We start from the raw sequence: 129,074 nt of genomic DNA on the forward strand, positions 1-129,074 counted from the left end.
TTCATCATCTTCAGGTTGGCTGTCGTTGGTGGTAGCAGGGATAGCGGACGCGCCAAGGAAGGAAAAAATCGCTTCATGTTTGTTGACAGGACAGCTTTCAGCAGGAGTTGTTGGCAAATTTTCATGTGAGGTTTCTGAGGAGTTGGGTTTGTGAAGATTATACCCGGTTTGCAAGGCCTCCTTAGCAGCCAATTTGAGTGAAGTATGATACTGCTCCCCTTGGAAGATCTTGTCTCGAAATCTAGGATGAAGGAGGGTCGCCACCAAGGTCTGATTGTTCTTCTCCTCCTTGTCCAAATACTTGACCAGCTTGGCTTCAGCTTTTGCGCAAGCTCGAACCCAAGCACCAAGAACTTGCATATTCCTTCGAAAAGCCTTTTGAAGGGCCCACAGCGCCGGGAGGACCATATGCTTGGTCGCATCGTTGGATTGAAAGACCTGTGTGGTGTATTCAAACAATTCGAGAACTGGCAGCATGTATTCGATGCTCAACCAATCAGCCTTGGAGATGGCAAGTTTTGATCATTTGGGGTCGGCAGTGTAAGCCTCAAGGGACTTCCGGAGAGTCAGAGTGCGTTTGATCTGCAAACAGTACACATCAGTCAGTTTTAATGAACACAGATCATTAAAGAAAAAGGAGGACTTACTACATAGTAGAAGTAGTTCCACCTCGTGACAGGGCAGCTCAGTGGCAGCAGTTCAGGGTCTTTGACACTGTTCCTAATCTTAATATACGCCTCGAGTTCTTGTGGACTCTTCCGGATGTGCGTATCCAACGCTTGGATTCGACTGACGACAGTCGATTTCTTGCTCCGGTGAGGGGTGAGTGAAGGGTTAAGAAGGTTAGCTTGATTGACAGAATTAATTGCGGCTTGGGTATAGTCTTCTACTTCTTGGGTTGGGCCGTGCACTTCCATCGATGCCTGGTCAAGGTCAAACTCGGTTTCGGGGCAACTCTGGCTCAGTTGCGCTGCTTCTGCGGTTAGCTCTACGTCAGCGCAACTGAGCACCGGTCCCCTTTGCGAGTTTTGGGGGGTAACGGGGCCTGAGTTACGGTACCTTACGGGCGATTTGGCCAGTAACGGGTCACAAGTACCGCTACCCGTTCTGACCAAAGCCAGAAGCCACAGCAGCGGTACGTTTTGCCCTCAGCCCACTTCCGTATCCTTCGATAACACATACCCTCCACCTCCACCCTTGACGCCGCCACCCACCAAACACCTCGATCCAAGGAATCCACGAAGCCATCAAGATTCAATACGTTCCTCATCTGGACTAATCAAAGCCAACCAAGCATCCGGAGCAACAACCGGATGCCCATACAATTCAATGGGCACAGACACTCCACCTTCGATTGAGGAAATGAAGATGGTAAGTACTATTTCATGATTATAAGTCGTTTGCTCGACAAATGCTCTGTTGTTTTTTTCCCCAGAAGAAACTGAAACCAATTTCTATTCTTACATTCTCATTTTCTTGATATCTCCTTATCCTCAATTACATTTCCAATTCCTTCTTCTTAGTTTCATTTTAAACCCTCCTACCCTTATAACTTCACGTTTTTGCTTTATCATCATCCCAATCGATTCCAGATGGCACCAACTCAAAGTACTCTGCGATTTGATTCAGGCTACGAGACTGACGATAATGGCCCACGCCGTTCAGGACGCATCACTACTCCTGCACGTCTAGGACCCGGCATGATCTGTCCCCCATCTGACAGCCGACAATCCCTCGCTTCTTCAGCCTTTACCTTTTCTCTTACTAACGACAGCTTGACTGACAAGGGAAAAGGAAAAGGAAAGAGCAAGCGTGCTCGATCCGAATCCTTTGCTGAGCCTGCGATTGACTCAGATGCCGAGACCGACACACCTGAGATTGTCAGCGGACCAACTCGAAGAGTGATTCCTCCACCACGACGAATTGGTGTAGGTAGTTCGAATCAAGGGACATCTAAGGTGTCAAAGAAGACCTCTGCAGTTTCTCGGCGCAGGGATGAAGCTGAAGCCAAATTGGTAAGTTTGTTTCCTTATTCCAAATCACCCCAATTGATGTTGTGTGCTGAATCTCTTGCATCATTTCAAGGCTTTAGCTGCTGACGCTGGAGTCGAACCTGATCTCAATCAAGACTTGGATGAAGAGAATCGACGTGTTCGTCAACGAATTCAAGGTGCGAATGGTCAAGAAGTTGATGAATATGACCCACCTGTTATATACTTTGGGAAACCGTTTCGTCGACCAAATGACGTAAGTTTTTTTTATTTTCATCATTGTATCAATGAAAACTACTAATTAACACTTTTTGTGTAGGATCCATCTGGTCCACCCTTGACATTGAAGTGCAAGTGGTGCCACAAAGAGGTCTGTATTAGTGGCAGCTCGAAGTCAAATCTTCGCTGCCACCGTGATGGTTCAAGTCAGGCTGGTAAAAACAACCAAGGCTGCCCTCGTCGGGACCAAGCAATCCGTGCTGGTGCAAAACTCCCGCCAACTCGAGCTGATATCAAGGCCTCTAAGATTCGCGATCAACCCGCCCACTCCTTGGACAACTTCCTCCTTCCTGTTCCCGAGTTTGACGGCCTGGTGGTCAATCAAATGATCAGTTTATGGCAAATAACCAACAGTCTACCTTGGACCATCATCGAGCACCCTATGTTACGCGCAATCCTCTTGTATCTTCGACCGGGTATCCAAATCTACAAACGAAAATGGTCAGCAGAAGAGGCCAAGCGTCTCTATGTGGGCCTGCGCGAAAATGTCATCAAAGAACTTAGAGTATGTTTTTTTTACTTTCTTTCTTTCTAAAATTATTATTCCGTCTCTTTAAATATCTCTCAAGTTATTATTTTGGTACTGACCAATCTTTTGTCTTTTGACCAGTCACTTACAAGTATGTTCACGTTGATCCAAGATGTATGGACAGTATCTCGCAATCGACATGCCTTCATCGGAGCGTTAGTTTCATACGTCAATAAAGATTGGAAGTTTGTTGTTCGCCACCTTTCCCTCAAGCTCGTCGCCTGGCATCACAAAGGCGAATGGCTGGCCGCACCAATTGCTAATGTACTCAAAAAGCATAACTTATGCTCAAAGATAAGTTTCATTCTTATCTTTTCACTTCTAGTTTCATTCTTATCTTTTCACTTCTATCATACTTATTGTGTTTTTTCTCTCTAGCACATGGTTGCAATGGCCACCGATTTGGGTTCCAACAACCTGACCTTAGGTAGGGAACTTCAGCAACAATGCATCGAACACGACCCCACATGTCATTGGGACTCAAAGACGATGCATATATTCTGTATCTGCCACAAGACTGGCCTCATTGTCCATGCAGGACTTGACGCTCTTGGGATTCCACCTAAACGACACTGACACGCCACTCTTGCGAATTTCCCTAACATTGACACAATGGAAAGTGTACCTGAAGAGGACGAGACTGTTGTGATCAACGTTGAAGATCCTAGGAGTTCAACCCTCGAAGATCATGAGAAAGATGGAGATGATCCTGATGTGGACCGCCTCCTTGATTCAGAGGACAAGGAGGATCCTGAGGAGGTCCTTCAGGAATGTGGGGAAGGCGACCAAGAAGACGATGAAGATCCCAGCCCACCTCAAGTGACTGCAACACGTGCAAAGAAAGGTCTACCTAGGACTCGAATGGCCCGATTGATTAGAAATGTAAGTATTCAATTTCACTAAGCTTTTGTATCTTCTCATTTATGATTTTTAAACTCACATCTATTCTTGTTTTAGCTGAACATAGTCAACAAGAAACTCACTCGATCAGCAGCCTGGAGGGAGGACTTTAATCGTCGTCGTGCTGCCATGAACAAGAGGCGAAAGGAAGATAAAGAAGGTCCACCTCTTCTTGCTCTCCTAGCCGAGTATGGTATTCGGTTGAACATCGAGCTGGATCGCTGGGAACGTATGTACGCAGCCCGAGATGTGAGTTTTCAGATTCAGTTTTCAGATTCTTATTCAATATTTTTCCGTCTTTCTAATCCTATCTCTTTTTTGAACCTTGAAGATCATTGACGAGATGATGAAAGAGGATCTGGCTAAGGTTCATTCCAAAAAGCGTCGACCACGAAAGAATGGAGCAAAACTAGGATATTTCCACAAACTTATCTTCTCAGTCGGTGATTGGGAATCTCTTCAAGAGGTGATTCAAGAGTTGAAAGTAAGTCATTCATTTCCTTTCAGCCTAACTGTACTTCACAAAGCTTATAATGGTAACAGCCGTTGCGTTCACTATGCCGCAGGATGGAGGGCGATGGGCCAACTGGCTGTATGGTCTTACACGAGTACTCTGAACTTCGGTCATCTCTTAATGACCGTCTCACCTTGCTCTTGGATGACGATCAACTATACCCAATGATCAATGAAATGCTTCAACAAACGACAATCTATTTAAATGAGGCTATTGAATGTGACTCACTGGTTTTGGCGACAATCTTTCACCCAAGCTTCAGGCTAGGTTTCTTTGATTTCACTTTTGAAGACGATTCCGGTTTGAAAGAACGTGCCGAAAACTTACTACGCGCTCAATACCACGACCGTCAAGCAGAATTTGCCCGCAAGACAACTCCAACCGACTCAACCAATGCTGATGATATCATTGAAGTATCGGCCACTTCAGTGAAGAAGAAACTACCCAAGGTGTTTGATCTTTACAAACAAGCCAACACCTCAAGTGATCTTGGGGAATTAGATCGTTACTTACAAGGGTTGGACCCTCTTAGTTGTGATAATCCAGAAGACCTCTTGAACCCACAATGTGCTTTAGATTGGTGGAAGGTCAGTCTGTTCTCTTTTTTCATTGACTACGCGTGCGCAAAACACTGATATCAATGTGATATCTTTCTTTGGTATTTGTATGACACAGGAACATGGGGTCAAGTACCCAGTTTTGTCAAGTCTAGCTCAAGACTACCTCAGCATAACTGCCTCCTCAGCCCCTGGAGAGCGATTGTTTACTGTTGCTGGGCAAGTTTGCTCGGCGAACCAAGCCTCTATGCGTCCGCGATGTATCAAGACGTCAGTTGGCAGTCGGATGTGGACTAGGCAAGGGGTGCCTTTGCCTCGATCGTTTAGCAAGGTGGACAAAGTGATTGATTACATTAATAAAACAAAGGGGGGCAAGGGTGTCTCGACCTTAGATGTTGATGGGTTATAGTGTCTTCTAATCCTTTTTCACTATCGTGTTATCTTATATGTTATGCCCCTTTTTCACTTTCCCAACATCTTTATCTATGCGTATGCCAGGAATCAAATTTGTTGTTTATTTCACAGCGCTGCTCCGCTTTTTTGCCCCAGTCAAGTTGCGCTTCGAATCACTGCTGAACCCAAAATTCAGCAGCCCGCTCCGCTTCTAGCCATTTTTGGTTTTCAGGAGCGGGCACTAAAGTTACCAATTTGAGGTGACTTTAAAGATTGTTACGTTATCGCAAAGCTGGGAAAAAGCTTTGCGTAGCGTAACGAGCCAGCCTTGTTCGGGGTCAGGATCAGAGGTAGGGGCCGAAGACGCTGGTGCAGAAAGGGTCGGAGGAGTGTTGTCCATCGAAGGAAGTTCGTCAGGTTCGAAAGAGTCTTGCAATTGGGCCATGCCAGACTCTTCGTATGCGGCAATGTCCGCTTCAGTCAATTCACCAATACCCTCAAGAAAATCCCGCGCAATCAAATTGATTACGTGGCACATACAGCCGTGCCAGCGCGAAGCCGCAGGCCATTTGATCCCAATTGTAGCGTACTGATCACTCAATTGGCGAGCCATGGATTGGTTGGAAGAAGCGTTGTTGCCGGTGATTGAGTAGTGTTTGCGAAGAGCTTAGACATGTTTGAGAGCCTTCCAATAGACCTTGGCAAGATTCTCACCTGTATGTTTGCCTTCCAGTTTCTGAGAAAGAGAAAGAGAGATAGAGAAAGAATCAGCTGCCATCAAAAGGACAAATTAGAGTGGAAGGCGACTGACCTTGAAAGCAAGTAGACGTCAACAGAACCGACCCTCAGTGTTGAAAAAGAACCCATTGATTGCCATGTAAGTGTGTGAGAAATCCGCGCTTGTCCAGCAGTCGGTGGCTGTTGAAATCGACCCAGGTACCTCTGCGATTTCAGCAAGTAGTTTCTTTTCCAAGTCCTGGTACAGAAAATCCGAATCGGCCTTCACAGTCATTTGACCTGGCCAATGAAACGAGGGGTTAATGGCTCTAAGAGCCTTCTGCATCAAATCTCCCTTGAAAATTGAGAAAGGTAAGTTGTTCGAGACCACTGCGCCAATGAGGAGTGTACGCAGTGCTTGCTTGCGTTTGGCAGCGGCCACAGGATCCTCGTCAGGAGCGATGCTTCCAGGCTCGTGATTTGCCCACGCAAGTGCTAAACCGGGGCATCTTCGGCGGTGCTTATGCAAGTTCGAGTTTGGGCGGCCGGATATGGAAAGTGCAGCTCTACACCAATCGATACTAATCAGACATGTGCATGTTGTGCTGATAGGATAAAAATCAAATTTTGAAGCTACTTACGGACAGTGGAGACAGGCGTAGAGAAAGCATTGATCACCTTTGCTTGGCTCAGGCTGCGCTACCTATGATCATTTAAAAGCAAAAATTGAAATAGCAATATGTTAGGATATGATACCAAAACAAACTTAAGAGGGGCCAAGGGTACTTACATCATAATAGAAGTACACATCTGATCAATGTGTACTTGGCTTTGAATTGTCACCATAGTGCAGTTGATCGTGAGGGGGTGAATCACCACGGTTACCTCCTGAGTTCATGGCCAAGCTGCTACCAGCAGGTCAAGATTGGGTTAAGGGTAAGGGGCAGGGAGGTAAGAACCCACAAGCTGTCGATGTCGAGTTGACGCGAGTCAAAGAGGTAACACAAGCAGTGGAGGTAGCACTGCGTGATGGAGCAGCTGGGAGACCGCGACGGGCGTAAGGTGAAGTCAAAGGTGTTACTTGGGGAGAGGGTGGATATTTAGGCATGATGTCTTTGAGATAAAGAACCTGTCTGATTGTGATTCAAAAGGTTGGAAAAATTGGAAACGGAAAGAGTAATCAACAAAAGTCAGAAAATACAATGACTTGAGGAGGAGAGTGAAAATCAGGGAGTATACTATATAGAATGGTTGCTCACCGGATGTCAAGTTCCCATTCCAGGCCTCCGAGATCCTTCATCTCGGAGTTGACCCACCCCAGCGCTGGTAGCCACATCTAAGCCACCTTTGCTAATTAGTTGTTCAAATTCCAAGCTGAGATCTTGATTGAGGGTGTTGAGGAGTCTAGAAGGGAAGTGAAATGGTAGGCCAACGGAGTAAGGCGTGGACGAGAAGCCAGATCGAGAGTTGATGAGGTAATTTCGAGATTGTAAGTAAGTCAAGGTGATTGAGTCGATATTGTACAAATAGGTGTTGATGAGGTGAATGAGTTGATAATGATATTGTAAGCCAAATAGACCGTACGACGCATATGATCGAAGTTGATATGGGTCGGTTTGGATGAGTATATGAGTGAGTATACTCATCCAAACATTGTGCGCGCTGAAAGTGGGCTAGTGAGTAAAGGGCATGGAGACAGGGCGCATATGAGTTATGTGTAGCCACATTACATATACAGGTGAGTATTCCAATGCCGAGTACTACTCAGTCGGGGCCCATCGAGAGTACTACATACTCTCGCTCGGGGGCAAAACCCGCTCAAAGTGAGTATGAGTTGAGTATACTCATACTCACACTTGCATCCCTTGTGCCTGGGTTCAACCCCCTAGTGTGGCACATAAATCATAATTCAGCAGGAAATCTGGAGCCTAGCTTGTCTAAGACCACACTGAATGTTTCGCCTTGGGGTATCATCGATAGCCTTTGCATAACTTGAAGTATGCCCCACCAACTAATTTTTACCCTTTTTTCAAGCTCATTCAACAGGCACAGATCTCGAATCCGAAATGCCACAAAAACCCATTTCATCTATTTTTCCAACAACCACTCCACAAAACCTTTGAGGAATTCGTGGTACAGCGTCCACCCTCATCAAACCTCAGAACTATTCAACGGTCCTCCAGGAAGACGAGAAAGTTGCCAAAAGCAACGCTATGAGACTCAAACCGTCCGCCCAACACCTACTCATCTTCAGTGATGGATCACGCATCCCATCCAAAACGACGGCAGCCGCGGCATGGTGCGCAAACACGAGAGCTGCAAAAGCCGAACACCTAGGGCCGGCACGATCACACGGCATCTATCAGGCCGAGTACAGAGGTGTACAGCTGGGACTGAAGATCACCCTCGAAAGAGCGACACCAACCACAAACCAAACCACGATTATACTCGACAACCAAGGGGTCGTCAAAGACCTCACATCCAACTCCTCCTCCATTTCATCACTTGACAATCGCCACGCGACCTTCAAGTTACTTCAGTGCTTACACCAAGCTTTCCCAACCATGCGCATCACGATACGTTGGTGTCCCGGCCACAACGGCATACCAGGAAATGAAGAAGCAGATAAGATCGCTAATACACTAGCGAAAAGATCCTTACCGAGCACATTTACTAACACTCCAAACACAGCAGGCTTCTTGGCGGCCATAAAGGAATGGCAAACAGAACAAGCGAACTCATTCACCGAGCCCGAAATCAAGAGACTAGGGCACAAGCCTCAACCCAAGAAACACATTGACGGACTTTCCACACTCCTCAAGCACGAAATCGCCACCATCACTCAACTGCGCTCAGGACATGCCCCTCTCAACACCTATCTCAACCGCTTTAAGCAACCAATTGACCCAGTCTGTGAATGTCAATGTGGGCTTGAAACTGTTGATCATTTTCTTCTTATCTGCCAGAATTACGAACAACAACGAAACACACTCGAACACGCTATTCACGAGCACAACACAAAGATGGACAAAAGAATCCTGTCCAACCCCAGCAGCTTTAAAGCCGTCGCCAAATACTGCAACTCCACTTGGAGGTTTGCAAACAGATGGATCTGGGCCAAGGCCACAGACGAACCACGTCCAAATGATAGACCACAACCACCTGAATGAATCTTAAGGTTCCTTTCTTCCCCCTACTTCACCGCCCCCCTCTTAAAACACAAAAATGCACATGTATACTAGATGAAACAGCCAACAGCTACCTTTCCCCTGACACAGCCAGAGGGGTTTTACCGGTGCTGGACATATTACATAGTGCTTGATAGCCTAGCGGCTCCAAAAGCACTTAAAGCAATGCAAAAAAAAAAAAAAAACACTTGCATCCCTGATATGAATCATGAACTCGACTCACCTCACCTCATGCCACTTCCATTCCTCACTCACCCGACTCTCCTACACACAATCTCAACGTCAACATCTTCAATACCTCAATTCCAACATCGAGTTTTGTGTGGATCTCTATCACACCTCAGTCGCATCTTCAACTAAAATTGAAATACTTTTAATCTTATCATTGTTGACTCTATTGTAGTGGATCATAGACATTAGATGAACGGAAAATAACCAAAGACAAAATCAATTTTGGTTATGTAGACTCGGAGTCAACAAAAGTTTCATCATCACAATTGAGCTCCTTGAGGCTCCTTGATATTCAGTCCAAAGACGAATACAGGGATCAGGATGAAGTGTTTCAAACAAAACGGGAAAACTTGCTAAAATTCGAAGAGGAAGAGGGAGGTTAGCGAACGTAATGCGAACGTAATGCGAACAAGATCCGTGATTGAAGAAAGTTGTGAACCCCGTCACCGCGACTTTCTTCAATCGGGTCTCGGACCTATTTATTCCCGCGGTGTCAGCTTTGCGACTATCCAAAGATCGTGTGAGGTCGTGTTGCTTTTACACAGAGTGCAACATTTTAAATTTGTCAATCATCCATGCCTTCCATCCAGATTGAGGTCCAAGTGACTTTGACATCGGACGATGTGACATGCCACGGCAAGGTTCATTGGCAATCAAAGCAGGTGCTTCTTGAGTCTTCGCCGACTCCTTGGTCAACTTCTATAGCTGCTCTGAAGTTGGATCCGCCTTCACTCGACCTCACCAGGCTCGGGGTAAGCAGTTCTAAGGGAGAAAACTTCATTCTATCATTAACACTGGTGACCAACATTTTGTACTTGCACCTTCAACCCAGGTATGTACGCGGTCCCTTTGTGTTCAAATCTTCGACCCTGGTTCTTTGGCCTTACTCAGTCCAACTCGAGTATCGACAGTGTCAACTTTTCTGGTCGGGCCTAGACTTGTATCTTCCACTTCTTCCTCCCCAGTGAATTACTCAATGACTATCATTGGTGCAATGTGATCTGCGCGACTTGAACCTCATCAGTCAAGCCCTGACAAAATCATGTGCAGGTCATCAAATCTATTGACAAATTATAAACAAGCAGTCAAAACATATCAGATCGATAGCAGTCCTGCTACGATCGTTAGCGGCCCATTTCAGGGCTGCGCATTAACGGTCTGGAATTCCATTCTACATCAGCCTGTCCCGGTGACTCAAGCACAATCGACCTTAGCTTTTTGATCTCGGGATATAAAGTCTGCTATCACCTCCTCAAAGGTTATCTGATCAGCAATCGACTATTACGCTTTGTCTTACCATCAGCAGCGTGCCTTGTATCCTTCGCGACTTCTGACGCTTAGTTAAACCTTGAGCCAACCGATAAAACCTCTTATCTGACCACACTTACCGTTCAGCCTATCATAGGACTCAATCTCTTTAGCGGTCTTTATTAACTTTTGACTCTCAATTTCTCCTTCTTGCCTTGAAGCTTTTATATCATCGGTCATCTCTTGATTCCTTGAATATCACCTCTTAGCCCTCCCAAAGTGTCTGTCGTGGGACTTACGGTAGCATCTGCTTTGTTCTCTTTATCAACCAATTCTTCATTCTCAAACTCCATTAATCACTCTTCCGAACAATTTTCGACGCGTATCTGCCTTCCGATATCCTACTCTAATAATTGATTATCGCCGCTACTCATACATCCCTCAATAGTAACAATCAGATTAACTAGCACATCTTCATCACAGAGGCTCGAACCAGCAAACCAGTTTTTCAAGCTTCAGAATAATTCCTTCAGCCTCAAATCACAAGATGAGGAAAACATATCAATTAGCTCCGATACCACCGTTCCGAGGAGGTGGTGCAAAAATCCCTGTCTCAACCTCGACATCATCGTGCTCTTCCACACTCTCGGAAATGACGCAGTCACAAAGCTCTTCGTCCTTGGCGATTTCTGTGGACGATGAAAGTCTGGTGGCACCACTACTCCTGTCCTCTACTCTCTCGCCCCGCGTCTTTCACGCCGATCAAAACCCCTCAACCTCGACCAGCCCACCGCTCACTTCCTTCCATGTTACAAGGCGTCGACCTTCAATTTTGTCCAAACTGAAGGCAGAACCACCTCCAGCTTATTCACTTACTCAACATGGCGCAGATGCTCTTCCACCACCTTCATCACTTCCTCGCCAGCCAAATAATCCTGATCGTTGTGGTGCTAACTCATCATCCTCGCCAGACCCACCTTCATTCTCAAAGGCTGTCAACAGCGATATCCGAGCCAGTCTTGTACCTTTGCGTTTTCAAACTAAAAAAACATTCGCATCTAAACCTTCATCAAGCCTTTCCAGCATCAAGGGCACTCCCGTTGATGAGAATAACCCCGATCGTGCTCTTATTAGTTCACCATCAAGATCTGAACGCGCAGCCCAAGCAGAATCTTATTTTGCAAGTTTAAAGTCGAAGAATGCACGGAATGCGATGAGTGCATTATCTTTCCCATCTTTGGATGGTAATAGTCTCACCCCCCCTCCAACTCCTGATACCCGCCTACAGAAAGCGGGTTCGATCAAGTCTGTCAGCAAATTGGCAGCAAGCTTGAACGGCCCAAATCTTTTGACACTCCGAGGGCTTCCTCCTACTCCTTCAACTTCCCCCATCAACAAAGTCCATTCGCCCCTCACTCCTCTCACCGTATCAGCCAAGGCACTCAGTCTACATCGGCTCAATCCACTCTTTGACAGGACATATTTAATTGGTGATGAGCTAGGAAGTGGTGGGTTCGGATTTGTTGTTCAGGCTACTCGTCAAAATGATGGTCTTCTCTGCGCGGTCAAATTCATCTACAAAGATAAGATTCCATCTCACGCATGGGTTAAGGATGACTTCTGGGGAGATGAAGACGACTGTAACGGTATCTTGCGGTCTAAAGACGGAGTCAAGAGGGTACCCCTAGAGGCCGTAAGTTCCATTGTAGCAATGACCCTTGTCTTCTTTAACGAAATTGACGTTTTTATCTTTCTTTCGATTGTAGTACGTTCTCAAGACCATCCAACATCGTGGGGTTGTATCCTATGTGGATTTGTTCGAGGACCAGAGCTATCTTTACCTAGTATGTGGCTTCGTTTCTTCAACATTTGTAGCTCACTGATCTTACTCAATTACCTTGCCCCTTCTCAGGTTATGGAGCACCACGGATCTCCTTGGGCAGCTCCCGAAAAGGAAAACAAACCTATATTGTCATCTCTTCCGCTACATGCTATGACCTCTTTACTGAAGATCACACCGTCTAAGAAAAAACCATTGCAACCCTATGTGAATGGGACCCTACTACCTTCCGGTCCTAGATCATTGAGCCCTTCGACATTCTCACCAGCTCTAAGCATTCCTACGCAAGCACCTGCAATGATGAGACGATCCTCGTGCGATCTATTCGAATGTATAGAACAGCACAGTCGTCTTCCTGAACATTTTGCAAAATATGTTTTTGCTCAGTTGGTGGATGTGGTGGGATGTTTACATTATAACGGATTCGTTCATCGCGATATCAAAGATGAAAACATTGTGATCGATGACAAATACCGGGTTAAACTCATCGATTTCGGTTCTACTTTCCTCTTCGATTATCGCAAGGAGGTTCCATCGCTAGCTCGGTTTTATGGTAAGCGCATCTCCATAACATTTCTTCTTGAAATCCTTGACTAATGTCATCCTTTCTCTTTCTAAGGAACCATGAACTTCGCTGCACCTGAGATATTAAAGAAAGGAACATATCAACCAATAGCAGCCGAGATATGGTCATTAGGCATCCTACTCACCATTCTAGTCACAGGAGAATCTTTCTTTCGTGACACAGAAGCTGTAAAGGGATACAGAGCTTCTGCACCCAATTCACCCATCTCAGAAAGCTGTATGGATCTTATCTTTCGTTGCTTAGCTTATGATCCTAATGATCGTTGGAATTGTTTTCGAATTCGTACTCATCCTTGGTTAGCTGATTGTCTTTGGCCTTGGTCTGATGTTCCACGTGATGCCTCTCTCGAAGGTAACAAACGTGTAAGGAAGTAAGAAGTTGAAAGTTTGGTTTTGGAAATCGGTTCCCTCGTGCTTGTTTTGGTTCTTCCATATGTTCTGTTCATTAATATCTCATTTATTGCACTTTTACCATTCGTCATCTCACCTAATAATGAACCATTCCTTTTCCCTCAACACTTTCATTTTCCTTCCTCAGCACCAACTCAGATTTCATTTTTTTCATGCCGATTCGTATCCCATGTTTTCTTTCAATTGTTAACCTTATCATGTACCCTCTTCTCTTTATCAGAAAAAAAAATCACTAACTTGTGTAGTTCTAATTATTCTTTCTCTTTTTCTACCGGAAGCAGTATCTGTATTTGTTGTATTGGGTCGGCCTTTTATCTCTTTCTTATCTTGGCATCTTTCTCTTTACTTGATTTACATGGATGACATAATGAATTCACATTTTCCGAAACATACCTCACAGACTCACGTTGCCACACGATCCATGATTGTATTCTGATCCCGCAAAAAACATAAGCCTATGTTACAGTCCTTATCCCCATCTGTTTGACAATCGTGGATTCCATGAACCACCAGAAGATGAGAAATGTCCACTCTGCAAATGTCTCTGGCAAACGTGTGAATTGTCTTGGAGTCTGTTTTATCATTCAGGATTGCATGAATAAAATTTTAAGTAGAACAACAAGGGAATTTCTGGACATTCATTTTGCTCCCGAGCAGATATCACACCATTTTTAACTGAAAGAATTTTTCTTCCATCACAGGGAAAATAATTTTGATAAATACAACAGTTTGATTACAAAACATCTTAAGCATGAACTGCACTAGGTTTAACATCATGTGATTTCAAAGAACTGAGTGAAGGAGTACCAGGAGCAGGAGGATTGGAAAACCGAGTTTGAACAAAAGTTTTCAAAATACCCATTTCTTTTTCATCAAATGATTTATAAAGTTCAGGAAATTCATCTATAGAAAACCTATGACTTAAGATGATGGTAGGATCAAATTCTCCACTTTCTACTTTCTTAAGTAATTCTTTCCAATACATTTGTACTGGTGCTTGACCTGTACCTCTTAATGTGATACCTTTTTCCATTAAGGCTCCAATTAGAAATTGATTGGTCCAACCTGCGTAATCAGCTACTAGAGAGATTGTTCCGAATTTTCTTACTGCTTGGATGGCTTCATTCACAACTTCGGATGAATCAGTTTCCAATCCGATTGCACGTTGAACGGTGTGAATGATCCCCTTGGTATAACGGAAGGCGGCTGCATCGATGGCGCAATTAACTCCTTCTGGTTCAAGTCTGATAGACATTCATGATCAGAAAAGTTCTCAATTCAGAATAGACGTACGAAGTAAAGGAAAATTGTAAGACTTACTCGTATATCGCTTTTACCACATCAGTTTGAACATCATAATTAATCACGTCACATCCAAGGATCTCAGAAGCCATTGCCAAACGTTCTGGAACTCTATCAATACAAATCACTCTTCTTGCACCTTCTAATTTACACCATTTAGCAGCATATAAACCAATAGGACCCATACCCCAAATAGCTACACTTTTACCTTCTTTAACATCAGCACATTTAACTGAATGATAAGAAGTTGGAATAATATCACTTAAAAATAAAGCTTTTTCATCTGGAATTGAATTTGGAATTTTTAATAAATTCGTATCACCAAATGGACATCTAACATATTCTGCTTGACCACCTGCAAATCCACCTGCAAAATGAGTATAACCAAATAATCCAGCAAATGGTTTTCCATATAATTTTTCTTGTAATTTACTTGAATTCGTTCGATCACACATAGAAGAAAGACCTTCTTTACAAAAAGAACAATCACCACAACTATTCAAAAGAATATGTAATCAAAATCAAAAGTCAATATAAACTAATTCCAAAAAAAAAGACAATATGAAATGATAAGAATGAGATGAAGAAAAAGATAATCTTACGCTATTTGAAATGAAGCCACTACACGATCACCTTTTTTAACATTTTTAATAGCACTACCAACTTCATCTACAATCCCCATCCATTCGTGTCCTAAAATATCACCTTTTTGCATTTGCATGATTTCTTTATGATATAAATGTAAATCTGAACCACAAATAGTTGTACCAGTAACTTTACAAATCACATCATTTGGTTCAGTGATCGCTGGTACTGGAACCTAAATACAAAATCGGAGATCATTTACACTTTTTAATTATCGATTTTCTTGATGGAATTGGAATCTCAAGAAAGATACTCACGGTTTCTAATCTAACATCTTTATTACCATACCATCGTAGTGCTAACATAGATTCACCAGGTCTAGTTAACGGTTTATTGGTAGTCACCGTTTCTCGGTCACCTAAATATTCTTCAACTTTGTTAGTCACAAATGTATTCATCTTTTCAATAGATTTTTCTGATAGAACTAGTGAGATGGATTTATGAGATTATGGTTAAGAACTGGGAACGAGAAGTTGAGAATCAGAAATGATAGAAACCGGTTTTAATTAGTGCTTGAAATATCATAAGCCAACTGCAGGCAGATGATAGTCATACGTCATTCTTAGTCGATGACGTCAATCTAAGACCTTCTCCCTCTCTCCCTCTCGTGCCTAACAAACTCTCCACACCTCATCTCACAGACTCGATATGAGAGTGATGAAAGTTTGGCTGGTAAGTCATTGAGTACTTTTTGCATTTGAAAGGTGAACTTAAAGTCATATCGCCATTCTGACCGCATGTTCAAGTCCCTTTTCATAATAGTGGAGAATGCAGTTGTATCTGTTCTTGATATACAGATGTACCTCAGAGTCATGCCTTGCTTTCGGCTCAATCGAAGACAATCAGTCTTGGTGTGAAGGGCTCGTCACAGCCTGGTAAACTTGGTTTTTTACAGCGTTTCCAGCTTGTTTAGCTGGAATATCGACGGTTCTAAAACTATTTGTCACGCATGTATCACTCAGTGCTACCTATTTGTCATATGACCGGATCTGGCTCTAGGTATCCAAAATCACAAATAATCATATCATTGTACCGTTACGCATATAGCTCTAGTGCACCTCTTCCCATATAGGATCTTCAATAAGAATTTATAAATTAATTATAGCAAGCAACCTTACTGAACTGATCACGAGGCGATTCTTATGGGAATTCTTCAAATTTTGAAAAACTCTAAGAAAGCCCTACCTGAGGACCACATATATACCCAAGCAAAAGTGGGAATTCTAGAATTTCACAGAGCATACAGGTCAAAAGACTTATAATTTTAAAACATCTTTGGTTAACTTGAACTGCCCTATTATGTAAATTTCTAGATATGTAGTCATCAATGACAAAAATACCATGACAAAAAGACCTAGTTACTCTCTTACATTGTACGAGTTAGTAAAGGTATTCAAAAAGTAAACTCTAAAATGAACTTTTCAAAGAACCAGCCTCTAAGATTTTGGAATCCATATCTCACAAGGTATCAGTGTCAACAGATTTCAAAGACTCCACAATTTTTTTTGACCTTGGACAAAGCTTTTGTTTGCATGATTGAACCTTTCAACTTAAATCCTAATATTACTAAAAAAACGATAATTAAGAACCAAGAATTTTGCTTTTTTTTTCTATATATTCAAGTATATATACATACATGCACAACAACAACAAAAACCCACACCACTAACTACAACACTCTTTCTTTTCAACTACAATCAAAAACTTTGTACTAAGAACGATACTCATAAATGAAAACAAACTTCACACTATATATTTACTTATCATACAAACTTCCTTTCATAAGAATGCTGCTTCATACTTTTAAAGAAAAACCAATGCTTAAATCAATTTTCTTTTTCAAACTTTCAAACCTATTTTTTTCTTTTTATCTTTTCTTTTCCCATTCAGCTGTACCTTCAGTTTCAAGTTTTTGATCTTCAGTAAGACTTAAACTACCATCACCTTGATCAACTTCACCTTCACCACTCAATCTTTCTTGTTGAATTTCTTCAATTTCTTCATCAATTGACATCGATGCTGCATCTTCCATTTCAAGTCTAAAATTGAATTCAATTCAAGATTCCCAAAAAAATCATCAGTTTTTCTTTTTCAATCCTTTTTGGTTTTTATCTTCAGTCTTGATTTTTTTCAAACTCACGGCTTTCTCGTTAATAATGGTTTGATCAATCGATCGAAATATGGATGAACAGGTGGAAGTGGATTCGCAGCACGAACAGCATTAAAATATGCTGCATAAACATTTCCATCGTATCTACCAAATGGACTATTAATAATATGATCACTATAATAAAACGAACTAGAAAAGAAAATCAAATTCCAAAATCAGCTAATCAACTTCTGACAAAAAAATTCAAATTTTTATTCTGTATGATCTACTTACTCTACTAATGAAACAGCATAAGTTCTAACTTCTGCACATAATTGATTAATCTTTTCTGATATGATATCCATTTGTTTAGCAGTATAAAATCCATACTTCAAAAAATAAGCTGCATTTTCTTCAATCCTGATAATTCCTCACAAATAAATCAATCAACACACTGAATCACATTATATTAGGGAAAAAAACACTTACTGAAATGCTCCATAAAGTTGACAAATTGTTCTTAAAGTAGAAACAGTAGTCGAACCTGAAGGTTCTTCACTTTCAAGTGTTTCCAAAGCATCCAAAAACTGTCTATAAAGGTATCCCATCGTATGAATCTTTGCTGCACAAAACCTTTCATGTGAACATCCTTCCATTGCCACATCTTTGTTGACGCCACTTTTTAATTTAGTATCATACACTTCTGCTGCTTTTTTCACTACATTGGCTGAAATTGTGGCCCATGCTGAATTCATGGTGTTTAAATCAACACATTTTGTGTCAGAGGGACATTTGTTCGTTAAAACAGATTTATCATCCAAATAAGCTACTCCAGTTGAAACCTTCTTTCCTTTCTGAGCGTCTTGATATGCCGATATGAGTGATCGTCCTGCTTGGAGGGACAGAATAGTGTTATCTCCCTCCCAGGTGCCTGAATGTAAAGTCAAGAACACAGTCAGGATCCGTGCCCACCTTGAAAAGAACGGAAACGAATCTAGACTAACATTGAACAGCTTGATCAGCATACATCGAGGCCAGTCCAGCGTACGCGGAATATCCATGACCACCAAGAGTTTGACGACATTTATCAATAGTATCAAGGCATTGCCAAGTCGAAAAGGCTTTAAGACCAGCCGATGATGCATGAGTTTCTTTCAGAGTCTCTAATACTCTTTCGGTTTGTTCTGTATCGGAGGAAGAATCAAATGACTCCAATTCTTCAGTAAGTTTCTCAAACATCTTCGTCATTCGCAGGGCAGTAAATCCCTGATCAATCGTGGAAACAATGTAAGTGAAGGATCACGATTTCGGAACTAAACTATCAAGCACTAACCATCGCGATTGCCTGCGCCAAAAGTGGCATCAGACGTCTTTGATGAATAGGGTAATCCAAGAGCTGCGTTTCAAGCTCGTTATCACCAGTCTTGAACTGACGCCGGACAGCTCCATATCTAACTGCAATGGTCAATGCCTTCTTAGAGACATTGGCACCATCGGCCACCATAGCTGTTCTGCCCTGAAGTAATGCACCATAGCTATGAACACGTCGTACTTTTGTCAGTTAATCAAATTACGTTGAATGCTGAGCACGAAATCGTACGTGAGCTGTGCCAAAGGTGGTTCATAGACCTGCCCATCTCGCGTCACTTGAGTATGCTTCATCAACATATATGCACGCGGGATCCGCACGTATGTGAATTGAATATATCCATTATCTGTAAAAAAACGCAATCAAACCGTTCAATATGAATCGGGAGAACCGCTTGTATAAATAAATCGCCTCTTACCAATACCATCTCTTCCCATCTTCTTTCCTATATCACCAATGTTTACACCTGGTAATAATGCAAAATTACGAGGATCTCGTAAAGGGACAATGAATGTTTTAGTTCCGTAATCTTTGCCTTTTACGATCAAGCGAGCAAAAACGGAACAGTGAGTGGCCGTCTGTGCTGCACCACCAATCCACCACTGTCATTGGATGAAAAAACTGTCAGTTGATCCTTCCGGGTTTTGAGCAGGATATGATAGATGTAACACACCTTTGTGGCCGAAAGACTAGGAGTATGAATCACAAACTCGTCAGTTTTTTCATCAAAAGTAGAAGTAGTCTCTAATCCAGCCACATTAGATCCCTGATCGAAAAAGAAACAATCGATCATTAGATCTCAAATCATCATTTTGAAAAAAAATCGATCCAAAACAAACACTCCACTAACATGATTCAATTCAGTCATTCCAAAACATCCTACTAATCCATTCATACCCAACACTCCTTTTTCCATCCAATAACTAAATTGATTAGAAGTAGCACCTGATCTGATCGCTCCAAGAAATAATCCATAATGGACTCCAAATCGAGTCCAAAAACTTGGATCTGCAATTCCAATCAATTCCATACTTTCAAGGCAATTGGTTCGATCAAAAATGAGTATGGTTCAATTGAATGATGAAAAATGACGAGTCAAAAAAAGTAGCTACCGTTTGGTAAAGATGTCTAATCTTTCAGTAGTTACATAATGAATCATATTAGCAAATTTCATCATCGTCCTTTCCCTAATCTAACGAAAAAAGGACAATTCAGCATCAGAATCAGAATGAGTGATGATCTTTAAATAGACTAGAAGATCCATGAAATCCTTTGACTCACTTGATCTTTTGACAAATCATGTATATCATCAAGTCTAAAGCTAGGATCTCTTTCGATTTCAATCATCATGGTTCCTTTCAATTTTGCCCATTCTTCACCACCATGCATTGCACATGTCATTCTGTTGTTTCACAAATCAAAACCATCGATCAGAACAAAAGTGATTTCCTCTTTCCATCAAATCTTTGAATTTAGATGAAACACATCCAAAGACTTACCTCCATAGATCAAATGGACAATTTTCACGTTCCTTTGAGATAGTTTCCATTGTACTAGGTGTTTTTGATGCGTTCGACATCTTGAGTGGTTTTTTGCGAAGTTGAAGTAGGATCTAGTAGGATTCAAGTCAAAATGGTCGATCTGATTTAGTTTTGACCTCCAGGCTCGGAGGGGTGTTCACGTGAAATACGATCTGAGACATACAGGCTTTGGCCGGTTATCCCAATACCCGACTACCGGTGCAGATACGGGTTTCCGTGTTTGTCAGGTCCGTACCGCGACGGACCTACTGACACGGGTACGTCTCACACTTCCCTCCGAAAGGAGTTCTCCGACTGGCAACGTTTCTGAAAACGACTTCGAAAAGTCGAAAAAAGATAATCATACCCGAACCATCAAGGATTTGGTTCGGAAGCAAATTGAAGAGGATCAAGGTTGAAGGAATTCATCATGAAACGCTTTCCATCTTTTAGAATTTGATTCGAATTTCGAATGCGTTAGAAGGGAAGAAATACGGTTCAGCAAATGAGTCTGACCGAGTCTGTACCTCGAGTTTATTCCTACTACCGAATTTGTATATCGATTGTTACTTCTACCTCAGTACATATGAGATTGCTTTCAAAGTAATTTATCCAATTTATGAACTTTTGAATCTCCCAGTTTGTCGACTCGAAGTGCCTCATGACATTTATTGTCACTTGAGGCGTTCAAAGATTTTTTATCGAAGCTTTTGAGCTATCTCCTGCTTTACGGGCTCATGCAGTATCAATCAGGTCCAGCACAGGTTCGAGGACGGAGTGTATTAGTTAGCATGTTGACTGTGTGACAGAATGTTTGTTATACTCTGTTATACTCTGGAGACTCATAAGCGGCCACCATTCTAGTTCAACAACGACATCAGAAATCATCTCATTTGTTCAACTCGGCATTTGTCCAGTAGCTACATCTTTGATTTATATTAGGAAGACAGATATTCTAGTGTTTCTAATACTCTAGCAGTATCTACCGATCCAAGTAGTTTACCAGTCTTGTTCTCTCTGAAATAAAATTGATCATGTCATGATAATTGTCATTGAGACTGAGGGCTCTTGTAGGCCAACAGAAATCTTGCCTTGTGAAAAAATATCATGTTGTAGTAGTACACTTCACATTTCCGGCCAAAGTGTCACGGTTCTGCATTTATCATCAGGTCTCAAAACCAGGAGGCCTTACATGAGGATTCACTCAGCTGCAAATCAAGTGAACACATCTTCTAATCTTGAAATTATGAACTAGAAAGATTCGAAGTAAGATTCAAGAAGACTCAAAGAGAACATGAACCGTTTTACAGGTATCATAGGATTGCCATGTAGAACTTTCCCAAAAATCAATGATTTTGCTCAATCATTCACAAACCCCCACAATGATAAGGAGACTGATTCCATAACATTGAGTAGGCAAGGAATTGCGCTTGCTTAATTATACATTGACCCATAAATCCTGAAATCGAGCTTGCAAAGAGATTGGATTTATATGTATAGACTTGACCAGATTTATAGGGAGGAAGTGCTCTCCTCAACTCGACGGCAACAAAACTATCCATAGTCAAATATCATCTCATTTGAAAAGTCAACTTGAGAAGTGTGGCATCAGAGGAGAATACAATTTTAGCTCCAGTGACCGAACTTAGTTTACTTTCCACAAGGAAGACAAAGAAGCTCTCTTCTGTATCAGATATCACAGTATATGCTCAGTTGATATGTTTAGATTTTATTATCTCTAAAGATACTTGAATATGTTGTAATTGTCTCTGTGGGTTGAAGATCTTGTGCAACCATTGAAACCACATCTTGGTACAGAACGATGTTTCTCTCAAATCCCGTAGCGAGTATAACTTACATCGAGGTTCACTGAGGGTCTCACCTTTTTGGAAACCGGGTCAATTGGACACTTTTTTTCGTTTGAAGTTACAAATTAGAAAGATTCATTATAAGATTGAGGTAGACTTGAAGATAACATGAACAGACGCGACAAGTATCGTGATATCATCCTGTAAGACCTTTCCAAAAATTGTAGATTACCCCTGACCATAAACATACTACATTGATGAAGAGTAGAGTGATTTTATAAGATAAAGGAAAAAATATTTTAAGTTTTCCGAACAGCTACATCCACCCCGAGGTCCTGAAATCAAAAATGGAAAGACATCAGTACACAACTCATAAAACTGAAAGGGAAGAAGCGCTCACCTTAATTCGATGGAACAAAGCCTATGAGGTTTTCATCTACATTCAACGCGCAAAATCGAGCTGTAATTGAAATCGACCAAAATCAAACAAATCAGTGAATGATCAAAGGAAGAGAGAATGACATAGAGATAGATGAAGAGGAGGAGAAAGGGAAAGAGAAAGAGACATACATGGTGAAGAGGTAGTGTCTGAGGAGTCAAATAGAACAAAGGGCCGCGATACTTCGACTTCAGAGGATTCGGAGACCTCGAATAATTGAATTGGGGGTACATATTCTCTAAGACGAGGTTCATAGATAGTACGAAGAAAGTCGGGGTCTTGTTCGGGAAAAGGTGGTGGTAGGTTGGTCATAGGAGGTTCAGTAGGACGAGTAACATTGTTTAAGGGAGCCCCTAAACAAGCAATAGGTGGAGAGATGGCGGGATGAAATCTATGAAGAGGAATATCGAGATCTTGGTTACAAGAGCGACGATTCATCATCCAGGATAAGAGTTTGATGAATGAAGAGTAGAGAAAGTAGAGAATAGGAAAGGTGAAGATGGTAAAGATAATATCGAAGATGAAGAAGGTGAAAAAGTTGGTGACAGGACGAAGTTCAAGATGACCAAAGTTTAATAAGACCATATGAAGACAGACGGAAACTATAAGATATACTGGAAAAGCGCGAAGACTATCATGAAAGGAAATCTTGCTAAATTGGGGGAGAGGCATGTTTGGAATCAGATAAGTTGGTTAAGTGAGATTGGAAGTGAAAGGTGAATAAAAGTGAAAGGTGGATTGGAGGAATGGAAGTGGAAGTTGGTGGTATGGATGATAAAGTGAAATTTGGATGGCACTTAAAGATGAACGGTATTTGTACGGCTCAGATACTGAGATCAGCTTCAGCGCGCGGCACGTGAGTCATCTTTTTTATTTGGATCATAAATCTTCTATACACGTGAAGAAAATACAGATGTAGTTTCGCTGATTGGCGCGAGCTAAACAATTTATGTCAGATATGAAGGCAATGGGATCAAAATGTTGTAGTTGGCTTTGGAATATTGGTCGAAAGAACCTTTGTCGCGCTCCTGGAATTTGACAATCAAAGCTCACCATTAAACGTATCAACCTACTCAACACATCACGTCAACAAAGGGAGATATTTCCTGTGTCAATGTACGTATTCAACATAGCAATCAATGATCATATAAAAAGTCTAATATCCTGCACTTCCAGGTACATGAGATCCCTTCCGGATCTGATTTTACCGTTGATACCTATATTTTGCTTGCGCTACTCCGCTCTTTGTATATCAAGAGTTTTTATACCCTTATATCGGAGGTTGACAGCGGATGTATGTCTCATACCAGAACAGATAACTACTTCAATGACTTAGTATCTTCCGCGGTTCCTTCCTCAAATCACCCAACTTTCACAACACAAACACGACTTCTTGCATCTTTAGGACCATAAAGCTTATATGAATGTACAAAAAATGCAGATATACCCTTGGTGATTGGCGCGAGCTCAACAACATACACCAAAAATGGGCTCAATTTACTTTAGTTGCTTTAGAATTTTCGGCTACACAAATGTTTGGTTCTTCTCTCGATTCGTCTAGTGAAAACCCGTCGCGATTGTATTGAAAGACTAATGATCTTATTTATATCACCACAATGAAGGGAGATAATTCGATTTCAATGTACCTATCCAACTCGATGATCAAAAAGCAAAGAAAAGGTTTGAATGGACGCACATCTCAGTCCGTGAGCTCCCTATGTGTCTATTTGAGTGTTGATGTCTATGTTTTAATGGTTCCAATCGTCCTTCGTTTTGGAAGAATTCAAATTTCTTCATCTCGGAGGTTGGGAAACAATATTCTCTTATACCTACAGCGATAATTACTTCAATGCCTGATATACTCCGGTCATTTCTCCCTCGAATTACCTAAATCTCACACGAACCCGAGAAGATTGGCTGATGTGTTCATAACTTCCTCAATCACTAATCAAGACTGAAGGATATTGTAGAAGATTTTTTTTTTAAAATATGGATGATTATCTTGAATCTCAAAGCGGATGTCTTCCACATGGAGATTCACTGAAGCTCTCATCCTTTTGGAAACTGGATCAATTGGGCACATTTTAGTTTCTAAAGTCTGCTTCATAACATTTTGGCAATCACTGAAATCCACACACACCTTATAAGCTAACTGATTAAAGAAAGATTTGAAAATTAACCAAGAATGAAGTGGACTTTTTCTTAGGTATCCTGTCAGTGCCACTTGATTATCCATCCCATTGATCCATTGGGTTTGTAGAGAGTTGTGATCACAAATGATTAAGTCCTGGTATATACAGAATATTTGTAACACATTGGACTCAGTCATGGAACGTGATGAAGTTTTCCAAAGATGATGATCTATTCTGTAGGATTCTGAAAAAAATATAAAGTTGGGGGAAAGGTGCTCATGCCTTGGTGAGACTCAGAGGCTTCTCTGCTACACGATCAGGTTCCTTTCTCTTGAGTCAAGTACGATATTGTTGCTTCTACTATCTCATCTATACAAACCATAACTCCAGTCCAACAAGTGTTCTCAACGTGTGTTCATTCTGTATAACCTGCTACACATGGGTTCGATCTGGTCCGATAACTTTTGCCGTATTGGCTTTGATGGATTATATCAATTGCTTAAAGGAGTCTCTTGGGTTGAAATTAGTGGACCAGGGCTTTGAGCAAGGTCTGAAGGAGTTATACAATAGAAGTGGATTTCAGGATGACACGTGTCTATGTATTTATTCAATTCTTGTTATTGCATAAGCCCGGAACCTTCAACACACCTATATCTTTTGACACATAATCAATTTACTCCGGCAGTCGTCTTCAATTTTTTTCTAGAAAGACACTGCAAAGAAACGTAAAGCGATTGTTCTTTTTTGGGATGGGAAGGAGGGATGTGGTAAACCACAGATACTGACGACTGACTACACAATATATGTATATAAAATAGAAAAAAGTAGAGCTAGATTGAAATAACAAAAAAAAGCGAGATGGAGACCAAAAAAAAGAAGTAACTCCAGATTTTTTTTCTCAAGGACAAAAGATCGATTAAGTAGCAAGTACTTTAACTTTACGAATAATACTTGCTGGATCTAAACCTTGATGAAAGATTTGAGCACTAAGTCCACCACATCCTTCTTTGTCGGTTCCCATATAACCATATTTAGGTGTTAAACCTCTTTCTAATAACCAAGTTCCCATCTTACTACCTAATCCCGTCTTTTTATTTAAACTTTCAACTACTAAAACGAATTTTTGATGTCCATACTCATTCATGGCTTCTTCATCAATCACATTCAAGGTCGATTTGTTGACCAATCCAACATCAAATCCTTCAAGTCTAAGTCGATCTACTGCATCTAATGCTCGGTGAACGATTTCTCCAAAGCAAATCACTGTACCAAGTTTTCCTCGTCGGATAAACTAAAGAAAAGACCCCCGTTCGATTAGCTCCTCTCAACAACTTTAGATATTGGTTGAAAGCCGAAACTCACCTCATCTTTTCCTGGTACGAATTCATAATCATCACCATAATAATGTTCTTGACTGTTCTCTTTCAAAATGAAAGGAACTTTGGATCGAGTTGAGAAAACAAATCGAAGACCAATGTCCCAAAACACTTTGGTCACAATAGCCGTCATTTGATGCACATCGGCAGGGAAGTACATTCGAGTGGGGTAACCATCTTCCAGACCGTTGTCAGCGAAAAAGGTGTTTAGTCCAAAGTGACCTATCGTATTCCACATCGTCCATAGCAAGTGATGATTAGCATGGATGCAACGGATGAAAAGACGTGCGAGGTATAACTTACATGTGTTGTCACACATTTCATCGACACCACTGTGAGAGAAATGGCAAAGGACATTGCACATGTTGAGTCTGAAACAAGAAGCATAGAATTACGAACCGATTAGCAAAGCTCTTATACGTGCCCTGTATTTGAAGAGAAATATAAGGCTTACCTAGCCATAGTGATCTCGGAACAACACATTTCTAGGAAAGCAGAAAAGGTACTAAAGATACCAACTTTTCCTTTTTCGAAACCAAATCCAGCAGCAGCACAAAAGTTACCACGTTCCATGATACCAGAAGGAATAAAGATTTCAGGATGAGATTGATGAATGGCCTTAAGACCAGTTGAACCTTCGAGATCAGAGTCGATGCAAATCACTTTGGATTTAACGTCCTCTTTCGACATCTTGTCTAAGACCATGTTGACGGCTTTACCGAATTGGACACGACAGGCGTCCTTTTCTTTAGTACTACCGGTATATAGGTATGGCGAGGCAGATGGGGTCAATGACTGGAGGATCTTAGCCACGTTATCACCGTATTCACGATCCTTGAGGTCTTCGAACGCAGAAGCAGATGAGTAATTAGCTATGAGACAAGTGCGATGGTCGAAAGAGGGAACCTACATTTGATGGCTTTGTCAACAGGTATGACGTCATGACCGTGCGAAGTGCCTTCAAGGCCTTCGATACCAGGGCACATCACACGTTTGGCGATCAGTGCAGCCGGTCCATCATGTTGAATCACTGAACAAAGTCCACCCCAAAGGGAGTCCAAGTTTTCACCCTCAGCTCGGAAGATTTTTAAGCCGTGGCCTTCTAATGTCTTTCCAACTTCGTAACCCTTGAGATAGTCACTTGGGTGACCAGCAATTGTGACATCGTTATCGTCAATCAACAATTTGATGTTGAGTTTTTGAGCCACAGCGAGTCTGGCTGCTTCGGCGTCATTGCCCTCTTGTTGTGAACCATCTGAACCGAGACAGAACACGGTTTTGTGTCGGTTGGCGAGTGCGATACCGTTGACAAGAGGCCCTGGAAGTCCAAATCCAATGAAAGATACAATGAGTATACTCTTGCTTCGAAGAGTGGCGAATATGAAATCACTCACACATGTGGCCCAATCGACCACTACTGAACTTGACACCAGGGGTGAGACCAAGTTCTGGATGACCGGGAAGTTTCGACTGAGCCTCACGGTAGTACATCAAGTTCTCAGGCGGGAGGTGTCCATGAAGGGCAGAGAGGAGGTATTGAGTGGCAACTCGGTGACCTGCTTCATCGAAAACGGTGTGATCGAATTTCTTGGAATCGGGGTCACTTGCAAATAAGGCAAGCAAAAGGACCACTTCTGGCACAGTGTCGAAAGGGCCTGTAATTGGAAAAGTACAAAAGTCGATGAATTAGTCAAGGTAAAAGGTTGCAACAAAACAGAAAGTGATCGGAATATCATTCTCAGAGCCGATCAATCAAAACGCGTATAATGATCGGATTGGGTCATGAGAAGGAAAACCACGACGGATACAGTCGAAAGTGATCGAAAACAGTTTCGGAAGTTTTAGGGATGAGACTTACCACCAGTATGACCACTAACACCTCTTGCGGCACCAGTAGCAGTGAAGAAGACGATAGTATCTCTGAGAATAGAGATATTATCGAGTAACTTTGATTTTTGTTCTTGAGAAAGTTTAGGTTGAGAAGGATCAAGAGTGACTTTGTTGAAACGCTCAATGAATGGGATTGGGAATGCAGGAACAGACATGATGATATGATAATCTGACTGGTATTAGATTGAGATATCTAAAAGAGGTTGGATGAAGGTAAAAGGGTGAGTGGTTCTCTAGTCCAGAGAAAGTAATTAAATCAAAGTGGAGGAGTATTACGTAGCTCGGTTTGATTTTTAAATTTAAATACTTTGAAACCAAGACTTTAAAAATTGGATGGGGTAAGAAGTTTCGATACTTAAGTGTAACAAACTAAACATTCATAACTTACCACTGGGGTTTGGTTTATCTCTCATGCCAAGTTCGATTCATGGGGTGTACCCCCGCAGTTTTACTGTTAGTCCTTGGATCGTCCGTGCTGCTGATGCACGGCCACTTTGATGGCGTTGCATATGGGTCCCACCTGGTCCCACACGATCAAATCTTACAAAGTGCTATGAAGAAAATATTTGCCTCACTCTTGAAATTATCTTGGGTGTCAAACGTGGAGCTGATTTCAGATCAGGCTCACCTTCAGGCCAAGGTCAACTCCAATTATACCTGCTTCCGGGTTTAAGCTTATTAGAGTATGTCACTCACACTGTTTTACATCCTGCCGTATTTCCCAGCGCTGGTCGCAATTTCAGTTTTTGCCTGATTCTCGAGCTGCATCTTAAGAGCACCCACTATGGGTGCGTTAACGAGGTGATTTAGCGTTACCGTAACGCTAAAATCCAGACAGGTCCACTACGGACCTGTTTTAGACATGCAGTCCGTACTGCTGCGTTAAATCTTGCACCCCGCGTGCTCAGATCTACGCAAGCCTACGACTTGATTTATCGTACGATAATCGGTCAACAACTGCCTTTTCCAAAACATCAAATCCCAAACTCCACAATTCAAGACTTCAAATCTCAACGTTCAGACCTCGACACCTCAACTTCAAAGTTCAAACTTGAAAACTTATATAGTTTCCGAGCACGTTGAGTGCAGTCTTGATAAGTCTCGATCAATTCAGATTTGAGTGCGAGGAAGCGGAGGTGGTATGCGAGGTTTATCAAACAAGAAGTCAAGACTAGTTGATGTTATTATTGTTGTTCCTATTGCTATTTGAAGACTTCTGAGATAATTGATCTTTGGGAAAAGATTATGAGGAATGTGATGATTCGTTTCAAGATCATACCACTGTGGATCTGGTTGACTCACAGTGATTTATCGTTGGTAAATCAGGTTGTAAAGCAGCTCATAGTGGTTTTTATGCGTTTACTAATTTAGTTGTTACACGCATGATTAAATTTCGCGGTCGGGACCGCAAAATTTACGATAAAACACGCCCACCATAGTGGGTGCTCTAAGGTGCTGGTGCAATCCAATAATCCCTGCTAATATGTAAATCCACACACTACAAATATACAGCATGTTATAACCAAGTCAATCCCAGGCGCTTCCTGCAGAGTCCGCGGGCTCCAAAAGATGGCTACGCTCTGGGGATGGACTGATTAAAGTTAGATGCTATCACTGTAAACATCATTCAACTTCCCCAATTTGGAAGAGGAAAATGATTAATAGTACAGTTTTTCATAAAAGAATCTAATACTGCACACCTGAGCCATTTCACCCACACTACATATGCGCAGCAAGCTGAGTCAATAGTTGTCTATCATGTACATACAGGTCTGCTCAGTTTTTTGCCCATCAGAATAAATAAATCACATGTTATACCACATGTAACTTTTTCGACTTTGGAATTTTTTTCCCAAAAATTTACTACATATCATTCTGTAGCTGCTCAAGCAATATTGTTGAAGCTATGTCTTAGTAACAGAAAGTGTGTTACATGCAGTTGAGTTGATGAGATCACACCAAAACATTGAGTCAGTGTATGTAGTCAATCTTTTGGAAGCTTTTTTCAATCTGAAAGAAGTTACAGCATGTATTACATATGAAGAACTTATCCTGATGAGCAGATAACTGAGCAGAACTGTATGTACATGATAACCACATATTCACTGAGCCTGCTACACATATGTAGTGTGGGTGTTATGGTTCAGGTGTGGAGTGATAGACCATTTTATGACAAATCATACTCCCAATCATTTTTTCCTGCCCACTTGGGGAACCCGAATGATGTTTGCAGTGTATGTTGTAGTGATCTGGTTTTGTAAAGGATTCATGTATTTGTAGAAAACATAAGCCAGGCTTATTCAAATGACAATCATCCTTAAGGTACCTGTTAGCCAACAACAAACCTTCATCTAGGTACATCATAAGTGTTTATACATTAACATGGGCACTACCTCACTTTTTCAACTCCCCAAATATCAAAGTGCGTTCAATGAAATGTGTCCAAGGTAATTAATTTCCTTACATAAATATAATACTTCTTAGAATTATCAGATGTAGGACCTCTACATCTTCATTATATCCAGTGCAAACAAAATCTCAATCTACCGACCCATACTCATTTTGATACAAAGTCACATCATGAGCATTAATATTCTCAAATAGCTTGTATAGGTTTTAATCAGATATAAGTCCTACCGCAGTAGCCATGAAGCAAAGATAAAAGAGGTACACAAAAATAAGACAAATAGCAAACATATTTATAAGCAGAAAACTAACTACCTCATATCTGAAGAGTCAGGACATGTCATTCTAGGTTTGATTTTGTTGCTGGACAAGGCAATTCCACTGGCCATATCAAGGATATGGGGTTAGGAAAAGGATGAAAAAGCAAGAATGAAATGAGAAAACAATGAAATGAGAAAATGAAATATCAAGGATGGTTTGCAATGGGGCATGATGATGTATTGAATTAATAATTGGTGATTGTCTGTAGGCGCATTTTGCAAAAAATGATGGCAACTGACAAGATGAGAAGACAGGCGCCTTATTAAATAGTGTCAGGTGGCCAGGCAAAGTTCAAAAGCAAGAAGGACTTGATTGAAATGCATCCCACGTTCAAAATCAGTGACATTCACAAGCACCAACAAAAGATACCTTGAAGGCAACCATCAAGATTGGGCAAGATCTAACTGTAATGCATTTCTATGGTGTTCACGATGAAAATCACCCATTTCCCCCAAGTCGGAATGGGAGGAAGATGATGAGTATAGTTTGTCATAGACTGATCTATCACTACAGAATTGAGCCATAAAACCCACACTACATATGAGCATCAGACTGAGTAAATAGGTGGCTATCACATACATACAGGTCTGCTCAGTGGTCTGCTCATCTAATTAAGTAAAGCACATGTGATACACTTTAAAAAAATTGCCCTACAAATTGATTACATATACCTCCATAGCTGGGCAATACTCTTGAAGCCATTTGTCAGTAACAGAAAGGGTGTTACATGAAGTTTGGTGGATGAAATTACACCAAAAATTTGATTCAGTGTACAGCTGTTCCAACAAAGATTGATTTTTTTGGAAATCTCGCCAATGTGCAAAACCCGGGTTTTGTCTCTCACTTGATTTTGTCTCTCCGCTAATTGGAAGAATACAGGAAATAATAAACCTGTAACCAAGTTTTGTCTTTGGTTTTAGCCGCTGCGGAGACAACTTTCTCCAAAGAAAAGTTGTCAACCTTTCTTGGAACGGCTGTATGTAGACATTTTATGGAATGATTTTCTCAAGTCAAGAAGAGTTACAGTGTGTATTACATATGATTGAATTATCCAGATGAGCAGATAACTGAGCAGATCTATATGTACATCATATCCACCCATTCACTCAGCCTGCTGCACATATGTAGTGTTGGTGTTATGGCTCAGGTGTGCAGTGATAGATCCTTTTATGACAAACTATACTCTTAATCATTTTCCCATCCCCACTTGGGGAAAATGTATGGTGTTCACAGTGGTTGTTCTTGAAGGCATTGCCAACTGTTGCACAAGAGTTACTGGAGCAAGCAAAATTGGGCAGCCTGCTTTAGTATCAGACTTAGCATTTTCAAGATAGCACATCTGTTTGACCAACAAAAAAGACTTGGAGGTGTACACAATTGCACTGGCGGCCTTTTGGGGTACAGCATGAGTAGGAGGCTGGTGGGACAACACACTTGCTGAACTGGGAAGATGTTCTTTAGGATCAAAACCCCTTGAATTTGAAGATAGTGATCAATTATTCAAAGACAGCCAAGCCAGGAGAAATTCAGACAATTTCCCTGTGCCAACAAAAATTGAAACTTGACCCTGTTTGTGTGTTGAAGCTCCTGTATAACTTCTGTGCTAGACTCCCACTCAATCTGCTGTTTGTTTCTGCAAGAATGAGTGATGGTAAAATGGTGGTTTCCAAAAAATCAAGTGGTAATCAGTCATTCAAAAGAAATCTGGAAGTTGTACCAACCTCCAAAAGATCAAGTCCTGTATGGCCATTTGTTCCGCATTGGAGGTACATTGCTTTGTTGGAACCTACACCACGGGGCTGATGGCACGTGACACTCACGCGAATTTTGACTCTGCCAATAAAACACATACTGTCTACATCGTCGTACCCAATGTGAGCTACACGTTCCAGCCAGTGTGGGCTTCACTCAATCTGATCATGTGGCTACAAGATGGTGGCTCACCCGCTCATTGGGTGAGTCAGTGAGTCATCTCATATCATAACATGCTGAGATGGCTCACTCGATGAACAGATGAGATGACTCACATTGTCAGGAGTGTGAGTCAGACTTTGTGTCAACCAGGTGAGATAGCTCGCACTCCTGTAGTGCAAGCAAATTGGATTTAGCTGGTGAGTGGTGGCTCATTCCAGTGCTCTTCCAGCCTCATGATGGCTGATAGCAGCACCCGCAGATCATGTTGGGATGTTTTGATCATTGCTCACGGAATGAAATTGAAAATAACAACTGATCTATCTATTGCATTGACAAAAACTGCAAATGGTAATTACACAATCAAGGGAGATTATCTTGAAAAACAAATGAGAAAAAAAGACAAGAAAAAAGACGAGAAAATGATCTTCAAAAATTAGTCTTTGATGGATATGTTTGATGATTTGGTGTAGTTAATAGCTTGTTTTCATTGGTTGTTTCTGTAAGAAATGTTTATCAAGCAATCAACCAATGGATTTATGACCAATGAGAGTCAGAACTTGAAGAAAAGATTGAGATGATGAAAGACTTACAAACTAGGAGATTGATCCAAGTGTATGGGGCTGTCAGGGGCTATCAGAACGATGAGAAGATAAAGAAGAGACCAATGATGTACTCAATGAATGCAAAAACGAACAGGGAAACATTTGAAAAATCTTTGACTCAGGATGATCGACCTCAAGATTTCAATATGAACAATGAAAACGAAAATAATGATCAGAATGGCATCAACCTGTAGGATGGTGTGAATCAGGCAGAGAAGAATGAAGCTGAAAGACAAAGCATGACTTACATATGGAGCGAGCAATCAGTCGAAGGACTTTGATATGGACAATGCGAACATGGCTGATTTGAAGGATCCAGGGAGGAAAGACTTACAAAGAGAATTAGAACAATTGATGAAAGGACTTCGATTTGAACAATCAGAATGACTATGGATGAAACTTGAATGACTGATCGGCTCCAGGATGACCAATGTTATGACGGTGAACGCTAACTTTGAAAGAGCGGAATTCAAAAGGGGACCAGGGAGGCAAGAACTGTGACATCTACCTGTGACGTCACACTTGATATCAAACTGCATATGTATGTATGTAAAGCCCTGTTTTGAAAATAACACCAGGCTGTGACATCTGCACAACCTGCTCCAAAAGTTTTGCATTCGGCTGCCAGGGCTGTTCTTGATGTGATCAATCATTCTTCTTGGTTTGTGGATCTACTCTGTGGTCCTGAAGCTAAGCTACGATTTATTTTCAGACTATCAATTTTCTACGACAGGGATGGAATGAACAACTCAAGCCTATCCTTGTGATCAACAGAATGGATCGTCTTATCACTGAACTACGTCTCACACCAACAGAAGCTTATCATTACCTTGTACAATTAGTCGAACAAGTTGATGCTGTCATGGGTTCATCTTTTGTGACCCAAAGAATGGAACAAGATTGAAAATGGCAAAAAGCACAAGAAAAACAAAATGATGATCCAAATTTAATTAAACTAGAAGAATTTCAAGAAACTGATGATACCGATTTATATTTCAATCCTACAAAAGGTGATGTTTTGTTTTTGTTAGCGATTGACAATTGGTCATTCACGATTTCTAAATTTTCTCATCTTTGGTCAAAGGAATTGGAGATTGAAGAAGATAAATTACAACGCTGCTTATGGGGTGATTATTTCTTTGATCAGAAGGTACAAAATGGTCTTAACAAAGAAACAATTGAATGGAAGACCAGGTCTTAGACCAATGTTTGTACAATTCATCTTGGATAATCTATGGGCCGTATATGATGCAATGATTTTAAACCCGTGAGTTCATCCTGCTTACATGCATTGGTCCACAAAATACTCATGTAAATTGTGGGAGAGAAGAGGCTGAAAGAACCACTGAGATCAGTATTCAAGCTTGTGCTGCCATCTTTGCTTGAACTTCTTTAGTAGAATGAATAGATGACAAAATAAATAAACCAAATCAATCTTTAGCCACAATATTTTACCGTGAGATGAAGAAGAAACATTCTGATTGACTGACAGTGACAAATTGGTCTAACTGTTTTTCAAGTTCATCTAATTTTGCTTTCTTCTCATTGTTATCTTTTGAAAGTTTGAATTTTTTTGATATTACAAGACATGGCCTCAATATAGTATTTTATGGAAATTTGATGGAAAGTTATGATTAGGATCGTCAAATACCATCTCAATGTAATTAGCATTTATTACATTTGTTCATGGAGCTATAAAATAATAATTGAAACCATTCTAAGTATGGAACTGTCTTGAGGGATCTGAAGAGACAAGAAAAGAACTGATCTTGTGAAACATGATATTGTACAACAACAAAACCGAAAGATATCCAGGAATCATTGGTTGGGCCAATTTTTTGATAGAGTAAGAAACAGATAGCCACATTTTCATCAGCCAATGTGAGCTTGGATGAGCGGTTTCCAAGCTCATTTGTGTGCTGAGCACCTGACTGGCACATCGCTCCCAGACCATCTAACTCATGTTTTTGTGTAGGCGCTGAGCAGCTGGCTGACAGGCCACGCTCACACGCATTGGCTCAGCCACTGATAGGCTGGTGCATCACATCAGCATAACGCGGGCTTGCTGTGAGCAGCAAGCCCACACGTAGAACGGGTGACGAGCTGGGGTGGGGGCCACATATCTGGGGTTCACACTACTGTCACCTGTTCTACACAACCACTTGGTGTGGTCATACCCAACTTACATTTCACGTGGTCCCAGTTCAAAGTTGCCTCGTGGTGTAGGTCAATACCCGAACCGCTCCGAAACGCTATGAAATTTCAACCAATTTCATGGCGTTGCAGAGTCGGCGCTATGAAACGCTCCGCTCTCACTTGGCTATTTATACAAATAAAAAGCTCGCCTGGTATCGAAGCGGGGCAATCGCAATTTCTCCGAAGTATAGTGCGATATATTGCGATGTAAGTACAGTCGCTATATATCGCAATATATTGCAATATTGCAATATATTGCGATATTTCGCAGATAAAGTGTCAAAGAGAAGGAAAAAAAAATTAATTCACCACAATGTGTACAACATGTCCAAGCTTGTAGGAGGACAAGTAGAGTAGATGTAAACTCTTTAGAGGGAAAAGATATGAGGAAGGAACAGACACATAAAAAGAAAACAATCTTGTTTTGGAGTCAGAAAAAAAAAGAGACTATTGGGGTTTCTTGGACTTGGCCATCGCGTCCACATAGGCTTGAAGCGCCTTGGAAGCTTCTTCAAATTCTCCATCAGGGACAATGCCCTCCTTCAACCAAGCTTGCGAGCCTACAAGCCGCTCCATGGTTTTAGGTAACATACTACCTCTCGATGGGGTACACACGTCGGCAGCGGCTGAAAATGTGCGCTCACATGCACAAGATGTGGCCGAAATGGATAAGTAATCGCGGGCGAGCGTTGCTAGGATAGGGAAATGGCTTTTGTGTTCCTGTGAATCGAACCATTAGGTAGTTAGTTAGACAGAATGAATGAATGACGCGATGGAAAAAACAAACCTTCCACCACTGAAGAGGAGTATGATCCTTTCTGATCGGGAATTTACCATGTAAATATTCTTCTAGCTCTGAAGTCAAAGGTTGACTTGGACCTTTATCGGTTCCGAAAACATCAAATTCATCAGGATTGGCAGACTCGTCGCAATCTTTGGGTGGTGGAGTTGGCTCGTGAGTCTTCCTTTCTTCAACCACAGTGTTGAATGCGCACTCAAGAATCTCCTGAGATGAGGCTTCATGTTCGGGATAGTGGAGGTTGAAAAACTTTACTCAAACTCTTGGGTTGAGGATTGTCGCAAGTACTATGGCTTCACAGCTGGCAGCCTCCTCTTGGTAATCGGTCGGCCATTTGATCATCACCTCGATGGCATTGTCGAGACTCGGGAAAATGCATGCCTCAGCTTGATGTTGCTTGAGTTCGTTGATTACCCTCTTGTATTCAGCCAAGAGAATACATCCAGTAGGCCAGTTACCCTTGACTCAAGCTGTAGCTTCAACAAAAGTCTACAACAAAAACAAATAAACATACCAAAACAAAAGATGATCAAAGGGAGCCACATACCTTGAGAACCTTGTTCACCATCTCTACCGCGTGCCACTCTGAAGCCGAAATAGTGACCCCCTTGAAAAAACAGGCCTTTCGATCGGCCGCAATCATAGAGTTGATGACCTGTATAGAAAAGTATCAGATAGACAGCTATCAGTAATCAATGATGAAAGCAAAGTCGAAAAAGTACTGACCTCCTGCGCCTTGCATGCAATCATGCGACTTTCGTAGTGACTATTCCATTGGGTCTTGCAAGGCCTTTTAAGCATCCTACCCTTATATCCAATACGTGTCGCGCGTGTCTTAAAATCGTTTCTTTGTGCAGCACTACTCGCTATCTGTCCAGAGACAGTGTACACCTATGGAAAAACTCATGACAACTTTAGTCAGAGTCCAACTAGATTCATAATGCTAAAACTCACCTTTTGAAGGGCCATTGCGACCACGTCATCTTTATCACAAGTGCCTTCCTTGGTATCTTGACCTTCAGTACCATCCTCGTCATCAATGCCGTCCGGTTGCTCAGGTAAACAGTATTCATCCTCGGATTCGGTATTGGAAGGATGGAACTCGACAGAATCTTCCCCGTTGTTGATCTCAAAACCGGGGATAGGAAGAGTGACACCGTTGGGTATAGAAGGTTTAACAGTACCTACCTTTTGACCCAGGGCTTTGAGCCCGCGGCCAACCACGAGGTTAAGTTTATGGGTGTAACATCTGACATGATGAGATTGACTTGGCCAATGTACCGGATCTTCGGCTGCTGCAAACATCTCTTTGAGTTTGGTGGCCATCGTGGTGTTGTTTCCACCACTGTTGGTGGTCTGAGCTAAAAGGTAAGTATCATACAAGCCAAGAAAGATGATAAATAGAAAAGGATCATAGGGGAACGTGTGAAATTAGTAACAGGATAAATGTGAAAAAGATGAGTACAATAGACTCATCTTTTTGTGAAGTCCATGTCGGATTAAAAACCGGCCGATTGGTCTGGCCAGCAAGGCGCCAAAATGACGCCATGCAACCATTTTCAGAGTGAGATGAGTTGATCTATATTCCCATTCATTGTCAATGTAATTGGCCGTCGCACCAACAAAGGCATACCAATTTCCTTTTGTTGTCCAAACATCGTGACTTAAACAAAATTTACCTTGATTTTCCTATCATACAATCATCAGTACAATGAAAATACAAAGCTTTTGAGAAAGTCAAAAATAAAACTTACCTGAAGGTTCTTGATTGCCTGGCTGTGTAAGCCTGAAAAAAGCTGGACAGACTTCTTAGAGGCCCAAGCTGTAGATCGAACAACCGCTCCGCGATTGACGGAATAGAAAGCGGCACGTAGGGCAGGGTCGTGGAATCGGATCCAGGGCAATGCATGTCGAACAATCCATATGACAAGGATGGTGTTCAATAAGTCCACGGAGAAGATAGGTCCACTGACAAAGGCGTCCAAGGTCGAGTCCTTCTTTTTGTCCGACTCGGGTTCATAGACAGGTGGAAGATTGAAGCCAGCTTTGATAGCTTTATGGCGCATCGTGCACACTGGGCGTTTCTCGTTCCCGCCGCGGTGCCCCCATAAGTTCCAGTACAAGGTCGGATGACGCAAGAATACTTGATTACAGAAATGACACTTGTAACTGCGTCCCTAGACATTAGCAAAACATATAATATCAGCAGGGCCAGCCATTTATGAAACAAAGATGGAAATAAATGAATAGTTGACTTACTTTAGGAGGCTCAAAGAACGTCAGTAGTTCTCTCACACGAGCACTTCGAAAATCCATGTAGCCCGGCTCGCTGGTCCCAACTATCTCGACATCGGATCCTTGGGACAACTCGACGTCTTCAGGTACCTCATAGGCCGCCTATAAAGGAAAAAGGAGGTTAGTAATTGTCTGTAGTGAGAGGTGTAGTGAGAGGCTCAAAGAGGATAGTTCACTTACATCTTTCGTTTTCTTGGTTGGTCGGGGTGATGGTGAGAAACCCTTTGAACTTCCTGAGGGTGATTTGGATTGTTTGCTGGTTGATGAGCAAGACTAGGATATTAAGACAAATTCAATTACCAAGAAGTAAGATACATTGTTAGTCTGTGGTGTGAAATACAAAGCTTACCTTGCCTTTGCCAGTTGGTTTGGCAGCAGCTGAGGCTTGACTGCTCTTCTTCTTTGTGGGAACAGTAGGGGGTCGAGGTGAAGCAGAACAATCGGCGAGAGGACCAGTTGAACTTTGGTTGTCATCAGAAGGAAGTGTAAGAGTTGTACGAGAGTCTTTTGGCGTAGCCACAAAGCCTGGTGCTGGTCGAGAGGGGCTCGGTGGTCTGAGGGTTCGAGCACTCGATGCTTTTGGTACTTGAAGGCCAGCACTTTTTGACAAGATTTGGGATTGGGAGGGGATTTGGTGATGGCCATGTTGAGATATGATTGGATGATTTGAATCGGATGAGATGAAAGAAAGTGAGGAATCGATTTGAAAGAAGGAAAGGAATGGTTGGGTCAGTTTCTAAGATACGATCAGAGATTTGATTGGTCAAATGGGACTTACCAAATCAACATAAGTACCAGCTTTCGGCAGTCGGATGGACCACAGGTGAGCCATCGAAGCCTCATCCAGGGGGGTTCCATTGGTCGAATCGAGCTAAGATGGTGTGAGGCGTTCTGTTTTGATCTGGTGAGATCAGAACAAGGGGTGGGGTGAGTGATACCCCTCCACCCTTGACTGTATCACTCCGATATATATCAGAGTACCCGAGACCCCGGCCCATTGCGTTTCGGTGGCTCCGCTATGGAAAACCCGGGTCTGGGGTTTCGGTGCGTAGCATCCGCTATCACTACGCCAAATTGCAAATTTACCGTGGAGTTTAGAAAATTGAGTAGACATAGAAAATTATAGAGAAGCTGGCAAGGGTCAGAAAAATATGAAAAAATAATGGGAGGGCCCTTTGATGCATTCCAATTGTCTGGCATATTTTTTCATATTTTTAAAACCACAATGCATATAATACTACACAAAATATAATATTTTCTGGGCAGAAAGTATAAAAACCAACGAACAGTGATATTGAGCAGTCTTGGAGAGAGACGAGAATACACAAAAAATGCATATTGTTCCTATGGCTGAGACCTTGGATTTGAGTATTTTTTTGTATGTTTAGTGTGAGAATTGTTGATTGTACTAACAAAAAACCTCCAGGATTGTTAGATTACAACCTGTAACAGACATTGGAGGGCATAATTTGAATTCAACAATCCCTTATATCTTTGTCAATTCTTGGTCAAACCACTTGATTTTTTGTTCATCGGAAAGCCAAACTCTGTGACTATATCTTTCATTGAGACAAAAAACCTGCATCTGATCCCAAAGAATATCTATGTGGCTATAGAGGAAATTGTTTCAAAGACAAATAGGTTTTTTTGTAGCGGAGCTACAGATTTGATGCATTAACATAACATTCAAATGCACTTCATGGCTTCCTAATCAGCTAACTATCAAGTGTTTTGACCCAGAATTGCAAAAGATATGAGGGATATAGAATTCCAGTGGCCAAATTCCAATCCGTGTTACAGGTTGTAATCTGAGAAACTTGGAGGTTTTTTGTTAGTACAATCAACAATCTGCACACTAAAAATACAAAAAAATACTCAAATCCAAGGTCTCAGCCATAGGAACAATATGCATATTTTTGTGTATTTTTGTCTCTCTCCAAGACTGCTCAATATCACTGTTCGTTGGTTTTTATATTTTCTGCCCAGAAGACATTATATTTTGTGTAGTATTATATGCATTGTGGTTTTAAAAATATGAAAAAATATGCCAGACAATCAGAATGCAATCAAAGGGCCCTCCCATTATTTTTTCATATTTTTCTGACCCTTGCCAGCTTCTCTATAATTTTCTATGTCTACTCAATTTTCTAAACTCCACGGTAAATTTTCAATTTGGCGCAGTGTATGTAATGCAAGGGTTGTAGCGGACCCTAAAAACGCTCCAAAACCGCTCCGAAACCAATATTTGGAGCGGAGCGGTTCGGGTATTGGCTGGAGTGGTGATTGAAGGGGACTGTCTGGGTGAGACAGAAGATCCATCATCAGTCTTGCAGACAGAGGTCACAAAAGCTTTGATTCTGATTCTTCCAGTTAGACATTCTTGGATTTAGATATATTAGAGATATAGAGACTTTGAATGGTCAATGGTCAGAAAGTTGTAGTAGATTGAGAGCAGCGGGGTGTATTGAAGTTGAATGATGATTTATTTGTGAGCCAAATAAATGGACCAAAAGTCAGAACTGTCAGATGATGGTTGCTTGGATAAAGATATTGAGATTACATCTGACATTATACCCAAAAAAAAGGGACCAGCTCCCATCCACATTGTAAATGTGGACCTGTCCACCTTTGATGAAATTGTGGATATTAGAGAGAGGTTTCCAAAATTTAGCAGAAAGGAGACAATTGCTGTACACATGGGTTGATACATATTGAAGAGGTGCTGTGATCACACTTGAAGAGGTGTTGTGATCAACTTTGAGGAGATTGTCGAAGGGTTGTGTCAAGTTATGTTGAGAAGTGTTGCATTAGCATAAAACCAGCAGGGGAGTGTTTGGACAGTGCAGTGCCAAAAAGTTTGTGGAAGTTCCTATGGAGGAACACCACTGATTTTGGCACAGGTAGACACAAAAGTTATCTAGAACCAAAGTGATTTTCAAAAACTAGGCCTAGTTCATAAAGAACATCAGATCACAACAACCCTGATAACATGAATAGAAACTGAAGAAGCTGAAGAAACTGATAAAGAGAGAAAGAGAAGAAGAGAGGAATCCATACTGAGTTCATAAAGAACATCAGATTGCAACAACCCTGATAACATGAATAGAAACTGAAGAAGCTGAAGAAACCAATAAAGAGAAAAAGAGAAGAAGAGAGGAGAACAAGGATAGTCTAGACTCTAAATGCATCTACTGTACTGTATAGCCTGTGACATGTGTGTTTGTAAGTGTGACACCTTACAGTTTGGAGCCAGATTAGTAACTCAGGGCATAAATTACGGGTTTTTGAAGACCTGGGTAGCTAAGCACAAGCACAGGATGCTGTGCTGCAAGCCAGACTTGGGTGTACAAGCTCAGAAACAAGTCACAACTTTGTAAGGCCTTCTTTCAGATGAAATCAAGATCCTTTCAGTCTACTTGGAGAAATTTGGTTTCCTCAATTTCCTTTTTTCATGGTCTCCATTAATTTTCATCAACACTTTGCACTTGAAAGTTTTATAAAAAATATCCTGACTGGCTCAGACTGAAAACAACAATCACAGAATGTATTCTTCACAATGCACCATACCAGTTTTGATTTTTGCAATGATATATATGGTCATGACCATCCCTGAGAATCTCAGGGATGAAAAAAAAACTAGCTTGCTATCATTGCAAACATCAACCATCAGGCCCCAGGGATCAGTCAAAGTTATATGTCCAAGGGATCTTCTACATTTAACACTTTCACCAATGAGCATCCAGGAATTGGTCCCAGACATCTCTCCCAGAGATCCTCTTGAAATGGCATGTTCACCAACAAGCATCCAGGAATTAGTACCAAACACGTCTCCAAGAGATCTTCTTGAAATGACATGTTCACCAATGAGCATCCAGGAATCAGTACCAAACATGTCTCTCAAGCACTGGACTTATCAGTTGGATCAACTACCACCCCAAAACCAGTACCAACTATGAATTAAAAATATCAGCTAGTATTAACCCTTGCACCGCCAGGGAGAAGAAATTATGTGGCCAATCAGAATGCTTGTCTTGGGCCTGAGCAAAGGGAACAGGCCACAATCCTTGTCTGGAGAAACTTATAGCAACAGCTTCAGATCCCAATGGGGTTCCCAATTTGGCAGACCAGGAAGTGAAAGACAAAAAGAAGACATGTGTGATGTTGGATATGGAAGCCTACATACTATAAGCAGTAGTTGAAATTTTGCCTCCACCTTCAAACAAAAAGATGGAATAAAATAACATCATGGGACAAGAGGAATCTACATTGTATTCTGGATCCCCAGATGGACTCATCCAACACAAATATTCCCCAAAACTACTCTTGGCTCATCCTTCCAAGAAATTTCCAAAAAGGCTCATTCCTTCAAATATTAGTGAAGGAGTCTGATAATCCTTGGTATGGTTTCTGGAAATAGTGATATAGAGCTACAGGTGTATGTACATAGAGCCCTAGACAAGGTAGAAGGCAAAAAATTGGTATCCTCATAGCAGTTTCAAATATAATGCAGGGTAGTGTCTGGGACTAGCCTTGGTTGGAAGGTTCTGCATGATGGCTGCTATGGCATTGCTGCCCATCTGTGATTATATGAGACACTTGAGAAGTTTCTGAAGCACACACACAAAATTATTCATTATTTATATTTCCAATGTCTACTAGCAATGTTTTTTTCTATTTATGAAAAGTTGAACTTAATAATCAAGGCATCCAATATCACAAGTTTGGACGAAGATCAACTTTGTCTCCTTGTGATTTTCCTTCTAGAAAAGGTAGAAGGCAATCAAGACAGTAGTAGTAAATACCTGAACATAGAGGGGCTTACTTTTTGTGGAACTTGTATGTGCTGAAGACATTCAAAGTTTCAGAAACAAGTCACAACTCCACACAACTTGGTTTTAGGCGGGTTTGATATCCTATAAACCCTGTAAAAAGTAGTGCATCTTTCATTAAATAACTATATCTCCCAGGTTTGGAATCTCAATTCAAAATTGACTGTTATCAGTCATAAGCTGATTGATATCAATCCCAGAGGCCAACCTTGGAGAATCATATGAAGGCACTTCAACCAAACCTCAAAATCCAAGCAAAGAGATTCAGAATGAAAACCTTACAATGTATGATGCCAGTTTTGACTTGTGTGATGTTATCCACAGTCTTAACTAACCCTATGGAATTTAAGGGTCAAAAGGCTGATTGGTCAACTTTTAAGACAGCAAAGCCTGGGATTGAAAATTCAGTATCAGCTGTAATTCAAAGGGATGCATTAGCATTAACACTTGAACCACCTTCCGTAAAAAATGTTTACAACCCAAGTTCAATTGAAGATTTGGGCTCTGGGAACTTGAGAGAGAAAAATCAAGAATTCTCAAGTCATGGAAAGGACTCATCAGATAGACAACTTACACCACCTTATAGAAGAGCTGTAGTGAATTTCTCTGCAACAAAAAAAATGGGCCCTGATGCTTTGGGAGCTCCTAAAGATAGATACTCAACAAATATAGCTCAAGATAAAAGAATTGTTTTTACTAATCAGTATCATCAAATTAGTCCTGAAGACATTTCACTGTGTCAAAAGAGGGTACAAAATCTTTTAGGGGAGAGTCCTGGTCACAGTGTTGGAATTCACAGGCCCGCTCAACACCATATTTGTGGACATGAAATAACAAGAGAAGATGGGTATGATTTTCTATTAGAGCAGCCAAACACCTTCAGAAGTTCAGTCAGCATCTCACCAGAACGTAAAAAGCAAAAATTGGGACCAAAACACAGCAATGTGATATATCAAAATCCCAGGGATCCATATCAAAATGATGATTTTCACAAGGATGATAAGTACAAAGATAAAGAAATAATCTCAAAAAATTGGGAAATTGCACGCCTTCCAATGCCCATGATTTGGCATCTGTCACCATTTCTATCTGAAGGGTATGATGCCCTGAAAGATAATCCCATTTCTAAAGACATAGATTCCTGGTTCTCCAAATTTGAACTTTTCATGTTGGGCAAACACAGGAAATGTGGTTATGTTGGGCTTGATACTAAGGATATCAAAGAAACACTGGAGTTTTGCAAAAGTGAGCTCACAGTCATCTTTTTGGGATACCTCATCTCAAACAAATGGTATTCAGGAGGGCAAGCAAATGAAAAAATACTAGATGAGGGGTGGGGTTTCTTGAAAGATTGGATGAATAAATTGAAAGAGTTGAATTTTCAAGAAGTTTTGATGTACAAAAACATGTATCCATCCAGATTTTCTCAGTCAATTACTCCTTCAGAGTTCTTTGCTAAATTGATGAGAAGAAGAAAAGACAATCTCTTCATGAACCTATTCCAGAAAGTTGTATTTGAATGGAAATCATCACAAAACACTTCATGAACTTAAAAGATAGAGTGCATATGTTTTTTTGCTTAAGGAAGCCTTGTCAAGGGGTTTTTGATTGGTTCTTCTTGACAAATTTCTACCAGACAGGATATGATAATGATGTCAATCTGTCAGTTCTTAAATCTCTCTTTGCAAGCTGAAAATGTATGGAAACATAGAAAATTACCATAATGTATGCTCAAAAATGAAAATTCTTGTCGGGAAAAGATATCTCCTTGCCATCTTGTTTTATTGGATAGACTCTACTGCTTTGAGTCTTGACTTTGAGAAATCAATCACTACTGTCCCTAAGTTTTTGGGAAGCCAGAATTCAGGGCTTCCTTGATGGGCGGCCCTGCAGTCAGGGTGGAGCAAGGGAGATTCGTTAGGAGCTTAGATGGACTAAAAACCTGTTAGATCTGGGCTCTTCTTTCATGGTGAGCACCAGCTGAGGAATGGTGGCCCCCATGGGAATCTTGCTGGCATTTGTATAAATGGCTAATGATTCTTCAAGCTGATATCAACTTGGCTTCCAACACCACTAAATTATGCTCTTTCTGGAGAAACACTGTTGGAAAACACCTTAAAGAAATCTCTAGAATGCAAGTATGTGGCGCTACCTATGCCATGCCACATACTTTCAAATTTTGTTTTTGACAGGAAAAATGACCAAAACTGACATTTTGAATCACACAATTTGCCAAATATAATTCAGCATGTCCTTTTCTTTAACTTGTTATGGTATTTTCCGTGTCAAAAATGACATTTGAAAAGTATGTGGCACCACATACTTACTTTGAGTACCCTTAGTACATATTTTAACCAGATGGAACTACGGCTTTGGATCTGATATGGCCTTGTGTCATTAGAGCTGGTCCTGGGGTCCTGCTGGCCCTGTAGGCAAACCTCGTTCTGCTGAGGAATGACCAGGTTGCCATTTTTCAGGTTGTGGGTGAGCCCTAAGGTTCTTGAAATAACACATCTATGGTCAAGTCCCTGCAAGTCCCTGTAAATGTAGAGACATCACGCCCTAAATACAGACAATATGCATCAAGTCAATCTCACTCTCGCCGAAAGAATACCGTCAAAAGAATCAAGACTTGTCGAAGGGTGAAACTTTTGGAGGAAATTATGGGTAAAGTCTAACATAGACTGGAACTTGGTTAAAACTCAAGGCATAGACACTTCTTGCGGAAGTGGTACAGAGATACATGATCGATGGGACAGGGCAGCCGACTCAAAACTTTCCACAACAAAGCAGAAGGCAAGCGGGGGAAATGATTCGATCGATTCGGGATTAGCTCAAGTGGAATGGTTGAGGTCAACCAAAGGACCGTTGACAAACGCGAGGCACCAGATCATGAACGCGGTAGCATTTAGCCTAAACCCACTCCCAAATTTCCCTTCAAATCACAATAGTCCACGTAATCAGCCATATTTCGCAGGTTTCAAGATTCGTGCGCGCAGAGAAGAAACTCAGAAATGATCCTTAGACTCACGTTTTCAAAAAACGTCTGCTACACTTGGAATATTTCATGGTCGACCATATCCCCACTCTCGTACCAATCATCCAAGAGGAAGAAATATTCCAACAGATCAACTTCGGGAACCGCGTGAGGTTGCATTTGGAGAAGATATGCAATGTCCATCTCTATACGAGCTCTGACGTGATCGGGACAATGATAGCCATTTCGCAATTGGTCCTCAGACGTCGGTAAAAATGGCCAACGCTTCATCACTAGCCACATGGCCGGATCTTCAAATATGACCGCCCTCTCAACCAAGCATCTCGTTGCGCGGGAAGTTGTTTCGGGCAGGGTACCTTGGTGCGTAAGCATCAGGTTAGCCTTTTCAATTGAAAGTGTCGAGACTCGCCTGTTAGGTAACGTACCTTCTAAGCCATCCACATCAATTCTTCCAGCAGCCTTCAAGAAGGCCAGCTTGGATTTTCTTACATCGCGAGGTAAGCGAGATTCGTTGAGGTGATAATATCTCGACTCGTTGGGGAGATCGCATAGAGGACTACTGTTGCCTGGTATCCCAATCCTGGACGGCAGGGCTCCACTTCTAGTTCGACAAGTTCTGAGAGCTGCATCATTGAGTTGCGCGCCGGGAACTTTAGCCCTGATAGAGTGGATGGATCACGTGTCAAGATGAAGCATGATTCAACTGGGAGATACTCGATTGAAAGAGAGTATCAGCCTTACGGTTCAGATATAACTGAGAGCTCGTGATCGGTGGATCTGTAAGAGTAGGAAAATGTGACCAAATCCAGAAATAAGTGACCAGAACTGAGATAGCAGAGGTATTCGAGCTCACCCTTCTGACCCGTCCGATGAATCAGGCGCCATCGGTCTACTCGGAAGCAATCCATGCCATATATAATCAGAGACATACAATGAGAAGAATACAGAGAGACTGTTGTGGAAGCTCACGCTGCGCTCGTGTAGTCAGAAACAACGCTGGGTCTTTCAACATTTCGTGGCTCGTAAGGATATTTGTCCGAAATTTTCATCAAATGAAGAGGGTTGCTTCGTCTTCTAGAATCCATTTCCAGGATTTGTCGGGATTGAGACTCGGGAATTCAAAAAATTGAAGGAAGCTGTTGTTTTTTTAGTCGCAGTCAATGAGAGGAGTTTGAAGTTCAGAGCAAGGATATTTATTCGGGATATAGTCTGACTTCGGAGGAAAAGTTGCATAGGGCGAGCGCGTGCTAAGCTAGAGATCTCGAATATCCACCTCATCAAAGCTGTAAAGCTTACATGTATATATCACATGAGCCCATCTCTGTGTGGGTATGATTTTGAATGACATAAGGGTGCAAATATCGATCTACCAACTTCTCATAGTAATCAAATGGATGGTGACTTTGCTAAGCCGCATGTCTGAAACCTTGATAAACCTCAATTGATTTGAGGAACCGCACATTTTCCCTTCTGGAAGCCTAACGTAACTTTGCGGTTTTCGAACGATGACCATGAGCTGTATGTCTTCAAATTCTACGGCTTTTGCGCCTCTTCCGACAGCGCTTATCATTTACGAAAAATGGTCGCTTTAGGGGTTGCGGAACACTGCCAGATACAGCGGCATAAGGGAAGGATATCGAAATTTGGACGCCAAAGGATTCGGGCTCGACAACACGATATAAAAGAAACACAAAAGTGATTACATTTCAGGTTTGAGGATATGATCCATGAGGTGATTTTCATGATAAAAGAAGAAAGAATCTCAGGAATACACACTCCTAGATTTGCGTGCAATATCTTTGCCAGAGCCCAGATTAGATCAAACACCAAAGTAGGATCCTCATCATTATTATATACACCCAAGAATAGTTTGAAACCTGTTAGGGGGCCGATAGTACTGGAGAAAGGCCCTTTTTCGAAACTAAACAAAAGAAATGAAAGAGTTAATGGCTCCTTGAACAACGGACCTCGCACCAGCACAAACAAATCTTGCTCAAACCCCGTCTGGGCGTCTCGATCTTCCACTTGTTGTTGTGGAATAATTATAAAAATGAACAAATAGATGGACACAACATGATTCAGTAGTCATCAATGCGTCCTTGACGTAGTCCCTTGAAAATTTTCTTGAATCAGAAGGGAGCGGTTCAATTAGTTTAATGATTCTTACAGGAATAAAAAATATCGTGTAGGGAGACTGCCCAAGAGTCATCCTCGCTTGATGAGGAAGAAGTGCGATTTTCAGACACCGGAGCACGGTAGTCTATCACCAAGGCATATCTCTTGAGAAAGAAACAAAAAATTGACAGAGGTGAGGAAATCTCAAGAGGGGATTTTTAGACGCAAGATGAACATATATCCCAAACGTAATCATCTTCACGCTAGGAATGTGTTTCACTTTTCGATTACGAAGGTCAAAGGGTTTATCAGTAATCTCCATTGATGAATATATATGATGACCATATCAGGAAGTACAAAAGGCTATGAGAGTCTGAATTTGCTATAGCTCATCAAGAGCTTTAAAGTATTTTGACGTAAAGTGTTGTATGTAAATGGCATTGGCTAGTCACGCTCACTTTTTCGATTAACAACTGTACCTGCTATGAGACATATATGTTTTGTGATACAGTTTCCCTCAGCCTTCGATTGCAAGTGCGATACCCTAAGTACGCTCGATAATGTAGGCTCAGCACATTCGAAGCAGAATGAGCATGAGACTGTTTTGATTGCATTCCCTTACATTTAAATTTCACTTATTTACACATAGTTACATATTTCACAATCACTGACGTTTAATCCTTTTACAGTGTCCTGCCAAATGATTGCTTTATATCCAAGACGTGAATTCGGACAACATAGACACTTGCTTCGATGGATCAATAGATCAGAAGCTGTTCACGACTATTCATGTGTAGCGATTCATTATGTGCTTCTGTGTATCCCAGGTTCAAATTCGGTCGGATCATTCATGATGCATCCCAGTCCTCACAAATTAGATCCTGAGCGTGTCGATTGACAAAGCCTAACGGTCACAGGAACACCAACTTCGGCTTTCTTGCGACCAGGACATTCAAAGGAGAATGATCACGAGACTGTTTTCGTTTCATAGCTTTACATTTCGAGTTCATTTCTTGGCACAAATGGTGGTTTTGCAATCACTGTAATAATTTTCCCAGGGTCCTACCAACCGATTGGACGATATCCATGACTTCTATTTGGTCATAATAGACAGCTTCTCCAAAATATGGACAGATCAGAAGTTTTTTACGATTACTTGTGGATCCTTTGCGTGCTTCTATTCATGCCAGTTCGAGACAAGGAAGAAAAGATAGTCAATCAAAAGAGTCAAAATTTGGGTTGTATGACAATACATCGCCGGTCCTCATAGATTGAATCCCAAGAATGCCGATTGTCAAAGCAGATGACTCACCGCAACATCAACTTCGGGTTTCTTGCGACCAGGCTTGAGGAAAATCAGAGCACTTCGGGCCTCATCGAAGCAGTCATACTCTGTCCGCGCAGCAAAATGTGATTTCACAGTCATCTCGGCCATGCGCCTGCATATATGGCTACTCAATTGTGATGAAGTGCGACATCTAAGTGGGTCCCATTCACTACTCGAAGCATCACACATAGTCTCGACCAACCGCGGCCTCTGATCGCATATCAGAACGAAAAATTGACCGAATGTCAAGACAAGCAGCCATGCCGTGAATCAAGCAGGTTTGGCCTGCTCTGGCACTCAGAAATCATATCCATAAAGCTGGATTTGTCTTTTCGTAATCCATTTCTGATCTAGGCCGAGGCTCGCGAAGTCCACAGGCTCGAGCCAGACACGCGATGTTGTGCAAGTTTGGACATGGAGAGATCCACAGATCTGAAGTTTCCAAGGCTGCGATGCGGTTGTCTTGACGTATCTGATTGAATCAAAGGCCTGTTCCGATGAAAGGAGCCTGAAACCAACACACGACATCGAAGTGCAAGTTCAACCGAAAAAGGGTTCATCAACAACGCTCCTTCTTTCTACAACTTCAAAAGAGCGTATGATTTCCGCATTGAAACGCCAACAGAAGGCCCTAAATGGCGATGAACCATAGGCCGATCGGGCTGAATGACCGTAGAGAGCCTTCATGTGTAGATTCATCGGTAGCCAGAAAGCTACAGGAGGCCATCTAGTTTCATGTTTCGCCGCGACCCAGTTTGGGAAATCGATTTAGATTGGCGGATGTAGGAAACCTTTGGTGACGAGCTTGTACGTTTGATCGTGGTAGACACCGGATGCTGAGACAGACTTATGCTGAGATATGAATAATGAGAAGACGTCTTTCAGTGAAGACGTGGATCGAGCGAACCGCCACGTGTAACCAGAAAACGCCACAAAGTCAAGACCGCTCGGGAACGTTAAAGCAACCAATATATACCGCTAAATCTTAATCGTGTCCTGACCCCTCGTATCTCACCGTCCAACTTCAGCTGCCAATATCCCACATATTTAAGCCCCTCGCGGCAGGAATGCAGAAGTGAGTATGAGTATACTCAACTCATACTCACTCTGTACGGGTTTTGGCCCCGTGGGTGAGTAAGTTGGTGCTCTCGATGGGCACCAACTGAGTTGTCTCAGTATCAGAATACTCACATGTAAGTGTAACATGATTACACAATACTCAAATGTGCCCTGTCCCCGCGCCCTTGACTCACTAGCCCTCTTTCAGCGCCCACAATATTTGGATGAGTATACTCACTTATATACTCATCCAAACAAGGTCACGACAAGTCAACTACGGTAGGATATCCTTCGGCGCCCTAAGATATCGTTGGCTTACGATTGATGACCACCTTCAAGCACTATATCTTTCCCTTTCAGCTTTCATTCAGCCATTCGACACCCAATCCTCTCCTCACACCCAATCCATCAATCAATTTCAACTGTGGACCACGCTCGATCTAACGGTGGCTGGCCAATTAATCGCCAAACAATCCTACGATTGAGGTATTAGCCAATGGCTCAGCAATTGGCATTTCGCCACATTGAGTTATGGCTACCAGCGCTTTCGTGGGTCAACTCCGATATAATGAATATTGGAGATCTTGAATGGGAATTGGACCTTCGGTGAGCAGCAACATTTCTATATTATATATGTTGTCTTCTGGAAAAGTTCCAGCAGAATCTGATATGGAGATAGCCAACTGCTCAGCCGCAACTGCAGCATTCGGATCAGATGCTTTGAGTTGTACATTTACAAAGCACACTGTCATATATGTAGTACAAGAGGTTTTCGATGATATTTAGAGATACAAGGTGATTCTCAGCGCCGGACAAAGAATGGCAGCGTCGTGGTGCTGGTAACGCTTTCGAGATCTTTCAAAAATCCTGAGAAATTGCGCAATGATACTGAGGGCTAGATTCTTTTACACTTCATAAGAGAGGATGAGGGAGGAAAGACTTGCATTGATGTATTGAACATGATCTAGCGGCTCGTATGTTGGCGTAACTTATTTATTCAACAGTCCAAGTTGTGCAGATACGGTCGCCCTCAAAAATTACACCGACTGGACGGTGACTCAGACTGATTCGTTTCAATTTTTCAGAAGCGACCGAGACTTTGGGTGCATCTCAGTTTCCCCAACGTTCTGGAATATCAGCTCAGCATTATGCTCTCTTACAGCCTCATAGATGACTGGCAATAATTCAGAGCCAGATATACTTTTTGCGGTATATGCTCACAAGATAGTTCGGACTCGCCTATGTGATTCCCTATTCAAGGCATTCCCCTTTGTTCTCCCCATATGCGCTTACGCGCTTTTCTCTTTTCCTTATATTTTACTTTCAGTGCTTTTCAAATGTCTATTTCCTCTTTTTTACTTTATCGAGACGGACTCCGCCGAATCCGTCCCGACTGCTTACATGTTGTAGCCCTCCACTAATTATAGCCGGATCCTGTAGTACCGGATCAGGCTTCCCGCTCCTCAAATATCTTGTAACACAGCGATCATGCTGTTCTTATTGTATTACCTCTTATTTCCTTTTTCGTACTTTGTAGAGAAATGCTCGCCCATATAAGGAGCTTGCATCTCCCTCGTAATGTAAACCTCAAGTTACTTCCCATCTATTTTCTCCCCTTGAAAGTACGTGGAATCACAAATATATATTTGTGTGTCTTTATTCTTTTCTCTCTAACTTTAATATCACCCCCCTGATATCGAAAAAGGTTCCCCATTAATCTGTGACCATCAGTTCTAACTTTGTGTTTCTTTTATATCGTCCTTTCCCAGAAACCTTTACCGGAATACCTTATAATCGAAGCAACAAACATCCCCACTATCCAGATTAAACCCGTCGTGAGTTCTCGAAGTTTCTTAGCTAGTTATTTCAATCGCCTTCGACACCTTCCCTTTCGATTAGTTAGAGTAACTAAAAGAATCCTTTTTTCTTTTACACACATAGAACCAACACACCGTTTTACCAACACAACCTACTTCTTATCGCGCTTAAAATATTTGATTTTTGAATCACTGTTAACAAAACTAATTCTTTTTGAAGAACCTAGTAACCGTACGCTTTATTCTTTTTAGACTCTGATCAAGTCTGATACTAATCCTCACGAACCTCACTATTTTATTTTATTCGTTTTATTTTATTCCTATCTTCCTTTAGATAGCCTACTCAAAATGGAAGAACCATCCAACTACGTCCAAGTGCCTGCTGAGGATCTTCGCCTAATCAGAGCTCAACTCGAACAGTTTGGTATAGATGCCCATCATCGCGAACAAACCCATGCACAAGAAATCAACAATCTTCAAAGCCAACATGAAAACATCCTGCAACACCAGGCCAATCAGATCACGCATCTCGAGAACCAGCTCAACGACCGCATCAGCAACCCAGCTCCTCCCAAGCCGGATGCCTTCAGAGCAGAACCCAGAAAATTTACGGGTTACGGCGACAACGCCGAACTTTGGTTCTCCGAGCTAGAATCGAACTTTAAAATGCATAGATACCCCGAGGCTTCCTGGGGCGAAATGCTAGGCTCATACCTTGACAAGGAGTCTCATATGTTTTGGCACGAGGCCCGCAAGAATCAGGGTGGGACTATAATTGGTTATCAAGAATTCAAAACCCAATTCTTAAAACAATACAACTTTGATATGATGATCGAAGAGATCCAAGAAAAGATTAAGATCTGCTACTATAAGGGAGACATCAACGATTATATACTTAGGTTCAGAAGGTTGATGGCCTACATGCCTCTGGATGTCTTATCCTTTCAAGCCCGCAAGTTCGCTTTCACCGACAAACTCCCGGCTCACTACAGAGAAAAAATTAACAATAGAGAAGAAATCCGATCCAAGAAAGACATGGAATTAGTATATTCTGCAGCCAGAGAAGCCGAAAGAACCGTCAAGATCAACAACCGCGGCTTTAAAGGCTATGATCAAAGACATTCGACTTCTCATAAAACTACTGATAAAAAACCACATTTCAACTCGCACCGCAATATCTTCAGAACACCACATCAACCTAGTCACTTTGGAAAACCCCATGCCGTCACCAACGGATCCGGCCCTATGGATCTCGACGCTGTAGACCTGACGAATGTGGAATGTTACAACTGTCACAGTAAAGGACACATGGCTGACAAATGCCCGCGATCTAAGAAGAAGAATTACAGCGGACAAAAAAATCGACAAAATCACTTTGACCGCCGAAAACCGAACCTATTACTTATGGAGCACCTCCCTTTTTCTCCATCTGACCCCTTCTCTCTTGAATCCTTCATACCTCCTTTTCAAGACCATGAGCTTCAAGAGGAAGACCTCTTTGTTCCCCCCTTCGCGGATGCTAACGGACAGATCTTCCGAGCATCACGGGAATCCTCTGAGTCACTCGACGGACCCACTGAAGACGGTAGAGAATATCTCGAGAGATACAAAATCGAATACCTAGCAAGCCTCGAAGACATGGACGCTAGGACCCCGCTAAGTCTAAAAGAAGAACGAGATGCTATCACCAAAATCTTCGAAGAAAGAGAAGATTACCGATGCTGTAAGTCATGCATGGCTTATGGAAATGAGGACAGTCCTCCGACAACTTCTAACGGCCTCAAATTCTTTGACTTAGACCCTTCTCAAGTTAATAACCTCAACAATAAACGTCCATTACGGGAAAACAGTCCTCTTGAACGCGTCCCAGCCCACGATCCAAACAATAACCACGACATCTACTACGTGGGAGTGGAGCAGGAGCTAAAGAAGGACCCCTCAAAGAGGATGAGGCTAGATAGTACGCTGATTGATGGATATCAATACACAACCTTACGAAGCCCATCCCCCCTCAACGCTCCAGACGCCCTAGAGCTGGCCGAAAGAGAACTGGCCAACATTGAAGACTGGAATAGAATCCTCAACACCACCTACGTCAATTGGGCAGATCGAGATGAGTTTGATTCCGTCTGCACGCCTGATGAAGAAGCCACAAGCATCGCGGCGATTGAATCAACATCGATCCCGGAATACGAAGACAATCCCCGTATCTCCGACTACGACTTCTTCAAGGCAAGAGCAATCAATTTACCGCCAGTCAAAAGTACCTCAGCGGACCTATCTGTCGTAGAAATGGAATCGATCAACACGACCAAGACAAACCATCTCCGCCGACAAGGTGTGGACCTTGCCTCCCACGAAGAAGAGGCAAAGACATCCTTACCAATCTACCCTTGCCTCTTCCACAATATCCCTCTGGATGCCATAATCAATAGCGGAGCGGCCGCCAATTACATATCTACCGAACGTGTTGAGAAGATGAAATCACTATCCCCTGGTAGAATCGAAATCAAAAACGTTGATAAACAAAATGTTAGATTAGCAAATGGAGCTCGATAATCTTGCAACGAGGTCGCGATCTTTGAGGCTGAGTTTGAAGACGAGAAGAAAATGGATACCTTCAGATTCAACGTGAAGGCCTTTATCCTACCTCTGCCCAACATATCGTTAATTCTTGGGTTACCGTGGTTAAGAGAAACAAAACCCCTAATCAATTTTACCACCGGAAACTACATCGTCAAAAATGGGTTTGTTGTTAGACCAAGAGATTACGAACCGAAACTCTTCACCATTGAAGACAAAAATTTCGGCGACAGACTAGAAAATAGAGCTAAGGTCATCGCTCCCGAGTGCTGGAAAGACGAAGTAATAATGATCGACCGAATTTACAAACATCATATCGACACTGGAGACGCAAGGCCAATCAAGAGCCATGGTAGACCGCATACACCTCCAGAACATGCGACTATCAAGCAATTCGTCGAGGAAAGTATCGCTCAAGGAATTATTGAGCCCTCGGACTCCCCATGGAGCTCACCCCTTCTATTGGTCAAAAAGGCTGATGGATCCAACAGGGTATGTGTGGACTATAGAGGTCTAAACAAGGTTACAAAAAAGAATGCTTACCCCCTACCCCGCATCGATGATGCGTATTTGTTCTTATCGGGTGCTAAGTACTTCTCAACCATAGACCTCAAGAGCGGCTTTTGGCAGGTTCCGATGAACAGCGAGGATAAGGAGAAGACCGCCTTTACTTGTAGGTTGGGTCACTTCCAGTGGAGAGTGATGCCTTTTGGCCTCTGCAACGCACCAGCCACCTTTCAGGAGATGATGAACTCCATCCTGAAAGAGGTAATTGACAAGTTTGCTTTGGTTTATCTAGATGATGTGATAATCTATTCGAAAACCGAGCAAGAACATGAAAAACATATTGAAGCAGTCTTCAAAATCTTACAAAAGGAAGGTCTAGTCGTCTCAGCCAAGAAGTGTCAATTTGGAAAGTCATCATTGCTCTTCTTGGGGCATATCGTCGACGGAAACGGAATTCGCACTAACCCAGAAAAAATCAATAAAATAGTTGAGTGGCCTAAACCATCCAACATCTCTCATGTTCGCGGCTTCTTAAATCTGTGTACTTATTATAAACGCTTCATTTTGAAGTTTTCCTCTATCGCCTCTCCTCTCTACAAGTTGACTGAAGGATCGCCTAAACCCGGCACGTCAATTGAGTGGGGGGACGAGGAACAACTGGCGTTCGAAAAACTTAAAAAGTGTCTCTGTGAAACAGTTCCCCTACAACATCCAGCACCTTTTAAACCGTTTGTTCTCGACACCGACGCGTCAGGGACGAACATAGGTGCAGTTTTACAACAAGATACCAACATAGATATACCAAAGAACGTGAGCTTCGATTACAATTCATACCAAAGAAACCTTAAAGAGAAGAATCTTAGACCCATCGCGTTTGAATCGCGGAAATTGTCTAAGACCGAACAGAACTATTCCGCACAAGAACGGGAACTACTAGCGATCATCCACGGACTCAAACACTTCCGGGGATTTGTTGAAGGTTCGCCCGTCCTTGTGAGGACTGACCATGAGTCATTAAAGTATTTTAAAACCCAGAAACATATTAACCGTTGACTCGCCCGATTTGTAGACGAGATCGAGTTCTTCGACTGTCACATCATTTACCGACCTGGAAAGGAGCAACTAGCCGCAGACTCCTTGTCACGGAAACCAAACACGGAGTTCGACCAAGACCCACCGGAGACCGCCGCGGCCCTCTTTAACATCAACGACCAGGAAGAAGTTTATCAAAAACTCACAGAATTTAAACTTAAACTGATGGCTGGAGTTGACCCGTCAACAGTGGGATCCGGCGACTTCATAATCGACGGCAACAGGTTAACTAAAATCAACCTAGATAACATGGCAGAAGACCAACGAACTGTACCAACTAGTAAGTTTGAAGCCGAAGGCATCTGCTATAGGGTACATCTGGACCTCGGACATCGCAACAAAAAAGACGTCATCGACGCAGTCAATAAACGCTACTGGTTCCCGAACGTCGCGAAAACTGTAAAAGATGTTATCAGTTTGTGCGAGGCGTGTCAAGTCCACGCTGCCCCCTCGAAACAACAAGGTATGCCCGTTCAACTCATGCCTAGAGGAAGACCTTTTAGAAAGTGGGGGATGGATTTCGTCGGCCCCTTACCAAAGACAGCTAATGGGAACCAATTTCTCATCACTGCTATAGATTATGGCACAGGTTGGGCTTACGCCAAACCCTTGCAGGCTACCTCGTCAGATGCAGCGATCTCTTTGGTTAAGGAGATGACGCTGAACCATGGCCTTCCCGAAGAGATCATTACGGACAACGGGTCCGAGTTTATTTCACATAACTTCCGAAATTACTTGAAGAAAAACAATATTAAACAAAAAAACACATCGCCATACCACCCCCAAACAAATGGGTTGGACGAGCGCTTCCATGGGACCTTAGTTAACGCCCTTCGTAAGTTCTGTAGTCCCTACAATCAGAACTTATGGGACAATTACTTAAATACATGTCTCTTCGCTTATCGTGCCTCATATTCTCACTCTATGAAAGCCTCACCTTTCCACATGGCTTACGGCGAAGAAGCTAGGTTGCCCTCAGAAGAAGTAAGTATCAAATTTGATAACTCATACCAGAACTTAGAACTAATTCACAAGCAACGAAACCTTGCAGTTGTCAATCTGCAAAGAACAAGGCAACAACTCATTGAAGAGCTCAACGAAAGGGCGCAAGCGAGGTACTCGGAGACAGAAGAAAAGTATACAGAAAGAAACCTTCGTCCAGAAGACCGCGTCCTCCGACAGTTCGAGGGCCGTCCCTCAAAACTCCACCCAAAATGGGATGGACCGTTTATTATTAAAGAATCTGACCCTCACGGTACGTACACACTAATGACTTCCAATGGCCACGTATTGAAGGCTAAAGTCAATGGTTGCCGGTTAAAAAAATTCAAAGGTTCCTCCGATGAATTCTTCTTCGCCTCAGCAAGACTCCACCAGCAAGACAAAGCTGCTGGAAACAGAGTCCGTAGGACATCTGATAATGGCTCGCGAATACTTCGAGACGGTCATTAACAGAGCATCGACTGAATTCATTACGGAATTCCTGGAGAGACTTGTCGTACTGAATGATTGTGGCTTCAGAGAAATTACTCGTCGCAACAAAGGGAAATACAGACAAGGAAACTAGGGAGTTTCCAAGCTTAAGAAGGGGATGGTGTGATTCCCTATTCAAGGCATTCCCCTTTGTTCTCCCCATACGCGCTTACGCGCTTTTCTCTTTTCCTTATATTTTACTTTCAGTGCTTTTCAAATGTCTATTTCCTCTTTTTTACTTTATCGAGACGGACTCCGCCGGATCCGTCCCGACTGCTTACATGTTGTAGCCCTCCACTAATTATAGCCGGATCCTGTAGTACCGGATCAGGCTTCCCGCTCCTCAAATATCTTGTAACACAGCGATCATGCTGTTCTTATTGTATTACCTCTTATTTCCTTTTTCGTACTTTGTAGAGAAATGCTCGCCCATATAAGGAGCTCGCATCTCCCTCGTAATGTAAACCTCAAGTTACTTCCCATCTATTTTCTCCCCTTGAAAGTACGTGGAATCACACCTAGTAGGAGATGTATAAGGAATGAAATTGAATGTCCATATGTTCAGTGACTGTTGCTTATACTTTTGTCATGTAGGAATATCAACAAGATTGTTGGAGATGATGATAAGACTATTTCGAGATAAGAGTGGTATAATGAGAGAATGCACATGATGAACAGGACTTGAGGTTGCTCAGATCTCAAAGCATTCAAGTTGCCCGTTGGAGAGTATGACTGTGAGCAGTGACTACTTTGAGGCTGACATACTCACTAAGACTTATTCAATGGATGAAAAGCTTTCTAATTCAAATGGGAAAGTATTGATAATCTGAGGGAAGTTGGTTGTAGCGATAGTGCTTGTCTTTTCATGGGAACAATTATGATTTATTAATGGCTTATAAATTATTTCTTGACTTTTTCTGTATGATATCATACACTTGTGTTACGATTCGAATGATTATGATCTTACTGTTTAAGTTTGGCATTTAAAGGGTTCATTGCGTTGTTCACCTCTTTCCCTTTTTCTTGATCGAACTCAAAGATTTGTTTCGTGACAATGCTCTTTACCATCAGAATGTCTCGTTTCTCTATTCCATCAGTGTGTGCAGCTTTGACATGGCTGACAACCTGATTCTCACAGGTTGACCACATCTCTAGTATATCTAGAAAGTCTGCAAGCCATTATGAAGCCCAAGTTTACAGTCAAGTGAAATTTGTCTAGCAGTATGCAAAATTGATGACGAGTCATCATTTTGTAACACTCTATGAAGTATTGTACATAAATGGGCAGATTTTGTTGAGGAAGCGTCGGCCAGAGGGTATATCTCTCGGGACTATCCAGCCCAAGCTCAAAGGCCTGTCAGGGCTGCCATGAAGAAGATTTGTAGCGTATAATATGTTCAGAATTTGACTCACAGAAGGTAGGGTAGATGAAGCTAGTCAAAGTGCCAGTCTGCTGAAGTGCCCTCCTGACAACTACAGGAAGGGCATGTAAATCTCAAAGGGAGTCACTGCCTCATGGGATTGGGCTTCGCAGCGATGATTGTTAAGGTTGAAAACCGTGAATCAAAAGAATTTTTATACAGTATTCCTTTAAAGAGTTGAGGGTGTTTGGTATCACATTAATAGTACGAACAAGTGGTCACAAGTGGAAAAGATAAACGTGATAGGTAGTACAATTGAATTTAGACTGAGAGTCGTGAAGGGTTTGGGATGAGAAGAACACAAGCGTGACAAAAACTACATCATCCGCCGTCCAAGTCGTAACATGCCAGAACAGTGTCAGAACATTGAGAGTCTTCAGAGTATTGAGTGGGAATGCTTTGCTCAGAAATGGATTCAAAGTCGTCGTCATAGGCAAGAGCTGGGCCAGTGTCTTCTCCAGTCCTGTCTTCGGGAAAGTCGCTGGTCTTTTGCATATCAAGGATAACCCCACGTCGCTTCATCTTGCGTGGAGAATCCCACTTCTCAGCGGTCTCTTTCTCGAAGGCCTCGGCACTACGGGTCAAAGAATCGTCTGAAAAGGAACACATGTCATTTAAAGAAAGCTTGAATTTAATAGAAAACTGTGATTTTTGCAAACTTACCTGCATCGTCTGCTACTTGAGTCGTATTATGCTTCTTCTTCAAGCCCTTGAAGCCTTTGATAATAGTATTGAGGGATGAGCTGCCTGGTAGGAGATTCAGAAAATCAATATTCAATCAAGATATCGAAGACAAGGAACAAAGCAAACAAACGTATAAGAGTTTGACCAAGCTCAGAGCCGACTTCCGGGGATTTTCCGCCTCTGGAAGAAGGCCTAGCTCCATATTCAGCTTCCCTATTTCCAAAGGTTTTTCGTAGTAAGGTTGATTTAGAATTCTTCGAGTTCTGAAGCAAAGAGCGAGGAAAGTATAAGCGTCAGGCAAAAGAGACTAAACATACGAAAGATTTCGAGGTAGGTCACAACACTCACTGAGACGGTTTTGTAAAGCGCTTCTGGGTAAGGAACTCCAAATTTGTTGAGGTAAACTTCAGGTGGCTTAGGTCGACGTGAGCTGACTTTTTCATCGAGATGGAGAACCAACAATTTTCGGTTGCAGAATGCAGGGTTTTGATTTTCTTTCAACTCCTTTGCCCGGCGCTTGAGGCCTGAGGCATAGCTCTACGAAAGAACAAAAGACAAGATTAGGAATCTGGGATTGATGAGGATAAATGAGAGACAAGCGAAAATGAAGAAATATTCTCACCACATGATCCTCCACAAAGTCTCCAGAGAACACTTGCTTCACCGGAAGATCCATAAGTTCAGGTTGTTTTCCCGGCATTGTGTAAAAGATATATCAAGATTAAATGACGAGGATGGGTGGTATTCAGAGGATCAGATCAGTTGTGCTGTGATTTTGGATACTGGCGTGAAATAAATTGGAGGGGAAGGGATTGTATGAAGCAGGAGTTCCTTTTCCGACTCAAAATACATCGCTACTTATACCCTGGAGTAAAGCTGAGCTGAGCTGAGAATCATCCAATGCTTCACTGCTGATCCTTTGATCAGCCCTTGAAATCATTTTTGTAATGCAAGTACTAGGAAGCTGATTAAATGATAGCACATTTTCCTGCGTGAGGGAAATTTAGCAGCGAGACTTTTATCAACGCCTGAAGACATTTTTGGAGTGTGGTGACCAAGCCATAAAGACATATAAATTGTTTATATCTCCTTTGTGAAGGCAAAGGGACTTGAAGAAGCACGATTCAACCGCATTGCTCAGTGGATTCCTAGCTGACTCATCAGAACAGCACCACATATGCTCTTTGCATGATTTGGTATCGGGATCCAGTGCAATATCTATTTGTTGACTCCAGATTCTTTGATCAGCGCTTCAAATTTTCCGAACAAAAGCACCCGCAAGCTCCAAATATGAAATGATAGTCCATGCTTCCTGAGTGAATGCTCCCGCTCTTACTTTAATTCAAAGAAATCCCGATGGATCGTATTACTCAGCGGATCTGTAGCTAGTTCATCAGCACTGAATCGCATAAACTGCTTGGAGATTTTGTACCAATCTGAGTTCTATACTCATTTCACCTTCTTCAATTGAGAATGAGAGGGCTCGCATGGACCGCAGTTGTAATTTGACTTTTCATCACGGCCTGTCATTGATCATTTCCTGGGTTTTCCCGGAAATTATCCCGATTTTGCAAATAAGAAAAGCAATCCTTGGTTTGTTCATTTTGTGAGCACCATTCAAAATTTCGGCAGTAATCCCTTAATCACCGTTTAAAAACATTTTCGGAGTGTGGTCCGCAAAACTATAAGGACACAGCAATAGGCCACTGTTTGAAGTTCGTCCCTTAATGTCGACTTATGCGGTTAATAGATACCTTCCTTTGAAAATTTGCCGTGGTTTTTTGTACATTCGCCAAATTTTGCCATGAAATACCAATAGCGATCTTTGAAAGTCCGCTTTTCAGGATGCAATAAAACTTATCACATCGCATTCAAAAGTGATATGTAGGATTTCGGAATTCACGTGGCAACTCTACACACAGTCACAGTGTGAAAATTGAGTGATCAGTGACAATATACGTGCACTACGAGGGGACTCAAAAAGTCCATGAAGGGAGGAGCTAGAGATCTAGTAGTGAATTTGAAGTTGCATGGAGATCTCCATTCTTGAAGCTGAATGATTGCTCAGAGCGAGCAACCAATTTTTTGAACTTTTCTCGAGTCAACAAATACGGAATTTTTTTTGGCAGTCTGATGTGATTGGGTACAATGGTGAACTTGAAGGTTAACTCAGTCATCGCCATTGCACGGCATAGAGTCAAACCGGAATACAGGTGTAAGACCTACGGTCATTACTTAGACACGTAATTGCACACTTAACTATTAACACTTAAGACCTAATTTCATTTACTATATTTACTTATTGTTGTTTCATTTCTACCGATGGTTCCTTAGAGATATCGGGACTGATATTCGCCCTCTATCCTTTGGAACCAGGTATAGTTTCATTTCATATATATATTTCTTTTCTTTCTAAGTTGTTGTAGTGTTCTTATCCAGACAGAGATATCGGGACTGATATTCGCCCTCTATCCTTTGGAACCAGTGTTCCTATAGGTTTAGTAATACAAATCAGATCTCCTTGGGTTCTAGAAAACCTCTTACTGTGCCTCACAGTATCCCGTCTCGAAGTATCCAGTGAAGGTTCTATTTGAACCTTACAACAGGCGCCATGACTATACGGAGGCATCATCTGCGTAGCCTTAAAGCACACTTGCAGGAAAACGACATCTGGACAACACGTAAACACGCTCAACAGTCCCGTCTTCAATATGAATGCTCCAGAAACGAGGTGTAGGTAGGAATCCAAGACGGCAAGTTTGAAATTATTTGTACCGAACGACCGAATCATCAGAAGACAAAGAGAAGCAGAGGTACGAGTGCACCTGTCTACAAAGCCTGGGGGCGAAACTGAATGCGTCAAAGAGACCGTGATGTGAGCTGCTGTAGAGACTCGGTACCGAGTCGGATCACAGGAACTACACCAGAAAGAGTGGATGGATTTTTTTTTTTTTTTTTTTAAAGTGCATAAGCGCATATTTGCATGAAACACTAACTAAACTGTTACAATATGATAGGATATTACAACCTTGGGAAAGACGGCCATTTATCAAGACAAAGAAATTGATGACTAGAATTTTGAAGAGGTTGCTCGAGTTTTGAAAAAATCTATGTTTTTCTAACTTTTTGGGAAGATTTAACTTCGTTTTGGAATCACCTTTGTGCATTTAGCACACCCGCAGGAAAGCGGTGACCCTCTGTAAACGTCTTTGTGCAAGCACGCCCGTTAGGAATTCAACATAAGTACAGAGTCATATAGTCTCGAACTTCTTGGGGGACTCCACAGAGCTGAGCAGGCATTTGATTCTCCTCTCTAACCCCCTATCCTAGCGTCAACCGGAGTCACGGGGGAGAAAGAGAGTGCTTTTAAGGGCGTGAGAAACAGTGATGAAAACCGTACCGAGATTCTGGAATTTGACCACACAAGTTGGTGTTGAGCTATGCATGTGTGCTGTCTGCCTCGAATGATGTTACATTCGAACCCTTGTTTGGGATTGGACAAGTGGACACAAATTAGATTGATACTGTTCCGGATGTGTATTATTCCGACCCTTTTGGGTTATAAACAGATTGTGATTGGTGTGATTTTTCTTTTTTGAGACAACATTCATTTCTTGGTATGGTTTTTCTTTGTCTTGCGGCTGTTTTCTTTGGTTTGATCCTGTAGATAAGAGTGAAAGTGTGGGAATCTTTTAGTTTTTAAAATGAAATTTGCAATGTAAGGAAAAGCTTTTGGCGTATCCAGCAGTCTTTTTGAGTTGTTCCAATTGACTTTTATCTTGTTTTCTTTCAACTCCGATCTCATTTGTTTCCTGAGTTTTGAGTAGTGTCTACAAAACAGAATAAAGTGGTGAGTATTCTCTGTTATTCCGCACTTTTCACAAAGGGGGGAGTCCGATGGGTTCCTTTTGAATAAGTGGCTGTTCAAAGGGCTGAAACCAGCTCTGAGTTGAAAGATGGCAGCTGTGCTTCCCTTCTCCAATTCTGCTAGGCCTTTTGCGATCTTCTTGGGTTTTGTGGTGAATGTGTTCTTGCCCGGTTTAAATGGGAAATTTCTGATATTGAACATTTCTTTAGTGCGGCGTTTTAGGCTACCTAGACTAGTGGGGAGATCAATTGGAGTGGTTAGTGTGCTAGCTGCTTCTCCAGCTACTTGGTCAGCTAATTTGTTCAGTTCCACTCCTTTGTGGCCCGGGGTCCAGTAAAACCGGATTTCATTTCCTATTGGTAGTTGTTTTAAAATTGAGCGTATTTTGATTTGGAGGTGCTGTCCCGATGCTTGTTTAGGGATTTTGTGGATGAGACTTAGGGCGGATCGGTTATCGCAAAAAATCGCTACTCCAGAGGGTGTTGGTTGTTGTCAGCTAGTTAGGTCCTTTGCCAGTTCTGCCGCCAGCAGTAGTCCTAGGAGTTCTGTCTCGTAGTTTGAAAAATTTTCAGCATAATTTACTGATTGGGCTTGGCTGAATACTTTGGAGACTGCTGCTGCGCCACCTACTTCTGAGGTCACTGAGCCATCCGTGAATATTACCAGCGCATTCTTGTTTTTCTCCTCGTCTTCGACTTGTTGTGGAATAACTTTTGCTGCCTCTTCTTTGTTCAATTCAAAATTTGTCAGTGTACCTACGTTATCGACCCACGGGGCGATGGGATGAGCATATATGGTTTCAATCTTTTCCGCTGCCAGTTTTTTAAAATCATTTAATTTCACAACATCTTGGATAGGGCCCGGGTGAGTTTTGGGAGCATGGGATAATTCGTGGTTTATGAAGATTTTGGTTGGATGTGACGTTGGTGCTGAGAGACGCTTCAGGAGGAAGTTGTGGTGTCTTTGGTAAGCTATCCATGAGAAAGGTAACATATAGGTGTCGTGATTGATCATTTCTGTTGATGTGCCTTTGAAAGCACCGATTGTTATTCTGTTTGCACTGTTTTGTATCGTTTCTAAAACTTTGTTAGCCTTTTTGTGGGTCTTTTGGGTTAGCCAAACTATACTGCCATAAAGAATTCTTGGGATGAGTACCGCCATTATCAGCTTTTTGATTTCTTTGGTTGCTAGTCCTGAGTAACATTTATTTAGTCTTTGTAGTTGTTGAAGCGTGAAGTCGGCTTTCTTCTTTACATGGTGGAGGTGACTGTTGTATGATAGTTTCGGGTCTAGCCAGAGGCCTAGCCATTTGACTTTGCTCTTTGGGTTAAGCCATATGTTGCCGAATTGGAAAGGGAGGGGATCCTGTTTTCATCTGTTTGAGAAGTGGATGAGCTGGGCCTTCTTTTTATCAAAGATGGCTCCGTGTTTGTTAGCCCAATCAAGAGATTTGTCAGCTTGTGTTTTCAGTTTGGTAATGTTTTCTTCAATTGACTGTGAAGCTACTAAATGAACAATATCATCTATGAAACCTATTGATAGTTGTGTGGATTCGGGGTTTGGTGTTTCTTTACCTAGTATCTCTGAGTTATAGATGATGTATAGAATGACCGAAAGAGGCGAGCCCTGTGGTAGGCCATTTTCGATGGTGAATGCCTCAGATAAATAATCTTGTATACGCAGATTGGTGGATCTATCAGATAGGAATCCCTTGATTATTTGAGTCATGTATGGGGGACAGTTGTTCTGGCGTAGGATGTGCAGGAGGCGTTCCCTGTGAACTGATGGATAGGCCAATTTGACGTCGAGGAAGAGCGCTGAGACTACCTTTTTGATTCTCCATTGGTTCTTGATCCATGAGATGAGGATCGTGAGGGCGTCTTCTGTACTATGCTGTTTTCTTCCGCCCATATGGTTTGGCGAGATAATTTGATAGCTTTCAGCCCAGTGGGTAAGCCGGTTTGTGACTAATTTTTCAAAGATTTTACCTAAGCAGCTGAGGAGGGCGATGGGTCTATAGGCGTTGGGATCTGAGTACGAGTCTTTGCCTGCTTTACGAATGATGATCGTGATTGCTGTCCTCCACACATTTGGGAAATGGCCAAGTTCAAAGCATGAATTGAATAGTCTACACATTTCTTGTTCAATTGCTGGTAATGCTAGTTTTATCAGTTCGTTTGACACTTTGTCTCCACCTTTAGCTTTTCTGTTTGGCGTGTTAGTGACGATCTTTTCCAGTTCGGTTGGTTTAAGCAGTGGGAAGGAGCGTGGGACTCTTTGTTGGCGATCCCATAAATCTGTCGGTATGTCAGAGAGATCGGCTTCGATATGGGCAATTGAGGTACCTTTGAAGAGCAGTTCGGCTTGTTCGTTGATATCCGTGGCTACTGATCCATCCTGCCGTAGGAGCGGAGCTACTTCACTGGAAGAGTTAGGTTTGGTGTATTTGTAGGCTTTAAAGGTTGAATTACCTGAACTTTCCGCTAAGAAAGTTTTCCAATGATTAGTCTTGGCCAGGATGATTTGGACTTTGAGGAATTTTTGCCATTCTGCATAGCATTCGTGTGCTTCCGGGAGATTGGACTGGATCATCCACCGTCGAGCTCGGTTTCGATTTTTGATTATAGGGTTGAGTTTTTCCTTGTCCCACCAGCTTTTGAATTTACGTAGGTTTGTCTTGACTTTCTTACCTTGGGCTTGAGCTGTTTCTAAGAGTATGTTGGAAAGTGTGATTGCGCCTTGGTTGATGTCTTCACCAGTCACATAATTTTCTGGGAGGAGATGGAGTTTACCTTGTATTTTTTCGTGGAACAGTTTCTCGTCTATGTCAGTGTGTTTTATGTTGATGTGATGTTTGATTGGGGGTAGGAAAAACATATCAAGGAATGTGATTACCGGGTAGTGGTCTGAAGACACACTATCTGTGATTACTTTACAGCTTGAAATTTTGTTAGTGAGATTCCAGCTTGCCCATACTAGATCAATGGCTGTTGGGGTTGTGCCTGGAGAGAATCGAGTTGGGATTCCTTTCGGAGGGATGAGTTTGAGGCCTTTGTTACTGAAGATTGTTAATAGCTTTTTTGCTTGTGAGTCGGTGCGCTGATACGTTGGAGGGTTCCATATTTTATGATGGAGGTTGGAGTCAGTTGTGAGGAGTGTTGGGATGTGTCTGTTGTGGTGGTTGCGTAGCCAGTTTTCTAGCATTGCTAAGCCTCTTAGGGAGTTTGGCGGGTTGTACCAGGAAATGAGTCTTAGGTTTGGTATTTGGGTTTCCGGGTGTCTGATTTCGATGCTGAGGATGATGTCTGACCGGCTAGGGAGTATGTTGATTTGTGAGTAGTGTATGAGTTTTGAGATATAGAATACAACTCTGGGTCTTTCTTCCCAACTTGTGGGGTAGTAGTCATATGCTGAGATTCTATGCCATGCCTCGTGTGTAGGGAAGGACAGTGATCGTGAGTTGAACCAGGGTTCCTGTAATGCTAGAGCTGTGTATTGAGTTTTTGTGAGCGTCTCAAGGGTTATTGTTTGTGATTTTTGACAGTTGAAATGGAGGATAGAAAAATTTCTTAAACAGTTTGGGGTATCTGATGATTCTTGGGGATCTTGGGTGTTTTCATCTTGAAAATCAAAATTCGGGGGTTGGGGTGGAAAGTTGTTCAATGGGTTATTGGACTTATAGCTCATTTTCGTTCTGTGGAGGGGGAGTTAGCTTGAATGTTGTCTTTCTGAGTGGGCAAAGAAGACTTTTTGGTGAATGATTATACTTAGGAAGGTATCTGTCGATTTTTTCTTGGGTTCTCTGGCTGTCAAAACTTACACATCTTGCACACACTTGTTCTGTGTCGTTATTCGCACAGTCTCTAGTATTGTTAGGGTCTCCACAATTGGCGCAATAAGCATCATTATTGCATGAGGTGTGTGTGTGGTTAAGATCTAGACAGTTAAAGCACATCGTGGGACCCTGAGTGTATTGTTTGCTCTTTAACCTGTTTCCATCAGCATATATACTACCTTTTTCAATTTTCTGAGCTAGGTTTTTATCGAGGAAGTTGTTAATGATTGTACCGTGGTTTTTCTTTTCGTTGTTTGGGTCTTTGAGCCAACAAGCTGAGTGGATTGTGTCTCGTGGGATGTCGTTTTGTTGGCTTATTTTGTCCAGGAACGATTTGTCTCCTACTTCGAGGTCAGCTGGGGCAAAATTAAATAGAATCGGGTATCTAGTTTGGTTAGTCTCAAAATCTTTGTGAGCTAGTTTTGTCCATATATGTTTGTTTTCTAACAGCCAGTTCTTGATTAGTTGGTTTTCCATATTCATTACTATGTCGCCGGACTTCAGGATAGCTGCTCCTTTAATTTTCACCGGTTTACCATTGATGTTTGCGTTGATTGATTCCAATGCTTTGTTGATCTGGGTGACAATTTCACCATTTTTCATGTTCTTGAAGGGTTCTTTGTCCGGGCTCTTGTGCATGATTAACGTTGCGGTTTTGAATTTATTGATGTCTGAGTTTTTAGGTGGTGGTCTGGGTGTCGTTTGGTTTTTCGAGCTGTGTGATGCTTGTGGGTACGGATTGGTCCAAGCGTGGGGTTTGGGGATTAGGCCGGGCGTTGTAAGTGAGGGGTTTGGTGCCTTGTCTTTAACTTGAGTTTGCGATTGTTTGGTTTTTAGGATGCGAATTTCTTTGCGTAAGTCTTGGATCGTTTTGTTGAGCTCGTTTATTGTTTCTTCGAATCCTTTCATCATACGGAGCATGATTTGGATTAGACCATCGTTGGGTTGAGGGGTACCGGATGAAAGTGATCTTAGGTCGCTCATCATTGAATCTTCTTTGCTCAATTGTAGGAAGGTCGGGTTTTTCGGTGGGGGGCGGTCAGGTTCGCCTCCTCCCGTGTCCGGCGGACGTTTTTGGGGCATCAGGGGATGTGGTTGGTTTGGTTTTGGGGATATAAAGGTGAATGATAAATCGATAAGATATGAAGCCTTGAGTGGATGGATTGCTTAGAGCATCTCCTACACCACGAAGACACTTCTGCGCAGAAGGACATCCAAGCCGTCCAAGATCCGATGCTCAACTCCGGGTCCCCAACTGGGGTATCTTTTGGGCGTCCTTGAGCGTTGACGTCTTCAGCACACTCCCAGGATGTCCCGATGGCTTTCAGATCTTGGACACTTGAGATTTCCTTAGCTCTCGGCCTGACCTGGACTCCCCTATTGAGGCTGTCTGCGGAGTGAAGCCTGGATGACCTCACAGAACCTGAGATCATGACATCTGGTAGATTCCTTCAGGTGTGCGTCAGGTTGTCTGCGACCTTCAACTTGGCTAGGATGTCCATCTGTGCACTGACCACTCATGAAAGGAAACTTCTGGAAAAAAAAGGGAAAGTCAAAAGAAAGGGAGAAAACGGGGGGAACAGGAAGCAACTTCAAAAAACAAATCCACTTTCAATCTCCATCACACCCGGTTCAGACTGACCTTTCTATTTTTCTCATCATCGCTACTTTTGAATCAAACACAACTTTCCACCCTCCTTGTTTCAACACTAACACCCCTTCCCCACACTGTCATTCTCAACTCCCCAATCTCATCAATCTTCTTGAATCGATCCCTTCCTCAGAGCAGGACCCAGGAATGCTCCAGCAAAGGTATGTGACGAAATTTCTGACCTTGGAGGACCTCAACTCCGGTCGAAAAAAAAAGGTCCTGATTCTGACCTGTTTTCGTCACATACCTCACCCGAAAAAGGTTTTTTGGCCCCGGCCCCGAAACCGGGAATATGGCCCCGTTTCCCGCGCAAACACAGGGCCAGGTGAGTACCCAGCCATGTTTTGGCTGTCACCCGACTCTCAGAAGCACGTGGTAAGAGTTTTCATTGCACAAAAACATCCCTCATGATTTGTATGGAACATAAAAAATAAAGAATGTGAGTAGATAATGAATGTGATTTGATGATGAATGTAACTCGATAACTTGATCAGAAAGTAATAGACCAAAAAACCGAAAAGACAAATTATTCATCTCCTTCATGGACGCTTGACTTCAATCTTTGTCGTTCTTGATTGTACTTTTGAATAAGTTGAGAGATATCTATATCTCGAAGCATTTCCCGGATAACCGCAGGGATTGAATAACAACCCTCTGTAACTAACGCAAAGTTTGAGCCATCGGAAGGCCTAAAGACATACAGGATATCTGAGGCATCCAGGAGAGCATAAGTCCAGCTGTTTCTGACCCCCTCTTGAGTAGACATTGCCACCGGGTAAGCTGGATTATAATGCAATACTTGTACACCAACATGTGACAACTTTCGTCTTGACGTCGCGCTTGTCACGAACACGTGTTTTCCGGCCACATGCTCGTATACCACTATTGTACGCGCAAGATGGAGTGTCTGAACCCAAAATAAACAAATGAAAAACCAGCGATTGGTCACATTTTATAAGAAAACATTAAACATACATTTTTTTTGATGGATATGATGAATTTACCTGGCTCGATTGGGTTTTCAACCCCAATGGAGCCTCCATCAAGTAATTGTTGCATGTCCAAAGTGCGATCCATGCTTGTGTTCGTGGTAATCCCTGCAAGATTAATCTTTACATACATACTCCATCGGTGTCGACGAGCGGCTCCAGCTGGAGTTCCAGAGAATGTCTTCATGAAGACGGCTATGGCCTTCGAGCAAGCACTGGGTTTCATGCTACCGTTGTTGGTAGTTGAATTGAGATCCTGCTTTGAGTGATCAACGCCGGTAAGCATTTGGTCGTTGCCTTTATTCTTAGCACCTTGACTATCGTGCCGTTTTCGTATCTCCAGTATGTTCTTTTCGTGAAGTTTGTTGCCGTCAATGAGGCTCAGCAAAGCTTCATCGCCAATTGCTGAAGTAGGTCCATTTGAATTGTGAGGCTCGTCTATTGGTCAAGATATTAGCATATTAGCATGTTATTGATTAAATAACATGCTAGAATAAGTAGTACGTACCACTACTGTTGAGAAGGTTTGATATCGACATTGCCGCATTTTAATCACTTTGTCATCAAGATTCTCCGGCACTTGATCAAGCATAACATTTAGAAGGTTCTGCTCCTTTGTCAACCTGGCTGCTGCTTTGAAAGCCACGTCCTCGGGAAATTCGCCACGTTCAAAGTCATAGTTAATTTCATAGTCCTTCGCCGCACTAGTTGAAATATCTAAAATGTAAAGACAGTAATCAGCTCACAAATCGAGATGAAGATCTAATCCTTCATATCACATACCTGGAAACTGTTCTTGACTTTGGTCGACAGTTGAGCTAATAATTCCTTCTATATCAACATCCAAATTGTTGAGCTCGACTCCAACCATACCGCAAAAATCAGCCAAACTGAGAGCACGTTTCTTAGCAATTTTTAGATCTTCTGTTATATCTTCATTTGAGGGAAAGTCACGAAGGTGATCAAGATTATCTGCATTTTCTTCATGTAAATCAATTTGATACCCCGCATGCAGGTGTTCCGAAGGTGGCATTTTCATTCGGCCACTCATGATGCTCTTGACAACCGCAATAATCTTCGGCATCATGAGACGAGCATCAAGAACACTAAAATTAGGTGAAATTACTCTCATCCATCCGAAGATATGCTCGCAAGCTTCGGTGCCATGTTTCCAGGGACAAAATGGGAAATCGGCATAATATTCTCAATGGGAGATGATCAACGCCAACAGGGATTTGGCAAGGGTTGAGAAGATCTTGAAGCTTGCGTGAGAAATGCCGTTGAGATGGAAACTCATCAAACCATCTGTCTCGGTCTGACGTTGGAGAAGGTGTTCCTTCCACATCCGTAGGAAGAAGCCCGCCGTCCATACGGACCGAATTCGTTCTCGATGACCGATGTAGAACTTAAAGCTCAACAAGAGCTTTACAGAGCTTAAAGAGGGATAATCTACTAATAAAGTGTCTAGTAGAAGTTGCCTAAGACTGCCTCTTTGAAAGAACCAACACGGGGTTTTGCTGAATTCTTTGGGATAAGGCACCAGAGAAATATGTCTCAATACTTAATTCAAGTATTATTCCCGTGAGTTTTAGAAATAAAGAAATCTCAACACTATTGTAGTGTTATTCCAATTTGAACACAACAAAACACAATTTTAATTACTAGCAAGCAACAATCAGTTTGATTGTTATTCCAAATGAAGACTTGTAGTCTTATCACACGTAAAGAAATCTCTCCTTTGATGTAAAGGGGCTATTTAGTGAACTTAGTACTGGTAAAGTAATTTAATAATGATTAAAAACACTCTAACAAAAGTATAAGATGAGTAAAAAGGGGAACAAAGGCCCGTAAAATCCTTAACAATAGTATATAACCCTCCAACAACCTTCAACAATGGTCAACAACCTCCAAAAGCCCTCAAAAAACCGTCAAAATCAACAGAGTATCCTCCAATGTAATCATATGATGTCATAAAGATTATTGTTTGTAATGATTCAAGGCGTGAATTTGATCAATTGATGTAAATAAATGATGAACAGATCTTCTTATGATGAATACAGGTGATTTTTTCCTAATATTCATAGCTGAAATCCATTTTTGGAATTACAAAGTTTTTGTAAAGTTGTTCAATTTTGGATTACTATAGCTCATTTGATAGCCCTCGTGATTCTGATCATTTATCACCCCTATATCACCTATTTCTGATGTGTGATGAATAAGTTATTGAGTTGTAAAGATTGCAAAAATAAAGTTTTGTCATGTAAATGTCACATGTAACCTCCAAATTCGAAATTCACTCCAGTTTCTTTGTTGCCTTATAACTTTTTCACTACTCCTCCGCTACTAATGATTTAAAGATTGTACATTATGAAACCAATGATTCCGCGTCGAATGGACTATCACACACCCAATTCTGACAAGTTTCACCACATGTAATTAACTGAAAACTCCCATTTTTGATGAATTTTGACTATTTTCACGTCTAATAATGATTTTCCTTCTATCAAAAGATCATTCCACAGCGCTCCAATCAATCACACAGCATTAAAATCCTTCTGAAAAACTCTTGGCGCAATCAATCCATCAATGACATCACTACACAGGACTTAATACCATAGTACCTTTCTTCAAAATTTCCCTTTTCTTGAATAACTTCACACCTCCCTTATGAATCCTCATGATTAAAGTTGCTGATGACTAATGCGATCCTTCTCTTTCACAATAAAACCTTCCTGAACCAATATCTCTTCTAATAATAAGCTAAAAACCATTTTCCAAACTTTCATACCCATATTTTCAAATTTTTCTTCAACTTTCTTAATATTCTTCTTATTCTTTCATTCTTTTCATAACAGTTTCCATTCATAAAGATCCAAACTAAATGTTCTTCTTCCTCCAATCTCCTCTTACTAATTCTCCTAATATGATTTTCACTCTTTTACTATTTTTATTGATCTTTTCGAATTTTTCTTTACTCTTAAATGTTCTTATCAATTGCTTATGTAAATATATGATTTGAAAGATAATGAAATGAAGATTATAAATCAACTTTGATAGCCTTGATTACTAATAACTCCAATAATAATAGTGCCTTTGACCAAAAACTCGAATTTTCACATAATTTTTTAAATTTTTTGCTTAAGTAGAGCTCTTGCTCACCACACCGATGGCTTTGTTCAACCAAGCATCACAAAGTTCGCCGATAATAAACAAGTATACTGTTAGACCAACACATTCCGGTTTCGATAGTGTAGTAGCGACAGTTTGAGAGCAGAAAGTTCGTAGAGCTCGTCCGTCATCTTGTTTATCACAATCAAAAACATCTTTTGTAAGAAGTGGGCTGTTTGAGGATTGTAAAACCTGAGAGAGATCTTGAAGAGAGACGACATATTTTCCTATAGTTATCAGACGAGACCCGGACAGCAATTGATTTGCTCCAGTCTTCCTAGCATGCTTAGGATCCTGTAAGGTCACAACTGGGCGGGGTGGAATACCAAAAAGAGGTACTTTGATATGGACATCGAGATTGGTGTTTAAATAAGATAGAAATTGAGTTGCCATTTGATTGAATTGGGCCTGTGCAGCCAGTTCAGATGCGGCGCCGTCGGCGCCAATCGATAAGACGTTGATTCCCGCAGCCGAACTCATCTGAATGACGTTGTTGTGGAGTTCGGCAATTTGTTCAGCTCCTTCGTCTGAAGGACTTGCTAACAGAGCAACCACTAATGTTGGGATATTCGGAAGAGGAACTTGGATAGTGTAAGCTCGAATCTAATGGTCAAGAACATATTTTATGTTAGTGTACACACAAAATAGAGTTTAAAATGAACAACTCACTTTGGAACATAGTAACTTTTCCTTCTTGATTTTTTCGAGCAAGTCTTGAAGTTCCTTGGGGTTATTGAATGGTATATCGCCACCTTGAGCTCCTACAATAAAACCCCGATGATGGCGCAGAGTTTGCACACAAACTGTCTGATCTGAGCCGACAGCAACAGGTCCAGAGTATCCAAGTTCGGAGAGTATAGCACCTGCTCGATTGAAATTGGCCTGAGTCATCCCATCATATATTTCGGTCTTACTTCGGGCCCGATCCAGCCGCTGACATCGTAGTGTCTTCCCAACAAAGTTCTTCGTAACCAGCTTCAGAGCACTCTTGCTCATGGCACCGAGAGTTGTGAGGCAGTCATAGAGATGAGCATCAATACGCATCCCTTGGAGTGTCTTTCCGGCCTCCTCGCGTTCAGCTCTAACAGCACAACCCATTATCAAACCTCTAACTACTTCGCGGTTCTTGAAAAGGCCTCTTCTGGCATCGATTGCCAGACGTTCAAGAAAATCACCAAAGTCGCCGTTGGTTGAAGATGCGAGAGATTGGTGAAGAGTTTTAAGAGACTTGTGCTTCTTCACAAGTTGATAGTACTTATCAATAACTACGAGATATTCAGGTGTGAATTTAATGTCGTCTCCTGTGGCATACTTGTGCTTGAGAGCTCTAATCAAACTTCGGCAGTTTTTAATTTCCAGGCATGGTTTGCAAGGTCGTACAGGATCTCTTCGAGAGCGTTGAAAAACCTCCAAGCAGGTTTTTGAGTGAATGGTGTTGCGTTCACCAGTGCGCTTGACAACCCAAGTGCATCGTGACTCGAGTGTTGCAATCAGTTGAGATTTTTGTGATGCAGTGAGATCTGCCTCGGTAACGATATTGCCAAAGAGTTCCCTACGAACCTCGTGGCGGAGAAGACCTCGAAAGATAGAATAGGTGCTTTCCAGAAAGTGTGAAATCGTACAAGTAGCTCGTGGTCTAATCCAGGTTTCATTGGTAAGACCCGGACATACGGTGTCCACTAGATTTCTATTGACGGGTTGGAGAGCCGGGTCTGATTTGAAGAAAGAGGTCAACATTTGGTTGCCTCGTAGTCCAGATGTAGCATCCTTACACACCCCTGAGTAATATAAATCTCATCAGTAATGGTTTAAATACACCTGAGGAGTAAGAGGATATTGGACATACCACTGCTCCAGTGCGCCTGAGCTCCTTCAACTTGGCCTCGGCGAAGTGTAACTGGAGCAGCACCGCAGTGACAGCTGAGAAGCTTGCCTTTCGATGTCTTCTGAACCTTACAACGTATGCAAGGGTTGTTTGGTTCCGATAGAGGACATAGAGAAACAACATCTCGTTGTTTCTCTATCTTGGGTTTTTTTGATTTGGTACTAACTGTTTTACTATCCTTATTACTTTTGGCTAACTCGACTTCCTCGTCATCGGAAGAGATGATGATCGCATCATTCGAGGTTTGGGCTGGTTGGATTCGCTTTGGAGCAGGTGGCTCAGTAACTACATCAACGTCGGTGTCAGGGTTCAAATCATTTCGGTGCTTGACTCCATTCGAGTTAGAGGGGGTTGTCGCAGATGGAGCGAGTTGGGATTCACTTTGAATAGGTCCTCCAAGTGCTAGCAGATAGACATAAGTATTTGAGTAGACTTCGAAAGATAACAGTGAAAGAATGTGGATAAAGCTGGAGAAAGCTTACACTTGACTTTCTCAACAATCCCCTCGAATTTGAGCTTCACCAACAGGTCCGATTGTGAGTCATACTTTCCTTTTTTATTGACTCTTTTGTTCTTTTCTTCTGCGGAATCCCAGGAGGGATGTTCGCGTCCCTTGTTAACCCATTCAATAGCCAAAGCCACACCATTGGGTCCTTTTAGGATATTTCTGATGCCCGTATCAGACCCAAACAGGTTGTCCAGTGTTTTGTTGATAGTCATCCAGATTCCTTCTTCCGCATCCGCTGCGGGTAAAGATGGCGAGTGAGAACAGCTTTTGTAAATCTCGTCTGTGTGTGTAGCTGTGGAGATCAGTGGGCATTCTTCCACAAGGCGCAAGGCCTCTTTCATTACATCGTTGAGTAAAGGCATGATCACAGTTTATTTGATTGAACGGTGAAACGGTGATAGGGCGATGTAGGGCGATGTTGTGGTATGTTGTGGTAGTTGTAGTTTAGCGGTGATTGCGGTGATTGCGGTGTTTGAACTTTAATCAGCAGTGGTAGTCCTGGGGATGAACAAACTTTTTTTACTTTGGGTGTTAGCGGTGTTTCCCGCACTTTCCCACCCATGACAGCAAAAAGACAACAAAATTTCGAAAATTTAGGCAAAAATGGCCTTCACAATGACAAAATTTAGTCAAAATCCAACCCAGATTTTGACGTTTTACGTCACAAAGCTTATGCCAAAAACCTCAGATTCTGACCATTTTCGTCACAAACCTAGGTAAAATACAAGGCCAAATTCTGACCTTTCTCGTCACAAACCCCAGTAGGAGCATTCCTGGGTCCTCTCAGAGCAGACCACCATTAGACTCGTTGTTTGGATTTAAAGCTTGCAAGGGGCTTTGTCTTCAATCCTCGATGCACAGTGGTCCCTTCAAGTTCCCCTCTTCCTGTAAGATGAGTCCAATCATAATAATCTTGCCACTTGTAGGAAATCTGGACTTCACAAACTAGACTGACTTGTTGTCACAGCTCAAGAACTCACTTTCCGTATCGATTGTCTTTGTCTCGATGGTGTCAATGGTACATAGTGGTGACTTTGACTACTTTGATGTGAGTCATGTCAATTGCGAGCACAATTTTCATCTTTATCTCGATCTTGATCCGATATGTCCTTTCTTTTCTCAGGTCATATACATGGTAGATAAAACCGATCAGAATTCATCAAGAGGTGATAGTCGTAAACTCATCAATTTCGAAAACGCTTGAACTTGGTGCTAGATCACATCAAATCTAGTAAAGAAGATCAAGCGGTGAAACAGACTGGTACGCTTGATTTGAATGGCACAGGTCATGGAGCGAAGACTGATGAACCCAATATTCCACCACAGTTTTAGTCTGATCATCACTGAGCAAGAACCTTGCTCATTTGCTGAGCTGACCTGAAGAGGACGTATATCGCCGTCAAGTCTTGTTCAAGTGTATGTCTTTGATGGTTCGAACAATTTGAATTCAGGTTTGGCTGGAAAATATGTATCGGTTTTGACGATTGAGAATTAGTTATCTCAATTTGAAGTTATCTGAAGTTGGTTTGATCGTTTCCTTTATCAAGCTTGATAAGTTTACTCACTCAGTCAAGCTAATCGATCGATTCTGATGGTTATTTATCGTTTGTGAGCGGATGAGATTGGGTGGATGGCAAAAGGTAAACAAGTTTCAAATACAGTTGAGCACGTATATTTAGAAAGATCATACTGTTCTCTTCATCCTACAATCAAAGTGACTGGGTAGATGTTTTTACTTCAAAATTGGGTAGGTATAGTGGCCTTTGATAGCGGTCTTCCTCAGTTGCTGATTAAACCAAAAGTTCCGCACATTTCAACAAGTTCTCGGACATAGGTTGTTTTGTAGTTTTCTTTCTTGTCATTTCTTTATAGATGAATCCAATTGGATCGAGTCTTGTATCTTTGTATCACTCAACTTTATTGAAATGCATCAATCTTGTCAAGTCAACACTTTGAGAAACATCTTCTGAGTGTCAGAAGGGTTTTGGGACATCAACAATTGAATCCAACAACATCAGGTGGTCATCGAGTAGGACATCCTCTTGACAACTACAAATCCCCCAACAGTTCAGGTGGAAGCGATGCTCTCAGAAGAGCCCGTACAGGCGCCTTGAGGACCCCCTATGTAGCGTAAAAGGACAAACTTATCCAAGTCCACTCGCTCTGGCCCCGTCGGTACAGGTACCACGTACCTCCAAGCGCCAGCGAGGGACATGGGTGCAATCCCCAAATTCTGGCGTGAGACTAGACAGGGCTTTTGCCAAAAATCTGTCATCTCACTTGCTCACAATTCTCGCTTATCAACTCGTAATAAGCTGATAATGGAAATGATGCGCAAAAGCCTCATCTTCGATTTGCCACCCTCCATACCTTCACGGCCCCAGGGGTTCAAAAGATATGGGCAAATAAGCTCTTGGCCCAAACCTCGGGGCCGTACATGACCCAAGCATGACTGCGGCGTCCAAAACCCCAGTAAGTTGACATAACAAGGAAAAACTTGTATTGGACAAACTGCAGTCCATCGTTTGATGAAATTTCGTCAAGTACATGATTTGCACCCCCAGTAGCATCACGTCGGCGCATACCATTCTCACGATTCCAGTTTGCTCACAACTCCAACGACTCAAAATGATACGGAGGATTGATTCCGCTGCCAACGCCCAAAAGCTAGCACCAAGTCTTCAACTGCGACTGCTCAAGATGTAATTCCAATTACACCTTTTATTACCTAAATCTAATTCCAATTTGAATTCACATCAAAGTTCATAATGGAATTCTAATCGAAACCAAGAAACTGTTAAAAAGAATGTACGTTCAAGAGAAAGGAAAATTTTACACAGGATGATTGATTCAAGTATGATCTTGTGATTAATTGATTGAAAGTAGGTCTTCTTTCGATTTTGATCGTGAGTATTTTCTTTTTCATCTTATTCTAAATTGATCCTTTACTAACATATTCTCTTTGTTTTCTTATAGTCAAACAAACCAAATTCGCTTGAAATTCTTTGAATTAAGATCGATTTTCTCAGCGAGTTTTTACCTTTATAAGTTCACAATTTTGTAAAACCAAAAGAGAAATCTACAATCTGATTCCAAAAGCTATTTAATCATGATTAGAACGTCATTCTAGTAAAATCCGATCTATTTTCTTCAAGTTCTAATTTCTCTCCTTGAATTTTCTACTTTTTTTCTAATCGATTTGTATATCTTGTATGTATGTGCGTTTTAAAAGTTTGTTTACTTTGATTTTTGAATCAGTTTGAGTATTGGTTTGTTCTTTTGCGGGTTGAAATCCTCGAAAAATGGAACCTATCTCATAAGTTTATTAAGCTCCACTCACACATCACCCATACTGATTTATCCACTCAAGGCGCAGGTTCGCCCTCTTTGTCCACGTCCTTGATCAAGTTATAGCATGAGCAATACATACATCATGATGATTCACAATGCCTAACGCGAACTGCAGTTTGAGCTGAAAAGATTTTATCTTGCAAGCACGAATGTTTCTGACGCGCAGCGTTGGAAACACATGTAGACAAAGACGGCCCCGAGGTTTGGGCCAAGAGCTTATTTGCCCATATCTTTTAAACCCCTGGGGCCGTGCAGGTATGGAGGGTAGCAAATCGAAGATGAGGCTTTTGCGCATCATTTCCATTATCAGCTTATCACGAGTTGATAAGCGAGAATTGTGAGTAAGTGAGATGACAGATTTTTGCCAAAAGCCCTGTCTAGTCTCACGCCAGAATTTGGGGATTGCACCCAAGTCCCTCGCTGGCGCTCGGAGGTACGTGGTACCTGTACCGACGGGGCCAGAGCGAGTGGACTTGGATAAGTTTGGTAAAAGGATCCCTTTTGGAAGACCGTGGGGCGTCACGAAATACTGTTTGGGTCCGGGCTCCTTGGATCAGTTTCGTCACGATGTCCGTCCCCCTGCAAGAAAAACCGGTTGTCCCTAGGACATCGGCGTGTCCTTGTGGTGTAGAGCATCCACAGTGGTGGGCTCCAAATCGGGGCTATCGCCAAATTTGGTGACTGAGCCCCGATTTTTTGGTGCAATGGGAGTCCCCATCGCCAAATTTTTTTGTAGCCGGCTTCAAATTTCGAGCTTTGGGCTACATATTTGGCAACAAAAAGCCGGGCTCCAAATTCCCGCACTTGTTCAATCCCATACCTCACACATGTAAGCCCACGCGTACCAATCTCAAAGTGTGTGTAAACACATAGAATCTACACTTTTGAAGTCCGAACGACTGCATCCGGATTGATTTGGGGCCCCACCAAATTTGAATTCGCTTGATTTGGAGCCCCGATTTGGAGCCCACCACTGTGGATGCTCTTAGGACCCCGGAGAGCACTCATTGAGGCACACAATGTAAGAGTTGTTCTTACACCACTTCACTGGAGTTTGAGATTCATAAATATTCCATACAGTTCCTTGCTCCTCCCTTCTGAGGCCTAGCAAGGGGAAAGGGGCTTGGTTGAGGTAGAAATCCATAGCCTTGCAAGTGTGAAGACTTTCAAAAGCCAATTACAGACTGTCAATTTCACAGCAATTCACAGAAAACGTAAGGGCATCAAAACTCTTACATTGTCTGCCTTGATAGCAGCTCTCCAAGGTCCCAATTGCTTGTCTTAACCAAGGCACAAGCCAGGACGTAGCTCCATGACCAATTTTAGGCAAGTGAGGTGTAACTCATAATTCAATACTCTGAGTTTTCTAAATTGTGAGAGCTTGAGAATTTTTGTACAGAAAATTCTCACTTCTGAATCTCACTACCCTCAATCTACACCAAAACCAATCATTTTGTTCCATTATCTCCAAATGTTGAGAAAAAAAATTAATTTTCAGTTTTTTTTCTTAACCTGGTCTCACTGAACCCCAATGACATCATTTGTTATTGATGTGCAAGTGTGTTATGAGCAACTCAGAGAATCTGGTTAGAAAATATCCAAGAAGAAGCAAGAACAGAAGACTAGAATAGTCGTTACAAGGAGTCAGTCAAAGAATAGAGGTACAGAGGATCCGGCAGGTAACAATGGTGAAGCACCAACTCAAAGTGGTAGTGGGACTAATGGAACCACAACACAAGACAAACAAGGTGGTGGAGCAGGAGAAGGCGTACTGGAAGAAGAGCAGATGAGGCAGGAAACACAGGCGTAGAAAAAGAGAACAGCAAGTAACTACAATCCCGCGCTTGAACGGCGGAGAAAAAATTCTACCAATATTTCTCCACTTTCCTATTTTGCGGAGGGGATGGAAGGAGTGATTCAGTTTCATCTTGCTTTCATTTCTATTTCACACTGGAGAAGTTATGATGAGGGGGAGATTAGGAGAACCCAAGAATGAAAGTGCAGAGTGTATGCAATGAAGAAAAAATGTGTTGTAGGGGCTGGGCCTGACCAGCATTGTGTTGTTAAAGGGTGGTCTGAGTGAGGGCACAAAAGAAACACAGAAAGTGTGGCCCAAGCTGTTGTGTACAAGTGGAGACAAAGAATAGAGAAGAAGATCGGGGCTGAATAAAGTTAAAAAGCGGACACAGATCAGATGCAGATAATTTGAAAGAGATGATGAGCAAAGAGGAATGGTGGGGAGCAATTGCAGCCCCCAACTACTGGTTAACTGGCATACCAGTGCGCCCCATGTCTTTAAACTGTTTTCAAAGTAATACCTGCCTGCTATCACAATGTTATGGATCAGTTACCAAAATAATCTGGCAATACCACCAAAATGGTAGGAGAAAGAGGCACAGGTTTTAAGGCAGCAATGAGTAACCGGAGGAAGTTATAGACAGCTTGCTAAAAGTCACGCTTACACCTGGTGCCTTTTGCGTGGCCCAGGGTGTGGCCAGGGCCATGGCCTGGCATGGTGTGGCCCAGTGTGGCCTTCCATTTAAACAACCTCAATTCCTCATTTCAGCTGCTACTCCCTGCTTAAGACAATCTCTAGGGGGGCTTCAACTTTTCATACCCTGTGAAGGTCATGAACAGGTTGGGGTGAGGGCCACAGGTGGCCTAAGCACTGGCCCTTGCCATGCGCCCCATCAGGGCGCCTTGTGGCTTTGTGGAACCGGGTGTGAGCGTGAGCTAACAGGAATAATTTAGGAAGGTGTTTAGTACGTGAGAAAATGACATGAATAATTTTTGAATGTTTATTCGAGAGTCAAGCCAAACATGAGTTTAAAACAGAACAGTTAGTGGAAGCACATGCAAGTTGGGGGTTATGTACTCAATAAGTCAAGGCTCTCACAAGCCCCCACTAGAAAGTTTGTATTGGTGACCCCCAAGAGATGGATGCAGAACCAAAAAGCTAGCCAATCCCCGCCCTGGGCTCCCCCAAACATACTTCAACCTCAGCCATAGTAATAGGGCAAGGTGAAGGCTCATAGATGTATTATGTGCATAGAAATAAATTCCTAACAGTGTTTACTAGTAGTATCAAATACTAGTAAAAATACCTGTAGATTACCTAAGAGTAATAAACTTGGAGAATGGATTGTGAGATGAGGGAACTTTTCCACAGTTGAACTATTTATGTTGCAAATGTAATTTGTTTGCAATCAATTCATGCACTGGTAAGTTCAAATGGGATTACTTCATAAGACACCTTCAGCATGTGATCTGCCTGGGATCAACATGATTAATTGGTATGTCTATGTTATGCTATCCATCCACCAATCCAGGGAATTGCAAGTTGAAAGTTGAAAAAACTTTTGATGGCCAAATGACACTCAAGATTATGTTATGTCTTTTGCCCATCCTTATCTGCTTATTCTCATCACACGCTAACAATAAGCGCACTTACTACATACTTCCTGGTTCATCTGGCTTTCCAACCACAACACGTCAGACCACTAAATATGTTTCAAAAATCAATTCTAAGTTAAAGAAAAAATAATGGAATCCAAAATTAATATAGAAGTAAACACTCCCAGAATGCCTCCCTTGACATTATAGCAGAACAAAAGCAAATGGCAAAAGACAATTCAGGTTTACCATGGTGGTCCCTATCACAATGGCAGTAACTGCTTGAAATCTCTCCCTAAGGCTGGATTTTGAATGCTCACTTGGTAAAAAAGAACAACGGGCTGATTGCATTTCTTTATGATATCATAAAACCATTTTTTTCATTTTACAACAGAGTAACAGAAGAGGAGAAACTGCGGGATATTGAAAATTGATTGAAGAAAAGAGACATAATAGAGAATAAAACAGGGATAGAGAATTTACGATGGTATGATTAAGAGATTTGAATCCTGCGTGTTTCCTTGTCGACTTTGACTTTGGGAACTTTGACTTCTAAGACACCATCAGTGAAGCTAGCTTTGATTTGATCATGGGTGATAGCTTCAGGGACGGCAATTGTGCGACTGAAGGTTCCAAAGGATCGCTCAGAAACCTAATGATGAATCCGCAACATACTTGTTAGGTCAAAATGTTGGTATTGAAGGAGAAGATAAAGGATACTTACTCGGACATTGCCAGTTTGATGTTCAGACGAAGACTTGGTTTGACTGCTAACAGTAAGTCGACCATTTTGAAGGTCAATGGCGATATCCTCTGTGTTGGAGCAAAATTATTAGAACAAAGTCATTCAGGCACGTTTACAAGGAGTACGTTCATACACACCTTTTTTAGCACCAGGTAATTCAGCCGTCAAGACGAAATTGTCACTTGTTTCCACAATATCAATCTTTGGGCGAAATACTCGGCTGACGATGCTTGAACCTTGCTTTTCGGCTGAGCCCGAGTTGGGGCCATTATGATTGGAGCTTTTAGAGCCGTTGGGAGCTGGGCCGTAACGATCGGTAACCAGTTTATCGAACATGGATTCGAAGTCGTCCCATTGGGTAGGTACAATTAAAGAGTAAGACATGGTGAGTTGTCAAAAAATGGGTTTGCGAGTGAGAGTTTTTGATTGCTTTTGAAGCGCTGGTAAATGATTGCTATGTAGCTATTCGTTGATCTGATGATGGACACATCGCTCTGAAGGACGCTCCTTTTATAGACGAGAGGTCACATATGCCTCACGCAAACCAGGTGGTGGCAGAGGTTGCAGAGTTCAACGCAATCGAGTGATCTACCACTTGATGGCTCACCCTAGAAAAATCTAGAAAAACTCCCGAGCCGCGCCACATCGAGTTTCACCGAAGACTTGATAAGCGCCCCGACAAGTGTATCGGGAACCTCGGTACACGGACCTATCGGCTTCGTCAGATTCTGTACCCGGAGAAATGACGTAAAATTCCACAGTCATTTAAGGGAAGCTTGCTCAATTTTGCTCGCCAAAATCGAGCGAATTGGCGGGGATTTGTCGCATACTCTTCTTAAATGACCGTAGAACATGATGTGGAGTCAAGATTGAGGTGTTGAGTTGATCAAGGGCGTGGATCGCCAGAGATCCCTTTGAAAACCCATGATTGTTTTGGAGATCTACTCCTGTATGATGTGTTTTACAACTGTACCGCGCCCAACCGCGCCCCGACTGGTTTAGGTAAGTTTCCAAATCGACGCATACAATCAGATCAAATTGACCACCACCACCATTCCAACAACAACTGAACCTTCAACAGCATCTCATCATCAACAAAATCACCTGGATTCACTTCTATCTCTTTCTTTTCTCGATCGGAAACTAATATTAAAATTACAAATTAATGTGAACACCTTTCAATTTATTAAACTCAAATGGAAAATCAAACATCTCGAACGGTTCATAATCTCAATTCCATATCCAACTCTCCAATTAGATCATATAGACGTCGTCCTTTCTCTAATGGTCTTAGAAAACGAGAAGGATTGCCAATCTCATCAAATTTCGATATAGAGCCATCTCAATCGAATCTTCTTTCAATCCACGATGACCAGATAGAACGTGAAGTAGAAAACATCTTTCGTCCTAGCGATGACGATGAAGATGAAGTAGATCAGATTCCTCCTGTACCTTCTACAAGTGAAGTCAGTGAGAAGGGTTACTTATCATCACTTCGAAATCCTCCTCCCTCTACTAGCAGCTCTACCTTGGTCAATGAAGAAGAATCTTATCCTGATAACATACGTAAAAAAATACGTGGTACCAATTCTCATCTATCCGGAATGGAATATGGACCTTCTCATTTGTTAAGCGCGTTTGAAATACCTCAAGGAGCTCATTTTGTACATCATACACCGTCTCAACCTTTCGCACAAAACGGCCAGTCCGTCACCTCATCTAAACTCAATCAAGATTATTCTCGTACTCAGCGATCGTTCAATCATTTCGAACTGCGCCAAGCTGACCACGAATCCTCACCACCATTAGCAGCGGAACGCTCACCTTCACCAGATCACCAGCCTGAGCCTTCGCCCCATCGTACCTCAAACACCAGTCACTCGCTTCGCCCTGGAAACTCGCCCCCCATCCCTTCGCATGAACAACCACCGCCTTCACCTCGCAGATCTTATCCCACAGTACATGACCAAAACATATTTAAAGCCATGATTCACAGTCCTAAGACAAATAGTCTTTCTTCACATCAATCATACAATCGATCTTCTACCCAGGATATAAGCTCATCAAGGTATTCTAAGATTCCCGCTAGGAAACAGGAAGATGAAGATGAAGATGTCTTACAAACGCCGAAACAGACTAAGAACACAGATTTCTGCTCAGCCGCAATGGCAGCTATTGATCAGGTAGTATCAGGGCAAAAACCTAAGGTGTCTAATACGACGTTCGAAAGCAATACTCCGAGACCAGTAGATAGCATTAGTGCTAGTCGGCCCATTAGCGCTAGATTTCCTAGACCACCCTTGGCCCACCTCGCAGGCAGACTGAAGGCACAATCTACTCAAGACGCTTCGAAAAATCGGCAAGAGGGGCCCGCGTCTAAAGTCGATCACCCACCACCTTTGCCCATCCAAGAGCACGTACATCAACTCGTCCACAATACTCACACAGATGAATTCTCAGCGAAATCCGTTTCCGCCCCATCAAGAGCACCTCTCGATCCCCCGACGACTCGAAAATCCGTACCATCAACAGGACTTCAAGACGAACGTAGATTGAAGGGATTGCTAAAGAATTCACCTGATCCTCAACGACCTGCTCCAACGGTTGAAACCCATCCTACTTCTAATCCGGTTAACAACACTCATTCGGGCCCACATCTTGCACGTACTCAATCACATCCGAATCCCCTACACAAATCGAAGCCCAGCTATGATGGGAGTGTGGTGTACAAAAGCCAACGAGCCGAGATTCATGAAAGCTCGATCGGGTTTGAAAGGCAGCAGAATCATGACAAGTTGGCTTCAAATCAGCAGCATGGTTGGCCTGCATCCCCGTTTCTGAGGCCCAAGAATCCTGACTCGGACTCGGACTCCGGTGATAGCCCCGACCTACCCGTGGTTGTAGAAGAGCTGGACCAGGGCCCGAATGTCGCTAGTCAAGTTCTGCTCAATCGCCATTCTGTCAGAAAAAAAGTAGCTTTTGTAGGAGCAAGTGATCATCAAGGCAGTCACGAGATTAGGTTACAATCACAAGTGAGTACAACTCTTGTCAAATCCCAATTGGAGAGAAGTAGTCTCCTAGTCTGGGTATCGTGAGTGAGATTTAGTATGTAAAATATCTTTTCTGATGTTCTACTTCTCGCTTCATACTTCACCGTTTCCATCCAGACATCAACTAACCTGCTCGTGTTTTGATCTCTCGATCACTTCATTCCCCTGTAATCGTATTAGGTTCCTCAACCTTTACATTCAAAAATCGGCTCCTCTCCGGAAGATTATCCGTATGATCCAGCCAACTTAACGTTCAAAAAGGAGACATCAAGGTTTGCTCCTTTACAACACTCTATGTCGGAGACATCAGTCATGGACAGCGGGTCCCAAACCCTGTCAACCCCCAAGATTACAGGCTTTTATCCAATGACCCCAGCTCCTCCTGCACCTCGTCGATCGAACCCTTTACCCGTCCCATCCTCTTCAACACTCTCTTCCGCAACCGACAAACGTTTGGATCAACTGAAAGCTCAAGAGCCTGAAGGCCTGTCACGTAAACAACATCACGAGGCTGGACCTGATCAGACAAGCGAGATCCCTTTACCCGTACCATCCTCTTCAACTCTCTCTTCCGCAACCGACAAGCGTTTGGATCGACTGAAAGCCCAAGAGCCTCAAGGCGTGTCACGTCAACAACACCGTGAGGCTAGACCTGTTCAGACAAGCCAATCGGGTCATCACCTCCATATTCCGGATCGCAATATTGAGAAGCAGAAACTTGAAAACTTCAAGGGCAAGGGGAAAGCGATAGAGGAACCCACGGTGAATCTCGACGCCTACTTCACACCAGTACCAAAGTCGAAAAAGGAATCCGAACCTAAAGGACAAGCACAGCGAACTCTCGATACACAACTTGCCTATCAGTCCAGAAGGATGAACACCGATGACACTTTGCTTGATGCAACTCAATTGGAATTTAGTCGCCTAACTGCCCCAACTCCTCATCCTCCCGGATGGTTTGCAGAAACTCCCGTTCCTCATGTCAAGATCAAACCGAAGAAACGAGTGGTCAAGTCTCCGCCTATTGAAACAGACCAGACGCACATTGGCAATCAGGATAACCTATCAAGGAGACCTCCTGATGTATCTGCAATTCCCTCATCCTCGAGACAAGCCTCTTCTGATCATCTAGCCGGGCCTAAACGAGATCAATCCTCCCAATTCGTCACTACTACTGCGATCAACTCATTACCCGGAACTGCTCGATATGATGTAAAGGGCAAGCCTTCGCATCCTCCGCCAAAGTCTAATGTCAACACAACGGATTTGCTTAACCAGCCCGTTTCTCAATCAACCAACAACATGCGTACACATCATCCCCGTTCTAACTCTCCAAACCTTCAACCTACGCATGACAAGGTCTCATCCACGTCCACATTGGAATCCTCCAATCAGCGACCTTCACTCTCTACCAAACCCGAGTCAACGCCAATACCCCCAACGCGACCGCCTGAAGACATCTCAGCCCAAGTTATGCCCAACCGGGCTCAACATTTGCGACCTCCGACTCGTCAATCTGCTGATATCACACACGCTTCTATGGCAGTCAATTGCCTCAACCTCTTGCAACAGTCTATCCGTGGCAAGCTGGGTCCTCTCGATGACGTAGACCTAATGAATATGAGCCTTCCGCCTTGTGCGGGTGGTGACTACAGCACTTTCGAGGTCAGTGGCCAACAGGACGTTGGTCAGATAGCTCATCTACTCAAGGACCTACTGGGTGATATACAGGAATTGAAAACTACAAAAACTGGTGTCGAATCTTTAGCAGAATCGTGAGTATAGGTTTCGTTCTTTCTGCTTTCGATCGATGAGTAAATATGCTTGTATTGACATGTGCATCTACACCTTTAGGAGTTCATTCCTTTTGGCTGATGATACGCTTCGGCCGAAAGCGTCACCTGATCCGGCGATGCTCCCTCACTCGCACAATTCGATCTTGGGCGCATTAGCTCGGCAGTCTGATAAGGTTGCGACAACGAGAGCGCCTTTGGTTGATCATCTTGGTTTCAATGATGAATCTTTGAGATCTCCTGAGTCGCAAGATGTCAAGACGGATATTAAGACATGCGATCTTATCTCAAAGCCAAGAACCAGCTTACGCAGTCGCGCCCTATTGGATTGGATAAAGATTCCTACAAGTCTCAATGGATATAAACGATATCAATGGGTTATTGGACTGATTTTTTTGCAAGTGTTGATGGTGTGGCTCGTTATCAGGTAAGGATACTAATCTATTATATGACATGATTGATCTCGATATATATGCTGACTTGACGATTCTTCAAATTTCACTTTGTGATTTTAATAGCTTAGCAACTGTTCGCGCTGTGAATCTTGCTCACGCGGGCCATTATTACCCTCGATATGTACTACCAGGTCATACAGGTATAATATCAAGAATTCTTCAATCTTATCATTATCTTTCTCCTGAAAGACTTGAAGACACTGCAAATTCATCATGGTGGCAGATTGGATTAAGATCAATCGTTGATATTTCTTGGTTTATAATTGATTGGATCTTTGGATTTCGTTGGTCATTAGATAGAATAACAAACGTCACTTCATTTCAAACTAATGATTCAGAGAATTGGTTTGAATCTATGATTGAATTAATCTTTTCATTTTTTTTTGAAAATCATCATGAAAGGTTTGGTGAAGGGGAGATTGTTTGGGTTAATCAAGCTGGTGTCACTTCATATCTTCGTTCTGGATTTTCTCCTACTTGAGTTTGATATCTAATTGATTGAATTGGGATTTTTTATATATTTTATTTATTTTTAAGAGGTTTTTTTCTTTTTTCTTTCTTGTTTTTGTTTATTATTAAGAAGATGTGTTTATTTAGAAACCTTTTAGGGTCTTGATTATAATTTAGATTTCATTTAATGTCAATTTGAGTTTTTTAGTGTTTTTTTTAAATAGATGAACTCATCAAATGTTGTAAGCATAAAAAGAAAAAGGATTTTCCATCATTTTTTTTGTTATATAAATTAATTGATTTGTTTGTATGTGGTGTATTTTCATAGGTTTAGGTTAGTTTATCAAACATGATTTTCTTGATACGGCAAGCAAATATAATTTTACTTTTAAAGGGAATCGATGTTGGTCATTGATACATGTGAGGAGGATTTGTGGTAATTTGAGCTGGGTAGCATGAGTAGAATTGCAAGTCATTGAGAGTTACTTTGGGCCTGGGACCTGGGTTGAGCAGCTTTCCTCATGAGCTTGATTTCGAGATTCATCATGTTTCAGATCTCATAATTGGAATGAAGAGTCAGTTCATAATCACCATATCATCAATTTGTACTTTGTTATATAACATTCCCAAAATATTCTCGTGTTCAACAAATCACTCAGCTCAGCATCCCACCTATGTATCCTGTGCCCGAGGCTCAAGATCTACCCCCGTGTCTAAACCCCGTGTCTAAACCCCGTGTCTAAACCCCGTCGACTCAACACCAACTGAGGACGATACGGTGACGTCTGCAAACTCGTAAGGACCGGCCTCGCGTTCATGAGCCGTCGAGTCGTCCGGTATGTCAGATGACCGGATGGAGACTGATCGACGAATCAAACTACAAACAGTTCAACTGAAGACGCCATTTTCTTTGATCTTTACCAACTATTACGATGGCATCACCCAAACCCACAAATAAAGAAGTTACCAATGATGTGATCGAGTATGGCTCAGAATTTTTAAGACCAGAAATTGATGATAATTCAATAGAAGGAGGAATCGAAATCGAACCGACAATTCAGTCTGCTGGATCATCAAAAGCAGGTCCATCAACCAATTTTACAGAAGGTTCAGAAACTCATGAAGAAGTATCAAAAGGAAAAGGAGAAGTTGGACAGGAAGAAGAAGAAGAAGAACTTAATATTTCAACGGCTGGTCCTTCTAGTAAGAAAAATAAAAAAAAGAAATCTAAAGGGAAAGCTTCAGCTATTGCACAAAAATTAAAGAACTCGTTGAATGGTACGGTAAGTAACAATGGAAATAGTAATACTGGGAATGTATCTTTGGAAAATAAATTGAGTCCTGAAGGTCATCAGTTAGTCGTTGATCGGGTAGGTCTAAGTTGCTTCATCTTCATGTATCCTTTACATTACATGCTGATCATGATCTATCGATTGTGGTAGATTCGGGCTAATAGTGGAGACGCAATTGCTGATCAAGTGGCTGCACTGGGACCAGCGGAACTTGGGAGGATGTTGGATAACCTTCGTTTGTTGGACGTCATGCAAGGAAAGAACAGTGGTAAAAACAAAAAAGATATGGCAGATCACAAGTTTTGGGCCACCCAACCTGTTTTACAACTCGATGAACGTTTGTGAAAAGTCCTTTTTTTTGAAATCTATTATTGAACCAAGTTGAATTTTGATCATGAACTATTCGTCTTTACAAACCCAGAAAACACCAGTTTTGAAGAAGGTGAAATTGAACCTAATAAACCTGGTGACGAAATTCGTCAAACTCCTCTCACTTTACCTGATGGATATGAGTGGTGTTCTTTGGATCTTAATGATGAGATACAAGTGAGGCTCAAAATTGATTAAGTTCGATCTGTTATTGCGTTTTTCTCACCTCTCACCCTTATATTGTTTGAACACAGTTACGCGAGGTTTACGAGCTGTTAACTGGTAATTACGTGGAAGACGATGATGCAATGTTCCGATTCGATTACACAGCTCCTTTCATTAGATGGTTTGTCACTTTACTTGGGATCTGAATATCTCGAATATACTTCATTGATATGACGATCATCTTTTCTAGGGCTTTACAACCACCTAATTTTGTACAAGATTGGCATGTTGGAGTGAGAGTAGCTTCAGGAAAAAGAAGACTTATAGCCTTCATTGCTGGGGTTCCAATGAATCTCAAGGCTCGATCAACGTAAGTGAGGTGATTGTCTCGGACTGATATCCAAAACCAACGAAAGTCCTCAATGGGTGTTTTTTTCTGTTCATAGGGTTAAGGATTGTTCAGAAATTAACTTTCTCTGTATTCATAAAAAACTTCGAGCTAAACGTTTAGCACCAGTCTTAATCAAAGAAATCACCAGACGATGTAATATCAGAGGTATCTTTCAAGCTATCTATACAGCAGGGATATTCCTTCCAACTCCAATCTCACGTTGCCAGTGAGTACTTTCTTAGTTGGCCGCTGGTGTATGATATCTCGTCTTGCTGACCCTCGTTATGTAGGTATTTTCATCGAAGTCTTAATCCAGCCAAACTCATTGCTACTGGATTCTCTTCTCAACCTCGTGGAGTTTCAATCGCACGACTCAAAAGAATGTATGAATGTCCAACTGAACCTTTATTACCTGGATTTCGTGAGATGGTAGAGAGTGATGTACCGACAGTTGGGATCTTGTTGAGACGATACATGAGTCGATATGATTTACAACCGATCTTATCAGATGATGAGATCCGTCATAACTTTATTAGTGGAAGAGGTAAAGGTGAACTGATAGATGGCAGAAGGGAAGAACAAGTTGCATGGAGTTTTGTTGCAGAAGTAATTTTGATTCTTTTCTCTTTGGTTCAAAGTGATCAAAGCTCATCTTTTGATCATCATTAAACTCATCACTGACGAAAACCCGATCTTTGTTCATCTTAACAGAATCCAGAAAATCATACGATCACCGATTTTGTTTCGTTTTATCATTTACCATCTACTGCAATGAATTCAACACCACATCAAACGATAGATGCAGCTTATTTATTTTATTATGCGACTACATCTGTACCTTCATGTTCGAATTTATTTCAATCAGTAGAATCGGAACATCAATCTAATCAATTAGAAAAAGAACCTAATTGGATTGAAGAAAGTGTTGAAGATAGATTAGTCTTAAAGAAAAGATTAATGACTTTAATTGGTGATGCATTGATTATGGCACAAAAGGTTTGATTTGTTTATATTTTTCGATTATTCAATTTTTGGAAAACTTAGTTGATCGATTGAATTTTGATCTTATTGGAATTTAGGCTAAATTTGATGTTTTCAACGCTTTAACCTTGATGGATAATTCATTATTTGTGAAAGAATTACAATTTGGAGCTGGGGATGGATTTTTACATTATTATCTTTATAATTGGAAAGGTAAGATTCTTTCAACTTCAATCTTTTTAGTTTATCATGATTCTGATATAACTGCTTTGGGTGGTTTTCTTTCCTGCATTTTAGTTCATCAAATTCAAGGTGGTGTTTCAGGTGAAGGTGGAAGTGTTCAAGTTAGTGAAGGCTCTACTGAATCACCTACAACTGAAAGGATTGGTAGTGGGGTTGGAGTGGTGATGCTTTAATGTTGTCAATGAGGGTTGATCAGCAAATTTAAGATCTATTGTAATGATTTACTCTTTATTCGAGTTACTCAATATATCTAGTCTTTTGCCCAAACTCATCTCAATCAAAGATGCGCCAGATTCTTGGTCATCTTGAGTTCACGTGGAAGTATTCAAATACGGTACTCAAAGCAAGTATGTGGGTGCACATACTTTTCGCTACATACTTTTTTTTGGCGGGGAAAACGAGATCAAAAGTATATTTTTGTTTTTTTCCCCGCCAAAAAAAAGTATGCAGCACAAAGTATGTACACCCACATACTTGCTTTGAGTACCGTAAAAGAAAGAGACAGTCCGACTTTTACGATATGCGCTGGGTTTGATGTGGTCAGTGAAGTGAAAGGGAGTGAAAGGGTCTCTTGTCTAACGTGAAGATCGGAGTCCTTGCCATGCTCAGAATGCGAGCGCACTTTTAAGTTTTCATGGAGGCTGAGCGTGCCGGACCGGGTCCTGTACTATTTCTTAGCACGCCCGTCCTTGGGCCGATTTGTCACCTGACATACATATGTGATATAGGCATCTGTGCCATGTCATGGGGGAGCACCAGAGGATCCGGGTTTCCGACCTGGGATTCTGGGACTGTGGGATTCTGGGATTTTGGGATTTTTGCTTACCCCGCTGTAAGCATAGCTGTAAGCTTATTACACGAGATATCACATGTTACGACCTAAAGTCCAAAAGCCTATGTGACAAGTCTAAAAAAGTACCGCAAGCCTTTCACAACCTCATTTCACACCCCACCGTGTCGTCGCCTCCTCCCTCCAAGTCTTCAAGACCTCTCTCCATATCCACCGTTCTCTCTCAGTTTCACCACCCCAAGATGGATGTGCCCAATATCAAAGTACAAGTTTGTGTTTCATCCAACCCAACTGGGAAGTCGCAACACCTCAAAAATCTTCATCATGATCACACACGCCTGCGCAATTTTCATCAAGAGTTTGTTACCTTTGATTCTTCCAAATACAATCTTTGATCATGGTCGTCGCGTCACTTGTCCACGAACGCTATCGATTTATCACCAAAGGACACCTACCTGAGCCGCGGCTCAACCAACTCGTTGGCATTCTGTGTCCAGAATGCCACACTCCACTCCGTTATCAAGCTGCACTCGAAGACGCTTGGCGGATCCATGCAAGTTCTATTCCTTTACTATCTCTTGTTTTCGCCATTCTATCCGTCAACGCTGACACTGCCTCATGTCTTCATTAGTGCCCAAGCAAGCCAAAAAATAGCCACAACTGGCGAACGTGGCGATGTGATCAGTTCAACCACAAGCGAGCCCTGATCAACGCTGGGGCTCCACGCCCCATTATCTCTTGTTTTTTAGATTGGGGACCCAGAATCTCCCCCAATGGTGTTATACTCCCTCCCAAACCAACCCGAGACGACCTTACCAATCGGGCACCCCCGCTTCCTCGCGATGGCCATCCTTTCCTCGGTCCAGTAGAGCAGGAATTCACACCCTTCAAAAATCAACTTGATTCGCTTGCCGGCCCCCAGCGTTCCAAAGTCTCTTACCCATGTCAGAGAGCGTCTCGAGGGCCGGTAGCACGTGGCCACCGGACCACTGGCAACAAAAGCTGCCCTTATCAATACTGTCAATCGGTCAGTTTCCAATGGCTCTATCTATCCATTAAAAAACCTTGATCTAACCAGCCCAAACTTTACATTCCATTATAGTGCTGCCTTGCCTATGGTCTAGGAGCTTGCCTGAAGCATGTCCGTCCCCTCGCGCCCTCTGTGACCCAACGTCCTGCCAGTGAGACTGCCACGCACGTACCTACTCCCAGCACTTCGGCTCTACCACACCCACCACCCCAAGCACTGCAACCAAGTGCCAGGGCACAACCTGCACCTGCACCTCGCATACATCAGTGGGCCCAATCTGTCAACTCACTTGGGCACCGACTGGGGATCGAAACGGTGTCAGCAATCCAAATCGACCGCCGCGAAAGATACAAAGCTGTGGACATTGGCAGAGCAAACAAGTATGACGAGAGGAAAGTGGTGACTATACACCTATGGCTTGATGTACGACATTTCCCAAGGCCTTACTGTCATGAATGAGACTGACGATCATCAAAACTCTTAGGCACTTGAATACAAGGTGATATCAGCCCATATGGAACAATGGCCTAAAGCCAGGTTGGAGGAATCTCCGCTGCTCATGCAAGCATGCACACGAAAATTTGGCGCCACTTGGAACAGGGCGATTTGTTTTTGGGATGAGAAAATTGACAATTGGGTAGGTAAGCATTGTCATGGTCAACCACCCGCCGAAGTTAACCCTTACATCCAGCACGAGACGATGGTCTCATTCCCACACAGATATCCGGCGAACAAGAACGAGATCATCGTCAAGTCGCCCAACTTGGATCCTTGGACGCCTGGGTTGCCCCAGTCAAACATTAAGGCCTTTGCAATCAATAGCAGCCACGACCCTCTCCCTAAAACAACTCTTGATTTCCTGGAGGACGCTGACAACACCGACGATGTCGATGTGGTTGTGGTGAACGGCAAAGGATCTAAATCCCATCCCATTGAACCCGAAGTTACTAAGGAACCCGAAGTTACTGTTACTAAGGAGCCTACTCCAACCCCAACCCCAACGCCAGTCAACACCTTTGATCCCAACTCACTTGACAATGAAGACGATCACACGCACAATGTAATTGCTTTTGACCGCGAGGACTCCGAGCTACCCCACTTCGACCCTATGTATCACTCACCAAAAGGAGCAGATCGACCTTTGGATCTCATAGTTAGTTGATTTCCTGGCAAACCGGACCTCATTCCAGACTGATGGCCTGATGTGGTGTTACGCGTTCATTCACGATGTGTCATAGGCAGACTCCCAACAGACTGCATCACCGGTGTTAACGGACCCATCAACAACCAACCCAACGACGACGACCCACCCAAACACCGTCAAGAAGAAAGGGTGGCCCTCGTCATCTTTGCTTATAACTGATCTCCTTTCTTGGTACAGGGACTGTGAGATTCGCGCTGCCACGCTGGCATGGAAGGATACATATGGTTCCGAGTGGGTTTTTGCCCGCTCAACTGTGCATCGTTATAAGAACTGGATCAATGAGGTTACCTACCGGTGTTTTTCGGCCGAGTACACCAACTTTCCACTTGCAAATGTGGGGGATGCACGTGAGGTCTTCAAGAAAGAGTTCAAATCGGTTTTGTGAAGAGTTCTGGTACGCGCGTGACTCACTCGTGATGATCATGATCATAATATTTTTTGCTGATTGCTGAACTACACAGAAAGACAAATATCATCATGGAACAAAGATGTGGATCTTTGTTCCTTCTTGAACCTATGACCAACATTGGACCCATTGCCTCCTAATTCCTGTCACCTATCTAATCCCTAAAAGCGCAATTCTATATGACTTTGTTAGTTTAATCAACTCGCGGTCGAATGCAATTCAAATATTTCTCTTTGTGACTTTCCATTTGTCAGTAGCCCAAAAAATCAACCTACGCAGGGTCTATGCCGCTTTAATAGACCCTGCCTACTCAGATACCTACCCTGCCTACAATATGATTAAGCCTCACGAGAGTGCTCGCCGTCCCGTCACCATTGCGCCCTGGCAATTGTGACCCTTATTTCATAGAGACCCTACCTACCCCACTTCGCCATAGACTAAACTCTTGGAATACGAGACGCATAGGAAGCAATTAACCTATCCTTCCACAATATATAAATATCGTCTCTGATGAGACGATATATTGCGAGCAGTGTAAGTAACTGACCATGGCTTCGCCACCAGACCTCACCGCAACCATAAATGCCATACTTACTACAACTAGTGACGTGCGCGATTTCTGATTATATCTCATATAACCCTTCACTAAATCATATTAAAGCTTATCACCCTTTTTGATCTCTTCCATCCTCAGACCATGCTATTGCGATTGCGCCTGCCCGCCAACAGCATTGCGTGGCACAAAACCAACACCCAGCTCATCTTAAAATCCGTTGATGGGCAACCCCTAGTCTACCCCCTCAAAGCCTATGGATTCCTCACCGCCGAAGATAAGTTCATCCGTCAGTGGACTTATAATATCCATGGTGCTATAGGGCAAGATGAAGAATCCAGCGATGTATTCATCAAACACAGCAGCCTAAGTCAAAGTTTAGTGGCCACCGCACCTCCACAACAGCATGACCTCGCAGGAAAAGCCATGATCAGTGGCATTGGGAAAGTTGTCAAGGTCAACATTGATAATCTCAATGAAGATGGCGAATGGCACCTCACTCTTTACGCTGAACATGAAGCTTTCGACCCTGAAGTGAGCAAGCTAACATTCATTATCTTAGCTTCATATATCACTACTAATAATATCTCGACTATATATCGTTCAGGGACGAGCAAAGATCCAATTTGTGATCATCTATCAATTTGGAAACTTTTCACCGGAGTTATGCGAAATGAAGGCCATTGAAATAGAATCTTTCATGTACTTCCAAGGCCTTTTCCTTCGTCAAGATGTCGAGACCAAACGGTTAATTGTTCAAGTGCGTTTGCATTTGTTTAAGCCTCTTCTTAACTTTCATGACTTGTTGTCAAAGATGATTACTGAAGCGACTCCCTCTTATCACAGGTGGTTTGTCACACGGTTGTTCAGCTACTGCCTGATACTTAGGTCAACCTCAACCAATGTAATAAGTGTCTGATGTTTGTAATCAGTCACTTATTGAGTTTACAATATAGATCGACAATATCGTCAAGTGACATTGTATCTAGTTAGTTATGATTGCAATCACTCACTCTTGTAGAGTTTCACTCACTCGGTATTTGCAATGGTTCATTTTGTCTTGTCAATGTGTGAATGATTTGAGTCAGGAGGCTGTGATGAGAGGTGTGAGTGTGAAAGACACGCGTGTGTCAAATTTATTCAGATCAATATTTCGTGTTTTGAAGTACAGAGTCACAGTACGATTTCAGAAAAAAAAATCAACAAATAGGAATGGAAATTCCTGTCACTTTTCATTATAGAAATTGTATATGTTTCCACACGGATAAAAGACCCCATGGATAAAAGACCCATCCAATCATTTCAAACCACCAAACTAGACAATTCCAATACCCATGAACTCCATGCCCGGAGGTTTGCTCAGTTTTTTGGAGAGCCACACATTCCTCAAATACACCATTTCTTCCAAGAATAAATTATACCTCAGTGAGTGCATGTTACGGCACATGGAAGCAAAGCCTCCGTACCATATGTTGGTGAGTTCTGCAGCGGACACATTAAAAACCCACTCGCCATGTTCTTGTATATCTGGAAAGAGGTTTGGGTCAGTGAAGCGCTTGCAGAACTCATCACTTTCAGCATGTGAACGGTGGTGAAAGGGATCCACGGGGATAACTGTTCCTTGAAAGCGATGTGAATCCCCAGAACCGTGGTATATGTGTTCAGTAAGTCAACACGCGTTGTCATAGAACACCACCTCCGGTATCCCTTGAGGGAATGTATCTTCCAGAAAGTGCTGAATCGTAACATGAATATACAGACAGTGTTTGTGATCAGTTAAACGATATGTGAGACCAAAGTACAAGGTTGGGACTTTACTTACCTTGACGGCACTGACAGATTCCGAATGGTAGAAAGTCTTGCACGCCAGAATGATACCGCAACACCCAACACAGAGTTGATCGTTGTGCGTGCGGCACCTCGATGTCACGACCTTCTTAGCTTGCGATTCGCCACCATCGCGTGCGCCTTCGTGTGCTCGATTGGACTCGTCAGCTTGGCGTAATCCTTCGAGATCATTGAACTCTGCAGTTTCAGCGTCCAGGTGGACTGTGGGATCGGAGGGCAGGTTGGAACCAGGGCGGTTGAGAATGGCGGTGAGGGCAAAATTTGATTTGACCCTTTCGGTGAACTTAGCCCACGCTTCTATGTGGGAAGGGTCCCCACATGTTTTGGAATTGGAGATAGCATCGCGGCGGCACGGTTGAGCATGGCATCAATTCCCCAAAAGTCCGTAGTGATAAAGACAGAACCGATCGTTGATGTTTTGAAGGCGATTTGTGCAGGGCCCTTCTGGTGGCGGTTGTCCTGAAGTCTTTGCAAGCTCTTCCAGCTGTTTGGTAGAAGCACTGCATCGCCAGTGCCCTATGGTCAACCCGTCGGTGGCCACGGCTCGGATGCCTGTTTGCGAAGTGGTTTTCAGTGATGTTATATAAGATAGATAGAGATAGATAAATAATAAATAATAGACTGATTGACCGAAGTGCTTACCCATCAATATCTCCTCACCCGTCTCAGGATCAATTCCGCCGGACTTCACCCGGACACAGCGACTGCAGTAGTGGTCTCGGAAGCGAGTGCCTTCAACATTGAGTCGGTCGAGGTGAGACGCGATAGCCTCGTCCAAACGAACATCGTCAGTTCCTTTGGCAGGCACTGACAGTTGCATCTGTCGACGATCTTTGTGGCCTAAGAGAGCGCGCAATTCGAGGCCGTCTAGGCACACAGCCTCAGACATAGAGGGCGAAAAGCCCTCATCGAAAAGCGGAATGTCGACCCCTTCCACGTAGATCTCATTATACCAGTTGGTCAAGTTGAAGTGGGAGACGCTGGTGATGATGCAAGAATGATGAGCTTATGAGCGATCCTCGGACAGTAAAGGTGCAATCGGAAATGTAATTGTCTTACTTACTGAGCAAGCATTTGGATTACACGAAACAGGTGGCCTAGCCTGTCTGTGATGTAATAGTGGCAGTGTACGTGCAGAATCTTGTCGTCGCGTCCCATCGGCAAAGTGTAGTAGTGTTGCAAACTGTCGTGGGTGTAATAACTGGGGCAATACGTCGCATTACAGCCTGGATAAGATATTAAAGTATTAAACATTGAATAAGCATTGAAGTCAGTTCGCGAGGTAAAGTAAGTGAGGAGGGAGTGAAGAGTGAAGCCCTACCGGGACAATCCAAAATGACAGTCTGAACCGTATGCACCCCATCTGTGTCAAATAAGTAGCCATTGAGTCGGGTGTGAACGTGTAACTTGCAGGCTTTCGTGCAAACAATACAATGTGAAACTGGTGGGCGTAAGTATGAAAGGAACCACCATAACACAGGTGGTTCCAGTGTCCATGAAATCTGGCGGAGTGACATGACAGGTGGATCGGTGACATCTCAAGGTCAGTATCTGAAAGATACGACGCCACAACTCGAGAGTTTTTCTCCGCCGATCCAATCTCTCACGAATCGTCACGTATTCCGCAAGAATTCTCCCACAATCACATCTGTGATCTTTTTCGTGCAAGCATCATTATAAGAAGCTCAGTCTTACGGAATTATCATTCCACATATACAATCACATCTCAAATTATTAAAAGCTAGAATTCAAGTTTTAACAATGGATGACGCAATTCACCAAGCGGCAATCCGAGCAGAGGAACTACGGATGACACGATCTAGATCAATAGCTACTGGCCAAGCTCCCGGGCCCCCACTAGGCATAACTCGGCGGACAACAAACAGATCGGAGGCCAACAAAAACGTCGACCCAAATTCGGTGTCAAACGTGGACCCCGTTCCGAATGAAGTCGAAAATCTAGATGGAGTGGACATGTTAGACGAGGCGGAAGAAGGTCCCGGTATAGGTGAACTGCATTGAGTAGCGGACGGACCTCTAATCCCATCAGATGCCGAAGACGCTTCGTGGGTAGCCCCACCAGAAAAAGGCAAAGGAAGAGCCAGTAGTAGCGCAACATCATCAAGAGGAGACGTTGAAGGAGAAATGGATCAGGCGTATGAAGAATGGAACCCACAAGGTACGGACACGCTGATCTCTAATTTCCTCACCACTATCCTCTCTATCCTTCCAACCACACAGTTTTTCCGCAAACCCCCCCTCCACACACGGCACACCTCAGATAGAGCGCGATAGGCGCGAGGTGTTTACAGGAACCCGGAAGGGGTAAACCTCGCGGTAGATCCCCAGGAAGCCCTCCCAATATAGCGGTAGACGGAGGGCGGGGTTTTGGCAGTGATACGCAAATGTCCGTAGAGCCAACGAACATGGGTCCAAGAACCCATAAGGGGGGACACGCAGAGAACTCCATGAACCTGAGAGGGGGAGTTTCAAGAAGCGGCCTGATATTTTGATGAGCGATATATTCCCATAACGTCGATAAGCGAAACCTGACAAAGCTTACCTTCAATCGCCACACGTTCAGGATGCACCTTCTCAGCGGATCCCAACGTTTGGGTGACTCAACTGTTTGAGGATGGCCGATACGCGGAAGGCCACGCCCTACTAGAGCAGTTAATGAACCTGGCTCACCCACCGCAGGCACCATACGTAGCGAACGCCGATCAGCCTATACCGAGCGGTAGTGGCACCAACACCGCAAAGCAGCGTCGGTTGCTCCAGGAGGATCCTTCGAGCCCAAGCAAAGGAGACCTACCGCTAGCCAAACGCCCTAGGCCTTGTGGGGCCACAGAGAAGGCATTCCCGGCTGGAACCCAACAGTCTTTGCAAGCTATGGGCATAGCCCAGGGTCAGAGACTACCGGGTGATCGACTGCACGATCAGAACCAGGACTGTCGTCAACAATCGTCAGGAGACCTCTATAAACAAGGGACTCGCCAAGATCACCCTCAACCGGTAGACCATCCGACCCAGTTTAATCACAACTGTTTCCCCCCTCGCCGCCAGACCTCACCATCAGCCGGCAGACCAGATGCGGCACCCCCTCAACGCGACACACCGGCTAACCAGGCTAATCCAGAATTAGAAGACCCAGACGCGGCAGAAGCAGCGCAAGTAAAGATCTTGTTAGCCGCGAAGAAAGGACGGATGGTGTTACACAACGGGGACGTAGTGGAGAATGGACGGTACCTAGTGGCAGACCCCAGCGACGAGATGGAGAAGGGGCTGACACCCCTGTCACCGGTACTGACACACTGGTTGCGCACGTTCAAATCGTATATCCCCCTGACCGTATTCAACCAAATCTTCTTGATCGACGACCAGCAAGAGTGGAGCCGTTGGAAAGCCCCAACAGAGGCCAAGATCGACGACGGTTCAGCATCCTTACGCGTCTATGGGGGCGCACCACCGCCAGAAGAGCTCACAATGCAATTTGGACATTGGATCGACGGCATCAGCCTGTTCATCAAGTACGTAGCAGCGGAGGGTTGGGAGACCCTGGCCGAGAGGTTCGAGGGACACCGGAGGGTAGTGATGGACCTTCGGGAGAACTTTGGCTGGATGATCGCGCTCCGATACTGCCGGCGTATCAGGCAAGGTGTCATGCGCGAAACGTTGGATAACAAAATCAAGAATTTCAGTACTCTGCAATCAGATATTTTCGAAGAGGCGAAGATGACTGCGGACTCACTCAACGAAAAAGCTTATAGGACAAACCCTTACGCACCAGACGGGCCCCTCTCCCACCTCAACCCTCTGACCGGTTTACCACGCACGAACACGACGGCCTCGACGCTAACCACCAGGAAATCGACATACAAAGGCAACAAACCAAAGCCAAAAGAGTCAGTCATAGCAAAGAGGGAAGTCGACTGGATCCCGTCGGCGGAGTGGAAATTGATGTCATCGGAGCAGAGGAGAGACGTGAAGAGAGGGATGAATTTGCCAAACAAGAGACCTTACCAAGGCGTTTCATCAGGTCGATATTATCGAGAAGATGAGCCGTACAGGAATCGGGACCGCGGCGAGGAGAGGACCTACAGGAGGCGAAGCAGGTCTAGAAGTCGTAGCCCAAGGGGCAATAAAAGGAAAAAGCCTGGAGGAGGCAGACAGTAGTAAGCCTAACGACCATCATAGGAAATGAAGCGCACAAATGACGCCGCTGTAACTCAGTACCAACATGAAAAGAAACCCTGTGTACCAATGTCCTGACTTGCCCCAAAAATCTTTGTTTCGCCCCACTTCCACATTTCCCATTGAGCTCCTCCCCAAGGGTCCTAAAAGACCAGACAGACATCAACCCATGCCCGACTCTGCCACATGACACCCAGGTGAGACAGCTGTTAAGCCAGGTCTGGCCAAGGCAGGCTTGATGCGAGATGAACATCCCGTTATGGGAGGCAGAGCTCCTGAGGGCGGGACTCTTGACAAAATACCGTGACATCCCAAGCGGACTAAGAAGCGGTTTTGACCAAGGGGTAGGAAGAGCAGTCTTGCCAAACGTACCTTACTTCTGCCCCCCAAATCACTTGTCCGCTCTACTGGTGAGGGAGAAAATCGAGCAATCTTTTTGAGAAGAGATCGCAGCGGGCCGAATGTTCGGTCCATTTACCAAGGAGGAGGTATATCATCACGTCGGTTTCTTCAGGAAGAGTCCCCTAGGAGCAGTCGTAAACAGCAACGGCTCGACAAGACCGATAAACGATCTATCCTTCCCCCGGAACAACCCAGATCTACAGTCAGTGAATGCATGGGTGGATAAAGAAGACTACACGACGTCATGGGACGACTTCAAGGCAGTCGCACGTTTCTTAAAGATGACAGTAGGAGAGCTCGAACTTGCCATCTTTGACTGGGCAAAGGTGTATCGCCAAATCGCCATGTCTCCAGATCAATGGCGATTCCTTATGATTCTCACCTTTGAGGGCAGCGTACTGCTCGATACGCGGATAGCGTTTGGAGGAGTGGCTGGGTGCGGGAGCTTTGGCCGCGTCGCGGACGCGTGGAAAGCAATAGTGTTGGCACGGTTCCCGAAGTTGCTGGGAGCATTCCGCTGGGTAGACGACACAATGTTCGTCCAAAGGAAAGGTGACACAATGCATCTAGATGAGATCTCAAAGCTCAGTAAGGACTTGGGGGTGGTAGAGAATGAGGAGAAGAGGAAGGACTTCCAGGAGGAACAACAGTACCTTGGTTTTGTATGGAACGGTCGGGAAAAGACGGTGCGACTTCCGACAGAGAAAATTCAGGTCAGGACACAGGAAATAGAAGGTTTCTTGAGGAAGGAGGCCCACCGATATAAGGATGTGGAACGCCTGGCCGGGAAACTGGTCCACACGGCGATGGTGTTTCCTCAGATGCGAGTTCATAACGTCGACATATACCATTGGATGGCCGAATGGTACCATTGAGACGCCTATTGACCCACACCAGAAAGTGTCCGAGCGGACTTGGAACGGTGGCAACAGGTATTGAAATCAGCAGACCCCCTGCGTATTATCCCAGACCACGAAGCCCAAAACATAAACTGGGTGGGCGACGCCTCGACTTCGTACGGGATTGGAATTGTGATTGGTCGTCGGTGGGCGCGATTCCGGTTCTTAAAGGGCTGGAGAAGTGAGATTCGAGGGGAACCCACGAGAGGCATCGCATGGGCAGAAACCGTCGCGGCTCGCCTGGGTTTCTTGATGGTGAAAACACTGTACCAGGTAGCAGGTAAACGCTTTGTGATGCTGACAGACAACTCCGTCACCGAGGGCGCGATTCGGAACGGTAAGTCTAGGGACCGAGGTGTGAACCGAGAGTTCGTGAAGCTACAAGAGTTGTTATTAAGAAACCAGACTCAGCTTGAAGCAAAGAGGGTAAGGTCAGCAGACAATGCGGCGGACTTACTATCAAGGGGTTTAGATTTGTCAAAACATGTGTCGGACATGATGGTGGTTCCGATACCAGCCGATCTGAGACACCTCCTGAAGCAAGGGTGATAGGAAGCTTAGGTGAGCTCCGGCAGACCTTTAAGGCGAGAGACCACTGTTTTTACTCACCTCAGCTCAACCCACCGAAATCCTAATTCGGCTTGCCTCGTAATGGCCCACCTGCCACGACACTTCCAGGAAGCAGCAGCAAACACCTCTAGAGCAGGACGACATGCGGCCATGGGTAGCTGGGTGAATTCGACGCTAGCGGGCTACTCTTCCGGAATGTTGAAATTTGTAGAGTTCAAAATGAAGACAGAAGGGAGTTTCGACGCCGACCGACCGATAACAGACTTGGAAATCTACGATTTTATCGCGTGGGCTAGCGAGTCAGACCCAGCGATCCCAGATCGACCATCTCGAGCAGTCAGTTCGGTTACCGTCAAGAAGTATCTCGACGGAATCCGAGCCTGGCACTTGGTGAAACATGTCACCAGACCAATGGTAGACCCTGGGGTGGTAAAAACCCTCCTGACGGCGTCGAAACGGGCGGAAGAACAGAAAGACCTCGTGACGATCAAGAACCCAGTCATGATCCGCCAGCTCTTCAACCTGGTACAAGGTACGAACCGTCGATTGGAGGTAGATGAGTTAATCGGGACAGTAGGTCTGGTAGCTTTTTGGGGTGTAGCACGTTTAGGGGAGCTGTTAAGGAAGTCGGCATCAGACGGAGCAATACTGCGAAGACACGTCGAGTTTGGAACGAAACACGGTACAAACTTTGTGAGACTTCACCTCCGGAGAGCGAAGACGGCTGCCCCGGGCGAGGTTCAGGTAATTCACCTCCAGCAGCAGCTAAACGTGCTAGACCCGGTATTGGCAATCCGACGTCTGCTAAAACGGAATCCAGGCAGATCACCCAACAACTTATTATTCGAATACGGCGACGGACCTGAATACATTCCCCTGACAAAGACGAAATTCTTGAATGGGGTAGGGAAGATATGGGGAAGACCGAGTATAGGCACTTGGAGCGGCCACTCCTTCCGAGTAGGAGGGGCGTCCTTGAGATTCAACCTAGGAACCAAGATGGAGGTGATAGCGAAGTTAGGAAGGTGGAAGTCACTCACGTACTTGCGTTACTTGAAACCATACTCGGAAAGGGACACAGAAGATTCAATGGCGTTCTTGGCGGCCATCGAGGATCCAACTTGGGTAGAGAAATATAGTAGTGGTATGCTGGATCATGATAACGCTTGATTCAAGTTGGAGTCGCCTGTTTGGAATGAAGGGACAGGACATCAATGAAATCGAAACACAGAAACAAGAAGCCCAAAACCTTAATTTGAGTATAGCTTGAGTTTGAATGAGAGACAGATCGCCAAGTGCATAGAAGGAGCTAGTAGATCGCAGAGCGCCCGTCGAGCGTGGCGGGGTGTGCCTGAGGCTCAAGGCGCACGGCGCGCGTCTGAGGCATGGGAGGCAGACACACCAGCAGCGCTCGACGAGAGAGTGCACCTAGGAGGGTGGGTGGGTCCAGGGGAGGACACGGGCCGAGGTAGCTTTTGGTGTCAGAGAACCAACTTTGGTGTTCCAGAACCAAAGCCCTTGGGCCGGGGCCTTCACCCCCCGTACCCGCCCTCTTGACAGACGTAAAGAGGGCATTTCGGTGGTTGTTCACACACAACACATCTACCTCAAATGAGAGACAGGGATCCGTAGGAGGATCCTGACTCTCAGATCCATCCCAGAGCTAACATAGCGCTTTAGAGAATGGATTGTTCATGGATCGGAGGGGACAAGTTGGATTGGAGACCAAAGGTACGAATGGCGGCGACGGGGTCGAATCGTGTTGTAGGTAGGTAAGGATATACTAAACTCCATAAATCATGCATGAGAAGGTTGGAAAACTGGGGAGATAGCGCTGTGGCAAGGAAGGGTAAGACAGTTGGTCGGTGTGGTGCAAGACGCAGGTCCACTCCTGCGCGAAGTTTAACCTCTGAGGCTAAGGAAAAGAATCGAACGAAATCGCCGACTGTCAGTGTTGCGCTGAGTTGGGGGCTGGTGGCGGAAAGATCCACAACAAAGTCGTGAAGTAGCATCGTTGATGATTCCACTCGAGTGAAGAGTCAAGTGAAGTGAAGTGAATGGTTGTGTCGTAGTGGGGATGAGGGCTAATGATTTGATTCCTGTCACACACCTTTCGAAAAACCACGTTCACATCGTTAACACTCAAGTCATATTGTGATTTCACGGGTGACACATGGATAACGTATGTCCAAAACTATCTAGGTAGAGTAATGTTTTGGTACATGGTAGGTGTTTCCATGTTGTGAGTAGACCCATACACGCCCATGGTTTATGGGAGGTTTGTCCCAGAATCCCAGAGTCCCAGAACATTCTGGGCCACCCCCGGATCCTGTAGTTTACCGTGTCATGGTATGCTTATATAGCGTTATGGGGTTGGGAAGAAAGTTGAAACCAAGGCATGAATCAAGTCGCGCCACTTGTTTTCCTCTGGGAAACCAAACTGGTACGGGAGGACATAGCACTCATTGCCAGGGTGACATGGCTCTTCACACAAAAGCCATTCGGACTTGTCCTTGTTGTGTTTTCCAAAGGTTCTCACTAGGCTATTTGATGTTACCTGAAAGAAATCAATGTTAGTAAATGTGAATGACAGGTCAATATGGATAGATTATTTTGTACCTTTAAGCCTGAACTTTGTGTATGCATCTCGTCTGCGGCAACATGAAGGGCTTGCAAGCGCGAGGACATAGAAGCTACTCTCTCCAGGGCTTCTTGAAAATCTTTCAGCGTACGAGCTACATAAATGTTGGATTTGACCCGCTCCAAAGCCTGAAATTGTCCTAGATTTGGCTTTGATGCCCAATCCTTATGTTGTTTGCAAATCTTGATGTGAGGTAGGATTTTGGTGTCGATGGTCATGTTGTGTTGAATCCAATCGGGAGAATCGCGAGTGAAGTCCAGTGGCTTAAAGGGGCTGAGTTCGAATGTGACTAGGTGTTTGTCCATCAGATAGTCCCCAGCCGGATCAAAGGTGTAGCTATCTCCGTCAAGGATCACTGGGGTAACTAGGTAGTTCCAGCCTCCGTGTTTGGATGTACTGTTGGCTGAGAACATAAAATTGGTGTGTCTTAGTTGTCTTGATAAGTAGATGATCTCTTCCTCAGAAACCTCCAGATCTTGATTGATCAAGGCCCTGTTGAGTGGAGTACATTGTTTCCGAGTTGTTGACAAACTGATTGGAGGCTTTAAGTGAGGTTCAATGATGGTTAAAGTTGTATTGTTAACTTTAAGGTCCAGGGAGGAGGTGCTGGTGGGGATTGATGTTAGATGATCTGCAACCACAGGAGAAGAATTTCCGTGATCACTTCAATGATCAGCACTATCTGGGTTTTCATCAGTCCATGTTGAGTTGATGTCAGGCATGTTATTGAGGTTTGTGTTTTTGTAAGGGTAGATGATTATATGAGTAAACAAAAACAAATAACAGCTAGAAAAGGTAGTTGGGCAAAGATTCAAAATGAGGTGGAAAGTTTAATAAGGGCAAGGCAAATGAAGGATTGCAAAGTAGAGACTGATATGAACTTGGATTACCTCAACATATATTATTCCACGGTGATTAGAGGTTGCAGGGACGTCTTTCTACATCCATCTGATGTAAAACAAAATTGTAGAAGCTACTAAAAGAACAATATGATAATTGATCACTCCAATCAGATGTTGGTTCAATTGTTCATTGGATGTAAAACCACGTCATAGAAGTCACTTGTACTGGGGACCTCGGTGGCCTTCATGTCCAACAACGTATAAACAGGATTGTAAAAGAAGTGATATCTTCAATTATCTTTGATTCAGCCACAAATAACCCAGGCACTTGGGATATCAACATAGCAGTATAGATTGCACTTATGATAAAAGTCATGATCACACTTATTGAAGTGATGTATGAGTTGTAATGTATATATCTCCTTTTTTAAATAATAAAGCAAGCCTATTTACAAGGAATCATGGTAACATGGGGTCTAGAGGTTTACCAACAGTCACATATTCAACATTGCCACAGAAGGTTACTCCTTGCTTGTTTTTTAACCTTTCAATCAATCGGACGTTATGCAATCGGATCATTTCTTCCAAAAAAAAATTGTACTTTGTATATGTCATGTTCCGGCAGATAGAGTCAAAGCGTCCAAACCAGGCATTGACAATTTCAGCCGCGGAAGAATTGAACTTCCACTTGCCATTCCTCTTCAGTTCGGGAAAAATTTGAGGATCATTGTGGAGTCGACATGTTGTATGAGATTCCTTGTGAGATTTGATGTGGAAGGCATCCACCGGGAGGATTGTGTTGCAAACGCGATGTCGATCTTCAGCACTGGTTTGTATATGAGAATACAAACCACATGCATTGTCATAGAATATGACCTGGGGTAATTCTTTGGGGAATAGTTCGTATATCCATTCCTACTTTACCAAATCATGAGTGATCATAAGCTTCTTGAATGACAGCAACTAAAAGTTTAAAGCTCACCTTAACTTTGGTAACCAATTCTGACTTGTAGAAGGTCTTACGTGCAAGGATTATACCACAGGGTGACACCATCAGCTGTTCATTATGAGTTTCACAGTGTGATATAATAACCGTCTTCTTATTCTTGTTGGATTCACGGCCGTCGCGAGCTCCCTCATGCTCACGTTCCTCCACATCTGCAAGTAGTAGTGCTTTCTCTGTGACATCAGCTTCACCAGTCTCGTTCAACAAGATGGCACTAGGGTCAAGATGAAGGTTAGTATGTGGGAGATTCAATCTCCTGCAAAGACCAAATAACGAAGTATTCCGTTCTTTAAATTCTTTGTAGGCCGCCACATGTTCAATATCTTCACACGTATTGGCTCCCTTCTTGGCGGGTTTTAGACAGGGCTGCACTTGACACATTGCTTTGAGTAATTCTTTGTGTTCTGGACAATAGCGGTCATTAACATTATTTAGAGGTTGATCACAATAATTTAATGTTGAATTTGGATTGAGGTGTTGAAGTTGCTCCTCAGACACGCTGCAACACCAATGGCCAATGGTGATCCCGTTGGTAACAACCGCGCGCATGACTGTGGACCATATAAATATGTCAGATATGAAAGTGAATGTATCTTGTAATAGACGACTGACCACGGGCCTCCTCAAAGCTACCTGTGGGGAGAAACTCAGTACATAAGTTACAGACATGTGATTGGAAGTGGGAGCCCTTGTGTTTAAGCCATTCCAAGTGTTGGTCCATTGCTGTGTAGAATTGGCGGTTGTCTGCTCCTCCTGCGTCACTCTTCAGTCGTACACCACGTTCATTTGTGCATCTCATCAAACAATGTATATCCATTCCCAGTGAGCAAACATTCGGACTGATCTTCCGGGTGAATTCCGGGTCTTGGAAATCATTTGAATAAGTTTTAGTGACGGCTGCATGGGCTTGATTGTAGATGCAGAATATATTATATATACTGACTCTGATTTGAGTCATGGATGGAATTGATGACTTAGAAACAAATAGCTATTTATGGAAGAGGTAAATGGATTACTTACACGCCTTGCATTTGTAGATGAGCAAAGTGATCAGCAAGCCTATGGGTCATGAAGTACCGCTGGGTTACTTGGAAGTATTCTGCTGGCTGTCCTTCGCCAACTGTGTAATATTCACAAAAATCATCACGACGCAGGTAAGTTGGTGTGTACGTGTCGTTACATTCTGAAATGGTTGTTGTTGTTAGAGTTTTAAAGGTATTGATTAGTAGAAAGACAAATAAAAACTTACGACGACAGTAACTTGTAAAGTATTGAACACTTTCAATACCACCAATATCATATAAGTAACCATATAGCCTGGGCCTAGCCATTAGGCGTTGGGGCTTGCCAGTTTCAGGATTGATACATCTAGAGCAGTGTGTTGTGGGTGGTCTAAATGTGTGTTCAGTTATGATGATAGTAGCTTGTGATTTTCAATCAGCTGTTGGTATGCCATGCTTTTGAATCAATGTGTAATCATAGTGGCACATTGGAAGGTAATGGTGGGTCAATAACCACAGTCGACTCCAAGTTTCAGGTGGCTGAGCAGGATCAAGACAATGAGTGAGAAATTCAATGGGATGGTCATCACGAGTTGCGACATAAGCGTTGTGATTCCTCTTCAGAAAATCAGCACCCAGAGTTGCGAATAAGATAAGTTGAGCTAATGTTGGACTCTGATATGTTTCAGGGTAGAACATGGCAAGGCGAGTCATAAGATCTTTGACAAGCATGATTATGTGTTGGATTGAGCTGATGAAGAGGTCGAGACACCTCCAACAAATTTCCATCACATCGTGGCATGCGCGCTCTTGTCGCATGGTGAGATGCGATGTGAAATCACACATGTGCCAGGCGATGGAAAGCCTGTGCGATATGACATCGCACAGGTTTCACGCAATCTAACGTGTGAAATCACATAGGTTTGTGTGATCTTACCTTGATGCGATTCAAGATTGCAGGGACTCAGCACGACCTGATCCTCAAGCAATTCGATATCACATCAAGTCAATGCAACTCAACCGCTCAGGCAATTCAACATCACATCAACTCTACGCAAAACAACTGTTCAGGCGATCCAACCAGTCCAATCACATGAATAATATCTGAAGATATCATCTCATTGCTCAACATGAATGCAATCCAAAACCGCCTCCTCTCATGCAATTCCATCCCACAAACAACTTAGTTTCGCCTCTTCCCATCGGATTGAATCCCACTTCCAATCTAGAGGTTGGGTCTACCGAGTTGGCAGGATAAACCACGATGATATTGTGGCCTTGACCATACCACAACCACAATCTGTACATTCCGACGATGTTCTAGCATAGATCACCTCGGCTGCCACTGCCATGGGTAAAGCTCTTCTTCCAACATACTTGAAGGAGGACATCCGTACAAATCTTGGACTATATCCGCGGCTGATATCGCTAAACTCAGAAACAAATAAAAGCGGGCCTTCTGTACCATTGTACTTGATATGCTTTTGAGCTGTCATCTCTTCCAAGGTAGAGATACCCATGAGCGACGCCTGGAACTCTTTTGAATCATACTCAAAAATTTTCACCCTTTCAAGTTATGGAGAGAAGGATCAAAATCTCGTAACGAATCCTTCATTACTTATTGGACCTAATCCACGGATCAAAGGTATTCAAACCCTTAATCTAAACCAGGCCTTCGACATCTTCTTATACCAGGTCAAAGAGATTTGGGATCAGAAAAAGGCCCTCCTACATTGGGATCAAGCTTTGTGACAAGAGAAATATTAAATTGGAGTATTGAGTTACAAAGTTTTTTTGAAGATGATACACACTCAGAAACAAGTTCTTTAGCAGATTATCAAACTGAAAGTGAATTTTTACCAAGATCGATTTTTGAAGATGAAAGTTGCAATAATCTAGAGAAACTCGCGATACCAATAATGGTACCTTAGACACCAGAAAACGGGTGTGAGTCTTAACGGCTCTGAACACCGAAGACAGAAAGACAACAGACCTAAATCAAGGTAAGAGAACAAAATACGAGGCCACCTTTTTCCTCAGTGAACTGATGATAATATTTCATAAGATAAACTATCTAACCTTAGACACCAGAAAACGGGTGTAAGTCTTAACGGCTCTGAACACCGAAGACAGAAAGACAACAGACCTAAATCAAGGTAAGAGAACAAAATACGAGCTATACAAGATTCAGAGTAGAAAAGATGTATCATAGTTCAACAACTGATAACTTGGAATAATGAATAGTTGATAAGAAAAAGAACTTACGCCACCTTTTTCCTCAGTGAACTGATGAGGAGAAAGGAGGCGTGTCTGAGGCTTGAAACAGAGCTATTTGAATGTGATACATTGGTGAGAGTTAAAGTTAGGTTTGACATCTGTATAATTTAGGTTTGAACTATATAGTTTGAATTCTACTGTATAACTGGTTTGACGTGTTTGAAACTGTAGTTTGTATTCTTACAAAAGTGATGATGAAGCAGGATTGATTTGGAGTTAAAGTAGAGGTCGATCATCTTCAGTTGGTGCGGCTTTCACTACTTCGATTTCAATACATCCCATCATCTTATCTACACCGCTTGGAGAAGTTTCATTACTTGTTGATCAGATTGGGTACCGCGTTGGTTATGATCCGAATTTTCTTATGATCTCCTCTGATTTTAATCATAAATGAGAGATGATTCTAAAAGAAAGTCAGATTCTCTTGTTTTCCACTCACTACCCCCTACTTTGTCCATTTTTTCCTTGGTTTGGATCGGGTCAATTTCGATTTCTTTTTTTGAAACAGGCTTTGCATTGGGAAGAATTTGAGTGAGATTTCACCTTTATTGAAACTAGTTCAAAGAGGACAAATAGTATAAATTTAAAATGGATGTCTTCAGTTCTATAGGTTTTTTCACTTGTAAAATTCTTTCTTTATTATGACAACTACATCTTTTATGTTTATGTTTTTTGTTAACAGATTCTTGCTTGATGTTGGAATAATTGTATTTCATACTTTTTCTTGTTCTTCTACTTGACTCTTGCTGAACTGTTGTGGTAGGGAAAAGAGAGTGGTTCAAGAATGCTTGGTCAATTGCACAGCTTGTAACATTTAGATTTTTATTGAGAAAGATGAGATTCAATCATCATGTTGTCATGTGTGTTTGAAAAGTGTCATGTATAGATGATCCTTTGATGTTTGATTATGAAAACCATATTCAAATCTTTCTCTGAACACCAGCTTTCTTGAGCTCAACTTCAGTTCCATTGGAAAAGTGTGGGAATCCTTCAATCATCACAATAAAAAACATATCACAATTTTTACCATGTTTTGTATTTCAAGGAAAACTTGGATTACATGTTTTGAAAAAAAGGAACATAATTCTCCATATGTTTGCTTTTGATGAAGAGAAGTTGAGGAAGAAATGGATTTGGAAGTTCAACTTTTCTTGGAGGGTTTAATAGGGGGTTTCAACTTGGAGATTCATACCTATTTTTATGCTATGACAACTTGCCCATTAGGGGGACTCAGGTCCAATTTGATATGGGGGTGTAGTTGTCTAGTATACCAGAAGACAGAGGGGTTGCTGTGCCCAGTTCTGTAGGCAAGATGAGGCATGGTACAGTACAGTACCCGGTGATTCAGGTACCAGTGCTGTCCAGTACCGGTACCGGCCGCAGATTTAAGGTACTGTATTTGGTACCGTACCAGAAGGAAAAATGAGCCTTGCCGCCCGTCCAGTACCGTATCTAGCATCCAGGTACGGTACTACAGGTATGGTACCAGCCACAAAAGATATGGTACGGCACGGTACCGGTACCAGTGTGGTGTCTGTTGTGGTGTCTGTTGCTACATTGAAATTACTGTAAAAAAATGCAAGTTGAAACCCCCTATTTGCCGCTGTACAATTACATGTAAAAGAATGAGCGTAAAATCAAAGATTTCAGGGTTTCAAAGGATGATAGTGGGGCTCACACCACGGGAATTATTATGTCCGAGACCCAATTGAGCAAAGTTGTGGTGTCCGAGTCCGCAATAAGTCTCAATTTTTGGATTGAAACCTATTAAAGGCAAGGGGGGGACCTTGAATTTTAATAGGTTCCAATCCAAATTTGAGACTTATTGTGAACTCTGTCACCACATTAAGTTTCACATATGATTGAACCTAATAGATGCCTGTGGTGTCAGGTCAAATTAAGGGGTGTTGAGTTTGAGTTTTTTACGGCTTTTACCATAAAACACTTCTCCCGCTGTAGCATAAATTTACGCAAATTTTTCAAAAATGGGAGAAGCAGGGGGTTTCAAGTTCAAATTTTTTACGGTAAAAACTGTAACAAAACTTTCCTGTTGCAGCATAAATTTACGTAAGATTTACGAGAACGGGAAAGTTTTATGTATCCCGTTCTTGTAAAGACATAACCAGGTAATCATAAAACTAAGAGCATCCGCACTCGTTTGCGGTTGTTAATTTGGTCACGTGCGGTAACAAACACAACATTAAGTAAAAAGTTACTTAACTCAACCAAATTTCGCACTCGTTTGCATTAGCAGCGCTGTAACTTTTATAACTTTACAGATAGTGCATGTACTCCGCACCGGTCGTGCAGTAAGGTAAAGTTTTAATTTTTTGAGTACACATCACCTGCTTTCATGGCCAGTTTTCATGTGATAGAGGCACTGTTCTCTTCTTTGCACTAAGATACTAATACTCCATCTACACATGAAGACCCGATATCATCCTGTTCATCTACTCGATCGATAGATCTTAATTTAAAATTACAAATTTAACATGAGTTTGTTCAGATCTTAATACATGAATTCCAATTAAAAAACAAAGGCTTTACTACATCGAGAAAGCTTTTAATGAGTCTGAATACACATAATGATCTTGTAAAAGATTTAAAGATTTAAAACTAGGAAATAAAAATCCAAACTTCAATTTTTAATTTGTATCACTTGATCCTAAAAGTCCTCCAATGATTGGTCTTTTAATGTTGATTTTCTTAAATATTGACCTCTACATAGCTATATGAATCTAGACATCTTTCATTTTCATCTGAATGGTTTGGAGTCGAGTTCAAGATGGTTGATTGACTTATTTCAATTGAAGACATCGATCGGTGTCAAACGTTCTCGAGTTGATTCATGCAACTGTAAGGCTTGGAATTCATCGTGTGTGAGTGGTGAAAAGGAGATATTGGTTGTTGACTTTGGTGTTGGAGGTCTGGTTGAGTTTTGTTTTTGGAGTCGAGTTGCCGGGAACAAGTCGTGATGTGTGATACCGCATGCGTTAGCCAATTGGTAAATTTACCGATTCGCTAACGCAAAATGACCGAAAATTAACTACCGCGGGGCTAATTTTTCACCGGTGTGGAAAAGACCCCGCGTTTGCGGTAAATTTAACCTTACCGCACCCGACTTACCGCACGAGTGCGGATGCTCTAAAGGCACAACCCAGTTTCTTGGCGAAACTGGATTATACCCCTGAGCCCTTAACAAGCTGTACACCTAAGACTCTGACCCCCTTAGGCTCAGCTGTTCCCGACCCCACCTCCTCTCTTCATCATCATCGAAAGAAATCTAAAAAGTAAGAATCTAAAAAACCAATTTGGACACGTCAAACTCCAATCAAAAAATCCAAAACTAAATCAACAAATAATCAAAACCCAAAACAACAACAAGCTCAAGAAAAAATCATGATCATGAGGAAGGAGTAAGGATTGATAGAGAATTAGGAAATCATGTTAAATCATATTATTTCGTTTCACAAGATGATGATCTTTTTAGTGAGTGATTATCTTTTTTGAGTTGATTCTCTTGAAAATCTATCACCTATTGTTTTGAAATCTTTTGATTAGATTCAATCCAGAAGAATAGCTCAGCCATTGAACCTACTCTAGAATATTGGATCAAGATGTATACAGGTAAAGATTCAAATCAAACCGATTCAAACAAAGAAGCTGAAGCGGAAGGCATCACCCTTTTGATTAATTGTATTCTAAGAGTCAGTCAATTTTTTCCCCTCAATAAGCTCGCTCTGATTATTAAATATGAATATTTGTCCTTTTTCAGAAATAGTGTTGTGGTTGTCACGATAGTATAGAATGATATACGAGAAGGATTCAAAAACGTTAGTAAGACACAAAACTTGCAAGGATTTTCCTTATCATCTGGAAAGAAAACCTCTTCTAATACATTGAGTTCTTTTGATTGATCACATTAGATCGCTTTCTAAATAAGTTTAGATTGCAACAAGTTGTGTATCATTTTCGTATTCAGTGGTAAAATTGTAACGGCGCACAAGACAAAGAGTCCTTCTCCAACACGCAGGTCTCACTAATTATTTTAGAGCACAGGACAAGCGTAGAGAGTACACATTCCTGATGAATCAGATTAGATATTGTGGGATATGCTTGGATGTTGGTGCAGTGCTGACTTGTACTTCCAATCAAGTTGATGAACGAAGCGAGGGTTGAATTCTTTATCTGATGGGCTCAGCAAGAGACAAGTTGAAGGTTCACGAGTTGAAGTCCTACGTAGGTTGAAATGGAAAATACTAAAATTCAACGATAACAACTTAAAATTGACAAATTCCAATCTATCAACCTGCAGTCTCATTCTCAGAACATTCCTTAACATCACCTTTAGTTTTGATACACTCAAGATGATTTCAGCTTTGTTCATTCTTAATCTCAAAGGTGAAGTCTTGATCAGTAGGTTATATCGTCCAGATGTCAAGTAAGTAATTCATCAAACTCCAACTCAAACCAATTCACTAACCAATTCTGCCTGGATCATACCAATCTAATCCAGACGTTCAATCGCCGATATCTTTCAAATTCGCGTGATCTCAAATCCAGATGTACGATCACCTATTATCACCTTGGGATCTACTTCATCCTTTCATGTTAGACATCAAAATTCATATTTAGCTGCTGTCACTAAAACCAATGCAAATGCTGTGATCGTCTTTGAATTTCTCTATCGATTGATTAATTCAACTTGCAGTTATTTTGGTAAGATGGATGAAGAATCAGTTAAAAATAACTTTGTTTTCATTTCTGAATTACTGGATGGTAAGTCCTTTTTAAGAAATTTTGAGAGATTCAATGGGTTGACTTTTGATTGGGATTTGGTTTTTCCACAGAGACATTGGATTTTGGGTATCCTCAGAATAGTGAAATTGATACCTTGAAGATTTACATCACCACAGAAGGTGTTAAATCTGAACAAGCTGTCGTTAGTCATCTTTATCGATCTCACATTATACAAACTAGAAGCTAACTTATATTTTTTAAATTATAATCAATTCATTTAAAAAGTGAGAAGATTCATCAAAGATTACTATTCAGGCTCCCGGTGCTACTTCTTGGCGAAGGCATGATGTCAAATATCGAAAGAATGAAGCATTTGTTGATGTAATCAAAACTGTCAATTTGATCATGTCTGCTGAAGGTTAGCTTCAATTACATCTCAGCTGTATCTCTCGATCAGAAATCGATTCTTAAACCTGATACTGACTTTGAGATGTTATTAGGAAGCGTTCTTCGGTCCGATATTGATGGTCAAATCCTACTGCGAGCGTACCTTTCAGGTACACCAGAATGTAAATTTGGTTTGAACAACAAATTAGTACTTGAGAACACGTAAGTTACAAGGCTCCTTGATGAGAAACATGAGCTGATGAATTCGAAAGGTTTGAGAATTAGATAGTGATCAAGCCAAGGCTATGGGTGCAAGTCATGATGATAGTTCAGTGGAATTAGATGACTGTCAATTTCATCAATGTGTCAAATTCGGCCAGTTTGATTCCGATCAAACCATTAGCTTTATTCCACCTGATGGAGACTTCGAGTTGATGAGGTAAGACTGGCATCCTCCTTTCATATGTCCTTGACCAATACTGACTCAATCTTTCACAAATCTGTGGTACATTCATAGACATCGATCTACCCACTCATTAGTTCAAGAATCAATAAATCATCAAGACTGAAACTCACCACCGAGAAAAACTTTCAAAAAACTTGATCGATCTCTTTAAAACATTAATCAATCTATCACATCAAAATTTAATCTAATATGAAACTGATTTAATGAACTCATTACATTTGGAATTCAATCAATTAATAAATAAAAAAGTTTTAGATCCTAAAAATGAAAATCATCATAACACTCGATTTGAAGTGATGAAAGATTAAATGAATGGGAAAAAAGGAAAGGTTTGGTTAGTAATTAGAAAGAGAGTCTTAAAAATCATATTAATGATTTCTTTGATGGGTTAGTCAAGTTACTTTTTTATGGACGATGAAGAAGGAGATTGATAAAGTTATTTTTTTTCTACAGTGTTTTTGTTCATTGATATTGAGACTCAGATCCCAGGATTCAAATCCAATGCACCCAAGCTTTAGGACAATGGATGAATCAACTTCCTGATTGTTTCTTGGGTGGTCATTATCTACAATATTTGGGTTGGGTCTTAGAAGACAATGAGGAGGAAGATGAAGAGGCAGTTCATGTCCATGGGAAAAAAGGTAAAGGTAAAAAAAGAAAAGAAATTGTCTTGATCAGCTGGTCAGAGAATGTGAAAGTAATATCTTTTTGGAAATCAATTTTTCAAAAAATTAAAACTGTTTTTTTATATAGATATAACCACAAGTTTTTAAAAAATAAGAATCAAGAATAATTCAAATTATTAATCACGCCTCTTACAAAATCAATATGTTGTGGTATAATTGAATTTGAACATTTCAATTTGGTTTCATCAAACTTTAATCAGTTTCCTCAGAGAATTTGAGGCATTGTGCAACTAATCAGGCCGGCCCGCGAAACTGACCCGCGCTGGTCATTTCACATGTATTGCCAAATCACATATGTAATTGACAATCACTGCGTGTCTCACACCTCAAACCATCCAGCCGCGCGATAATCAGCAAATCCAATGTGATCTGTAGCAACCCCAAAACGTAAGAACTTCACCATTGCTTTTGACTGCACACTTCCACTTCCAACATATCGATATTTTGAAAATCACCGTTACTAGATACATTGTTGTGTAATGGGCATTTGCCCTCAACCTTAGAACAACAACACTGGCAATCAAAACAAACACGAAGTGGCTTTGGAGGATGCAATGAATCAAACTAATACTTCCATCTGTGCCTGCCACGTGCGCATCCCAGATGACAGACTAAGTCATCCGCTTGCTACCCAAGCAATGCATGGTTTTCAACCGGTGTAATGAAAAGCACACCTTGCGAATATGTCCGTCGAGACCTTTGCCCAGGTGGGATAGATGGGGACCTATGGGATAACATGGTAACCTGTCCAATTGTTTTTGGGCCTCACGTGAATGGTGCGCCTGTTTGAGGGGTTCAAGGATATTGAAATGACGCTGTGTTGACGGATATGTAATTACAAAATGACACTGCGTTGACGGATTTGGAATTCCATATAGCTACAGTATCAAATGTACTGACCCGCAACCCGCGACCGGCGCAGGTCAGGATTTTTGCACAACCCTGCTATTGCTCACAGTTTCCTGATGTATTTGATTTGAGTATTGAAATTTTAATTGGATCTTTAAAAGGATTTTGTTTTGGAAATGAAAAAGAAATTCAATTTGAAGGAAAAAAGGAAAGTTGGCTAAAACTGTTTCAGAAAGTTTCAAAGAGGTTTAGTGTTTTAATTTTTTGACTTTCTTTAATATTTGATTCTCTTTTTTTGATTCTCTTGAAAAATAAGATTGGCTATGGAGTTCATTGCTGATGTTATGATACTTTTTTTTTACAAAAAAGTCATTTGGATTAGTTTTCAATTACCCAGTCCTCAGTGAGTTGCGCTTCTATGCGCCCTTTAGGTCATAAAGTGTTGACTCTCTGAGTCGTGGTGAATCTGTGTGGGACAACTCCCCCCAGATTAAAACTACTCACACCTTCGCGGTCAGAGTAGTTTGTTTTGGGTTACAATTTTATATATGGGAGTGCAAGTCCAGGTCTTATTCAACAAGTTACACTCTTCCATTGCCTCCACAATTTTTTCAGATGTCAGAATTCAAAGGTTTTTTTAAATTTGGTTCTTGAGCATGAGGCAAATCTCATGTAGCGCTCAAATTTGAACGAGTAGGATTCATTCCAAGGGATTATCCAGAGCCGCACCTCAAAATATTACATACATCCAAGGCAAAGACAACTTCAGGTAGCATTCAATTTCAAACTCAATGAGCTGTAAGCCAAACTCTTCCCATCAGATGAGTGAGTACCATCTACACAGGTTCATCACATGTTGGGTTTGGGCAAGTGATTCATGAAAAACAATGGGTGTGGCAACTAGATTTTACTCAGACCAAATGGTTTGTGAGACTGCTTTGATACACCTTGAGGCTTGTCATCTTGGTTTATATTGCAGGGTAGAATAATGGTCACAGCCTTAGATATTTGCAACTTTGTAAAGCTCAAGTGTGATTTCAGGTGAGGAATCAAATGCTAAGCAATTCCTTTAAGATGCCGCAATGATCACACAATACAGCGCAACACCCCAGACCTACTCTGTTTAAAATATGTATATGATTATTCTTATTTCGACCTTGTTGTATCCCACATTCCTCAAGGTCCATCACCAGAGTAATTGACCAACTTGGAATTTCTCTAAACTATCCGAGGAGCTTCTATCTCCATGTGTTCATATCCTTGTGAACCAAACACTGTAGATCTGACCAGACTCACAAGAAAGCAAAAGCAAACTGTCTCAAACTCAAAGACATCATTGTGGGTTTGGCAGGGCAGGTGTCATTGCCACAACTCAACACTAGGAATTGGCGTAGCAGGAGCAATATAATTGGCAACTAAGCTAAGCAAATAGAACATGAGAAGCAATGGGAGCCAAATAATTTGACTGAATAAACCCGTACACTACCATGGATGACAGGAACTACATCTGCACTACCACATAGCAGAGGAACCAGGTTGAAACAAGTATCTTGGGTGCAATGCCGCGGGCCACTGTTCAGTTGTTGTGTCTACCTAAAAATAAGAATCCCTAGCCGCGGTGCCCGCCGCTGATTTGCTAGTTTTAATGTTTACAACATAAGGGGGTTTCAAGTTTGTTTGTTTTTTGCCCAAAATTTATGAATTCAGAGAAGTTGTTTGTAATATGTGTAAAACCAATAAGGGGTTTCAAGTTAAGTTTTTTTACGTGTTTTTACGTTAGAAAATTTGGCCGTTGTTGTGAAATGTGCGTAAATTTTTTAAAACAGGAGACTTTTCACGCAAATTTGTGTAAATTTACTGCTCAGCAGGAGATCTGAAACAAAATTTTTACGGTCCTTTTTTACAAATTAGGGGGTTTCAAGTCAATAAATTTACGGTATTTTACAGTCCAACAAGTTGTCCAATGTTGCAAAATATACCGTAAATTTAAAAAAATCAGGACACCTTTTTAGGTGTCCCAAATGGTGTTGACCGTATATTAAGGGGTGTCAAGTTTGAATTTTTACAACAAAAAAACTATGAGACGGGAAAGTTTTTATGTTTTAACTGTAGAAAAACATTCCCGAGTGTTTATCATCGCTTGTAAACCATGATCAAGGCTTTTTTACTTTTTTGCCTCGATCTTCCACACGGTAATGAGAAAACTGCTGGTAAGAGGATGCAAGGTTGTCCTTGCATCCACTATCAAGCACACCTCTTTCCAAGAGTGAAACGGTCAAATTTAAGTCTTCAAAGCTATGTTGTAAACTTATCTGTTTACGTTTATGCGAGAACGGGATAGATAAAACTTTCCCGTTCTTGTAAATTTTGCGTAAATATGTGCTACAACGGGAAAGTTTTTTACGGTTTTTACCATAAAAAAATTGAACTTGACACCCCCTATTTGCAGAAAAGAAACCCACCGTAAAATTTGAAAAACTTGTCCGTTTTTTAAAAAGTTTCACAAAAAATTTCTGACTTGAAACCCCCTATTGGGAAAAGTTTTTACAGCACGGTACTGTAAAAAACTTTCCCCAATTTTTTCAAGAAAAGGCCACAAAATTTTTGACTTGAGCCCCCTTAATTTCATAAAATTTAAGCAAAATTTTATGCAATTGGGAAAAGTTATACAACATCCCACATATTAGGGGGGCTCAGGTCAAAAAAATTTATGACTTTTATCGTAAAAAACTTTTCCCAATTGCGTAAAATTTACGCAAAATTTTACGCAATTGGGAAAAGTTATATGACATCCCAATTTTTTTTTACGCAAATCTGCGTAAATTTACTGCTCAGAAGGAGATCCAAAAGAAATTTTTACGGTCCTTTTTTACGAATTGGGAAAAGTTGGTACCACACAGTACCGTAGAAAGCTTTCCGCAATTTTTTAAGAAAAGGTTGCAAAGATTTTGACTTGAGCCCCCTTAATATCAGAATGGCTGTATGTAATATCACCGTATCCTCAAGTTGGGACACCTAAAAATGTGTCCCGCTTTGAAAAAATACGCATATTTTACAGCAGGTAACTTGGCTACAACAACCTGCCCGTTGCTGTAAAATATGCGTAAGTTTTTTAAAGCAGGACACCTTTTCAGGTGTCTTGAATTCAGGGGTTTCTGTTGAGATTACCGTCCTCAATGGATCGCGAGATGAGTGTACAAGCTTTGGTATTGTCGTCATCCCAGTTATTGGATCTGTCCTTGACGGCAATAGGTTGGAGAACGTAGCCAAGTTTGGCTGCATCGAGGGCGAGTTCCACCTTGAATTCCCAATCGTGATAATTGGAATCTTCACTAGGTGGACGAAGAGACGTGATACCAGAGAGACGGATCTCTTTATCATCGGTGTTTGAGGAAGCCATGGGAAGATTTACTATCTTCATTCACCTTCGGACCTTTCCAAGACGAAGGATGAAGAATAGTAGAAAAAAAAATTGAATAGAAGAAGATTAAGGTTGTGATTGAGTTGGTAGTAGAGTATTCGAGATAGAGTTTCAGGCGGTAGCCGATGGGCTCATAACCTCTTGAGCTGATAAATCAGATCTAAAGCTGAATCTGGAGCAGCGTGAGATGAAACAGAGGAAAGGTTTAGATTGATCTCATCAAAGAGAAGAAATAGAGAAAAGACAAGAGAAGATATGGATCCTACCTGGAGCAGCGTGAGATGAAACAGAGGAAAGGTGAAGAGAGAAACACCTTTCCTGATGCTGCTCCAGTGGGATTATATAGTGAACATTTGTAGAACTATCACACGACTAACATGTTGTAAAGCACAGCAGAAATCAAATGAGAAAGTCTTGCAGGACTGTAGAGACTAGGTGTAGTCGACGTCGGACAGTTGTAGACATATTTGATATGTCACATATGACAATGAAGAAAAACAGTTAGTCACGCAGGACTGTAAGACTTATCTCAACAGTTTCAAGTTTGTATGATTTTTGTGTGATTTGTACAAATTCGGGCACGTTTTCCAAAAATTTTTTTGCATAAAAACAACGTATTTTTGAAACGGGAGATGTAAAAAGGTCTCCTGTTTCAAAAAATTTATGCACATTTTACGACAACGGCCAAATTTTTGTAACATAAAAATACGTAAAAAAAACTTAACTTGAAACCCCTTAATAAAAGGCCGTTGCTATTTGCAGCCCACACAAAATCCATGTAGGCGCTGCCAAAACAGCGCCTACATGCCTTTTTCCCACGAAAAAGCGCCTACATACAGCCTGTAGGCGCTTTTTCCCTTTTCAAATGATGCCTACAGGCTGGAAAACCAATGTAGGCGTCATTTGTATACGCCTACATTCCAAAAATGAAATGTAGGCGTCAATTTGAAGCACCTACATATGTGGGCGCACGGAAATTACGCCTACATTTTATTTTTTCGACTGTAGGCGTAATTTGGGTGCGCCTACATATGTAGGCGCTTGAATTTTACGCCTACATCCCTTTTCTTGCATGTAGGCGCAATTTCTGAGCGCCTACATTTAAGATTTGACATGTAGGCGGGTGAATATCGCGCCTACATGGATTTTCCGGCATGTAGGCGTGGGAAAAAAGCGCCCACTTTCCTAATACAGCCATGTAGGCGTCATTTCTGCGCGCCTACAGCTATTCAGACGCGTGGGAACGCGCCTACACGTGTGTGTACGTGGAAGTTTGGTCAAACTTCACGTACACATCCACTGATATAGAGGCCTCTTGGCTCCTTCCCCCCCTTATCCACTCTAGAACTTGGACTTTGAACTTTTTCAACCCTCCACCCTTCAAAAAATCATCAACTTCTCAGTTTTAAAGCTAGTCACGCCAGGTTTTCACTCTTCACATCAAATTAAAATGAAAAACAACAACTTCAACAACAACAACCAAATCCCTACGGGTGATTTTAAACCTTTCAACAATACCAATCAGATGAATAATCACAACAACAATTTCAACAGTTTACAACATGATCAAATGAATAATATAAACAACAATTTAAATCAAAACTTCAGTAATCAAATGATGAATAATATGAATAATATGATGAATAACAATAATCATATGATGATGAATAATAATAATCAGATGTTCAATAATCATAATAATCATTTATTCAACAATAATCAACAAATTCCATCAAACCATCAAGGTTCCTTGATGATGAATCAAAGTAATTTAATGAACAATCAAAGTAGCTTATTGAATATTAATGATGGTGTTATTAACACGGATTTCAACACTCAAACTTTATTGAACAATAATAATTCCAACTTTAACACTCATTCATTCAATAATAGTAATTTAAATTGGCCGTTGCTATTTGCAGCCCACAAGAAAACCATGTAGGCGCTGGCCAAATTACGCCTACATGGGTGTTTCCCACGAAGAAGCGCCTACATTTATGATGTAGGCGCTGGAAACCATCCAAAATGACGCCTACATGGGTTTTTTAACATGTAGGCGTCATTTGGTTACGCCTACATTCAAAAAATGAAATGTAGGCGCTATTTTCGAGCGCCTACATGGGAAATCCAATGTAGGCGCTCAAAATTTATGCCTACATTTTTAAAAATGAGCGCATACATTCAATTTTTGCGCTCAAATAAGCGCCTACATGCAGTCCTGCATATGTAGGGGCTACAAATCCGGCAACTACAACTCCAGACTGGTCTGAAGGGTAATGGAGAACAATTTTCAAGTCAAAATGAAAGTATTGGAAGACGGAAAAAGCAGCTTGGACTCAAAATGAGTGTATCAGAAGATGGATAAAGCAGTTTGGAGTCAAAATCAGTGTATCAGAAGACGGAAAAGTCACTCCGGAGTCAAAATGGGTGTATCAGAAGACAGAAAAAGTGGTAAATTATTTCAACTCTGAACTCAGTTTGGAGTCAAAATGAGTGTATCAGAAGCGGAAAAAGAAGTAAATTATTTCAACTCTGAACTGCTATTTACGTCTTCTGATACGCTCACTTCAGAGTTGAAAAGAGCATATTCATCTTCCAATACGCTTGACTGCTTTTTCTGTCTTCCAAAACACTCATTTCAACTCCAAGCTGCTTTTTCCATCTTCTGATACACTCATTTCAACTCCGAACTGCTTTTTCCGTCTTCCAATACTCTCATTGTAACTTGAAACTTCTTTTTCATTAAACGTCAGACCAGTCTGGAGTTGTAGGTGTTGGATTTGGAGCGCTTACATATGCAAGACTGCATGTAGGCGCTTATTTGAGCTGAAAATTGAATGTAGGCGCTCAAAAATAGCGCCTACATTTCAAATTAGATATGTAGGTGCTTGAAAATTACGCCTACATTCTGAAATTTTGAATGTAGGCGTAACCAAATGACGCCTACATGGGTTGTTTATCATGTAGGCGTCATTTTAGATGGTTTTCAGCGCCTACATCATAAATGTAGGCACTTTTTCGTGGGAAACACCCATGTAGGCGCTGTTTTGGCAGCGCCTACATGGTTTTCTTGTGGGCTGCAAATAGCAATGGCCCTTAGGATAATTCCTTGGATTGGTATATGGAGCACTTGTCTCTATGATGTCCAAATTTTTCTCAAATTCACCATCTTCATAGACAACGTTGTTTATTTTTGAGTGGGCTGTCTTTGCCTCTCCCTGTATCTTTTGATGACTACTTTCATACAGAACATTCTCTGAACTTACTTTTTTCTTCTCAGCTTGTAATCTAGAAACATTCCTAGCTACCGCATCGAGATGATCCTTCATCTCTTGAAACTGTCTCGTGAAATCAATTTTTAATTCACGAATACTCTGTCTCTCAGTCTCACGGTCCAAGGTCAACTGCTCCATTGCCTCGCACATATTTGCTGTGTCGCGGGTCAATTCCTCAGACGCTGAGCTTGTAAGATGCATCAGTTTTGCAATAGCTTGCTGGTCTCGTCCATATTGTTCCAATATGTCCTCAAATGCTGCCAGCTTGCTATCGAGCATGTTGTTTGTCTCTGTTACATCGTCGATTAAGTCTCTTACTGCCATCATCTCATTTCTAAATGACTCAATGCTGTCAACTTGAGCTTTTAGTTGACCATTGATGGTACTGAAATTCACTCTTAATAACGTTTCTAATTCTACTAACTTTGTTAGTGAAATGTTATTCGGCGGTAATGACAGTGACGATATATTACTACTAGCAGAAGCGCTTCTCGAACCAATATTCACACAGAGTGGGCTATCACTAGTAATTGGGTTGGATACAAGATTCTTTGGAACAATACCAGGTAACGGTCGAGAAACGGTAACAACAGGCACAACAAGCGATGATAAGGGCGTCGAAGGTACATCATGAGATCCACTCTTCACACTCTTCTCACTAACATCATTCCTTCCGGAACTTGAAAGTCCTCCTGTTCTACCACCTGCATTGGTACCACTTGCTGTACCGGCATTGATCCTGTCGATCCTTTCTTGAGAGGATACCGCGGATTCACCTGTATGTGCTGTGGTACCTCCGTTGGAGGCGCTTTGCGTTTGTGGGGGTAATTGTCCACCACGAATGGTGGATTCCCTCCCAACTGGCTGTTGTCGTTGCTTCCCCTTCGCTTGAACGGCTGATTCGGGCGAGGTTTTGTTGGCCTGATGTGGTGGTTGGTCCCGAGATAAGCTATCTTGGGTGATGGAGCTTTGAGATTCTCCAACCGACCCTCCAGATCTGCCACGTGTCCCTTCAACTGCGACACTTGTCGTTTGTACGCTGTTATTGTCTCCTTCAGGACCGCGATTTGGGCGTCCCTTGGATCCCTGCGTACGAACTTCAGTTCTCGAAGGGTTTGCAACCCGTCCGGACCTAAGCCCTGTTGTCATCGTCGGAGGTAAGTCAAATAATCCTTTGCCTTGTTTTGATGACACAGGTGCACTTACTTCCATACTGCCATTCGCAGTATTAGCAGCTGGATCGCCATTATCAAATGACACGAAGTCCGTTTGATCCTCAAATTCTCTGCCTTCAGCAGTTGGAGGCTGCAATACCGCCGCCGCCTCATTCATTTCGGTATCTTCGGTAGCTGAACTACCTACAACCTCCACCGCCTTGCTGGCCTTTCTACCACCCTTTTTAGCCGTGGTAGATGGGGCTTTAGCAACTGAGGCAGCGGCCGGAGCATTGATATCGATGTTAGACATATTACGTCTTTTGATATCAACGTCGTAAGCCATCACGGTTGTTTCAGTATTTGAATATAACACCAATGAATCGTTTTTTTCAAACGAAAAGATGAATAAAAATAGAGCGAAACGAAAATAAAAGTTTCCACAAGGACCCAAAAAGTCAGCCTTTTCTTCGTTTTGATTCGGACAAACGAAAAATTTTCAGACGAACCGAGACTTTTCAAAAACTTTATCGGATACTGAACAGGTACGATGATGGAGATTAAACCAGGTTTAGGTTAAATCTAGAATACGACTATCAAAATTTGTCAGTAAATTATCAGGCCGACCTCTTTTTATATTATTCACTCACTTATTCTGTGAATGAATTCAAAGATGCTAGGACGCTTTTCGGACTGGATTGTTGATAGTAGTGGATGCTGCTTGGTTGGTTTGAAAACTAAGCAGTCGCAAAAGAACGATTGTTTTATTAGTGATCAGTTTCGATATTGGCTTTTCAACAGAGTCAAACGAAGTGATGTAAATAAAACAATCTTTAGTTGGTGTATTGTCCTCTATAATGCAAATATAATGCAAGACTTATAAAGGACAACAGATCTAGTAACTTCGGCCAGACCCCCCATTGTCAACAAGGACGGTTATTCAACCTGGAAATAAACTCAATATATAGAGAATTTACGGTTTCTTATAATACGAATCAGATCGAAATTTATAAACGCGTGGACAACACTAACCAAGATGGATTGAAACAGATTGTTTTAAAAGATATTGGAATGAGGTGGACGTGATAAAAACTCGTAAGCTGGTTAGGCTAATAGTTGATTAGATTAGTATAATAGAAGATGAAGAAAAAATCACAATATAAAGAAAACAACGCGGGTTTTATACCCTTCTCACAACTAGACCACACACAAACAGAAGTACCCATGATATCATCCAGATGCGTAAACCCGGAATTCCCCGACTTGAATACATAAGTAATTTGAATTGATGTAATACCAAGCCCATCGCTCATTCGCCAAGATGTCATCCCAGAATATCATTTGTAATCCGTCCTTTCATCCGTTTCCATTTCCAGACCTTCCAGCTGACAGTTCCCACATGTTAGCTGGATTGGTTTTAGATGAGTAGGAACTTGAGTGGTGTCCCAATCCAACTCGAG

General features: G+C 42.2%; 20 protein-coding genes across 20 annotated transcripts; 10 read left to right on the forward strand and 10 right to left on the reverse strand.

Moving 5' to 3' along the window:
* Positions 1 to 919: 919 nt before the first annotated feature.
* On the forward strand, positions 920 to 2,292 carry MELLADRAFT_96188 (uncharacterized protein; the record flags this gene model as incomplete). Its single annotated transcript, XM_007418600.1, has 4 exons — positions 920 to 964; positions 1,027 to 1,371; positions 1,524 to 2,015; positions 2,086 to 2,292. 4 exons carry the CDS (start codon positions 920 to 922, stop codon positions 2,290 to 2,292), a joined length of 1,089 nt encoding a protein of 362 aa, XP_007418662.1.
* A 9,723-nt stretch (positions 2,293 to 12,015) lies between these two features.
* MELLADRAFT_27719 (uncharacterized protein) lies at positions 12,016 to 13,278 on the forward strand (the record flags this gene model as incomplete). The annotated part of the gene is made up of 4 exons (XM_007418583.1): positions 12,016 to 12,225; positions 12,326 to 12,395; positions 12,677 to 12,940; positions 13,007 to 13,278. Coding segments are annotated over 4 exons (816 nt in total), but the record flags the coding sequence as incomplete, so codon positions are not given.
* An 850-nt stretch (positions 13,279 to 14,128) lies between these two features.
* MELLADRAFT_41048 (uncharacterized protein) lies at positions 14,129 to 15,635 on the reverse strand (the record flags this gene model as incomplete). Its single annotated transcript, XM_007418586.1, has 4 exons — positions 14,129 to 14,627; positions 14,704 to 15,180; positions 15,288 to 15,505; positions 15,588 to 15,635. 4 exons carry the CDS (start codon positions 15,633 to 15,635, stop codon positions 14,129 to 14,131), a joined length of 1,242 nt encoding a protein of 413 aa, XP_007418648.1.
* A 1,318-nt stretch (positions 15,636 to 16,953) lies between these two features.
* On the reverse strand, positions 16,954 to 20,430 carry MELLADRAFT_46146 (uncharacterized protein; the record flags this gene model as incomplete). The annotated part of the gene is made up of 13 exons (XM_007418587.1): positions 16,954 to 17,369; positions 17,471 to 17,629; positions 17,714 to 17,839; positions 17,909 to 18,350; positions 18,424 to 18,685; positions 18,753 to 18,954; positions 19,020 to 19,134; positions 19,207 to 19,390; positions 19,462 to 19,554; positions 19,639 to 19,819; positions 19,901 to 19,980; positions 20,070 to 20,190; positions 20,288 to 20,430. 13 exons carry the CDS (start codon positions 20,365 to 20,367, stop codon positions 17,198 to 17,200), a joined length of 2,217 nt encoding a protein of 738 aa, XP_007418649.1.
* A 4,837-nt stretch (positions 20,431 to 25,267) lies between these two features.
* MELLADRAFT_46148 (uncharacterized protein) lies at positions 25,268 to 28,313 on the reverse strand (the record flags this gene model as incomplete). Its single annotated transcript, XM_007418588.1, has 7 exons — positions 25,268 to 25,978; positions 26,050 to 26,285; positions 26,367 to 26,434; positions 26,518 to 26,905; positions 26,974 to 27,381; positions 27,458 to 27,718; positions 27,922 to 28,313. The coding sequence occupies 7 exons, from the start codon at positions 28,106 to 28,108 to the stop codon at positions 25,604 to 25,606; spliced, it is 1,923 nt and encodes a 640-aa protein (XP_007418650.1).
* A 15,271-nt stretch (positions 28,314 to 43,584) lies between these two features.
* MELLADRAFT_113870 (uncharacterized protein) lies at positions 43,585 to 46,333 on the forward strand (the record flags this gene model as incomplete). Its single annotated transcript, XM_007418608.1, has 2 exons — positions 43,585 to 44,560; positions 46,023 to 46,333. 2 exons carry the CDS (start codon positions 43,585 to 43,587, stop codon positions 46,331 to 46,333), a joined length of 1,287 nt encoding a protein of 428 aa, XP_007418670.1.
* A 31-nt stretch (positions 46,334 to 46,364) lies between these two features.
* Positions 46,365 to 47,398, reverse strand: MELLADRAFT_69595 (uncharacterized protein; the record flags this gene model as incomplete). Its single annotated transcript, XM_007418593.1, has 4 exons — positions 46,365 to 46,971; positions 47,055 to 47,090; positions 47,167 to 47,202; positions 47,283 to 47,398. 4 exons carry the CDS (start codon positions 47,396 to 47,398, stop codon positions 46,365 to 46,367), a joined length of 795 nt encoding a protein of 264 aa, XP_007418655.1.
* Positions 47,399 to 60,028: 12,630 nt separating this feature from the next.
* On the reverse strand, positions 60,029 to 61,091 carry MELLADRAFT_113871 (uncharacterized protein; the record flags this gene model as incomplete). The annotated part of the gene is made up of 5 exons (XM_007418610.1): positions 60,029 to 60,300; positions 60,371 to 60,454; positions 60,522 to 60,654; positions 60,740 to 60,928; positions 61,014 to 61,091. 5 exons carry the CDS (start codon positions 61,089 to 61,091, stop codon positions 60,029 to 60,031), a joined length of 756 nt encoding a protein of 251 aa, XP_007418672.1.
* Positions 61,092 to 71,115: 10,024 nt separating this feature from the next.
* On the reverse strand, positions 71,116 to 72,079 carry MELLADRAFT_96195 (uncharacterized protein; the record flags this gene model as incomplete). The annotated part of the gene is made up of 4 exons (XM_007418601.1): positions 71,116 to 71,172; positions 71,243 to 71,451; positions 71,518 to 71,937; positions 72,037 to 72,079. The coding sequence occupies 4 exons, from the start codon at positions 72,077 to 72,079 to the stop codon at positions 71,116 to 71,118; spliced, it is 729 nt and encodes a 242-aa protein (XP_007418663.1).
* A 1,793-nt stretch (positions 72,080 to 73,872) lies between these two features.
* On the reverse strand, positions 73,873 to 76,657 carry MELLADRAFT_96196 (uncharacterized protein; the record flags this gene model as incomplete). Its single annotated transcript, XM_007418602.1, has 5 exons — positions 73,873 to 74,505; positions 74,572 to 75,680; positions 75,749 to 75,854; positions 75,954 to 76,219; positions 76,270 to 76,657. The coding sequence occupies 5 exons, from the start codon at positions 76,655 to 76,657 to the stop codon at positions 73,873 to 73,875; spliced, it is 2,502 nt and encodes an 833-aa protein (XP_007418664.1).
* A 6,875-nt stretch (positions 76,658 to 83,532) lies between these two features.
* Positions 83,533 to 83,817, reverse strand: MELLADRAFT_41038 (uncharacterized protein; the record flags this gene model as incomplete). Its single annotated transcript, XM_007418584.1, has 2 exons — positions 83,533 to 83,691; positions 83,764 to 83,817. Coding segments are annotated over 2 exons (213 nt in total), but the record flags the coding sequence as incomplete, so codon positions are not given.
* A 1,163-nt stretch (positions 83,818 to 84,980) lies between these two features.
* On the forward strand, positions 84,981 to 89,563 carry MELLADRAFT_113873 (uncharacterized protein; the record flags this gene model as incomplete). Its single annotated transcript, XM_007418609.1, has 4 exons — positions 84,981 to 86,816; positions 87,015 to 88,609; positions 88,689 to 89,054; positions 89,146 to 89,563. 4 exons carry the CDS (start codon positions 84,981 to 84,983, stop codon positions 89,561 to 89,563), a joined length of 4,215 nt encoding a protein of 1,404 aa, XP_007418671.1.
* An 884-nt stretch (positions 89,564 to 90,447) lies between these two features.
* Positions 90,448 to 93,242, forward strand: MELLADRAFT_46150 (uncharacterized protein; the record flags this gene model as incomplete). The annotated part of the gene is made up of 10 exons (XM_007418589.1): positions 90,448 to 90,902; positions 90,975 to 91,161; positions 91,246 to 91,370; positions 91,448 to 91,539; positions 91,609 to 91,728; positions 91,805 to 91,975; positions 92,040 to 92,355; positions 92,461 to 92,745; positions 92,829 to 92,943; positions 93,028 to 93,242. The coding sequence occupies 10 exons, from the start codon at positions 90,465 to 90,467 to the stop codon at positions 93,144 to 93,146; spliced, it is 1,968 nt and encodes a 655-aa protein (XP_007418651.1).
* Positions 93,243 to 94,261: 1,019 nt separating this feature from the next.
* MELLADRAFT_96200 (uncharacterized protein) lies at positions 94,262 to 96,382 on the forward strand (the record flags this gene model as incomplete). The annotated part of the gene is made up of 5 exons (XM_007418603.1): positions 94,262 to 94,320; positions 94,403 to 94,790; positions 94,866 to 95,216; positions 95,278 to 95,946; positions 96,032 to 96,382. 5 exons carry the CDS (start codon positions 94,262 to 94,264, stop codon positions 96,380 to 96,382), a joined length of 1,818 nt encoding a protein of 605 aa, XP_007418665.1.
* Positions 96,383 to 96,951: 569 nt separating this feature from the next.
* On the forward strand, positions 96,952 to 97,844 carry MELLADRAFT_69601 (uncharacterized protein; the record flags this gene model as incomplete). The annotated part of the gene is made up of 4 exons (XM_007418594.1): positions 96,952 to 97,011; positions 97,065 to 97,490; positions 97,564 to 97,716; positions 97,803 to 97,844. The coding sequence occupies 4 exons, from the start codon at positions 96,952 to 96,954 to the stop codon at positions 97,842 to 97,844; spliced, it is 681 nt and encodes a 226-aa protein (XP_007418656.1).
* Positions 97,845 to 98,271: 427 nt separating this feature from the next.
* Positions 98,272 to 100,321, reverse strand: MELLADRAFT_96202 (uncharacterized protein; the record flags this gene model as incomplete). The annotated part of the gene is made up of 7 exons (XM_007418604.1): positions 98,272 to 98,520; positions 98,653 to 98,691; positions 98,779 to 99,076; positions 99,209 to 99,356; positions 99,447 to 99,784; positions 99,868 to 100,030; positions 100,126 to 100,321. The coding sequence occupies 7 exons, from the start codon at positions 100,319 to 100,321 to the stop codon at positions 98,272 to 98,274; spliced, it is 1,431 nt and encodes a 476-aa protein (XP_007418666.1).
* A 244-nt stretch (positions 100,322 to 100,565) lies between these two features.
* Positions 100,566 to 102,980, forward strand: MELLADRAFT_96203 (uncharacterized protein; the record flags this gene model as incomplete). The annotated part of the gene is made up of 4 exons (XM_007418605.1): positions 100,566 to 100,812; positions 100,855 to 100,983; positions 101,100 to 101,211; positions 101,363 to 102,980. The coding sequence occupies 4 exons, from the start codon at positions 100,566 to 100,568 to the stop codon at positions 102,978 to 102,980; spliced, it is 2,106 nt and encodes a 701-aa protein (XP_007418667.1).
* A 4,375-nt stretch (positions 102,981 to 107,355) lies between these two features.
* On the reverse strand, positions 107,356 to 108,232 carry MELLADRAFT_69602 (uncharacterized protein; the record flags this gene model as incomplete). Its single annotated transcript, XM_007418595.1, has 3 exons — positions 107,356 to 107,412; positions 107,489 to 108,141; positions 108,190 to 108,232. 3 exons carry the CDS (start codon positions 108,230 to 108,232, stop codon positions 107,356 to 107,358), a joined length of 753 nt encoding a protein of 250 aa, XP_007418657.1.
* Positions 108,233 to 117,003: 8,771 nt separating this feature from the next.
* On the forward strand, positions 117,004 to 118,332 carry MELLADRAFT_96204 (uncharacterized protein; the record flags this gene model as incomplete). The annotated part of the gene is made up of 7 exons (XM_007418606.1): positions 117,004 to 117,077; positions 117,153 to 117,415; positions 117,487 to 117,578; positions 117,680 to 117,794; positions 117,877 to 117,985; positions 118,053 to 118,202; positions 118,281 to 118,332. The coding sequence occupies 7 exons, from the start codon at positions 117,004 to 117,006 to the stop codon at positions 118,330 to 118,332; spliced, it is 855 nt and encodes a 284-aa protein (XP_007418668.1).
* Positions 118,333 to 118,600: 268 nt separating this feature from the next.
* Positions 118,601 to 118,964, forward strand: MELLADRAFT_96205 (uncharacterized protein; the record flags this gene model as incomplete). The annotated part of the gene is made up of 3 exons (XM_007418607.1): positions 118,601 to 118,616; positions 118,706 to 118,876; positions 118,918 to 118,964. 3 exons carry the CDS (start codon positions 118,601 to 118,603, stop codon positions 118,962 to 118,964), a joined length of 234 nt encoding a protein of 77 aa, XP_007418669.1.
* Positions 118,965 to 129,074: the final 10,110 nt, after the last annotated feature.

This window comes from Melampsora larici-populina, assembly GCF_000204055.1.
Source record: "Melampsora larici-populina 98AG31 unplaced genomic scaffold MELLAscaffold_97, whole genome shotgun sequence".
Taxonomy (NCBI): domain Eukaryota; kingdom Fungi; phylum Basidiomycota; class Pucciniomycetes; order Pucciniales; family Melampsoraceae; genus Melampsora; species Melampsora laricis-populina.